Source organism: Dermacentor andersoni, chromosome 3, assembly GCF_023375885.2.
Source record: "Dermacentor andersoni chromosome 3, qqDerAnde1_hic_scaffold, whole genome shotgun sequence".
Classification (NCBI taxonomy): domain Eukaryota; kingdom Metazoa; phylum Arthropoda; class Arachnida; order Ixodida; family Ixodidae; genus Dermacentor; species Dermacentor andersoni.
In genome coordinates this window covers 213,851,705-213,952,954 of record NC_092816.1, presented here as the reverse complement: position 1 = coordinate 213,952,954, position 101,250 = coordinate 213,851,705, and the positions used below count along the sequence as shown (strand labels likewise).

General features: G+C 46.2%; 1 protein-coding gene, 2 long non-coding RNA genes and 1 pseudogene across 6 annotated transcripts; 3 read left to right on the top strand and 1 right to left on the bottom strand.

Annotated features, from left to right (window-relative positions):
* Positions 1-3,392: 3,392 nt before the first annotated feature.
* Positions 3,393-73,577, bottom strand: LOC126536301 (tRNA pseudouridine synthase-like 1). Of its 3 annotated transcripts, none has more exons than XM_050183221.3 (7): positions 73,271-73,577; positions 52,075-52,138; positions 50,515-50,708; positions 37,239-37,421; positions 18,357-18,591; positions 6,988-7,165; positions 3,393-3,598 (listed from the first exon to the last, which is right to left on the bottom strand). In XM_050183221.3, exons 1-7 carry the CDS (start codon positions 73,564-73,566, stop codon positions 3,480-3,482), a joined length of 1,269 nt encoding a protein of 422 aa, XP_050039178.2. In that variant the 5' UTR covers positions 73,567-73,577; the 3' UTR covers positions 3,393-3,479. The 3 variants fall into 3 exon arrangements, with proteins under 3 accessions (XP_050039178.2, XP_054929073.2, XP_054929081.2); XM_055073098.2 differs by having other exon boundaries at positions 73,292-73,574; XM_055073106.2 differs by lacking the exon at positions 37,239-37,421.
* Positions 7,614-32,895, top strand: LOC129385931 (uncharacterized). Its single transcript, XR_008613401.2, has 2 exons — positions 7,614-7,703; positions 32,441-32,895. It is a non-coding gene; the product is annotated as an uncharacterized lncRNA (long non-coding RNA).
* A 4,784-nt stretch (positions 73,578-78,361) lies between the features above and the next one.
* LOC126530697 (uncharacterized) lies at positions 78,362-81,754 on the top strand (annotated as a pseudogene).
* A 5,442-nt stretch (positions 81,755-87,196) lies between these two features.
* On the top strand, positions 87,197-90,407 carry LOC140216648 (uncharacterized). Of its 2 annotated transcripts, none has more exons than XR_011893223.1 (2): positions 87,197-87,264; positions 90,241-90,407. It is a non-coding gene; the product is annotated as an uncharacterized lncRNA (long non-coding RNA). The 2 variants fall into 2 exon arrangements; XR_011893224.1 differs by having other exon boundaries at positions 87,228-87,432.
* Positions 90,408-101,250: the final 10,843 nt, after the last annotated feature.

Below are 101,250 nucleotides of genomic sequence, written 5' to 3'. Positions count from 1 at the left end.
TTTGATCGCATGTGTGCGCGACGTGAATAATGTAGAACTCTGTAGAAGGCACGCGGGTCCCAGCGGTTACTCTGGAACATTCGACGACTGATCTATAAAAGCCGACGCGCTTGACCCGCTGATCAGATTTTGACGATCGCCGACTGTGTTCGACGTTGTCGCCGTTCTTTAAGTGTAGCCTGTTTTTGTGGGCACAGGTTCGCCCAATAAAAGTTAGTTTCGTCTTTCACAGTATTGCTACTGTGTTCTTCATACGTCACTCCACGTGACATCTGGTGGAGGTGCTTTTCGTTCATGTACCGCACACCCCCGACAAGCCGTGATCCAAGCCCGGACCGCAAAGAGAACACAACGTAGTCCCGGACAATCGAGCAAGCGGCCGTCCTCAACAGCCCCCGGAGCACGGACTTCTACCTGAGAAGACCAAAAAGGCCAAGGCAACCACGATGGCAGCGCCAGTGTCACCCATCGTATTTCAACAGCCCAGAGAGCCCCCTGCCTTCCGTGGAGCTACGTCGGAGGATCCGGAAACCTGGCTCGAAACCTTCGAAAGGATCTCGACCTTCAACAACCGAACTTCTGAGGATAAGCTACGACATGCGTACTTCTCCTTGGAAGATGCCGCGAGGACTTAATTCGAGAACCCGGAGTCCACCCTTACACCCCAAACCCAAACTAGGCGGAAGCTGAAAAGAATGAAACGAAAACATAAAAAAACAAGGAGTTCGCAAGTCACACAATTAAAAAATGAATTACTGGGAAAAGTGGAAGCTGCGCGAGAAAGATTCTTCAGTCATAGTTTTGCTGATTTCATTTCAAATGCTCGACAAAAGTTTTGGCGCTATTTAAGTCAGTCAAAAGAGGCAGAATATAAAATAAACGTTAATTGGAAAATTAATGAAGACGCCCACATAATTGCTGAGCATTTTAATGATTACTTCGGCAGTGCATTCTCGGACCTACAAGATTTCCAACGGTCCAATACAAATAGGTCTGTCTTGCATGATATAACGATTTCCCGAGAAGGTGTCTTGGAAATGCTCCCTGATATCAACGTTAGGAAATCTGCAGGCCCTGACAAGCTTCTGAATGCGTTTTTACGAAGGTATGCAGAACAGATATGTGTATTCTTAACAGATTATTTTCAAATTATCCTTACACTTAGCAGAGATACCATCACATTAGCGTAAGGCAAGAGTTGTCCCAATTCATAAAAAGGGCGATCACCTCACAGTGTAAAATTATCGTCCTGTTTCTATTACAAGCACATGCAGCAAATTATTGGAGCACACTGTTGCAGGCTTTATTCGTCAGTTTTTGACAGATCACAATGTCCTATCCCCACGACAGCATGGGTTCAGAAAGGGATTATCGACTTCAACTCAGCTTGTGTCAGTCGTTCATGAAATCTCTGAAGTACTTGACTCGTCCGGACAAGTTGACATGCTCTTTTTAGATTTTAGCAAAGCGTTCGATAAGGTACCGCACGGAAAATTAATCTACAAGCTCGAGTGCATTGGTCTTCCATTAAATATTATATCATGGATCCAAGCCTATCTCCGACACAGGCAGCAGTTCGTAGAAAGTAATAAATGTTCCTCAAGTGTCCATCAGGTAACTTCAGGCAGCGTATTAGGACCGCTTTTATTTTTGATCTATATTAATGATATAATAGACGCAATCCCCGATGATGTGTATGTCAATCTATTTGCGGATGACTGTGTCATATTTAAAAAAAATCGCTTCACGAAACGATCACGCATGCTTGCAGAAATCGGTCATGGCAATTTCCAATTGGTGCAAACTTTGGGGCATGGAATTAAACGTACATAAAACAGTCTTGCTGCGAGTAACAAGAAAAAAGGAACCTAGTATATTTTCCTATGTTCTAAACGACACAAAAATAACTGAAGTTGAACAATACAAATACTTAGGCGTCACATTCACTAACAGATTCTTCTGGTCAGACCATATTATATTTCCCTTACATGTTCAGCAGCGTTGCGGAAATTATGGTTCTTGAAAAGGAAACTTAAAAAGGCACTGGTAAACACAAGAATTTCAGCATATAACACGTTCGTGCGATCGAAACTTGAATACGCAGCGGTTGTATGGGATCCTCATACCAAAAAGGACATCATGAATTTGGAATGTGTACAAAGGAAGGCCGTTAAATTTATCTTTGGAAAATATAAGAGAGAGGATTCCCCACCCTTACTAATGCTTAGGAATAAAATCACTTCACTAGAACACAGGCGTAAAGTTAGTCGTCTCCAGTTTTTACATAACATCATAAATGGAAAAATCGGGCTTCAAATACCTCAATATGTAACACCTCTTAATGCACGAAAAACAAGACATAGACACAACTTTTCCCTTACGCCATTATTTGCTAAAACAAAATCTCACATGAATAGTTTTTATCCGCGTACTATAAACGAATGGAATTCTCTCCCTGTTGAAGTACTTCAATCGGGGAACCTCACAAATGCGTTGGAAAACTATTTTTCACATAAAATAACACAACCATACACACAAATTATTTTACTATTTTTTCTCGTTTTCATATGTTAAATTTCCAGTATTTAGTTATGTTTAGTGTCCGATTGTTGTTTGGCACAGCGTTTCGATCCACATATAAATTCAAATGTGCGATTATTTTGTTGTAGTTACTGTGCTAAGGGAAGCATTGTGATCTTTGTAACGTGGCTATGGGATGCATCATTTTCATGCACTGTTTATATATACATTTTTTATTATCTTTGTTGCATTGTTATTACCTTGTCAACTGTATCACCCCTCCTGCATGGGCCAGTATGTTGGCCTGCAGTATGAATAAATAAATAAATAAATAAAACAAGCCCAAGCTGCACTGACCTCATTTGTCTCGCTGCACCAGCGGTGTCAGCCAACCAAGACACAGGAAACGGGCACCGCATGCAGTCAGCGTGGTTTCTCACACACAATCGCACTCCAAGTGCTCCTCGTCACGTGCCTTTTACCGACACGTCCCTTTCTCAGAGTGTGGGGCGGTGCGCGAGATTGCGGGAACATCGCGAGAGCTTAGTGAGAAGAAGCGCACTTGCGGGGGTGGGATGCGATGGGAGAAGCGCACTTGCAGGGGCGCAGCTCTGCACGGAGTTCGATACATCGATATGCCGTTGCACGGGAGTTCTATATACGCGAACAATAGTGCTGTGCTTTTGCATGGGATTCCCAAGGGGATTTTTCAACTGTTCGATATAGGCAATATTTCGATATATCCCGGTTCGGTATATCCGGGATCGACTGTATTACAACTGCATGCATAGTATTGTGTAAAACAGTTTCTATCGGCGCCACAGGTGCACGTTACAGGGCTCTGCGAAAAAGGTCGCAACTGCGCACAGATGGCCAGATATCACAACATTTTTAATCCGTGGCAACATAGTGCTGCAAGCCATTTAGGAGCTGCATGGCCACACCAGCAAAACGTTGACTCAGGACGCAGTCGCTTGCTCAACATCCTCCTCATCGCCATCCTCTTGGAGCGGTGCCTTTTTCTTGGCCTCGTACATCTCGGCCACCTCCTCTGGCATCTCTGCATTGGTGTCCAGGTCTGCAAGACAGTGCGATTGCCTAGCTGTCATGGGTAGGTTCAATTAATCAAGAGTTCGACGGAAAGCAGTTTGGCGAGGCGGAAACATGGTGAAATAAAATAAACACTAGAACACCTGACAAAATGTAAAAAGTAAAACAAAAATGATGAAAACTCGGTGTTTTGGAGCCTGCAGGGGTCCCTTGCTCACAGAGAACTGCAGTAATAATAGCTCTCACTTAAGTGCAGGTGCGGTGTATTGGCGAGATAATTTAATTAAAGAAAGCATAGTGAAAATGAAATGTACTCAACAGAAGACACCTCTCCCTGACAGCGGCCTGTTGCTTTGCCATTTTCTTGGTCCTGCAGGAGTGTTCCACGTTGTTAACACAAGTCGTTCAAAGTGTCGTGGGAGGCCTGTGTAAATTTTGCAGCCTATGCATTTGAAAACAAAATAGCAATGCGGTATTCTCCATTCAGAGTTGGTAGCGTTGGAAAACAATGGTGTTAAGAAACAACTGACAGTTTTATTCCAAACTGGGTCACTCTGTGGTTAGAACATTGTGATGGCATTATTGAATGCATGCCTGTAATGAACCAACTACATGAAATAAAACACCTTCGCAAAAAATTTCAAATAATATAGTACGAGGACGAAAACGTGGCATTTTGGGGCCCTCATTCATAAATAACAGCAAACACAATGACTCTCGCTTATGTATATTGGTGAGGTGCAAAGCACGTGTATAGACGTTGGCCAGCTTACCACATGTCCTGCTTATTACGTGGCACGTTGACCGAATATGCAGCGATTCAAGTAGTAAAAACGTCGGCAATAGTTTCTCAGTGGCAATAACGCCAGCCGAGTACCAGTCTATTGAATGACCTGGGGACGTATTCTCGGATGGTCGCTTTTGGCGATATCACTTTCAGTGCTTGCATATTGGCTGGTTGAGCAATACGTTGCAATAGTATCGCCGAAAGTGACTGTCCAAGAATACGTCCCATCTTCTCATGAAGTTGAGATAATGCGTTAGAAACAAAGTTGCATTTGGTGACGTCGTATTCGAGCTGCTTAGGCACCTTTTGGTAAGCCGCATCACATTTTTTGGACGGGTCTCCATACACGACGCTAGAGTAGTTGAACCTTTTCGAGTGGATCCTTCACATGTACCAGTTGGCCACATAAGTTGCTGGAAGGGATATGTGCCACCCAGACATTGTAATCACTCTGGCCAATGTCTACCTCATGCTGCGTGCGTACGGGCTAGCAGCCGCTGGACGGACGAGCGCTGAGACACGTTTTCACTCTCCCCACAATGAGAGTCACACGCCAGGTCCTTCTGTACCCAGATCAACACTAATTTGCGCGCAGTAGGACTCGTGCAGAGACAGAACGCGCGGCGGTCGAAGAGTGATCGAGCGCTGGTGTCCCTCGGAGTGTGTGGACAAATTGAGGTGTTCGCCCGTTGTAGCCACTGCACACAGTGTTCCACGACGCGTGACGCACAGCGTTGAGCTCGACGCGTTGTGAGGCTGCTGCAGCCATGCGCTTCACCTCTTCAGTGCGCTCTTTGCGAGCAGGTGCCGGCATATCGATGAGTCATGTGGCAGTCTGCTACATCGAGGCTACGAAAGTGTCTGCGCGCAGTCAGTGCACACACCTGGTACGCAACTGGAACTCTATGCAGCTGCACACATGACACCTCGAGCGATAGGACACCACAAAAGTGCCTCCTCTCGAAGCCATCTTGCAAGCGTAGCCGAGCTTGTAACTTGCTCGACTCGTCTGCAGGGTACTAGGGTTCGATTCCGGCAGGAATTTGCGATTTCTTACTTTCTCACAATAGACAATAACTGCTACGGTCATCGCCAACGGCTATTGGTGTGAGCATGTAACAGTTCCCGCTGTAAGAGTGTCTAAAGCAGCACCAATACATTGTCAAGGGCAACTGCTTCCCAACGCATCAACCGCACACCACAAGAAGACAGGTCATCCCATAAACTGGGGTACTCGCTGTCCGTTATCGCCACTGAGAAACTGTTACTTGAATAATGGCAAAGCGCGACAGATGGGAAAAGCACCTCTGGCAAGCGCTACTGAAAGCTGTATAACGGCTAAAACACATTGGCGGGCCATTGGTTAGAATGCATGATAGAGTGTATAAGCACGGCAGAATGAGGACGTAGAAAGAAACAGGTACACAGATGCAGCGCTTGTCAGAGGCGCTTTTCTGTGTATTCGTTTCTTTCTACGTCCTTGTTCTGTTGCGCTTATACACTCTATCATGTATCATGGCGCTGGATTATGTAGCGGCTGTGGCTTTACTGACACAGTTGTCAGCAGCGCATTTCCTGTCTGTCGCACTTCATCATATTCAAATATGCATTGCCAACTTGCCCAAAAATCTGCTCTTCTGAAGAAGTTATTACCAGAATCACTGCTTATTCAGACACGATAAACCGGACACATGGTTACCAGCCCAACATCTACACACGCACTCTGCGCCATCTCACCCATGCTTAACCGAGAGCCATGTGCGTTAAGCTGTTCCTTATAAACCCCAAAATGTTACGTATTTGTCCTTTTATTGTATATCTCACATTTCTTTCGGTGAGTTTTTGTTTTATTTGACCTAGTGGACATGCATTTCATATTGCGATCAAATGTTCCAACTACACGATGGCAGAGTCAGGAATAACAGTTTCATAACAGCGGTTTCATAACATCCTCGTTTTCCATCGCAACCAACTCTAAATGGAGAGTACCCCAATGGCTACTTCGTTTTGAAATCAGAGGCTACACATTCGGCATGGGCATACGACGACATTTTGAACGACATCCCAGTAAATGGCTAAGCAACAAAGCAGCGCCTTCTCTTGTACCGAACTCATTTTCCGTGTGATTATCTTGGTTACATCGATGGCGTCAGTCAACTAAATGGCCTCTGCAAAAAAGGCCGCAATTGCACAGAGTCAGCCTGAGAACCTGGCATATCCTGCTGCGCTCTGGCCTAGCATATTTCTGGCAATGCAGCAAACACGACCAGACCATTATCAAAATTTTGCCATGCCAGTTCCTTAGGTGCAGAGCTCCGCAACTTGATGCCAAAGGCATGCCCGGAATTTCATGTGGAGTTTGAGAACTGACATTATTGAAGCACTCTGATGCAAATTATGCTTTAAAGAATGGCGTAGCAGCGTTTGAGATGACAATGTCAACAAAACCACACATGTATTTTTAAGCTATTCTGCACTACACGACGTCGGCTCGAGAAAGCAAATGGTAGCACCGCCTTCTGACTCAAGTACTAGCCGCGCTTCAGTAACCTTAATTCCTCGGCAATTGTAAACACATGTGGCGATGCAATGCATGCACAACACCAGCTCAGCAATGCAACGTGTCTTACGTGCGGGGTCGTACTGCACACGCATCAGGTAAAGCCCACAAGCAGGCACAACGGTGATGCTGCCAGGCCAGCTGTTCTTGCTCGGCTTCTCCAGAAGGCAGCGCACCACCGAAAGGGGATCATCGCCCAGTTTATCTGGTAGGCCAGCATGCAGTGCCATGCTCACCATGCGACGCACCTGCACAGTGACAAATGAGCCAACCCGCAACTTTCCACTGCTGGGCGGGCAAATATCCCAAGTTTTGAATGTGAATCGAATACTACACACTAACTACCCGTAGTCAAAAATGAACATTTCGGTATCTTGTAATATTTGAAACTAACTAAATACATTGTAACAATCGAATATTTGTATGTTCAGTGTTCTCCGTCTGCTAAACAAGGTATCAGAAATTATCGGAGCGTAAACAAATTTCAAATTCCTGGGCTAAAAGCTACGCAAAAGGCTTGGCTGTGGCCCAAAGGACCTTACAAGGTAGTAGCATTTACAAAACGCAATCACTTCAAAAACCGTCTTCTGCCTTTGCAGGTTGGTTGCACTCAGCATAAACCAAGATTCCACGACCAGCAGCCCAGTGATATCAAGCCCTACGTCATCACCGGACGCCTACAAAAGAACTGCCACCGGGAGCTGCTCCACCCATGCTTGGCAGCAGTGGCACCGCTTGGTTTCGTCGGCGAGCATCTAAAAGAAAAACTGTCTTCCGCCTTTGCAGGTTTGTGCTGTATTTTCCTTGTTTTAAATGCAGCATATTGTACGGTTGCCACTGCTGCTGAGCCACACCAATGGCTGATGCATGTATTACTTGTCACGAGTGCATCTCAAGGGATAAAACTTATTTGACTTGCTGTGACTGCAATTACAACTACCATGTCGGTGTGTGCTCTGGAGTAACAGAGAGCAATTACAAAAGGAAAAGTGAGCAAGCAAAAAGCTTATGGAAATGTGCAACATGTATAACCACGAAAAGCCGCATCAATCAAAACACTGCAATAAAAGGCTCAGAGCCTCAGGGATATCTTGCAAAAGACATAACGGAGATAGCTGGAAGCTTTCTGAGCTACTGAAGATCAAAGCCAAAGTTGAGGCTCTTGAGGGAATGATCGAGGTTGTGAACGACATTGAAAAATCAGTGCGTGAAGTGTCAAAAAAGTATGATGAAGTACTAAGCACATGACATATCGGGCTTAAGAAAGTGCGTTGAAAAACTTGAGGTGGAAGCCAAAGAACAAGAGATAAGCAAGCTTAGTGAACTCTATCAGTATAGTTGAAGATTAAACATGGAAGTATGTGGAATTCATAGGCAAATGCACGAAAATCTTCTCAATAAGCTAAACGAACTGGCTAAACACCTCGAGCTTCCACAGCGCTCGGCAGCCGATATCGAAACCACTCACCAACTTCTTGCTAAAGAAGATTCTGATAAACCGGCCCCCGTATTGATGCACTTTTCATCCAGCCTAAATCGAGATACTTGACTTAATAGGAAAAGAGACCTGAGGAAACTAGAATCGAAGGTTTACTTCAACGAAAATCTGACTGTCCAGAACAAAAAAAACTGTTTTGGGAAATGAAATCAAAGGCACGTGAAATGAATTATCAGTTCGCGTAGATCAAAGATGGCAAAATGTTCGTGCGGCGTAGCTCAAAAGACCTGGTTATAAAAATAACAGTGGAAGATCTGGACAAGATACAATAAGGTATTTGACGGTCTTCACCTATCACTGTTATGACGCAATAATTTATGGCGACATGTCATCAAACATGTGGCTATTATAACGTGACTTCCTTCCGACACCTAAATGTTTCGCAAGATGGAAGGCAGCTTTCCTTGCTTCATCTTAATGTGCGCAGTTTAACGAATAAATCTGAGTCAATTGATACATTGCTGGATGACCTGAATCATAAGTTTGAAGTTCTGTGTTTCACTGAAACGTGGATTTCTGATAAATCCGCTAATGTGCATTTTCCTGGGTATACGTGTGCTTCTGTCTCACGAAGTGGCAAGCAAAGAGGGGGCATTGCAATGTATGTGCAAAATAATCTTCAGTTTGAAGTAATCTCTGAATACTCGCTTGTACATCGTCACTATGAAAGCTTACTAATAAAATGCACCAATTCAATGTTACTTGTACTTTACAGACCTCCTTTTGGCAATGTTAATGCGTTCCTTGCATACCTTGAACATATTTTGCATTGCCTGCTATGTATAGGCCTCCCCGTCATTGTTACCGGCGACTTTAACATCAACTTACTCTCAGAGGACAGCAATAATCAACGTCTTATTGACACATTTTATTCTTTTGCTTGCCAAAGTATCATTGTCATTGATATACCTACTAGGGTGACCAACAAATGTGATACTTTTCTTGACCTGTGCTTTACAAATTACCCTGTTGCTCAATCAGACGTTTGTGTATTAACATCAGGTACAAGGGATCATTTGCCCATATTTATGTTTTTTTACGCCGTAATGTTCCCATCATAACCGCTTCAAAGACAATTATCCTACCTTCTATCGAAAAATAAGAGGAGACAAAATTGCATTTTTTCGGCAGCTTGTTGAGGACGCAAACTGTTATTAAACTTTCCAAAGATAATTCGGTCACGCTGATCGATTACAGTGGTTCACCAGTACCCGAAGATGTATGTCCCCACATCCTTAATTCTGTTTTCTGTAACAACTTTGTCGTATGTAATGACCCTGTGCTTCCAACTCTTGAGTTTTACAATTACCCACCTATGGACCTTATTATCATTGCACCTCTTGAGGTTGAAATGTAATTAAAGATCAGAAGTTGTCATCAAGTCCCAGTACTGATTTGGTTAATGCGAAATTGCTGAAAAATACTATTGTTTATTCCTCTGTTCTGCTTTCAAAAATTTTTCATCAATCCTTAGATACCCATCAGCTACCTGCAGATTGAAATTAGGGAAGATGGTCTCACTTCACAAGTCCAGTAGCAAACATTCGCCCCTCAACTAGCGCCCTATTTCCCTCACCAGCATTCCTTGCAAGGTTCTTGAACATATTGTAAGGAAGATAACGAACGTGCACACTGGGTCAGCAGCATCGGCAGCATCAAGCACGCAGCAGAAGCTCGAGCTCGGGAACTGCTCGGTGCATCGTAAAACCGGCGGTCGCTACGAACCCCAATAAATCTCCTTTACAAGTGGTGGAGCCGTGCTGGGTAACGTTCCAATCTACCATCCTGGAACTCCGTTCTCGGACGCTACCCTCTGCCATGCCGGACGCCGACCTGCAGACTCTTCCACCGCCACCCGTCTCTTGCCCTGGTACTGTTCGCCAACGGGAGCCTCCCATCTTCAGCGGAACCGACGACAACGACGTTGAAGAGTGGCTGTCGTCCTACAAGCGGGTGAGCGTTCATAACAAATGGAATGACTCAGATAAACTGGCTTACGTATCATTCTATCTCGCGGGCGTGGCCAGTCTCTGGTTCAGAAATCATGAGAGGGATATCCAAACGTGGTCGGTGTTCAAGACTTCGATTACCGAAGTATTTGACCGACCCACCGTCAGGAAACTCCGAGCCGAGCAGCGTTTGCGTACACGCGCACAGGACACGGGTGAGACATTCACCAGCTATATAGAAGACGTTCTAGATTTGTGCAGGCGCGTGAACGCTGCTATGACGGAAGCGGAAAAGATCAAGCACGTCATGAAGGGAATCGATGATGACGCGTTCCAGATGCTTCTGGCCAAGGACTCACACACTGTTGGCGACGTCATCAGCTTGTGCCAGAGCTATGATGAGTTGCGTAAGCAGCGAGCTCTGACAAGGCGACATCCCACACCAAATGCGATGTCACTCTGCAGCCTGACCACCGGCCCAGAACAAGCCTCCCTGATAACCCAAATCAAGGATTTCTTCCGCGAAGAAGTTGCACGACAGCTATCTCTGGTGTCCGTTACTCAGGAGTCTGCCAGCACTTTGCCGTCTCATCTCCGTAACGTGATCCATGAAGAGGTCGCGGAAGCGTTGCCGGCTGTTCACCAGCAAGATGTTGTGACTACACCACTCACTTATGCTACGGTTGCTGCAATGGCCCCTAGCACTGTGCCCGTGCGTCGCTTCCAGCAGCCTGTGCACCGCCCTCCCCCTCCCGTCCCCTGTACCACCACTGCCGTCACTAACCCGTGGCGTACGCCGGACAATCGCCCTATATGCTTCGCCTGTAAGTATCCCGGTCATGTCGCAAGGTTCTGCCGCCGCCGATCGCAGGCGTTCAATGGCGATCGCCGCGTGCCCTATGTGCCGCCTGATCCACCTGCGCCTTACGGATCCTTCGACCCATCACCAGCTCGCTCCCAGACTGATCGCCGTCCTCGCTTCGAACGCCTCCGGTCACCCTCCCCACGTCGCCGATCGCTTTCTCCTATGCGTCGACGGCCCGTCTCTAACGAAGAGGGAAACTAGACGATGCAGTTCCTGAGGCAAGAACTGCGCAAGTGTCAACATGCCGAAGTCCTCCTCCTTTACCTGCTAATGTCATTGATGTGTTTATCGAAGATGTCGCTACAGTCGCCCTCGTCGATACCGGTGCCGCTATTTCAGTTATGGATGCAAGATTTTGCCGTTCGCTTCATAAAGTGACGACGTCTCTGTCTGGATTGTCGCTCCGAACGGCGAGTGCTCAACCCATTCGCCCTACCGCTGCTTGTACTACCCGTGTGACCATACAGGACGTTTTGTACACGATTGAATTCATGGTTCTTTCATCGTGCTCCCACGCCGTTATTCTAGGATGGGATTTTCTCTCACACCACAACGCCATCATCAATTGCGCTCGGGCTGAGATTGAACTTTTCCACCTTGGTGACCTGGCCTCCGTCGATGCTCATCCTGCCGCTAAAATTGTCGTGAAAGAAGACACCTGTATTCCTCCGCGCTCTTCAGCATTCGTACCAGTCTTCTGTAGTATCATATCTGACGGGACGGCCTTCTTCATGCTCTCTCATCATTTTGTTACCCGAAAAGCGCTTCCTTTGCCCTTTGCAGCTCTTGACCTTGCCGCCGGTGTCAGCACGATGCCCATTTACAATCATCTTTCATCGCCGCTATCACTGCTCCGCCGCGAATGCCTTGGTTACGTCGAGTCGGTCGATTCAACACGAATCGTCTCCGTCCTCGACGAAGCGCCTGCTACTGCCGTCCATGAACTGAGTGCCCTCTCCCTACCCGACTCAACATGCACTGGTGTGTTCAGCCCATTCATCGCCGAAGATCTGCCACATTCGCAGCGATCTCAACTTCTCGCACTCCTTCAGCACTTCCGCCGTTCTTTCGACGTTGCGCAACCATCTCTTGGCCGCGCATCGACGGTCGAGCATTACATTGACACTGGCTCTCACTCACCGCTGCGACAAAGACCATATCGCGTGTCCGCTACGGAACGTCGCGTCATTGCAGACCAGGTCGATGACATGCTCCGTCGAGGCGTCATTCAACCTTCCCAAAGCCCATGGGCCTTTCCCGTAGTCCTCGTCCAAAAAAACGACGGTTCCATCCGCTTCTGTGTTGATTTTCGACGCTTGAACAAAGATCACGCTGAAGGACGTCTACCCATTACCACGCATCGATGATGCTCTTGACTGTTTACAGGGAGCCGAGTTCCTTTCTTCACTGCATTTGCGGTCAGGCTACTGGCAGGTTCCGATGGCAGAGGCCGATCGCCCGAAAACTGCCTTTGTTACACCAGACGGCTTGTATGAATTCACCGTCATGCCTTTCGGACTTTGCAACGCTCCTGCTACGTTCGAAAGGATGATGGATAATGTTCTACGTGGCCTCAAATGGAAAATCTGTCTTTGCTATCTTGACGATATTGTGGTGTTCGCCCCTGATTTCGCAACGCGTCTGCTCCATCTCCAGCACGTGCTCACTTGCTTGACCAACGCCGGGTTGCAACTTAACCTGAAGAAGTATAGATTTGCTGTTCGTCAGCTCACAATTTTAGGCCATGCCGTGTCAAAGGAGGGCACTCGCCCGGATCCCGAGAAGCTACGTGCTGTTACTGCGTTCCCAAAACCTACCACTATGAAAGAGCTACGCAGTTTTATCGGCCTCTGCTCTTACTTCCGACGATTCGTTCGAAACTTTCCGTCAATTATATCGCCTCTCACGCAGATCCTTGGTGGCGCTAGAGATCTCTCATCATGGTCTCCAGAGTGTGACGACGCCTTCGCAACCTTGCGCCGTCTTCTCACGACGCCACCCATTCTTCGCCATTTTGACCCTCAAGCGCCAACCGAAATCCATACCGATGCAAGCGGTGTAGGCCTTGGCGCTGTGTTGGCTCAGCGTCAACCTGGCCACACAGAATACGTTGTCGCATACGCGAGTCGCACGTTAACCAAGGCGGAAACCAATTACAGCGTTACGGAAAAGGAGTGTTTGGCCATTGTGTGGGCGCTTGGCAAGTTTCGCCCATATTTATACGGCCGATCGTTTGACGTAGTGACCGACCACCACGCACTATGTTGGCTGTCGACGCTCAAAGATCCATCCGGCCGCCTTGCCCGCTGGGCATTGCGAATCCAAGAATATGACATCCGCGTGGTTTACCGTTCCGGGCGAAAGCACTCCGATGCTGACGCGCTATCCCGATCGCCGCTTGCCCCGAAGGCCCGTGACGACTCCACATGCGAGTGTACATTATCCTCTCTGGACGTTGACACTATCGCTGCTGCACAGCGTAATGATCCCTGGACTGCATCTCTGCTCGACCTTCTCTCGGATACGTCGAAAGTTCCAGCATCACGTACGCTTCGGCGCCAAGTTCCTCATTTTGCGATTCGAGACCAGCTACTATATCGACGCAACTATGCCCCAGAGGGACGCACCTGGTTACTCGTCATTCCGAGAACCTTGCGATCAGAGCTCTGCTCCTCGTTCCACGTCGACCCTCAGTGTGGCCACGCGGGAGTCTTCAAAACCTACGAAAGACTTCGACACCGCTATTACTGGCGGGGAATGTACAATTTCATTCGAACGTTCGTCCGCTCTTGTCGTGAGTGCCAACGCCGTAAAGCGCCACCACACAACTCTGCCGGTGAACTCCAGCCTCTGCAATGCCCATCCCGACCCTTTGATCGCGTGGGCATAGATCTCTACGGGCCACTTCCGTTGACTCCTACCGGCAACAGGTGGATAATCGTTGCTAGACCACTTAACCCGTTATGCGGAGACCGCTGCTCTACCAAATGCTACAGCGCAAGAGGTCGCCAATTTCATACTTCACCGTTTTCTCCTTCGTCATGGAGGTCCACGTGAACTTTTAAGCGACAGAGGCCGCGTCTTCTTATCTGAAGTCATCGAACAACTGCTTGCTGAATGCGCTATTGTTCATCGTAAATGCACTGCTTATCACCCACAGACTAACGGTACCACGGAACGCTTTAATCGAACTCTTGGTGACATGCTCGCCATGTATGTTTTACCTGATCACTCTAATTGGGACCTCGTTCTTCCGTTTGTCACCTATGCCTACAACACCGCGACTCAGGCCACTACCGGATTCTCACCCTTTTACCTTCTTTATGGCCGTCATCCTTCGCACACAAATATCGACACCATTCTGCCCTACCGGCAAGACCCATCCGAATGCCTGCCGATCTCGAAAGCCGCCAGACACGCCGAGGAATGTCGCCAGCTGGCCCGCCGATTCACCTCGGACGACCAGAACCGTCAAAAAGCCGTTCACGATGGCCAGAACTCGACTCCCACTTTTCTCCCGGGCGCTCTCGTCTGGTTGTTAGTGCCACACCGCACGCCTGGGCTCGCTTCAAAACTCCTTCCGAAGTACGACGGGCCATACCGCGTTCTCGAGAGAACATCACCCGTGAATTACCTGATTGAGCCGCTAACGCCGCCGTCCGACATGCGACGTCGTAACCGCGAAGTCGTTCACGTTCAGCGTCTCAAGCCATATCACGATTCTACCGTCCTTCCAGAAACCTAAGTCGCCAGAATGGCTCCTTTATTTCCACGGGGCCATTGTAAGGAAGATAACGAACGTGCACACTGGGTCAGCAGCATCGGCAGCATCAAGCGCGCAGCAGAAGCTCGAGCTCGGGAACTGCTCGGTGCATCGTAAAACCGGCGGTCGCTACGAACCCCAATAAATCTCCTTTACAATATTTTGTACTCACATTTAGCATAGCACTTCGACAATAATTCATTTTTCACAAAAGCACAACATAATTTCCGAAAAACTTCTCTTGTGAAACTCAACTTCTTTCTTTTACTCACAGCCTTCATCTTATTCTTGACAAAGGTTCATTCGCAGACTGTGTTTTCTTTGATTTTGCCAAGGCCTTCGACAAAGTGTGTCATAAATTGCTTCTATTTAAACTTAGTAAACTTAATCTTGATCCTAACCTGTTTGCGTGGCTTGAGCATTTTCTCCTTAATCGGTCACAATATGTTGTGTCCAACAATCATATGTCCCCATCTAACCCTGTAGACTCTGGTGTGCCCCAAAGATCAGTTATAGGCCCTTTTTTTTTCTTAATTTACATTAACGATTTACCCAATGACGTTTGTTCTAATATTTACCTTTTCGTAGATGACTGTGTTATCCTCCGCGAAATCTAGGACAAATCTGATAAATTCTTAAAAGATGATAAACGCTATCTCCAACTGGTGTGACGTATAGTTAATGCAACTTAACTAAACTAAACGTAAATGTATGCGTGTAACTCGCAGCAATATTCCTCCGTCGAACTATTACCTTAATGATACTCCCATAAAGGTCGTAACCTCCTATAAATACCTAGGCATCCACATAACCTCATCACTTTCCTGGTCGTTGCACATCGATAAGGTACTTCACAATACTAACAGCATGCTAGGCTATCTTCGCCGAAATTTTTCTTCTGCTCCTACATCATTAAAATTAATCCTCTACAAAACACTTCATCATCAGCCTGGTTACGCCCACTGCAAAGCAAAAGCCTCTCCCATACTTCTCCAACTACCCCGGACACGTACTAATTGTGGCCATGTTGTCCCTGCAAACTTCTTAATCTCATCCGCCCACCTAACTTTCTGCCGCCCCCTGCTACGCTTCCCTTCACTTATTAGGAGTAAAATAGAGTACGCCTCATCCATCTGCGACCCGCACCTCGAAACCCTTATTCAACCATCTTGAACTCGTCTAAAATAATGCTGCATGTTGCATTCATAGCAATTACAACTGCACATCAAGCGTAACTGCCATGAAAAATTCTGCTACTTGCTCCTCTCCCAGCCTAGCGTAAGTGCTTTCACCTTGCTTTATTTCATAAACTATATTTCCACAATTGCTACCTGCACAATAATCTTATATCATCTCCTACCTACATTTCCTCTCACATTTATCATAGCCATATGGTTGGAATAATTCAATGCCGCACTAGAACCTGTAACGAATCATTTATTCCTAGGACCTCTCACTAATGGAACCACCTTCCCAGCGCAGTTGTCATAATCAAGGACAAAAAGTTTCGTTCGGCCTTATCAGACATCATCACTCCCAGATACAATTAATTAATCAATTTTGCTGTAATAACTAACCATCTTTTGCTGCTTTGTTATTTACTTGTGCATGTTTTTTACCGACTCTTCTCTGTAATACTTCGGTCTTGAGGGTACAATAAAATAAAAATAAAAATAATTAAAATTTGTAGTCTTCCTGTGAGCGCCCTGTGCAAGGCGTCACACTGACGTTTGGTTCCCATCGGGTCCTGATTGTATCCCTGATTTCAAGCAAACTGAATTTCCAAAGGCAAGTCCTGGAACCATTACACCTTTCCATATACCTCGGAGCACCTCGTACCTATTGTATCCCCATAATGCTCTGTGCTTCATTATGGCTGGCATTTCTCTTCCCCTTTACTGTTACTGTTCTTCCTGTGGTTCCATATATCTATTGACTTCGTTTATCCATATACCAAGGTATTTCCTGGCGCTGTATTGCAACTGTCTGCTCACTGTTTTCATTTAATTCCATAACACCTGATTTTCTAATACTAAATTTCAAACCTAAATTCTCGCCTTCCTGTCCAGAGATATTAGCCCGACGTTGCGCATCACTTTGCTTGTTAGCTAGTAACACAATGTTGTCTGTATAAAATAAACCTGGAAGTTGCTGCTCTACTACTGTACCTGCCTGTTTGTAGGAAAGATTAAACCCAATATTACTTCCTTCTAGCGCCCTCTCCATCCTCATCATGTGTATCGTAAACGGCAGTGGGGGAAAAGGGCACCCCTGCCTCATTCCCTTATTGATATCAACTTTCTCCTCGGTCCTCATCCCTTCCCATTCAATGAAAACGGTATTTTCCAGGTAAATCTCTCTCGAAAGTTGTAGACAATCATCACCCAAGCCTTCCCCTTCCAGAATATCCCACAAAATGTTGCGGTCTACGTTGTCATATGCTCCTGTAATGGATGCACACACATGAGCACCACCTGGTGGTGCTTCAAGGTGGTTTCCTTTGCTTTCCTCCTCATACTTCCGCTGCACCCTGTGGGGATGCGTGACTCTCACGCCTCCCCTGAGATCTAGTTTTCCCGCATAGCTCATCTCCTGCAATCCCGCTTCGCCGCGTGGCCTGCGTGACGCCCGCGGCGGTCGATGTGGTTGGGGCGCAGTGCAAGAGATGGCGCGAGTGTTGCGCTGCTAATTAGCTGCTAACGCCGCCGACAGGCGAGGTGGCTTGGGCGCCGGGAGACAGGCGCTTCCTCCCTTTCCCGGCGGGTCGGGGGAAAGCATGGACGTCCCGCGTGCGCGCCGACCCATGCTTCTGCGAGACCGTCTCGCGTGGCCGCCTTCGAACGCGCCACCGTTGGCGTGACCGAACACGCGAACGACCAGGCGTTGGGATCCAGCATGGGGCGAACATATTCGCTCGTTTTCCGGTCGCGGTGAGTCAGACTTCTAGATTTGTCGCGCGCCCATCGGCATGTTTCGTGGATAGCCACTCGGCTAGCTGGCATTGATCTATGAAAGGTGCAATAAATGCCCTTGTGATTGTTTGCACTACTGTGTTGTCGTTCCTTTGTCCCAAGAGCACGGAGGAGAACCCCATATCTCCCACAACCCTCCTCCTCCTGCTCTCTTCGCTCTTGCCGTATTTCACCGCCCCCCCTCCCCCAACCGCGCTATGTTCCGCATTCACTCTTTCGTCATTCATTTTGCTCGTTCACTTGGTTACATCACCGAGGGATACCAACACTCAACGCAGGAACAGGCGTCTGAGAGTTGTGCTCTAAAAAACACACACACTCGTACAGCGTGCAGTATGGCACTGCACATGGTTTAGAGCCGTCCCACAGGCAGGAAACGTGGGCAAACGCACCTGGCGGTAGAGGAAAGACCTAGAGCGAATGTGAAACTCCCAGAGGTCGATGTTTTCGTACAGCGGATCATCGCTGTCTATGGGCGCTGCCGGCCGGAGTCGGAACTCAGTCACTTCCCGCACTGTGCTACGCTCTTCTTCTTCGGGCGTGCGACTGACACCCTTAAAGGAACGAAAGTCGTGCTCGCCACTCAGAAGCTCCATTGCCTCGTGCACCCGGTCGACATTCAAAGGCCTGCGTGAAAGAAAGCACACTTGCTCACACTGCAGAGGTGTTTTGGAAACCTGTTCTTGTTGTGTAAGGAGAAAGAATGTTTTGCGACAAGACGTACTGGCGACAACCGAAGGGGGAATTCCCATTTCTCGTGATAAGTGCAATTACAACAACACTTCACAACTTCTTTAAGTCATTTATAATATGTTGGCATCATTCTAGAGCGATCACGTTTGGGGATACGCTCACTTTCTCGAGGGTTCGCATTACTCGGCACCGGACACACCAAAATACACGATCGACAGTGTTCCTCGCACTGCGTGTGCCAAGCACAGAGTCAGGAACCCCGTCATTCGGTGCTGAGTCATGCAAATGGGTTCGTATCCCCGAAAGTCATCGCTTAAGAATACCACCTTATGTTGCCATGTTTAGGGAAAACCCATTCAGTGATATGTCCTCTGAGAAGTGTTTCATATATCCTCCTGAGACCAGAACACTGGCACGGGTCATAATTGTTTTTCAGACTAATCTTTATTGAATGTGAAAGCCATTGTTCTTTAATTTGAATACCACGGTTGATGACAAAAGTTGCATCTCTATGTATGCGGAAGATGTAACTATCTCCTCATGTTTGCGTCTGTAAAAACTGCATTTCAATGCCTAAACACAAACATGAAGCTGGAACTACGTGTAATACATTGCCGTGTTGCTGCATCCTGAATTTTTACACACTTCAAGGTTGCTTTTCGCCATGTGTGACAACACAGATGTCTATATCAATTCAGTGACTAAAAACAGATGACAAGATTATGAGTGAACCACTTCCATATACAGTTCCACATGCACCGGACTTCATATCTAGGATGATATGTTAAGTAATCTATTTGGGATTACGGAATTATATTGAAAAAAAAATTTGAAGACAATGTGAAACGTAACGTACAAGGTTTCTTAGGAGAATATATTAATAAATTATGCAAGAAATGTGGAAGTAAAGAAAAGCGAGGCAGGGTTGTTGAGCACAGCTAAGTGGCGGATTCGAAAACAATCTTCACCACACGTCTCGTGGACATAAAAATTTTGAAGGTTACGTGGAAACGAACCTCGCCGGATTGCGGCGTGGCCACTGTTGCCGGGCGCCTGATGTGTTCCAATCGTGGCCAGCACGGAGACATCTCCGTAGACAGATAAGGAGACAGTTAAGTAACGGAATGGATCTGGAACTGTCTGGAAGGCGTTGCTGTGACATGACACCTCGCATCGACAAGAAAATGCTTAGAAAAGCACATATTGTAGCTTTATCGTGTGCGTGAACACGTCACGTGAACAAAGCTATGAAAAATGCAATGTTAAGTGCATAGGAAGGCATGACTACGATTTCTTGTGCGCCCACATGGCCTTCCCGCCAAGATTGCTGCTCAGCCGCCAGCTCATTTAGACAGCAAGGTTGTTTTTGATTTCAATGGTGTCTTCTTTGACGACTTCATCGGAATTGGAAAAGAGAGTTAAGGTGGCAGCTGCCCACTTAATTAAGTAGCAAAATCTTAATTTTAGAGCAGTTTGGAGCAATCAAATACAAATTTAGGAGCACTTTGAAGGTAATGGATGCTGTTGTGTTTAGTGGTTCATGCGAAGGAGCAGACAAGTTCCCAGGGGGGGGCAAGCGACGTTTACTGCCACATGTTCGTTGGTGCGCGGTTGGTCGAGAGGAGCCAGCGGGCAGGTTGCGGCACATGCCTTTTATTAGTTTTGCACGCCTGTGCATTATCGACCTAACAACATACAGCGGCGCTAGGCTGGACACCACATCTCTCCCATTTTATATTGGCTAATTTAACAAGCTAAACTCCAGCTTGATATCTGTCCGGTGGTCGACGCTAGTTGGATGGCGTCTTGCACCCGCCATCTGGATCTCTCGCGAAGCGGCAGGAGCTGAGGAGGTCACTGGGTCGATGCCTGGTTGAAACACCAAGAACTCGTATCCCTCCTGGTCAGATGCCTCACAGTTTGAATCCGTGGTCCGCGCGAACAGCTGGTCCTTGTGACAATGCCAGGTGAAACTGCCTCTGGATGCGGAAGCACAAACAGCAAAAGACGAATGGTCGGACTGCCCTACAACAACACCAGGAACCCCAATTTGGTCTTCCTCGATAATTACGAGCCATCACTCGGTCACCGACTGTTATATCACGATCACGACATGGGCGAGCCACGGATTGTTAAACTGATTATACACAACTCTTCCTGCCACTGCTGGCTTGACAACATCGAGTTGATTTTGCAGCTGTAGTCCTAGGAACAAGTTTGCTGGTGACTCATTTATTATCACATGGGGTGCGTTGGGATAGGTAAGCAAAAACTCTTTAAGCCTCAGATGTAATGTGTCCGCTCCGCTAGGTTTACGAAGAGCTTTTTCAAGTGTCTGAATAAAACGCTCTGCAAGCCCATTTGAGCTGGGATGATACGGTGCTGTAAGCACGTGATGACAGCCCAATTCCTTCACAAAAAGCCTGAACTCTTCGGAAGTGAACTGCGGGCCGTTATCAATAACAATGGTTTCTGGGAAGCCAAACTGCACGAACAGCTCTCTCAATTTGTCAACTGTAGCATCTGCCGTAGTCAAGCGCATAACAGACACTTCCGGCCACTTGGAGTGTGTGTCCACGACTACAAGAAACATGCCGTGCAAAAAGGGGGCAGCAAAATCTATGTAAGCGCTGCCACGGTGCTGTTGGCCAAGACCAAGGATGCAGGGGCGCTTTGCACAGCCCGCAACATTGTTCTTGACAACTTACACAGGCCTTGACCTGATGATCGAGGTCGGCCTCAATGGACGGCCACCACACGTAGCTGCACACCAGATGCATGTTGCGCACAACGCCTGGGTGCCTTTCATGAAGTTCGCCCAGCAGCAAGCTGCGCAACTTTGCCAGCACGATCACTCGCATCCGAACATGATGAAGCCTTGGTGAACTGTGAGCTCGTTGCATCTGTCAAAAAAAGGCTTCAAATCGTTTTCAGTCACAGACGACGGCCACGCCACGCTTACAAAATATATCACTTCACAAAGCAAGGGGTCCCGAGCTGTTGTTTGGGCAATGTCCTGGCTTGAAACTGGCATTGATTGCAACCACAATGAATAAAAAGTTTTTTCTCTTGTGTTCCGTCTTTCACGATTGATAGCTGGAGGCGCGAAAAGAAGTCGGCTTCAGCATTCTCGATTGATCTTCTGAAGATAAACGAATACCGGTAAGCTGACAATGTGACAGCTCAGTGCTACAAATGCGCCGCTGTGATGGTCCGAATGCCGGTTGTCGGGTCCAAGATTGTTTGAAGCGGTTTATGGTCAATGACTATTGTGAACGAACGCCGTAAACATAGAAATGAAACTTCTTAACACTAGATAATATTGCAAGGGCCTCTTTCTCAAGCTGGCTGTATTTCTTTTCGGCATCAGTCAATGTATGCAATGCGAAAGCGATTGGCTTTGTGCTGCCATCATCCAAAACATGAGAAAGGACCACGCCTAAATCATAGTGCGAGGCGTCACATGATAGCTGCAACGGTTTGCACGGGTCGTAATGTGCCAGAGTCAGCAGAGAGTCTAGCAAGCTCTTTATCTTGGTCAACGCTTTTTGGCAACACTCATACCAGCACCACGGGGCGTTTTTACATAGCAACCTGAAGAAATGGCTGCACCACCGTTGCTAGCTTAGGAAGTAACTTGCTGTAGAAATTGACAACTCCCAGGAATGACTGCAGCTGCTGCCTATCTTTAGGGGCTGGAGTGTCGCGAAGTGCATCAAGCTTCTCCGTCACTGCCGAGATGCCCTGTGCGATGATTCTGTGTCCGAGGTAGCAAAGTTCCTGTCGGAAAAACGAACACTTCTCTTTCTTGACGCAGGCACCTCTTTCAAGAAGTCGTTTTAACACAGCTTCCAGATTGATGAAAGCCCTCTTCGTTATTTTTACCAGTCACCAGATTGTCGTCTAGGTAGCAGCAAACCCTGTGTAAACCCTTCAGCATGGTGTCAATTATTCTTAGGAAAATCCCAGGCGCAGACGAAATTCCAAACGCGACTCGATTAACAGCAAACAATCCTTTCTGCGTATTCAACGTGTGGTATTGTTTTGACAACTCCGACATGACCACTTGCTGATAGGCCCGGTTGAGATCAATCTTCAAGAAATGCCTACCTCCCAACAAGGCTGTGAACAGGTCATCCACATACAGTAAAGGGTAGCGGTCAACATCAAGGCACGAGTTAACAGTCATCTTGTAGTCACCGCAACTCCATATGCTACCATCTTGTTTGATTATAGGTACCTCCAGTGTGATATGCGCTTGACGTTGTGCTTGTGTTGTGAGAGGTCCTTGACACATGCAACATAAGCCAAAGAAGAAGCCACAGCCTGGAAAAAAATAGGTGGTGGCAAATGAAAAAGGGAGAAGAGAAGAGGAGAGCGTGCACTGCGGGGGCTGGGAAGACTGGCAAGAAGCAGGTGCCAGTTTGTGGAGCAGGGAAAAGAAAAGCATGCCTAGGCGGAGCCAGGAGGCAGCCCTGCTATTCCAAAGGACCAGACTGTTCCGGGGATGTCTGCGGATGACGGTCCATGGACAAACTGAGCCTGGTCGATGGAGCCAACTGGCCGGTCAGACGAGAAGACCCAGGCCTAACCTACAACCTGGGTCTTGCTGACCGTTGCCGAGTGCTGCTCCTGCATCCCAGCCCGACCGACGCTTCCCAAAGAGCGCGGCTACGACCCGTGCACCAACCACTCATAAGCGCTGATTTTGCACCTGGCCCTACTGACGTCTGCCGGAGAACACAGCTGGGACCTGCCCATTGACCGTGCTGGTCGCGACTACCAAGCATCGCGTTGAGGCCAGCGTCGACAAGGGGCCCTGCAGTTTGTCCCCTAAATAAATAAGCTAAATAAGCAGTTGGTAAAATCAGAGCATGACTGACAGTTGGGATTAAGTATGTTTATGTTGATGTCACCACAAATGATGATGTTCTTGTTTTCATTGGTTAAGACGCTGAGTATTTCTTCTAGTTGTGAACAAAAGTCTGAATACGATGATGATGGGGAACATTAAATGAATGTCAGGATTGTATTCCAGTTATTGAGTGACAGGACATTGCGGCAGAACTCCACCGAGACAGACTCGCACAACAAATTGCGGAACAAAAGATCCTGATGACGAGTGTATGCAATCGACTAATTCACAAAAATGGCAGATGCACCACTTTGCTGAACCCCACGGTAACTATATTCACTGATATATCCTGGCAGACCAAATATATTGCCATCTACTGGTGTTAGCCATGTTTCAGACATTACACCAAGATTACACCAAGAAACTTGTGTTCATTCTTTACTGTGATTTGCAGTCCTTTAATATGTAATGTTGAGTCCGGTGTGAGCCTTCGGTATAGGCTGAAAGGTACGCATATTGTTTTTTCCTGCGCAAAATTTAAAACCATTTTATCTGACCATCGCACTATAGAGTTTACGCCCAACTGGAGTTGGCACTCGCAAGTAACCATATTACAAGAGGAGCAGCAAAGTTGAATGTCATCGACGTATAAAGAATACATTAAGAAAGACGGAATAACTGTAGTTATTGAGTTGAGCTTCACTAAAAATGGTGTAACACTTAATACTCCACCTTGCAGCACCCCATTTATCTGTATAAAAAAGTTAGAGAAAGTTGCTCCCCAAACATTACCTGAAAAATTTGGTCCTCCAGATAGCTCCAGAAGCATGTGCCCTTTTATTCCTTATTCGTGCAAGTCCATTCCATCCGTGCCATCCGTGCAAGTGTCCACGTCGTATCATACGCTTTTGATAAGTCAAAGAAAACGGAGACACAATGTTGCCTTTGGATGAGATTCACATATTCTTCTTTCTAACCTGACTAATTGGTCGATTGCACTGCGATTGGCTCTAAAGCCACACTGGTACTGATCAAGTAACCCGTTATTTTCCAAAAGGTGCACAAGCCGTTTGTTAACCATTTTTTCAAATGTTTTTCCTTAACAGCTGGTTAAAGCAATGGGATGATAACTATTCGGGTAAGAGTGTTCCTTTCCAGGTTTTAGAAGTGGTATAACTATCGCCTTCTTCCATGCTTTTGAAAAATAGCCTTCCACCCACAACCTGTTGAAGAGGTGAAGGATTGTGTCATATGTGTTCATGTGTAGGTGTTGCAGCATTTTGTAGTGTATGTTTTCCAGACCTGCTGAACGGCTCTTGCCTAAACTGATCGCATCGAAGAGTTCAGTTTTTGTAAAAGGACAGTTATAGGGCTCAGTACTATTCAGTGATATGACATCCAAAGATTTTTCTATTCTGCAGTGGACTTTATATTAAGAAACTCAGGAGTGTAGTGAGCGTTACTCGAAATTCCAGCAAAGTGCTATTTGCACCAAGGTTGCCCTTGTATGCACGATATTTCCCCAAGAACCTGACATAACACCGGCAAAGCCTACTCTGACGTTGTAAGCAGCAATATAATTCCCAACTGTTCCATTTCAGCCTATTCAGCATCGAAAGCTTCTTGCAATGCAAACAGAACATTCCTGAGTTTTAGGAATCTCGGCGCACCCTTCCGTTGTTGCGCCCAATTTGTCTTTGAAAAGGGGTTGATACTTCGCCAGCAATGCGTCAAGCCTCTTTTTAACGCTCATATAAGTAGTCGTGTTTGACCTTGTAATATTGTTCAGGTTCCAGATTTTCACCCACGCCAGCCGGACGGCGTGGAGCCACTCCCTGCCCAGTAGAGACGGTCCCTTCTGGTCCATGATGTAGAGCAGAAGACTTGCAAAATGGTCGCCGTGCAGCTCGTTGATCGAGGAGACCCCCTGGGGTCGTTACCAGTGCTTCTGTATGGGTACGAAGTTTAACTGTAGTAGGCTCCGGTACAGCAGAAGGGAAAAGTCGACGGAACTGCGTCGTTGACATGACGGAAACAGCTGCTCCCGTGTCTAGCTCCACGTTCACCAAGACAGCGTCAATCGTGATCGGTACAGTGCCAGGGTCGAGCTGAGCTGCCGACATGCCGTTTAGACTGAGGGTCAAAGCTTTCCGCGACACAACCATCAGCATCTTCCTATTCTTTTTCACCTGCTTTTTCTTCGAAAAAGTCTCACCTGTATTCCTTTACGATGTTTTCCTTTACCACTTCTAGTGCCTCGCTACCTATCATAAACTGCTGTTCTCTTCCGAGACTGTTAAACATTACTTTAGTTTTCTGCAGATTAATTTTTAGACCCACCCTTCTGCTTTGCCTCTCCAGGTCAGTGAGCATGTACTACAATTGGTCCCCTGAGTTACTAAGCAAGGCAATATCATCAGCGAATCGCAAGTTACTAAGGTATTCTATGTTAACTCTTATCCCCAATTCTTCCCAATCCAGGTCTCTGAATACCTCCTGTAAACAGGCTGTGAATACCATTGGAGAGATTGTATCTCCCTGCCTGACGCCCTTCTTTATTGGGATTTTGGTGCTTTCTTTATGGAGGACTACAGTGGTAGTGGAGCCGCTATAGACATCTTTCAGTATTTTTACATACGGCTCGTCTACACCCTGATTCTGTAATGCTTCCATGAGTGCTGAGGTTTCCACTGATCAAACGCTTTCTCGTAATCAATGAAAGCTATACATAAGGGTTGGTTATATTCCGCACATTTCTCTATCACGATTGATAGTGTGAATATGGTCTATTGTTGAGTAGCCTTTGTGGAATTCTGCCTGGTCCTTTGCCTGACAGAAGCCTAAGGTGCTCCTGATTCTAGTTGCGATTACCTTAATAAATACTTTGTAGGCAACTGACAGTAAGCTGATCGGTCTATAATTTTTCAAATCTTTGGCGTCCCCTTTCTTATGGATTAGGATTATGTTAGCATTCTTCCAAGATTCCGGTATACTCGAGATCATGAGGCATTGCGTATACAGGGTGGCCAGTTTCTCTAGAACAATCTGCCCACCATCCTTCAACAAATCTGCGGTTACCTGATCCTCCCCAGCTGCCTTCACCCTTTGCATAGCTCCCAAGGCTTTCTTTACTTCTTCCGGTGTTACCTGTGGGATTTCGAATTCCTCTAGACTATTCTCTCTTCCATTATCGTCGTGGGTGCTACTGGTGCTGTATAAATCTCTATAAAACTCTTCAGCCCCTTGAACTATCTCATCCATATTAGTAACGATATTGCCGGCTTTGTCTCTTAACGCACACATCTGATTTTTGCCTATTGCTGTTTCTTCTTCACTGCTTTTAGGCTTCCTCCGTTCCTGAGAGCCTGTTCAATTCTATCCATATTATAGTTCCTTATGTCCGCTGTCTTACGCTTGTTGATTAACTTAGAAAGTTCTGCCAGTTCTATTCTAGCTATAGGATTAGAGGTTTTCATACATTGGTGCTTCTTAATCAGCTCTTTTGTCTCCTGCGATAGCTTACTGGTATCCTGTCTAACAAAGTTACCACCGGTTCTATTGAACACTCCTTAATGATGCCCATAAGATTGTCGTTCATTGCTTCAACACTAAAGTCCTTTTCCTGAGTTAAAGCCGAATACCTGTTCTGTAGCTTGTAGGGAATTCCTCTATTTTACCTCTTACCGCTAACTCATTGATCGGCTTCTTATGCAGCAGTTTCTTCCGTTCCCTCCTCAAGTCTAGGCTAATTCGAGTTCTTACCATCCTAAGGTCACTGCAGCACACCTTGCCGAGCACATCCACACCTTGTACGATGCCAGGGTTAGCGCAGAGTATGAAGTCTATTTCATTTCTAGTCTCGCCATTCGGGCTCCTCCATGTCCACTTTCGGCTATCCCACTTGCAGAAGAAGGTATTCATTATCCGCACATTATTCTGTTCTGCAAACTCTACTAATAACTCTCCCCTGCTATTCCTAAAACCTATGCCATATTCCCCCACTGAGTTGTCTCCAGCCTGCTTCTTGCCTACCTTGGCATTGAAGTTGCCAATCAGTATAGTGTATTTTGTTTTGACTTTACCCATCGCCGATTCCACGTCTTCATAGAAGCTTTCGACTTCCTGGTCATCATGACTGACATGTAGGGGCGTAGACTTGTACAACCTTCAATTTGTACTTCCTATTAAGTTTCACAACAAGACCTGCCACCCTCTTGTTAATGCTATAGAATTTCTGTATGTTACCAGCTATATCCTTATTAATCAGTAATCCGACTCCTAGTTCTCGTCTCTCCGCTAAGCCCTGGTAGCACAGGACGTGCCCGCTTTTTAGCACTGTATATGCTTCTTTTGTCCTCTTAACCTCACTGAGCCCTATTATATCCCATTTACTGCCCGCTAATTCCTCCAATAGCACTGCTAGACTCGCCTCACTAGGTAACGTTCTAGCATTAAATGTTGCCAGGTTCAGATTCCAATGGCGGCCTGTTTGGATCCAGAGATTGGCGATGTGTTGGCGATGTGCCCCTTGTGCACATCGCCAACTGCAGCTTTGCTGCCACATGCCTTAATAGCCCTCTTCTTAGCCACTTCCATTGAATGAGCCCGCTCCACCACTTTCTGGAACAGAAGCTTGCCATCTTCCGTGAAAAGCACTCGCTGAATGTCTTCTCGTAGCAGGCTGCGCACGAAGCAGTCTGAAGAAACTTGTCAGGGTCACTTCCAAACTGACACGTTTGCAACAGTTTACGAAGCCTCCCCTTGCCACCTACGGTGAACCTTGGCCCGCTCTCCTATGAGGGATGGCTTTGGGGACAGGTGGTCGCTAAAGACTTTCTTGAGGACTTCAAAACTCTTTGTAGAAGGCAGTTCTGGAGCTGTTAATGAATTTAACAACCCGTAGGTCTTGGGGACCGATCAAGCTCAAGAAGACGTGTACCTTTTCCTTGACAGGTACTCGATTGACAATCAGGAACGACGTGAGCCGCTCCTCATACGAGGCACAATCGCTGGCGGACTTGTCGAAGAGTTCCAGCTAGCCCAGTCACCCAGCGAAGTGCGTCACTGCTTCCTCAGCCCCAGTCATGACAACAGTCACTAGCTTCGCACACTGCAAAAAGACTGTCTTTTTCACCGAGCAAATTTCGGAAACGCTCACCTTCTGAACTGAAAAACGACACGTTCAAATCCCATCTTCTTTGCCAGTTATTGTGTTGTGTAGTTCATGTGAAGGAGTAGTCAAGTTTCCAGTGGGGGGAGGGAGCAACGTTTATTGCCACAGGTACGTTGTTGCTTGGCTGGTCGAGATGAGCTGGCAGGCAGGTTGCAGTGCACGCTTTCTGTTCGCTGCACATTATCGACCTGACAAACAAACTGTGGTGCTAGGCTGGACACCACAAATGCCAACTGCTGGACACGTCCTAAGCTATTTCGAACACTTAAAATTGATAAGTGTTATTCCAGGCAGTATTTGCTTGCTGTAAAACAATGCTGGTCTACCTCTCAAAACAAAAAGTGAAACCTGAATTTGAGTATTTGTTTAATTTACATGAAGAAAACAAACCTGTTCACACAGCGTGCTGTAATTAGTTTACTTCAAGATGAGTGAAGCTGCTTAGACATTGCCTTTTACACCTTATGAATTTTTCATTAACAGCTGCCACATGATCCATGTTTTTAGCAAGGCTCTAGAATCAGTCCGAAATACCTGGCCTGACTCAATGTCATCGATGCTTTTCTGAGCCAGGCCAGCCTTGATGAGCCCCTTGTAACGCTCAAGCATTGATCTAGATGACACCAGGCACTTTTAAATAGTCTGCTTTTCCTCGTAAAGTGGAAGCCTCTGTTCAGCAATTGGCCGATTCACAATTGGCGCCAACCGAGTATGTGGAAACCAGCAATTTAAACAAGCTCGATTATTCGGGCTACTTCGAGGCTCCATCAGTGGCCCATAAATTTAATGCATAAGCTAAGAACGACAGAAAGCTGAGCTAGTTGGTAGGGATTCATGATGCAATGAAGGGGTAAGGCTTGCAGACACAGACTCAAGAGAAGAGAAGTGGACAACACGAACACCGTGTTGTCCACTTCTAGTGTGTCTGTGTCTACACACCTTACCCCTTCTTTGCATTATTAATGCAGAAGTATGTACAGCCAAAATTTTGGATACCTTAAGGCAAGTCATTCAATAATTCAGACTGCGCCTGTACGACTGCATGCTAATTTCACTGCCGAGTTGAGCGGAAGTAGCGATATTTTGGCTTTGATACATCGCTGGCATTGACGGGGCATGGTGGTCGACCATGTTGCCGACCCCTCCTGCAAATCGAAACTAGCGAAGCCTAGTTAACCCAGTTAACTCAAACCGTAGAGACCCCGGCAAGCCACTCGTGAGTCCTGCGATGCTGGCTACGCGCTTCCAGCATTTGTTCATTGATGTGTTAAATAGCGACATGGTCGTGGCAACTTCAAGTTGTTTAAGTGGCACCGACTCTACTTATGATGTCTGTGCCGATGAGGACAGTGTCTGTTGCTGACAAAACCCGCCCTCATTCGGAAATGATAGCATGGTCGACTTCTGGGCCGCGATTTCTAGCGATGCATTTTGCTGGATTCTATACGTCGCCCTTACCCTCCACCGTATGCAGGTGGCTGATACCACTGATAATGCAGGTGTAGCACCGCTCTTGTCACTAAAAAGTGCGAAGGAGTGGCACTGGAAGAGGCATCCCTATAAAATCGATTGAAGATTCGCCGCATGCATTGATTGTGCTTTCGTATATCTGTGACGACAGCATGACCACGGTAGAGATACGGACTGACCAGATCGTAGGCAAGCGTATGTGCGCAATGAAGCGCGCGTTGGCAAACTGTGGCTTTATTTTTAGATGTCCCTGTAGGGGATACTTTCCGGATATTTCGTGCAACTATACACTGGACTCGTCAAAGGACGATAGCCTTCCTGTATGTGTGCAGTGCCAAGAGTGGAGTTGCTTGTAGACGCCGGCGCGTCCGACGCTAGTGACACGTAATCCCATCAAAGTGAACATATCTCCTAAAGTGGCCACTCAAGAATATGGCACTTTTCTAGCCGCTCGTGGAATAAAGTAACTTGTTTTCTGGCGAATTTGATATTTCCGACTCTCGATTATCCGGACTTTTAGGTGATCCCTGTCGAGCCCGAATTATTGGTTGGCGATTAATGAAGTTCGATATATAAAGCCGCATTAGTCATGTGTGCTATACACATTTGAGGACCCATTGTAGCCGGACACATAACGCGCATTTGCTAATTTTGAGGCATTTCGCCGCAACATTATGCTTTATTGCGACAGCAATTATATGGACATTCCAGGGGCGTTTCTGCCATCGTCGTGTTCCGTATAAAGTCCAAGGGCATTGCCACTGTCACCGTACACTGTGAGTGAAAGCGTGTGAGGGTGAGCCGATGATGGCGGCTTTCTCAGTCCAGCATTTTGAGAAGTTTTTGCGGTCCAATACAATTATTGAAAAAGGCAGGTGACACACAGGCCCTTGGAGACAAGCCACACGAGACAAATGCAGTGAATATGCTGTGAAGAATTTTGTTCTCGGAGTGGTTAATGTTTCAGCAATGGAGGCCCATGGAAACGACGAAAATTTGTACTCGATTTTCGAAACAAAAACAGTTACTGAGGTAAAACTAAACCGTGTATCGTAATAGCCAGTACATTGTATGTAGTCCGGAGACTCAGCTTTCAATGAATGTCTATCTCAACTCTCTCTACACGTGGCATAACAGTTTCCAAAAGTGATTTTTGAAACACAGTCGTACAAATTTGCATGTGATCTTGATAAACACAAGCATATCATTGCGGGATCGTTGGAAGCCGTGGCCGAGTGTTTTAATCACATGCACATGTCGTCCCACGTCATACTGGCAGTGGTTCAATACTGTGTCCCGTGATAGATATATACATTTTTTGGAGACACCCATTTAGTTCTACAGTCTCCCACCAGATGGCAGAAACACAATACTCGAGATTTGGTTTTCCAGTGGTGCTCTCCAAATATCATATTTTCTATTTTTCCTTCCTAAAACTTAGCAATGTGTTGCTCATTTGCTAAATCACCGCTTCTATAATCCTTTTATTCTTTGGACAACATAAGTATAAGCTTGCGCATATCCTTGTGTTATGTAAAAAAAAAAAAAAAACTTTCGTTCCTTGTAGCATGGAATACCTCCAAAAAACGTAAGTTATTAGTGCGTCCCTGAGAACAAGCAACATATAGTTCTCTAACCCTGCTTACAGAGGCATGCCTCTATAATTGTGGCTGAGAAATGAAATAACAACCCTAGGTTTTTTTTAGTTAGAGAGGGGCAACAGGGCGAAGGACTCTAGTGAGTCGTGCAGACAACGAAACTACATCATTTTTTACCACGTTCCGGCACGCAATCACACTCTGTGATCCGCATGTGCTTGCCTCAGTGTTCGTGCCTCAGCAAGGTGTTCTCATGCACAGCGCACAAAATTGTGCGCTGCGCAAAGCGAGACAAACGAACACTTGCGTGCGACACTGTCAGCGGAAGTGCACTGCGCAGCAAGAAAGCAAGAGGAAAAAAAGAAAGGTGGGGCCTGTGACATAAACGTCATGCGATCCTCAAGCTCCGGTATTGGAGAACACAAGGAAGGATTTTCGTTTGCGCAGGCTAGATGGGGCAAGTGGAGAGTTTTATGTTGGTGATGCTTGCCTCCTGAAACCATGAGTTCACGGCACTGAAGTATTTTTATCTCGGCTATTAATGAAGCAATTTGAAAAAATTTTGTGGTAGAACGCTGCCTAGAGGGCACGTAACAACTTCTAGCGTATAACTGAAATTTTCAATAGGGCTTGGTGTGAGGCCCTTCAAATACTGAAATGACACATGCTTGTAATTTACTTTTTCAGCGGATGCCGTGCCGTGCAGTGGAGTTGCATGCAGGAAGTGCTGCCACAACTTTGGATGCATGCACCAAAAGCCGGGAACGAGCATTGTACTGTATAGAGCAAAATTAACATTTCCTCATTTCCCAAGGGGTCTTATGTCTATATTATGAAATTGCACATTGCACAGATAACAGCTGGGCTAGTTGGCCTTGTTTTATCTTTGAATTAGTTTGTCCAGCTTTCTTTCTAATAATCCCAGATAGGTATCACATTAGCAAAGACAGTACGAGGTGCATCAGTCAGCCGTCCACCTGCTTAAGCGATAAGGAAATCGAATTCTTTAAAAACAAGCACAAGCGATAAACAGATTGTGTCATGTCTTTTTGTTCTCTTTTAGTTATTTTTTTATTTCTGTTGCGCATGCATATTCACGTTCGTGTTCACATCGCGCTCAATAAACTTTCAGTTGAGAGTCAGCCCTGTCCATGTGTGCTTCTCTGTCGTCTGTGTCATTTCTCGTGTTAATTTGTGCCGCTGGAAAAAACCAGGACAGATTCAATAGAGGCTTGTAAAGATCGCTGGCACTCATATTTATTTTACTAAAAAGTCACACTTTCACCCAAAAGGCGAAGCATCCATTGCGATAGCAAATTAGTGGACAGCTCTATGAAGTAAAGGAGAGTAGATTTATCGGTCGTGCAAACTCGTAAACATAGGCACACTAAGTTAACCTGCATGGTGCCATGCGCGCAAAAGCAAACATGAACACATCTGACTCAATGACCGCGCAAACTCGCTGTCGAAACACTGGATCCAGTGAGGAAACGTGACAGCAGCAGCGAGTGAAGTGACATTCATGTTATCGCTTCAACGAAAAGTGAGTGCCGAGAACACAGCATGCACAAAGCTACAAGCTGCCATGGACGAAAGAAAATACTTGGAGGGAGCGTCACGTGGTTCCACTAGCCTCAGCTATCCAACCTCTTCTGACGCTGCCCCTACCGTTCTCCCGGGCCTTGTGCCTTTTGCCTTTTGGGCAGGAATAGGCCCACATGGGTACCGGACCATGTGAAATTGTTTGGTACGTGGTAACTTTTAGTGGTGCCTACAGTCACAGGCATGGAGGCAGGTAAGAAGTGGTGGTTTTCTGTTACCGCGCACGTCGTTTGCTTCAAATTCGTTGCCTTGAAATGTGGGGAAAGACTGGGGTGCCCAACCCATGGCAGCAGAATTTTGAAAGCGTCACTTACAGTTGCTAGTGCAGTTAGTGGAGTTGCCAGCACTCGCCTCGAAACCCGTGCAGAATGTCCGAACCTGATCTATTCCGTCAAATCGCCTGTTGTGCCCCTTAAAATGCGGTGCGTATTGCTAATTTTTGTCCCGCTTTCTTGCACTTAAAAAGAGACGAGATATTCTGCAGTATATTTTTTTCTCGCGATTTAGCTTAGTAAAACGTTCTGCTGTGCGTGCTTCGTTGCGAGAGAAATAAATATCATTAGCCTACGCTCTGAATGCCAAAGTCATCAATATTCCTTTCGATTTACCATATTTACTCGCATAATGATAGCACTTTTTTGTCAGAAAAATTGACGCAAAATCAGGGGTGCGATCATTACGCAGGTTAAATTTCCTGCGAAAAGAAAAAAAATTTTTTTCGTCCCGCGTTTGCTGCGGGACATCAAAACAAAAATTGCAGCCGGCGGAGCAAGCCGAATGCGCCGAACGCGATGTTTTTTTTTTATTTTCGTGAGTACATTACGTGCATTGAAACAGTTTCTTCCGTATCAGTAATGAATAATAATGTTAATATCGGCAAGTTTGTGGCAATAACATAGCCATGTCCACTTTGAGCGGACAGAAACAGATGGGCGCTCTCAGCTGCCAGTGACATAGAAATACATGGCCGGCATGCTGTGGAAACTGTGGCATCTGTCTTCACTATCCTAATACGGCACATTTTCTCTAAGGGTGGGTGAATATCTTAGCTGTGTTACAACCGTCGGCGTATGAATAGGGTACACTTTTAACGTATCAGTGTAAACGTGGCTACTATTGTTGCCACTCGCAATTTGTTGCGTGCCCACAAGTGCAGATGAGAAGAATCGAAAGGCACCTTTTTTGTTGCTGACAACCATTATAAAGCCTACACATAATAACGGCAAGTTTGGTTGCAGCTTTTTTTTTAGTCATGGACGTGCGGAAAGTGATGAAAGTAATGAAATGAGGCATCTACTTAATGTTTGGTGCATGCAGACCGCTTGGTTTGTCTTGAGGAGTCGTTCGCGTAGCATTCGACAGATGGTAAGCGTGATCAATATTAGCTAGACTTGGCACACGACATATCGCTGCGGCAAGTTCGGGGTGCGATCATTGCACGGGAAATTTTAAAAAATCTAATTTTGATGACAAATTCAGGGGTGCGATCATTACGCGAGTGCGATCATTATTCGAGCAAATACGGTATGCACACTATATTGTAAGATTGTGGTGTCGGGTGTCGTTACGCTGTTGAGACATTCCTGTTGAGCTACCGCCAGTCTGTTGAGAGGCCGAACATTTTCAACAGACCAACAGCATCAACAGGGTCTGCCTACCCCCAAAATAGGCCGGCATAGTAATGAAACTGCATATTTTTTTATTTAAGACACTTTCGAGTGCGGCTGCCGAATTTCGTTGCTCTAGGTCAAAGAACAAGAAAGTTAGCTCTGATCCCCACCTCCCCCTTAACTCGACCATTATTTCATCTTCTGCCACTTTTCCCCGGGTTGTGTCTTGCAAGGCCCTTCCAACTTCATCACTGGCTATAGAAGGAGCCCTTATGTCCTCTTCCTCACTACTTTCAATGAACGTTATGTGGCTTCTCTGGGTACTGTAGGTCAGTATAGAATTCTTCTGCTCCTTTTACTATATAATCGAAATTCCTGATGACATTACTCGGCTTATCTTTCATTGCATACATCTTGCTCTGTCCTATGCCAAGTTTGCTTCTCACTGATTTTATACTGCGGCCAATCTTTCCGACGTTATACTTTCGCTTACTTTCTTATTATTTATTAGCTTTGAAAATTCAGCAAATTCTATCTGATCTCTAGAGTTAGACACATTCATGCTTTGTCGTTTCTTCATTAGGTCCTTGGTTACTTTGGAGAGCTTATCTACTCATTCCCTTGACACCTTACCTGCCACTTCAATTGCTGCTTCAGAAATCAGCCTAGTTACTGTTTCATTCATTACCTGTATGTTATCTTCATCTTCTTTTTCTAAAGTTGCATATTTGTTTGTGAGGATCAGCCTGAATTCGTCTGCATTCACCCTTACTGTGTCTACGTTGGCCTGTTTCTTCTTGACTAATTTTGCTCTTTCTCTCATCTAGTACCCCGCACACTATGTGTTCTCAGCACCTAGAATTGCGCATCGCATGGTGAGGGCCTATTTCCTATTAACCTATTCTTTCTATTTCTGATGACCAGTCTTCAACGGATTTCCATCAGAGGCACAAATTACGTGCTTGCCTGTTGCACTCAATGCAGCATGGCAAGCGGCATTGCCTTACGGACCAGGTGTGGGACTCTTCTCATTGTGGCTAGGCAGGGCTCTTTTTAAATGCACTCCTCTGATACTACTTATTCAACGTGTCACGCATTCTTCTTACCCAGTGGTCAAAACAAGAAAGCCGGCGAGCGAGCAGCATAGTGTTCATGGTACTGCGGTGTTTTGTTTTCTACGATGCGACCAAAAATAGCGCTTTGTTGAAACAGAGCCAAGCTTTCCCATGTCAACAGTTCTCAACAGTGATCCATTAACTCTTTCAGGGTCAATGACATAAATATATGGCGCCACGAACAAGTCCAAAATGGTCAATGCCGTACATTTACGGCACTGTCTGTATGTTGAAAAAGCGTGCCAATTTGCTAACTTTTTCTTTTCTGGCATGTGCTGCCACTATGTGGAAATACAGGGAATTCTTTTCTCGTGCCTCCCTTTCTCCGTTTTCATTGCATGGTTTGTTTTAGAGCTAGTTTGCTCTGGCGTGTTTATATGCTACCGCTCACGCATTGGCACACAGGCGGGCAGGAGGCGGTTTAGGTTTTGTTCCGCGGGCGGTTTTGGCTTCTTGCACTTACAAAACTGATAGCTACCTCGTTACTAATCGCTCAAAGGGTGACCGCCTGCTTCTTGTTCATTTAGTGCTCACAGCGGTGCGCATAGAAAGGGTGCCGCCATGCATGTGTTTCCTTTTTCCTGTCTTTTTTTTTAGACTCGAAAAAACTAATTGCCTCTGGTCGGCGATAAGATAAAAATTAGCGGAAGTTTGTCACATGTTTTGCTTTTTTGACGGGCACACAACCACACAGTTTTCTTGAGTGCACTCACCTGTGCAGTTCGATTATGCTATGGACATAAATATTAGTGTAAGAGCAGGAACATTTGAGATTTGCAAAAAATTCTCGTGTGCACATTTTCTAAGCCTTGAACTATGTATATAACAATGCATCAAATTTTTAAGCCTTATCAGTTTATTTCCTTTTTTTATTCTTGTTATTGATGAATAAACAGTATACACCAATGTAAAATATTTTTTTCTCACTTAACGATTACCCTAGAAAAATTACGGTAAATTTTTTCAAAATAGGTCCCTCAGAAGAATTGGAATCTGCAATAAAAGAAATCGACCCTGGGCAGTCGCATATGGCAAAAAAAATAGACTCTGAAAGGGTTAATGATGAGCGGACATGCCGTTCCCGTGTGACACCTTTCCCTATCATTTCCGATTGAGTGCCACAAAGGCGGAGAAGTGCATGATTCGAGAGTGACTCACGGAACAACATGGCACCGGTTGAGTTCGGCAAGTGGCAGCCGGGCACGGATACCACCCAGACGAAGCGGCTCCTTGTCTAGCAGTGCAGACGCCTTGACCACGGCCACTCGGTACCGGTAGCTGCGCCATTGGGCCAGGTGCCGTGCATGGAACCAGCTGGGCACCTGCAACACGTCCCGGATACTGCCCCCCACGGGTTCGGCACGTGACCCCACTTGCCTCTTGCAGTATTGCTCGGCATAAAACGGATCGAAGCATCCCATATTTCCAACATCATGCAGTATTTCAGGATCGCCGACAAATATGTTACGAGAAGAACAACTTGATTACTTACTAGACGAATAACACGGATGGCGTTTCTTTCATAGGTCGGCATACTCACAACCACCACCCTAGACTCGCTATACACACACTTGACAGGTGTCAGAATGAGCGAGCGAGCATAAACAACAGTGGCCAGCAGTGAGTGCCGGTGCTAGTAGACAGTTTTAGTATAGCGTATGTTATACCATTGCGTATGCTAAAAAATAGCGGGTCGTCACTGCGCATGCGCTCAACGCTAAACGAAATAGCGGGTATAGCGGGCGTACGCAACGCAGACGAGTTAGCGGTAGCGTTTTTTCATGGTTTGCGGAGTTTGCGCGAAACATGGCGACTGTCCCGGCTGCCCGCTTCGAATTGAATTTGGCATTGCTTCTGTAAAATGCAATTCGTTTGTAGCAAATGATCGTGTAAATGGCTTTCGCTTAGTCTCAGGCCGCTTCGACGACAGAGTATTATGGATAACCTCGTTGTGTTTTCGAGATCACTTCTCGTTTTCAACGAGTTGAAGCCCAATGAAAGAAACGTTCGAGATGTCAGCGCCACCTATCGCTACAGGTGGGAAATAGCCGTAACGACTGCATATGGCCTCTGAGACCCGAAGATATTGCCGGCCAACTAAATTTGTAGAAAACGTGCGCTGCTTAGCGTACGCTACACTTAGCGTATAGCGTACGCTATAATTTGCGTACGCTAAACTAAAACTGTCCAGTTACTGTCGGCGAGTACAAGTGAGTCCATGGAAGAGATTATGAGCGAGCTCTGTGAGTTGGTGTGAGCAGAAAAGCGAGCAATGAGCAGAGAACCTGCAAAAATATTGGTCAATCAGTATCCACCTAGTATGCCTCGTTATAGTTCAAGAAAAACACTTGCAAGGACCTAGCAATAAAGGTCCCAAAATACTTTGACGATTACCTTTTACTGCTTCACATAAAAACCTTCTCAGAAAGAAAGAACCAGCATTGTTAATTTATTTGAGTGAAAATACAAGAATAAAGCTCGATGCATGAAAGAGCACAAGATAATGTTATAACTTCCTGATCTGGTGCCATTTGGCCCACAAAAAAATGCCAATAGTAATTAGGATTCTCGTGTAGCCACTCAAGAGTAGTAAAATCTGATATAGCTGTCAACCTTCTGTCGTCGACAGTTAGGAAGTCGTGTGACCGTGCAATGACTAATGTTGTAATGTAGGAGGGGTATTCTGCAAGTGTCCACCTAGTCGACATGTCCATTTTGTCTGCTACTGAAGTGCTGATTGGCTAGGGGAACCCGTCTCCTTCTCATGCATACCCCAGCCCAGCCAATCAGAACTTCAACAGCAGCAGAATGGACATGCCCACTAGGTGGACACATACAGATTACTCCCCCCCCCCATGATTTCTAGATTACTGGATTTCCTAATGATGTGCTCGTTGTTTTGTCAGCTAAAAAGGTGCTCGATAGGATAAAGTGCATAGCCTCTCTTTTGATTTTAAGGAAAGGTGGCATAAAGCCATGCTAATTCAGTACTTGCATGCGTTTTCACATAGGATGAAAAATGTCGGCAAGAAATTTTCTATGAAGTGAATCAAACAGCGTAAAAAGCAGGACGTACTGCTGACTAAGAAGCAGTCCAGATTTCTCTACAGCTCGTCACCATAGAGTGAACAACGAAGGTTGGAGAAAACGGTAATGCAAGAGGAAACATGCTCTGCCAAATGCACGTGTTTATCAAATACCACACAAGCAATGACAAAGCTGGTATGAATTCATGACAGTGCAAGCAGAGGGGGTGGGGAAATAGGACAAGGAGCTGACTTTTTGAGTGAAATATATCACGTGCTACAATATATTGTTTGTTTGTTTGTTTATTCATACTGTTAACCCCGGGAGGGTAATCACAGGAATGGAGATACAGTCAATATTTACAATGTAATGAAGAATCACACGTGAAACTATGAAGATACAGTCGAACCCGGCTATATTGAACTCGCAAAACAACACCTATTAGTTTGATATAGAGCACAATTCGATATAAGCCTGCTAAATAATTCGATGTCATAAAAGCACATACCATTTATAAAATCACTTTATTGATGAAACTAGCTTAGTTTCGCGTGAAATAGTCCTGCATTTTCTTCTGCTTGGGCAATTTCGCTGCGTGCGACGCACGCACTTTTCCACTTTAAGGAGTCGGAGCAGCTGAGGCCGCAACCTTCCGCATTCGCGCAGAAGCACCGAACTAGTGCGAGCGCACCAATCACTTCGGAGGATGTGGGCCAAGGACGGTTGTTGCTTTCCTCATTGTGTCCACTTGTGCTTGGCACGATGTCGACAATGTAGTCTTCATTTCCGGGCTCTCCCGTGGTCGCGACACCATCATTTGCACTCACAAACTTGTGCACCGTTGATTCGTCAGCTTCCGGAAATTCTGGCAGTTCGCTCCAAACTTCGGCAACACCGGCAATGGCTTCTTCGCATTAATCAGAATTTACAGTCATCACCGAGCACGCGGAAGTCAGCACGGTTGAAGCTATTTCGGATGAACCACTCGTACACGGCCATGCGTACGCGTCGGGCGCCACGAGCACCGGGTCGCGAGTTAGGCTGCTTTAGCCCTAATTTCCCCCTTTAAGATTGTGCCGAGAGTGCACCTCGGAATCTTCTACATTGCGGGTACATCCGACTTCTCACCGCGTTCGACCCGATTTATGATTTCGAGCTTCACGACGAAAGGCACATTCTGCCGCTTCATCGCGGCAACACTGCGAGAGAAGGCCCATAAGGCGCACCACGACCTACTGTATAAGGAGTACTGCATTCGTTATACAGTAGGTTGTGAGGTGCACAGGCGCACACAATGAACCGGAAAAGCAGCGACAACTTGCACTTTCGCCATCTTGCACGACGAGGGCACAAGAGCCTCTGATTGGCTGTCTGAGCAAGCGCTGCGAGCGGGCCAGGATCATTTTTTGCAGGGGGTCACATAGGGAGAGCGGTTGGATGGAGCTGGTCCGATGCACGGGCAATAGGTGCCTCAGCACCTGTCCGTGTATGGCAAGTCTGCCAGGTGCACAACTGCAGAATTACATGCAGTGCAAAAAACATGCGTCTCAATAATTACATGGCATGCAGGGTCGGTATTCTAGGTTGCATATAATTACTTTTGGAGACTTCACGTGACAAAGTGGAGCACTGCAGGCATCTACAAGTGAAACTGTTCCTGGCACTTTGCATAGCAACATTCAACTTCGGAGATACAGTCACCTGCGCAAAGTTCTACATATGGCAACAAACACGTGGATGTCTATTATACAAGCAACAGCCTTCCTTCCACTGTACAAAAACAGCATGCTTGGCCTGCGCAAGGAATGCTGCAACCCATAGATGCAAACGCATTTCCTGCCCGCTGCGTGATATCTCGTGAAAGTTACATATCCTACAGTGAACAACGAAGAAAATCGACACTGTATGCCATAAAATTTGTGGAAAAGGTTGTTTCCTTTTCAAAAGTTTTGAATGCATAAGCAATTCTATGCCTACTCAACGAGGAAACCTGTCCATCCGTCCGCATGTCACATAAGACGAATGGCCATAAGGAAAATATCGTAAAGAACAAAATAAATTTGAAAGGAAAAACGTTGGTGGTGGTGAGTTTCGAACCTACGACCCCATGCTCAGAAGCCGAGTACATTACCCACTGGGCCAAACACCCCTGCTTGCAGAAAGTGAATATATATGTACCATATGAATGTTTTGTACCGGAAGTACGCACAAAACAAACGTCAAAGGTGAACAGTTTCTAAGAAGGCATTCTTTAAAGATTTGGTAATAGTGGAATATAAGCCATCTCTAGGGTGACACGTACAGCCGCCATCAGGAGAATTCCAGTTTTGCAAAAATTTAATGCCAAGCACAGCACACTTGCGATGCGTTTCAGTGGTTGCAGGATGCGCCTTCCGTTAGGGCACTCCCTTCATCGACCGAAATGCCACCAATCTCTAAGGGCTCATGCGCTTCACGTTGTGCAACACACTCAGATAAGCAGTCAATGAGTTGATAAGAATGATAGAGTAATGAGGGGTTTTATGGTCTCATTATGGTTGGTAATGGTTTGACGCGAATGGATAAGGTGCTAAAGAGCAATGAGGGCCTGTAATGCTGGCAGCAATTCTGATAAGGTTAATAAGCACTGATAACGGTTGATAAAGGTCGGATCAAGTCTGAAAATGTTTGATAAGGATTGGATCCATTGCGATAAGGTTAATACCGACTGTTAAGGATTGATAAGGCTCAGATCGAGTCTGGTAAGGTTTATAACCAATAAGGGTTATTGAGGGTCGGATCTAGTCCGATAAAGTTTATACTGGAAGGACCAAGTTTCATAATATTGATGATGACACCGGTCTGCGTGGAGCTGAGCAAGTGGCACAATGCTTACGCACGCTTAGACAACTTCCAGAGGAATTACCATGTGAATTTTAGATTGCCAAGTTCCTGGATGGTCCATGGTTTTTCACAATAAAAATGCTTGCTTAAGTAAAAGCGCTTTCTACAGTCCTTCAGATAACAAAATATTGCATCACTTGCCACATAATATTCTTGCAGTGAATTTCGAGCGCATGGACATGTAGCTCCATAGCAGGTACCTTAGTGTAGAATGAGAAGCAACATCAAGGTAATGTGTTTCGGAAAGGGTCTCAGCATTTTGTTCCTTCAATGTGGCATTCATAAATTGTGTTGATGTTTATGTTCATTTTGGAAAAATTACGTACCTATCCGATTCAACTTGGCACTATTTCATGGATAGGAATGATACACCAAGCAAGCTCACGTGATAACACTTATATGAAATAGTTGGCTGCTGCTTAGCTATGCTAACCCTGGATATGTAAAGCAAAAGCTTGGGTTATCCTGGTTAAGTCTCGGTTTCACTTGGTTGACCTTTGATTTAGCTGTACTTATCATACTTAGGTATGCAATCATCATTAGACCAGGTATGACGGCTATGCCTAGGTTGGTGGCTAGACATGACTGTGATTGGGCTTGGGTAGACACACATCATTCGACGGTGCGACGCCTGTTGTGCCACAAGGAAAGCACAAGTGCTAGACATACAACGAGATGCAACAAACATACGCAGAGTCGAAGCACAAATGGACAGGGCATGAATGCGGTCACGACATTTATTTCGATGGTGCAATGCCTGTTGCATTCCGGGCCTTCTCCAGTGAAGCAGCTCGCTGGGCGATATCCGCTAGGTGGTCAGACGCCACTCGGCGACGATGGCTCAAAGCCTCGCACTCCCACACAATGCTCAGAAAAGGTGGCCTGGCCTCGCACTCATCCATAGCCCAGCTTGCACTGACTAGGCAAGCACGGCGCTCCTCTTAGCCAGATACGTGGCAAGTCACGTGGTCAGGCAGCGACCCAGCTGCGAAGAATGCATGTACGCATGGTGGCGGCAGAGCTCAGCATGGCGAGTCACATGATGCGTTGCTAAGGCTATGGCGCAGCTGCTGGCGACAGCAAAATTCAACTCAACGTGGTTAGTAAAGCTTTTGCTTTAAAAAAAAAGAACGCTCATGCGCTGAAGGCACTGGTAAAACTGAAAGCGCCAGCAAAATGTCGGCACTACTTAGGGCAGTAACACAAGAGAAAAAGCTCTGCAAGTGCACGTTGCTTTGGCAATGCTGCCACAAAAAGTTGTATTAAATACTTAAAAATACCCACATGGAGTCCAGATGTAAAGACCCACTTTGTATTATGTCTGAACGTAATGACGCCTGAACGTTTTGGCAGAGTTTGACATGGTTTATGCAGCTTTCACTGTTTCCTTCTCCATATGTGTTCTTTTCCTATATGTTATATATATATTTTAGATATGTACAGTTGAACCCGCTTATAACTATACCAGTTTTAACAATATATTGGTTATAACAATGAGAAGCTGCTGCACCGTAGGCTTTTGCATGTTTTCGATAGTGGAATAACCCTCTTACTACAATGCCCCGATGCCGCATTATCAGTTATGATGATGAAGTCTGGCTGCTGGGTGTCCGAGCCAAAAAGTAGTGAAATGCGAAATCTTTGAAAAGAAAAAAAGAAAACAAGAAATTCGAGCCGCTGCACGATGGGCCGTTGCTCCAACAGCCTCCACGCACTCATTTTCCAGCATCTCCGCGCGGCTCTTTCCCGTCGCCCTTCCACCCCTCCGAACATGAATGGGCTGCGTCCATAGCTCTACGCTGTCTAACCCTCCGAAACACAAATGGACAGCGCCAACTGCACCGCAAGCAGATTGCTCGCATGTTGCTCACTGGCTCCCCATTCAGTGCAGTTCTGCGAACAGGTTAATCGCTCACGTTCATTTGTGTTGGTTGTGCTGAAGTCGTTCCTGGCCACGTGGTTGCTCAACTTCGCTTGACTCACCGCTGAAATGGAAGATGGCTGATCTGCCCACTGATCATCGGCAATGCACGATGTTGCCGGTGAAAAGAAAGCACATGGCTATATATTTGGAAACAAATTGCATCTAACCGATGGGACGATCGTCGCGAACATACTTGCATCGGATAGCGACGGCGACGACAGCAGCGATGACACGGTAGGGCAGGCTGCCTCAACGTTGTCCTCACAGGAGGCCCGGCACGATTCAGTCCCACCCGGGCTTCGTTTTCGCAAGGAACCTTCCAATGCACTACGTGGAGCGCTTGACTGCCTTTGAGAAGGATGTCGGCAAGCTTCGCGTAAAGCATGCAAGGCTGACGGACATAGGCTTTTCTCGTGCAAGCCAGTGAGAAGTACGTGGTGAGATGCTTGTGCCGATCCCTCCTCAGCATTTCTTCTGGATTTCTGGAGCTATAAATATATATATTGACACGTGTACTTATATTTATTAGGCGACCATGTTTCGCCGCCTAACAAATGTTATCGCACAGCGCGGGACGCGTCTGCATGTATCCGAAGTTTCTGGAAAGTTATCGATGCTTCTATCCGTTGTCTGTTGTCGCCGAACCTTGTGTTATCTGATTTCATCGCGTGACTCGAATGGTGTAGAACTTTGTGGAAGGCATGCGGGTCCCAATGATTAGTCTGGAACATTCGATGACTGCTGTATAAAAGCCGACGCGCTTGACCCGCTGATCAGATTTTCGACGATCGGCGACCGTGTTCGCCGCTATCATTGTGCTATAAGTGTAGCCTGTTCTTGTGGGCACAGGTTCGCCCAATAAAAGTTAGTTTTGTCTTTCACAGTATTGCTACTGTGTTCTTCAACGTCACCACCACGTGACCTCTGGTGGAGGTACTTTTCGTTCATGTACGGGATGCCCCCGACAAGCCGTGATCCCAGCCCGGACCGCAAAGAGAACACCAACGTAGTCCCGGACCATCGAGCAAGCCGCCGTCTTCAACAGCTGCCCCCGGAGCACGGACTTCTACCTGAGAAGACCAAGAAGAGTGTGGTCAAGGCAACCACAATGGCAGCCCCATCGTCCCCCATCGTGCTGCAGCAGCCCAGGGAGCCTACGACGTTCCGCAGTTCAACATTCGAGGACCCGGAAACCTGGCTTGAGACGTATGAGAGGGTCGCTGCATTTAACAGCTGGAACAGTGACGACAAACTGCAACATGTCTTCTTCGCATTGGAAGACGCTGCCAGGACGTGGTTCGAGAACCGAGAAGCCACCTTAACAACATGGGACCTGTTCCGAAGCAGCTTCCTGCAGACCTTCACAAGCGTCGTATGCCAAGAATGAGCCCAAGCACTACTAGAAACCCGAGTGCAGCTGCCTAATGAAACCACCACGAACTTTACAGAAGAAATGAGCCGCCTATTCCGCCACACCGACCCGGAAATGTCCGAGGAGAAGAAAGTCCGCTTACTGATGCGTGGTGTAAAGGAGGAACTTTTCGCCGGAACGGTACGAAGCCCACCGAACACCGTCGACGAGTTTCTTCGCGAGGCCACTAGCATCGAGAAGACACTCGAAATGCGGAACCGGCAATTCAACCGCCGGACGAACTCGACAAACTAAGCCGGAGTTGCGTCGCTGGCCACCGACGACCTGCGCGAGACTATCCGAGCGGGAGGAACTACAGAAGCTGTTGCCTTCATTACAGCCTCAAGTGGCTTCGATTGCCGACGCCGTATGTGAGGAACTCCAACAAAAACTCGGAGTAGGCCCTGAATCGCCGCAGCCTCAGCCGCAAGCGATGACATACGCCGCTACAGCCCACCGTCACGTTCCCCCTCCGCACCCACGGCAGGGCCCAGCGACAACACAGTTCCGTCGTCCCCCACCACCCCTGCCACCAGCACGCCAAGCCGTCACCTCACGCGGCGTTCCAAGGAAGACTGACGTTTGGTGCGCCCCTGACCACCGTCCGCTTTGCTATCACTGCGGAGAAGCCGGGCACATCTACCGCCAATGCCCATACCGGGAGATGGGACTCCAAGGGTTCGCCGTTAATGTGCCGCGACCACAGATTGGCGAACGACCTCGCGATACCGCCGACTACCTCGCTGCCACTCAGTGGAACCCTCGACCGTCCTGTTCCCCGTCACCAGGCCGCTACCTGTCGCCGCAGCACCGACCATACACCGGCCCAGCCCAGGGCCGCTCTGCGAGCCCATAGCAGGAAAACTAAAAGCAGCAACCGATGGAGGTGCGGCTGCTGTTCGTCGAACTAACGAACATCTACACCGCCGCCGAAGACGACGAAGAGACCATCTCGACGACATAATAACGACACTCCGCAGTCCAGACGAAGTCATGAAGCCAACACTACACCGATGAAAGACGACTTGACGACGCGACGTTCCCACTTCAGTTCAACACGACGCAGCCGTGATCCGACGCCAAGACCTAACTGCAACGCCAGACAAAGAACCACCGACCTCGACGAGCTTTTCGACGGCCACGCAGTCACCGCCTTAGTCGACACAGGGGCCGATTACTCCGTCATGAGTGAACACATCGCCGCCCAGTTGAAGAAAGTTAAATTGCATGGGAAAGCCATCAAATTCGAGCCGCTGGAGGACGCCTCATTACGCCGACTGGAATCTGCACGGCAAGAATTACCATTCATGACCGGACTTACCCTGCCACCTTCGTAATCCTCCAACATTATTCACGAGATGTCATTCTCGGCATGGACTTCCTGAACCAACACGGCGCAATCATAGACATGAGGTCAAAATCGATAGCGCTGTCGGAAGATCAAGCAATACCGCCGGAGAGCTCTCGCAGTCACCACGCCTTGAGTGTGCTCGAAGATCAAGTGAGCATCCCGCCGCGTTGCCGCATTATTATTTCCGTCGGCACCGAAACACCCGCTGATGTAAAAGGCATCATCGAGGGCGACCAACATCTACTGCTCGACTGTCAAATTTGCGTCGCAAGAGAGATCGCTCGACTCCATGGAGGGAAACCGGAAGTTATGCTAAGCAACTTCAGCCAAGAGTTCAAGCACATCAGCAAGGGCACGACAATCATGTACATCGAGGAAATTGTGGAAACCAGCAATGCCTTTGTCCTCTCGGATTCTGCCACATCTACCCCGATGAGCATAGTCCCCGAACCAGACTTCGACGTAAATCCAAGTCTTCCCATGAGTAAGTAGCAACAGATCAGAAGTCTTCTCCGACGATACAAAGACTGCTTTTCGATGTCATCGAGGATTCGACAAACACCAGTTGCAAAGCATCGCATAATAACCGAAGAGTGCACTCAACCACTCCGCCAGAGCCCTTACCGAGTTTCGCTGCGAGAATGTGAAGCTATTAGGCAACAAGTCGACGAAATGCTGCGCGACATAATCCAGCCATCGAAAAGCCTGTGGGCATCTCCTGTAGTCTTGGTGAAGAAAAAGGATGGAACCCTACGTTTCTGCGTCGATTATCGTTGTCTGAACAAGATCACGAAGAAGGACGTATACCCCCTCCCACGAATAGACGACGCATTGGATCGGCTCTGCAACGCTAAATACTTCTCCTCGATGGACCTCAAGTCTGGCTATTGGCAAATAGAAGTCGATGAAAGAGATCGCGAAAAGACCGCCTTCATCACCCCAGACGGCCTCTACGAGTTCAAGGTTATGCCATTCGGACTGTGCTCGGCGCTTGCAATGTTCCAGCGCATGATGGACACGGTTTTAGCAGGATTGAAGTGGCAGACCTGTCTCGTATACTTGGATGATGTCGTCGTCTTCGCCGGAAATTTCGACGATCACCTTAGGCGGCTTGCAACAGTACTAGAGGCCATCAGGACTACTCTGAAGCCGGAAAAGTGCCGCTTCGCTTACGAGGAGCTTCTATTTTTAGGCCACGTCATCAGCAAATCTGGAGTCCGCACCGACCCGCACAAGACAGCTGCCATCGCGAAATTGCCACAGCCGACCGACAAGAAGGCAGTGCGCAGATTCCTTGCCATGTGTGCCTACTATGGGCGTTTTGTCAAGGACTTTTCACGCATCGCGGAGCTGCTAACACATCTAACCAAATGTGATGTCGAGTTCAAGTGGGAAACGCTGCAGGCCGATGCATTTCAAGAACTCAAACGACGCATGCAGTCGCCGCCGGTACTACCGAAATCCACACTGACGCCAGTAGCCTAGGCCTTGGTGCCGTCCTAGTCCAGAGGAAAGACGAATTTGAACGGGTGATATATTGTGCTAGCCGGTCGCTGTCAAAAGCGGAAGGCAATTATTCTACGACTGAAAAGGAATGCCTCGCCATCATTTGGGCTACAGCAAAATCCCGCCCGTACCTATATGGGAGGCCATTCAAAGTTGTCAGCGACCATCACGCATTGTGTTGGCTAGCTAACTTAAAAGACCCTTCAGGACGGCTGGCGCGGTGGAGCCTCAGACTGCAAGAATACGACGTCACGGTAACATACAAGTCCGGACGAAAACACTCAGATGCCGATTGCCTATCACGCTCCCCCGTCGACCCGCCGCCGCAAGATGACGAGGATGACGACGCCTTCCTTGGAACAATATGCGCAGAAGACTTCGCTGAGCAGCAACGAGCGGACCCGGGGATAAAAGGCCTCGTCGATTATTTGGAAGGGCACACCGACGCTGTCCCTAGGGCATTTAAGCATGGATTGTCATCGTTCAGGCTTCAAAACAACCTACTCGTGAAGAAAAACTTCTCACCAGTCCGGGCCAACTACCTTCTTCTTGTTTCGTCGGCGCTGCGTCCAGAAGTACTGCACGCCCTACATGACGATCCGACAGCTGGGCACCTCGGTTTCTCCCAGACGCTATCGAGGATACAAGAACAGTATTACTGGCCACGCCTAACCGCCGATGTCGCCCGTTACGTCAAGACATGTCGAGACTGTCAACGATGCAAGACACCACCGACAAGGCCTGCGGGATTACTACAGCCGATCAAGCCTCCTTACCGACTTTTTCAGCAGATCGGGATGAACTTGCTGGGACCGTTTCCGACATCAACTTCCTGAAATAAGTGGATCGTCGTGGTGACAGACTATCTTACCCACTTCGCTGAAACTAAAGCTCTACCGAAAGGCAGCGCAGCCGAAGTGGCGAAATTTTTCGTCGAGAACATCCTGCTGCGACATGGTGCCCCAGAAGTCCTCATCACCGACAGAGGAACAGCTTTTACAGCAGAGCTCACCCAAGCCATTCTGCAATACAGCCAGACAAGTGACAGGAGGACAACTGCCTACCACCCGCAGACAAATGGTCTCATGGAGTGCCTGAACAAGACCCTCGCCGACATGCTAGCAATGTACGTCAACGTCGAACACAAGACCTGGGATGCCGTCCTGACATACGTAACATTCACTTACAAAACAGCGGTGCAAGAAACAACACAGATCACAGCGTTTAAGCTGGTTTACGGCAGGAACCCGACGACGACGGTCGACGCTATGCTGCCGCACGTCACTGACGAAGAGAATCTTGACGCCGCTACTTATCTCCAGCACGCTGAAGAAGCTCGACAGCTCGCCCGCCTACAGATCAAGAACCAGCAGCATACTGACAGCCGACACTACAATGTCCGACGACGCTTCTTCGAGTACCAGCCCGGCGACCGTGTTTGGGTGTGGACCCCGATACGCCGACGAGGACTGAGTGAAAAACTACTGCGACGATATGTCGGACCCTTCAAGGTCATCCGACGTATTGGCGCACTGGACTATGAGGTCGTGCCAGACGGCATTTCGTATTCACAGTGGCACCGCGCACGATCTGAAGTGTTCCACATGGTGCATCTTAAACCCTTTTACGGACGCTGACGAACTTCCTTATTTTGTTGTTTTCTTGCTACTAGTGCTTTTCTTTATTACTTTCGTTTGTTTGCAGCATCGGGTCGATGCTTTTTAAGAGGGGGGTATTGACTGACACATGTACTTATATTTATCGGGCGACCACGTTTTGCCGCCTAACAAATGTTATCGCACAGCGCGGGACGCATCTGCATGTATCAGAAGTTTCTAGAAAGTTATTGATGCTTCTATCCGCTGTCTGTTGTCGCCGGACCTTGTGTTATCTGATTTCATCGCGTGACTCGAATGGTGTAGAACTTTGTGGAAGGCATGCGGGTTCCAACGATTAGTCTAGAACATTCGATGACTGCTGTATAAAAGCTGAGGCGCTTGACCCGCTGATCAGATTTTCAACGATCGCCGACCGTGTTCGCCGCTATCATTGTGCTATAAGTGTAGCCTGTTTTTCTGGGCACAGGTTCGCCCAATAAAAGTTAGTTTTGTCTTTCACAGTATTGCTACCGTGTTCTTCAACGTCACCACCACGTGACAATAAATATATATTTATTTATTTTTTGCACAGCGCACACTCGAGAAACACAAGCCGAAAGTGAGGAATAGGGAAATCCCTGACTTGGAGCAGGTTTCTAACTAGACACGTGACAAAATATCCCAGTGTGTGCTCTGAATCTAAGGACCACCTCCACCTCAAAAAGGGTACTCACATGATGTCGTGCTTGTGGCGCGTCAGCACAGTGTTGAGACCGACGGCAAGGTGTTGTGGCTGAAAGCACTGGTTTGGGTTGGCTGGTCGCAGGTCCACATGCGCTGCACTGTCGGATGCGTGCACACCAGTGTCGGTGCGGCTTGCCAGCACCAGCACTGGATCACCCAGGCATCCCAACTGGCTCAAGGCTGCCTGCGACACAGCAACTCTGTCACACTGACAACACACCAGCTACATGCACAACGGAACACGTTGAAGACAACCTATTAGCAGCTGCACAATGCAGTTTGTACGCTTTTAAAGGGTCCCTGAAACGGTTTGAGCACATTTTGTAGACACATAGGGTACAACTACAGCAAAACATTCACACCACAATTTGTGCAAAGCGTCTCATATTAAGAGAGCTACGGAGGATTACAAGTCATACCCTTCTCTATAGCCATGCTTTTTCTCCTCAACTCATTCCCCGAGTGATTGGGGCTAAGCTGTGTCTTCAATAGCTCTGCATCATGATGGGACGTCGTGCCGTTTACTTCCGGTTGTCTTCAAGCGAGCACATGAAGCCTCTCTAACCTCTCCGCCAGCCGCGTGGCAGTCGATCCCAAGTAAGAGCTATTGAAGCAGCATGCTGTTGTGTCGGCTGGTGCTCATGTTGATAAGAGCACTCTGTGAAGTGCGCATGCGCCCCCAAGTGTTAAAAGCAGAGTGCCACTCGCTAGCGGTGCCCTTTTCTTCCCCGAGCCTTAACCCACAAGCAAGGGTTAATAAACGTCATTCACCCGGAACTTGTCTGATCCTTTCGGCACATCTGGCGCAAAAGCGGAACACATGGCGTGAAAAGAATCACACAAGAAAGTACGCAGAGTGCACAAGTTGTATGTCACCCACATGTGGTGGATGCTGCATCAGTCAAACATCGGTCAGTTTCTTTTGTTTTTCGTAGTTGCGCGAGCAACATGAATTCAGATTTGTCTGTTTTTCCCCCTTTCCCTTCTTACACTATATACACATTGCTGTGCGGCAACAAAGTGAATGGTTGTTTGTAGTGCTCTTTCCTGCCGCCTTCTTTCCTTCCATATGAATTGAATGCTAAGTCAGGCTTCGACGAAATTACATCAAGGAGTTACTTTGCCACATGGCACAGCCAACTATAGAGCTTTCAGGCATTGTTTTGTACCTGGAGTCTTAATCAAGACCAACAATTGATTTCTTCACAGATAGTGGCTACTCAATAGCAAAATATTGCGTATATTAAATATATTTTAGCATTTTCTTTTCTTTTTATGTAAAGGCATATAGCTGCAAGTTTTGTTCACTCTTTTCTCTCACCTTCATTTTGGCAAATAATATAGTATGTTTTAAAGGAATACTAGCCATTAAAGCTTCTGCATCTCAAAATTACACTTACTCCACTTTCTTGTACTGCATACAACACTGAGTGCAACAGACAAAAAACGAAACTAGTGAGCCTACAAAAAGCCCCAGTGTTCCTGTGCACAGCTGAGCAATGGGGTGCACAATTAGCCACAGTGCCTGCAGATGTCGAACATAATAGTACCTCGATGGCGCCCTGGACTGTGAAGTGCTCAGTGTGGGGGCGGGTGCTCTGGCGCTGGATACCTCTGCACGGAAAAGAAAGTAGACTGTAGCATTAGCCAAGAAGTGGCAACGCCTGCGTAGCATAGCCCCACACTGCCTTGGTTTCACACACTTTTCTTGCTTAACAATGAGAAAAAAAAATAAAGGCTAGAAAGCGCACAAGAAAAAAAATTAAATCTGCCAGCTGCTGCAGATGGGGTGGACATTGGAGGCTAGGAAGAATGGAGTGCATGTTTATCAAAAAAAAAATGTGGTGTTAGTTCCTTGCGAAACACTACGTGATCAGTGTATCAGGCTTCAAAAAAAACAAATTATGGGGTTTTACGTGCCAAAACCACTTTCTGATTATGAGGCACACCGTAGTGGACTCCGGAAATTTCGACCACCAGGGGTTCTTTAACGTGCACCTAAATCTAAGTACACGGGTGTTTTCGCATTTCGCCCCCATCGAAATGCGGCCGCCGCGGCCGGGATTCGATAGGCTTCAAAAGGAGTGAGTGTTGGTCTATCATACTAATTCGAAAACGCAGCGCCAAAAAATCTGGAGCCAGAAGACGACAAAAGAGCTCATCCTGCTCTTTGCTCTCCAAATTTCTTGCACCAAGTTTTCTATATTCGATGGGGTTGCAGGAATAATTCTCCTCTCAGACATCTCCAGCGACAAACTCCCTCACAAGAGGCATGGGATTCCATACTAAAACCTACTAACCATTAAACCAAAGCTGGGCTGGCGGAGTGGGTGGCGAAGTTAGTGGCGGCCAGCTAGCCCACCACCTTAGCCCCGTCCGCCTAATCGCAGCTCCTACCTCCCCTCCCCTCATCTTCATTAAGTTTGTTTCCTCCTTATTTTTCAAGCCTAGATGGCACTAGGGGCCTTTTGGGACACAAGACTGGAAGGACGAGAGAAGCAGAAAATTATCCTGGGCACCTAGCCAAAAAAAGGAGCTGTTTGAGTAGTGGTCGAAATGCTGGGCCTTAAAGGAATGTAAACGAAATGCATTAAATACAACATCACTTCCTGGTATGGCATCATTATTTTATTTTAGTTTTTCTTTTTTTTGACAAAAGTTTTACAAACACAAAGATGGCAATGGTTGCAACACCCCACCATATTCAGGATATGTGGGCTTCTATCGAAGCTTCGTTACCAATTTGCACATACCTTGGCCTAGAGTGTCTTACAGTATTACCTTGAGGCAAATGTGGCCCTACCTTCTATGCCAATTTACCACAGTGCTGCCTTGGAAATGCTGGGCATGCTTTACCCTGAACGTGGCTTGGCCTATGCCCTGGTGCACTGGTAAAGGCTTCTTAAAGTAAGGTCTCCACAAAAAGTTTTGAGTCACTGCATCTTCTAATACAGTTCACCACTTGCAGTGCACAAGCGAGCACAGAAAAGCAAGAATTGGCGACAAACTGTCCACAGTGGGTGCAAACTGTGCTCCAAGGTAGTTAGCAGCCCATTGGTACTTGTTACATTTCACATCAGAAGCCCATCCAAGCACAGGTCACGTTTTAGTAGAGAATGAACCCATGGTGACAGTGCCAGCCAGGCGTGGCTTCAAGGTGTCCAGGCTCTTTGAGAACGATGCCAATTCGAAGCTGCGGCATTCTGATGCATGCAGCCGCGGCACCAGTTTTCCCATTAGGTACGCTGCAGACCCTCTTCTACCCCATCAGCGACAGCAACAGACATGCATTGCGTGATAGCGATGCCGCGCACCCCGTGCTGCAATCTTCATGAAGAGAGTTCAGCTAGGGTGCTATGACATAAAGCTTTTCCAATGTCCATCATTAGCCATCCGCGATTGTTGGAAATTTCTCGAGCCACCCCTAGTTCACCTGTCTGTCAGGTGACGTAACGAAATCGTGAAAGCTCCCCATGTCAAAATGATGTGTACAAATTCATTGTCCTACGATTATGCCAAGGAAAAAATATTGACATGTTTACTTGTTTATCTTTTTTCGGGAGACTGCTTCTCACCAGCTAAAAAATGGTAAATGTTATCACTAAGCGCAGTACGCACCTGCATGTATCGGAAATTTCTCGAATGTTATCAATGGTTCTAGCCATTGTCTGTTGTCACTGCACCTTGTGTAATCTAACTGTATGCATGACAAGAATTTGGTAGTACTTTCTGAGAGACACGCAGGCACCAGCAATTATTCTGGAACCTTCGGTGACTTATGTATAAAAGACACCCTGCTTGCCCCGCAGATCAGATTTCGACGATCACCGACTGTGTTTGCTACTATCGTTGTGCGTGCTTTGAGTGTAGCCAGTTCTTGCGGTCACAGGTTCACCTAAGAAAAACTTAGTTTTGCCATTCACAGTTTTGCTACTGTGTTCTTCCCCATCACTACAATGTGGCAATATTTAAAGGGAAACTGAAGAGCCTGTTTAATTCAGTAAGACGCTCATATACGCATGCGGGAACCTTATAAACCATGCAGGTAAAATTTTGGGGGGGATTTTTCACTTAGGAGCGAAGTAATCGTCGGTTAAAATTGCGCTGTCGCTCCGCCCCCGTCGAGCGCCGCGCGCTGCTGCTGACACTGACGATGCGAGCAGACACCGGAAACTGCGGCGTCGTGACGTCAGCACTGGTGTTCTGTTCCTTCGCAGTCTCCACGGCCGTGCCTCACCGTGCTTGTTTCTGCGTGCGCGCCGTCACAAGCTGCTTCGTTCGACCCTGCATTCCTTTGTTTGTGTCTATGTAGAGTGGCAGGTAACGTGCACACCGACAATGCCGGCGTTCTGTGCAGCCTACAGTTGGATGAAAACAAGTGGCCGCGACGATGTTGTCTACCATTACTTCCCGCAAGACAAGAAACTTTCAGCTAAGTGGGGGGCTGCTGTAAAGCAAAAGAATTTTAAGCGCTCAAGAACACTGCTGCGCTCTAACCACTTCCGTGATGACGATTACTACCAGAGTTTATCAATAATGCGTACTTTGGGTTCTCCTTCATGTTAGCACGATGAACGGAAGGTGCATGTTTATCTCCCACCCTTGACGCAGGTTTCGTCGCCAAGCGCCGTGAATTTTCTATTCGCACGTGTGCTGTGAAACAGCCTGCATGCAGCTACCATAACGCAGTGCAAGCGTAAAGTTTGCATGTGTTGGTAAGCCGGCTCACGCCTAGACGCGGCGCTCCCCCTTCTCTCGCGCACATAGAGAAACCGTCCATCTCATGTAGCCGACGGAATTCACCGGTTACGAGTAGCGTGCGGATAGCGCGCTGATGAAGGTTCTACACTACACGTGCTACAAGAGGCGGTAAACTTTCCCGCGTTTAAACTGTCCATGTAGATTGCCGACAGCTTTGGGGCAGCACACAAATGCTGAAGATCGCATCACCGCTTACGTTCTACGAGGAGGCATGCAGGAACATAACACTACAGTTGTTTGCCCGGAAACGAACTCACTGGATCGCTGAGTGCAGCTTACCAAAAACGTACTCACCAAAGAACATTTCCAACACAAGATGCTAACACTTTGCCTTCATTCGCGTTGAAAGCACTGCTTACACCAGCCTCTTTTGCTTCTTGGAGAGGCCGGCTCTTCGCAATCGGCTAGTACATGTAGGGATTAAAGTATAAACCCCATACAAGCGATCTTGCACGCGACAGCGACAAGCGAGGCGATGGAGATGGCTTTCAGGTTCACCCATCGCCTACAAGCCAAACTCCATATGAGCGACGGCTTTGAGCAACGACTTCCTGGTATGAAGTCAGCAATATATACGCCGAAACTAGAGTGATGCATCCTTTATTAATTTAAGTTGATGTATTTTACTGTAAAAAGGAGCACAAGATATTTCTGAAGGTCTTGCACTAGGTTCTTATTCTTGCATGTGTAAAATTCAATAGTTTGCTCATTCCATGCAACAATCAGTAGTATTTGAATTATGTACATCCAGCTCCAGCTTCGTGCTATTGGCTAGTCGCTCATAGCACTTCCGGGCGACTAGCGACGAGTTCTAGATTACTAGAAACGAGCGATTGAGCGACAACACTGAGTGATCTGTTCAAGCGACGGCCCATTTTGTCGCTTGAAGCCGTCGAGCGCAAGATCGCTCTCGCGGGGTTTGGAATTAACGCCGAACTCCTAAGAGAAACGCAAGCTCTCGAAATTTTCCATTACCGTCTCGGCAAAACAGCATGAAACTACCTTGCACCGTGGTTCATGTGTAGCGGCAGCGGTCGGTCCGGACGAACACCATTGTTGACGTCACTAGGTGCCCGACCAATCACGCCCGACCAAACGAGGCGCGCGAGCTGCCCCGAGTCTACTGCTGCACTTTTCATCGAAATAAAATTTGTTTGTGCTTCTTTCGCTCAATTTTGATGCGATATTCGAATTCGGAGGGTTGAAAACCACGACATACAGCTCTTCACTCATTTTTTCTGGAAAACCTTTCAGCTTCCCTTTAAAGATTATTTCCGATTCTATGCCTTTGTCGTCATTATCCCTCCACTATTGGTCAAGATTTTTCGGGCTGTGCCCACTTGACCTGTATGTTGGGCGAAGTAAAAACGCCTCAAGAACCTGTCATGTCAGAGTGTCGTGTGTGCACGAAACATGCATTAGTTCCGAAACTAAACATTGCTCACCAATTGCTCTGACTGCTTGGGAGAGAGTGGATTTCCCTTTGTATAATAAAAATGAAGTTCCAAACGAAACATCAAGCAAAAGAATATTGAGCGAAACCCATCACACCTATTTTGTCGACAGTCTATCAGTTTCCCACTTGACTGCCCCTCGGTAGCTTATCGCATAGGAAACAGAGCCCCGAACAAGAAAAACGCAATCGGTGCATATGTCGCTACAACTTTAACAATCAGAGTACTTGAGTTCATAATTAGAAATGTGTTTGAGCCACTTTTGGAACGGGAAATAATCAAACAATTTTCCTTTCGGTAGCACATACTTGATCATTATTAAAGGGACCCTGAAACGATTTTGTACGAACATACTGAGTCGTTAGAGTAGGTCCTTCTGATCATTAATTGACGCATCTAAGTGCTCTGCGTAAAGCGTGTAATTTATTATTAGGTGTCAAAAATGTGCATCGCTTCCAATCGCACCACACTGCTTGGCGGGATTTTCAACCACCCCTCATCATATGAAGCAAATTGCCCTAATAATGCCAGTGGGGCGAGCTATCCGATTGGCTGCCCAGAGCTCGTCATCGATAATGTTTCCACCTTTATGGTCAACAAATGATGTTCATAATAGTAGGAATGTTAGTTAATTTGTTTCTATAAAAAGAAAGTAACAGAAAGAGAATGCACAAGGACAATTCCTCACTACACTTAAGCACTTCCAGCACAAAACAAGTGTCGTCTGCTTGTGTTACAACGTGCTCCGTGTTGACGAGAGCTCCGCAGTCAGTGTTGATCTCAATCTTTATTTTCGCGAGCACCATGGTTCACCCATGTTACCTTCTGGGCTGCAAACATAGTGACTGTAACATGTCGAACTGCGACATGTTACAGGCGAGCGGAGTGGCTGCAGCGCATGAGACTTCGCTATCCGATCGGCGCCAGGATTTGCACGTTTGCGGCCATCACTTTCAACGGAGGATTACTACCAGAATAGCATTTCGCTTGTCCGGCATTCGGGTAAACGCAAGCACAAGCGGACTGGGCCTGGCCATTTCACCGTGCCGTTTTACGGAATGAGCAGAGGCGCAAACTTGAACGGTCTGCACGTTGCAGCCACCTGGTGGCACAGAGCTCAACCGAACACAGTAGCTGTAATGAAGTCTATTCTACTTTGCTGCTGGTGTAAATTTTCCTTAGAAGCATAATCTTGAACACATTGTTTTTGTAAATGTTTAAAATGTTTTACACTTGGTTAGAGCAATATTAGCTCTTTGTTTGACTGGTTGGGCTCTGCACCACCAGGTGGCTGGACCATGCAGACTGATCAGGCTGCTCACGTACGTCTACGCTAAAGCTCCTTCATCAGCTTGAGTTTATGCCTCCACTCGTCCATCGCAATTCCCATCTTGCCTGTGGTTACCAGAATGGACCTCAGACTCTGCCCAGGCGGCGCTGCGCAAAAACCCGTCACCAGCGCCCCCATCAGAGCCTTGGCACGAACTGAGTAGTGCAAGGAGAGCTGTCCGCAAGCGAAGGTGCATAGGCCACAATGGACCCTTCTTTTTCGTTTGTGTTGAGGCATGGTTTCCTAAAAATCAAGGACCTGGAAAGCTTCTTCCGCCCATCCACGCTTCGGAAAGGAAGCTCAGCAGGGCGAAGTACGTGTACAATATAAAGTATTAAGTGTTATTTCGGCGTGCTGCAACTCGCAAGTACAGAGAGCATCAGGTTTGTCTATAGGTATATCAGCATAAAAATCTAAACATTTCAAATTGGTTCATATTGAGTATGTCCTGAACACAAGACTTAACTATCTCCTATATCTTTATGTATTTTATCGTAATGTTTTGTCTCGCAATTATTTACAGAGAGTAAATCCATTCATAGCCTTCTCCAGGGCAGCAAACAGAAAACGTTTTCCAAGGCAGCAAACAGCGTGCGATCATAATGAAAGTAAGCTTCCGACAGCGCCTACGCGCTGCATCTTTCTTTCTCGCAGGAGCTACAGCATCGCTCAGTACCTTAATTTGAACTTTTCGCAGACGCTTTGAGCAACAAGCGCGCACAAATAAATGTAAATAAACGTGACATTTTTTCTTTACACACGTGCATTACTCCGCAATTACTCATCCAGTGCTCCTACAGCAAATTTATTGCTCAGATTTGAAAAACGCAGTCGAGCAGGCTCAGCACATTGCGAAGCGTGCTTGTTGCATCGGCGCAGGACATACAAAATACCGAAAGTAGAAATGAGCTCGCGATACAACGATGCTCTAGAACAGGATTTTGAATTCATAAATGAACCAAAATGTTCAGTTAAGCTGACCTGCCAAATCTCTCCGTTCCACTTGTTGAGTCAAGCGGAGGCGGACATCTGTTAAAAGGTGGAGATATCAATGGCACATAAGGAGGATGGTTCGCAACATTGTTTTTTCTGTTACCAACGAAGTGGCGGCTGCAGATTCTTGAGTTCTCATTTGGTCACCACGGTCCTCCATCAGGGCTACGCAACACAATTACAGAAGAACAAAATTGTCGCACTTTCTCATGCAAGCCGCTGCGTTGTGGGGAATGCAAGTAATCCAATTACCCAACAGGTTGAACGGCCCACAGCGCTCTCGCCTTTCCCCTTCATACGATCGCGATGGGAATCGGCAAAACTGAACATTATTCGGCAAACTGAATGTTACAGAAAGTTATTCCGTCCTTCACATTCATGGCAATTTACAACACAACAGTAGCGTCGATTGCGGCGTTTCTTCGTAGCACGCGGAGCTATCGCAGTTGCTGTCGCTTCTACCATCAGTCTGACGAGTGAGCCAGCAAGCGCTTTATGGCAGTTCGGCGGCGCGTCCGGCTAGCGTAGAAATTCATAGCTCTCTGTCTGGGTGGTAAATGCGGAAAATTCTCGCAATATGGACCAAAATCTAGTTAAATCGTTGTTTCGCAGTCGCTAGCTGCATAGGCAACTTAGCAAGGGAGTCGGGCTTCGCACTACTCAATTACAGCCTCTTCGCACCGGCAGGTGGCGCTACGGTCTTGCAAAACTCCAGAGTCTGACGTCCATACCGGACACGCTCGGCGCTGCGACAGAATGCGTACAAGGCTTCGCTGCTCGTCGCTTTGATAGATCTCGCTTGGGATTGAGTGCCAAGCTGCTGGCGTTGAGGTTGGAAAGGCTTTGACGTTTGGTCCTCGACAACCAGAAATAGACAACACGACGTGCCATCATGACGCAGAGCCAGTGAAGGCAGAGCTTAGCCCCAATCACTCGGCGAACGAGTTGAGGAGAAAATGCACGGCTATGAAGGAGGGTAACTGGTAATCGTCTGTAGGTTTCGTAATATTTTTTTTTCTTTATATTTCTTAATTGTAGTGCGAATGATTAACTGTAGCTGTGCCCTAGGTGTCTACAACATGTGTCCGAACCATTTCAGGGGCCCTTTAAGAAATAGTACAAACATAGTTTTATAGGATTGATTTGAAGCTGATTATCTCTGCACCAAGAATACACATTGTTAAGATCAGTGCTAAGGGTGTCTTGAAGCACGGTAAACGATTTCTGTGATTAAAAAATGGTCGTGCCATCAGCATATACAAAACAGTCAAAAATGGCAAGTACATTAGGTAGGCCATTTATAAAGATTAAGAACAACAATGGACCTAGTATAGAGCCTTGGGGAATGCCACAGTTAATTAATTAGTAAAAGAGAACCGGCCAATAATATACATTGATTGAGGTCTGTTAGACAAGTAGCTACGAATAAGATTTAAAGGTGGGCCAGTAATACCGAAAGACTCAAGCTTCTGCAGAAGAATAGAATGATCTAGGGAGTCAATGCTTCTGTTAGATCAATGAATATGGTTCCTACAATAAAACCTTTGTCAATAAATTGTTTAATCTCTGAAGTTAATGCCAATTCCATTGAATAACCATGCCTAAAACTAAACAAGAATGAAGAAAGAAGGTTAAATTTATTTAGATAGTGTATTAGACGACTGTAAATAAGTTTTTCAATGGCTTTACTAAAAAAGTGGCAAAATGCAAATTGGGCGGTAGTTATTATTGTTGACAAGAGAATCTTTTTTGAACACAGGGACTACTTTTCCATGTTTCAGCAAATCAGGAAATGTACCTGTTCAAAAACTTCTGTTACCATTGGTTTTTACAGATATTGTCAGCCACAACCAGTTTTGTCCAAGAAGGCTGGATATAATCCAGGTCAGGTCCAGTAACATTAAGAGAAGTACTTTTAAAGCTTCTGAGGAAACCAGACAAGGGAAAAATGACTGAGGGCTACATGGGAGATGGCACTGAACACTAGGCGATAGTGTATTCTAGCAAGCGGCAAAATTATAACTAAAAGCATTTCATATGCCAGTCTCCTTAGTGCATACAACACTGTTATAAATTATTTGTTAATGTCTGTCAGACTCTGTAATAGGAAATTGTTTAATAAGCTCCCAATTACACCTGGTATTTGTTCCATTCTGAAATATCCATTGTTCATAATAGTTCCGTTTTGCACGTATACCAAAAAGGGTATTGCTATAATTCCTAAACCTAGTTTGTAAAGCTGTTTGAGAGGCTGCAATTTCACCTTTTTGAGAAGATTATCCTTTTTTTATTATAGAGTGCAGCAACACATTTGTAATCCAAGGATGTCTAGGAGATGAGAATCTATGCTTAAGGAACACACGAGTTGTGCAGTCTGTTATTGCTGATAAAGATATCAAATTCGCCCTCACAGGACAGTTTCCCTAAAGAAACACTGTTCCAATATGTACCTTGCACTTTCTGTACAAATAAAGTTTCACTGAAATAACTTTTGGTATATTGGCAACATGCGTATGCTTTCAGACACCTAGAAAGAAGAGCAGAGGATAGTGGTCAGTAATGAAATATCTATTACTCAAGTGGTATAATCAGAAGGTGACGAGGAAAATGTATGATCTATCAAAGTGCAAGAACCGAAGTGTCACGCCTTGTTGGAATATCGATTAAAGAGAAACCATAGCTAATGCAAGCAATAGATATAATCGGAGCATGATCGACAGTTGAGATCGAGTATGTTTACGTTAATGTCACCACAAATGATGATGTTCTTGCTTTGATGTTTCGAAAATTTGTCTGTTTTGCGCTGTTAATTTCCGAAACATGAATCGCCCCCAACTCGTGCAAGTTTCTCTTGTAGTGCAGTTCTTGTTTTCATTGGTTAAGATGCTAAGTATTTCTTCTAGCTGTGAAAAAAAAGTAAGAATAAGATGATGGTGGGGAATGATAAATAGATGCCAAAATTTACAGGACAATCTGCACGAACTCCAACCAGACAGACTCACACAATAGATCGCGGTACGAAAGATTATAATGACAAGATTACACTATAATGACAAGATTACGATATATATATGTATATATTGCTACGGAAGCATAAAAGAAGAGAGAGGAGGAAGGTCGCGAGACGCTGGCGGCTGCGTGTTGTTGCTAGTCAGCCATCTTAGCCTCATTGACTCTGCTTGTATATACACTGTAGTAAATACAGTCTTATACTCCCAACATCCCCATAACATATTGGTGGAAGTGCGGGGTATAAGTTTGCACAGAGCTAAATATTTCTCGTCCATTGATCTTCGATCCGGCTACTGGCAGATATCAGTTGATGAAATGGACTGCGAGAAGACGGCCTTCATCACACCTGATGTTAACATATTAGTTCAAAGTCATGCCTTTTGGATTATGCAATGCTCCTGCAATATTTGAATGTATGATGGACTCTCTTCTGCGAGGCTACAAATGGACCACCTGTCTTTGTTATCTTAACGATGTTATTGTTTTTCTCCCACGTTCGACAGCCAACTTACCCAACTCGCTGCCATTCTTGCGGTCTTTCAAAAAGCCGGCCTCCAACTGAGCTCCACGAAATGTCAATTCGGGCACCGTCAGATTACCATGTTGGGACACCTCATTTACACATCCAGTGTACAACCAGATCCGGAAAAAGTTTGCACCGTACGCAGTTTCCCTGTGCCACGTCCTGCTTCTGACATGTGTTTTCGTCGGCCCATGTTCTTACTTTCGCCTTTTCGTCAACAAACTTTGCCGACGTTGCTCAGCCTTTGGCAGATCTTAAGAAAGACACGCCATTCTCATGGGACCCTGAGCAGGATCACGCATTCACCGCTTTCTTCAGGTTTCTAACTACCTCTCCCATACTTGCCCACTTTGATCCATCTACACCGACCAAAGTCCATACTGACGCAAGCATCGTCACTGGCATCGGCACTGTTCTCGCCCAGCAACAGAATGGTACCGAGTGTGTGATAACTTACGCCAGCCGCCTGCTGTCACCTGCGGAGAGAATTACTCGATCACTGAGCGGGAGTGCTTGGCTTTAGTTCGGGCTGTCGCCAAGCTCCAGCCATATTTGTAAGGCCACATGTTTTCAGTCATTACAGACCACCACACACTCAGCTGGCTGTCTTCCCTCCAGGACCCAACAGGCCGGCTTCGTCACTGCGCTTTGTGGCTCCAAGAATTTTCATGTATTATCAACTATAAGTCTGGACGTCTGCACAAGGACGCTGACTTCCTCTCTCATCCCCCCGTGGATCCTCCCAATCCTGCTGCGCACGATCCGGTGACCTGCGTGATGGCTTTGACTCACATGACTGACATGCGCGCTGAACAACAATGCGACGCATCCTTACAGTCCATCATCGTCGGAGTCCAATCTCACAGCACCGATGGCACATGCCGCATGTTCGTGCTGCACTACGGCATCCTCTACCGCCGCAGTATCAACCCTGACAGCCCTGAGTTGCTCCTTGTTCTCCCTCGTCATCTGCGATCCATCATTCTAGCACACCTTCACAGTGCACCGGCAGCGGGACACCTTGTAGTTTTGCATACATATGACCGTGTATGACGCCGGTTCTTCTGGCCAGGTCTCTATCGCTCTGTGCATCGTTATGTCGCAACTTGCGAATTGCGCCGGAAAAAACCTCCCTTGCCGCCTATCGGATGACTCCATCCAATTGAAGCTCCCTATGAACCGTTCTCGAATATAATTATAACCCTAATACTAATTGTAAATATTCATCTCATCTGATTGCCGTGCTATCGTTTGCTAACGAAGCTTTCCCTCAAGTCTAAATATTTTAAGGCAGTTTTTCGTGTGCGTATCATGGCTACGCACGCTTATATCGCATTCCGTTTCTCTACCACGGGTGCGCTTTAAAACCACGGCGCTGCAGTTTTTGCTTTTCTCTTCTTTCTTCTTCTCCGCCCTTAAACTGGCTCTCTTCACTGTACTACACGCAGAGACAAAGAAACAGCACGCGCATGCGATCCCATAGATGAGATGAATATATATATATATATATATATATATATATATTCATCTCATATATATATATATATATATAGAGAGAAAACTATCAGTCATAGCTCTCGTAGTATAGCCCTCTGGGCCGTTTCCTTTTTTTTTCGAAAGTAGTCCTATTAGGGTTATTATAATTACACGAAGGTATTTCGCCCTCATCAGCAGCAGTCCTTGGTATAGTTATTCTGGCGGCTAGCTTCCCACGCTATGCGTGCCGCCATCGCACCTGGTTAAGCTTTTCCTAGACGCTAGAGTTAGGCTTTGTCCGCGCAACCTTGAGCGATCGGAAAGCGCGTTTCCCCCTCTTGGCCGGCGGAGAAGGGAAGCTTCGTTCCGGCCGCGAAGCTCTCCACATCTCTGTAAGGTGCCTTGGGGATGTCTCGTGCCGAAGATGCCCTCTCGGTGAGCGCATATTTCACCCCTCATCTTTTAAGAGGTTCAATACATACAAGCATTTGCCTAGCAAACCAGATTTTTTTTTTTTTCAAGGGAATTTTCCACGTCTCAGTAATTTCTCTCGTCGTATTCGAGTGCTGATTGCCGTGTTATAGTTTGTTAACGAAGCTTTCCCTCAAGTCTAAATATTTTAAGGCAGTTTTCCTAGCCTCTAAAGCCGCTCGAGTTGGCTCTTCTCCTTGAGCGGCCATTTTTCCTAGAAAGTATGCCTTCCAACTATATGCCTTCCAACAACATGAGTCTCTTTCCACGTAAGTGTGAGGCTCGGAGCAGGAGCTGTGGCGCTTGAAAGTAGCCTGGGACCTGACGAACCAACCGACTGAGCTATCTTTCTGGGCAACATCGAAGGGTCACGAGTTCAAATCACCTGTTAAGATCCTTTCTTTTTCTGCCCCTTTTTCTTTCTTTTTTTTTTCTTTTTTTTCTTTCTTTTAATGTCTTTTCCTTTATTTTATCACTGTACGGGAACCCTCCTAAAAAAAAATATATATATATATATTTATATAGATCTTCAAATATTTATGGCCTCACACTCACATGTGCAGGTCATAAATACCAGGTTCTCTAGCCGAGTGCCATCCATGCGGTATAACCGAGCTCAGATTGGTCCACCTTGACTGACCAAGTAGGGCACCACTGTAGGTTAAATGAGGCGTACAACTCCTGCGGGACCCGCCGTGGTTGCTCAGTGGTTATGGTGTTAGACTGCTGAGCACGAGGTCGCGGGATCGGACCCCGACCACGGCGGCCGCATTTCGATGGGGGCGAAATGCGAAAACACCCGTGTACTTAGAATTAGGTGCACGTTAAAGAACCCCAGGTGGTCGAAATTTTCGGAGTCCTCCACTACGGCGTGCATAATCAGAAAGTGGTTTTGTCACGTAAAACCCCATAAATTAATTTTTAATTTAACTCCTACGGGGACGGTAGAGTATCCGTCTCCAGTGCAAGAGGACCGTGATTCAAATCCCGGTGCCGCGCTATTCTCCACCGGAAAATACAAAAAAAAAAAAACGTGTGTTGAGAAAATTGCACAAACAGGCCTGGAGTGCGGCCTGATCCCGGTGACCAGAACCGGTAACGCACTCTCTCACCAGAGCAGGATTGGCCACCCTGGTGCAGTACTTGGCCACAACCTCCTATATGAATACAACAATCAAACCCCGGCCCTCAGTCCCCAGCAGCCGCGAAGCAACTGACCACGGCGGCGGTCAGATCTGTGACGCTGCAGAGGGTGCTAAGAATACCTGGCTCCGGACAGGCCGCCATTGGAATCTGAACCTGGCAACGTTTAACGTTAGAACGCTATCTAGTGAGGCGAGTCTAGCAGTGTTATTGGAGGAATTAGAGGGTAGTAAATGGGATATAATAGGGCTCAGTGAGGTTAGGAGGACAAAAGAAGCATATACAGTGCTAAAAAGCGGGCATGTACTGTGCTACCGGGGCCTAGCGGAGAGACGAGAACTAGGAGTCGGATTCCTGATTAATAAGGAAATAGCTGGTAACATACAGGAATTCTATAGCATTAACGAGAGGGTGGCATGTCTTGTTGTGAAACTTAATAAGAGGTACAAAATGAAGGTTGTTCAGGTCTACGCTCCTACATCTAGTCATGATGACCAGGAAGTCGAAAGCTTTTATGAAGACGTAGAATCGGCGATGGGTAAAGTCAAAACAAAATACACTATACTGATGGGCGACTTCAATGCCAGGGTAGGCAAGAAGCAGGCTGGAGACAAGTCAGTGGGGGAATATGGCATAGGCTCTAGGAATAGCAGAGGAGAATTATTAGTAGAGTTTGCAGAACAGAATAATATGCGTATAATGAATACCTTTTTCCGCAAGCGGGTTAGCCGAAAGTGGACGTGGAGGAGCCCGAATGGTGAGACTAGAAATGAAATCGACTTCATACTCTGCGCGAACCCTGGCATCATTCAAGATGTAGACGTGCTCGGCAAGGTACGCTGCAGTGACCACAGGATGGTAAGAACTCGAATTAGCCTAGACTTGAGGAGGGAACGAAAGAAACTGGTACACAAGAAGCCAATCAATGAGTTAGCGGTAAGAGGGAAACTAGAGGAATTCCGGATCAAACTACAGAACAGGTATTCGGCTTTAACTCAGGAAGAGGACCTTAGTGTTGAAGCAATGAACGACAATCTCATGGGCATCATTAAGGAGTGCGCAATAGAAGTCGGTGGTAACGCCGTTAGACAGGAAACCAGTAAGCTATCGCAGGAGACGAAAGATCTGATCAAGAAACGCCAATGTATGAAAGCCTCTAATCCTACAGCTAGAATAGAACTGGCAGAACTTTCTAAGTTAATCAACAAGCGTAAGACAGCGGACATCAGGAACTATAATATGGATAGAATTGAACAGGCTCTCAGGAACGGAGGAAGCCTAAAAACAGTGAAGAAGAAACTAGGAATAGGCAAGAATCAGATGTGTGCGTTAAGAGACAAAGCCGGCAATATCGTTACTAATATGGACGAGATAGTTCAAGTGGCTGAGGAGTTCTATAGAGATTTATACAGTACCAGTGGCACCCACGACGATAGTGGAAGAGAGAATAGCCTAGAGGAATTCGAAATCCCACAGGTAACGCCAGAAGAAGTAAAGAAAGCCTTAGGAGCTATGCAAAAGGGGAAGGCAGCTGGGGAGGATCAGGTAACAGCAGATTTGTTGAAGGATGGTGGTCAGATTGTTCTAGAGAAACTGGCCACCCTGTATAGGCAATGCCTCATAACCTCGAGCGTACCGGAATCTTGGAAGAACGCTAACATAATCCTAATCCATAAGAAAGGGGACGCCAAAGACTTGAAAAATTATAGACCGATCAGCTTACTGTCCGTTGCCTACAAAGTATTTACTAAGGTAATCGCAAATAGAATCAGGAACACCTTAGACTTCTGTCAGCCAAAGGACCAGGCAGGATTCCGTAAAGGCTACTCAACAATAGACCATATTCACACTATCAATCAAGTGATAGAGAAATGTGCAGAATATAACCAACCCTTATATATAGCTTTCATTGATTACGAGAAAGCGTTTGATTCAGTCGAAACCTCAGCAGTCATGGAGGCATTACGGAATCAGGGTGTAGATGAGCCATATGTAAAAATACTGGAAGATATCTATAGCGGCTCCACAGCCACCGTAGTCCTCCACAAAGAAAGCAACAAAATCCCTATAAAGAAAGGCGTCAGACAGGGAGATACGATATCTCCAATGCTATTCACAGCATGTTTACAGGAGGTATTCAGAGGCCTGGAGTGGGAAGAATTGGGGATAAAAGTCGATGGAGAATACCTTAGCAACTTGCGATTCGCTGATGATATTGCCTTGCTTAGTAACTCAGGAGACCAATTGCAATGCATGCTCACTGACCTGGAGAGGCAAAGCAGAAGGGTGGGTCTGAAAATTAATCTGCAGAAAACTAAAGTACTGTTTAACAGTCTCGGAAGAGAACAGCAGTTTACGATAGGTAGCGAAACACTGGAAGTGGTAAGGGAATACATCTACTTAGGGCAGGTAGTGACCACGGATCCGGATCATGAGACTGAAATAACCAGAAGAATAAGAATGGGTTGGGGTGCGTTTGGCAGGCATTCTCAAATCATGAACAGTAGGTTGCCACTATCCCTCAAAAGGAAAGTGTACAACAGCTGTGTGTTACCAGTACTCACATATGGGGCAGAAACCTGGAGGCTTACGAAAAGGGTTCTGCTGAAATTGAGAACGACGCAACGAGCTATGGAAAGAAGAATGATGGGTGTAACGTTAAGGGATAAGAAAAGAGCAGATTGGGTGAGGCAACAAACGCGGGTAAACGACATCTTAGTTGAAATCAAGAAAAAGAAATGGGCATGGGCCGGACATGTAATGAGGAGGGAAGATAACCGATGGTCACTAAGAGCTACGGACTGGATTCCAAGAGAAGGGAAGCGTAGCAGGGGGCGGCAGAGAGTTAGGTGGGCAGATGACATTAAGACGTTTGCAGGGACAACATGGCCACAATTAGTACATGACCGGGGTAGTTGGCGAAGTATGGGAGAGGCCTTTGCCCTGCAGTGGGCGTAACTAGGCTGATGATGATGATGATGATGATGATGAACCGTTCTTACCTGCTTGGCCCTTTTCCGACGACGATTAGAGGGAATAAGTGGATCGCCGTCACTACTGATTACGTGACACTCTACGCAATAACAAAGGAGTTGCCGATGAGTTGCGCAACAGACGTCGCCGATTTTCTCCTCCGGAACGTCATTCTCTACCATGGTGCTCCTCGACAGTTACTTACAGACCGCGGCTGCTAGTTTTTGTCTCGAGTTGTTAACCTCCTTCGCTCTTGTGCCACTGAGCACAAGCTGTCCACCAGCTACCACCCACAAACGAACAGTCTTACGGAACGTCTCAACCGCACAATCACACAGATGCTGTCGATGTAAGTCTCCAACGATCACCGCGACTGGCATGGCACGCTGGCCTATGTGACGTTCACATATAACTCGTCCTGACATGACAATGCAGGATATTCACTCTTTTATCTTTTGTATGGTCGCGACGCCACCAAGCCCTGAAAGAAGACAGAGGAAGAAGATCGCGAGACGCTGGCTGCTGCGTGTTGTTGGTGGTCAGCCATCTTTACTACTCTGACTCATCTTGTATATATATTGTAAATACAGTCTTTCTATACTTCCAACATCCCCCTAACAATATTCTGACTTGATTGGAAAAAAAAAACTATGTTGCCTACGCAGTACATGCACTGTGCTTAACTCCCTACGTGTTGAAATAAAGGTCGACAGAGTTCAAATTTGCTCATATTACAAAACAATGCTGCCTATATTGATGACATAAAATGTACGACATTACACTGAAGCAGAACAAAGAAATAAAGATAACATATACCATGTGACAATACTGTCACATTGTAGTGACGAAAAACACAGTAGCAGAACTGTGAATCAAGAATCTAACTCTTTATTGGGCAGAAATGTGCCCAGAAAACAGGTTACACTCAAAGCACAATGACAGCAGCGAGCACAGTCGGATGAGCGGGCCAAGTGCATCAGCTTTTATACATGACTCATCGAAGGTCCCAGCATAACCGCTGGTGCTCACATGTCTTCCAGAAAGTACTGCACAATTCGTGTTGTGCATTCAATCAGATTACACAAGGTTCGGTGACAACAGATAGAACCATAGATTACAATAAGGTAACTTTCGATACATGCAGATGCATCTTCTGCTGAGCGATAATATTTAATATTTATTAGCCAGTGAAAAGTAGCCACCAGAGAAAGGTAAGTGAGTATACATGTCAATATGACTGCACATGAGTGATACCCTTCAGCGTCACCAATGTCTATTTAATAGACCTGAAAAGGTTCTGGTACCAGGGTATTATGGCATTCGTGAAAGCCAATAAGCCATTGTATTTAAATTTACATTTGCACCAAGTTTACTAGCTTGAGTTTCACTATTGTACCTTGCAATGATTATTTGAGAGACAAAAGTGAGATGAAGTGGTCAGCGGTGTGAACAGGAGTGTTCACCCATGCCTTCGCTATACATTGCTGCACAACTATTTGGAAAGTTAGTACGGTCGTTCATATCACACTTTAAAGAACGAGCATGGTGAGCAGAGGAAGAACATTTTTTACCACATTTTTTTTTTAAGCAGCAACTCCACCAGACGAGCTGACGCGGTGAAATCTGTCCCTTGTAAATAATATCCAACTACTGTTTCTGCCCCCTCCTTTCCAAAGATTAGACAGGCATTGTGCTCCTCTCGGTGGCAGTTTCCAACCTGCTGTGTCATAAGGGTTTCCCTCTCTGTCCACTGAATGTGTGTTTTCAGATCGAATAATAGTCTGTATGAACATGCACGGCTGTACCTTTACAATAGCCAAGAAATTGACCATGCTTCATTTAGGTCTAAGGCTAATGGGTAGGCAGGACCAGGCCGGGTCTGGCCAAGCTCGGATCCTTCAGGTGAGGTTTGAAATTGCCGGGCTGTGCGCTTTCAGGCTTGGGCCTGACAAAATGGCCCATCCAGTGCTTTAATTGTGTACGATCTTTGTCAGAAAAGTTACAGGACAATTTTTTTTTATTTCTGAGTTTGCAGTACTAAAAAGTAAGAAATGTTCTTAGGTTACCTGGTATTTGTTCTTATTTGACATGACCTTGGCCATGTTTCCATGCCAACTCATTGGGTGGCAGGGCTGTGCTTAGCAACACATTGTTCAGGTTGTCGCATTATTTATTTATTTATTTATTTATTATTACCCTCAGGGCTTACAAGAAGCATTATAGAGGGGAGGGGCATTAGAATATCAGTACATATAAAATAAATACAAGGAGAAGTGAAGAACAGTTATACCGCAAATAATATACAGCAACAACAAGTAAATAAGCACAAAAGTAACAAGGCAAAAATAAACACTCAGAAATCAAGTAACAAGAATATAAAAAACGAAAACATGGAATAATAGCAATGAAAGAAAACGATAGCAATAGGTGACAACGTGATATTGACGCAGTTTTTAAGTAGGCTTACAATTCGTTTGATAGTGCTCTGCGAAAACGGTCTGTATCAGTGATAGCGACTAGTGACGCAGGCAGGTGGTTCCACTCATGACATGTTCTCGGCAAGAACGAGTGTGAGTAGGTAACTGTGCGCTGCGCAGGTACATGAACTTTGAAGCGATGATCGATACGTGCGGAGACATAAGATGCTGGTGTAATGTACCGGGACTTGAGCTCGTTGTTATGATAGTAGATTTTATGAAAGAGCGAAAGACGAGATAATTTTCTTCGGGAAGAGAGTTGACACAATGGATGCTGATTACGAGCAAAGAGCGAATATTAAGTTCTACATTAAGCTTGGGAAAACCCCTAGTGAAACGTGATTAAACAAGCATATGCAAGCGAGGCACTTTCAAGCAGTTGTGTTTTCAAGTGGCACAAAAGGTTTCTTGAAGGCAGAGATTCAGTGCAAGACAATCACAGAGCTGACTGCCCATCTACAGCACATACCAATGCAAACATGGAGTGTTTAAGGCAGTTATTGTAAGAAGGTCGTCGTGTAACTGTATATCAGAAGAATTGAATTTGAATTGTGATTGTGTCATAAGATTTTACGCGAAGATTTAGGGAAATGGAAACTTAATGTAAAAATTGTTCCTCACTCACTAACAGATGTAGAGAGAGAGGACAGACGATGAATTTGTGCTGAACATAGAGCCAGACGTGATCCAACCTTTGTGTCAAAGATTACTGCAGGGGATGAAAGTTGGTGCTACCAGTATGATCCTCCCACGAAGCATCAAAGTGCTGAATGGCGGAGTCATGGATCACCAGCCTCGAAAAAAGCCAAACGACAACCTTTGCGAACAAGACAATGTTGATTGCATTCTTGGATAGTAAAGGATTGGATCACCATGAGTATGTTCCTCCAGGTAAAACAGTGAACCGAACTCTTTACATCGAAGTCTTGAAACGTTTGCTAGAAGCAATTCGACGTCGCCGCCCTGATTTGTGGCATTCTCAGGATTGGTTCTTACTGCATGTAATGCAAGACCCCATACTGCTTTATCTGTTAATGGGTATATGGCCAGACATTCTGTTATTGTCATCCCACATCCGCCATATTCACCGGACCTCTCACTGTGTGATCTTTTTTTCTTGTTTACACAAGTGAAAAAGCGACTGAAAGGAAAGGTTCATCAAGATATTGCGGAAATCCAATGGTCTGTGACAAATTAGCTTACAAGCATAGCAGTTACAGATTTCCCTGCTTGCTTCCAAGACCTGCAGAAATGTTGGCAATACTGTAGAGACAGCCGAGGATAGCAGCTAGGATCATTACTTGGCAAGTGCAATTTTCTACTTTTTACTACATTTGTCGAACTTTTCTGACAAAGCTTGTTATAACTTTCACGTTCATTATGCACTGATTTCACATCTTTCTTGTCGTATTTTAGCGACTCGTTGCGACGCTATGGGGACACAAAAGGGTCATTTTTTCTAGAAGCGGTTACACGATACCCAGATACGTCAAACCCGTGTGAAGTGAATTAAGACCTTCGTCCTCAAAAACAATAAAGCTAGTACATATATTTTCCGGCAAAGTGACTCCTGTCTCCGCCGCGATAAGCCTTGCTTCGTGTTTTCACGCCTATTAACGATGCTTGCGAATTTCACTGAGCCAAGGCGACAAAGGTGAAATGAGGCTACGGAAATTGTGTAAAATCATATCGCAATTAACAAATAAATGCGAAAGGCAGCTACACCTAGCGGAGCAACGTTTATAAAGCTAATTATGCTTACAATTTATGAGCGGAAGCGCACAAAAATTAATTCTGGGGTCTTACGCGCCAAAACCACGATCTGTTTATGAGGCATGCCATAGTGAGGGGGGGCTCCAGACTAATTTGGAACACCTGGGAACACCGTTAGAGAACATGCACATAAGCCTAAGCACACTGGTCTTACTGCATTTCGCCCCCCATCGTATGTGCGAAATCGACGACGAGCGCGCTTTCGGTAGCACACTTTGCCTTCGAGAGAGAGCGACTGCTGCCGCCCAGGCAAATACCTCCAAATACTGGCTACTGTATAATATAACTGAAACATGGGAAGCACGAGCAAAGAGCGTTGCAAATGGGAAGGTGCATGATTTATTTTCAACAGAGACGCACCCAAAGGAAACGGGCACTTGCCTGTATCTTGTGCCGAGGTACGCGAACCTAAGAAGATACCTCGGCGAAGCCATCCCAACACCAATAGTTTTTGCAAGGTGATCTAAGAAGGCAATTATCGCCAGCAATAACTGTATTTCACACAATCTGGAGAGAACGGCCTCATCGGACACAAGAACTGCTGGGGAAACGACAAAACATTCACAGACGCACTGCGTGCGGGTAGTACACTCTAGTGCGGGCATAGAGTTTCTCACTATATTACCATAGTGGATTGAATTCGTTTCAAACTTCATCTGGATGAATGGATGGCGGCTACACCCGTTGTAACGGGCGGCGGCTGGCGCCACCTAGCCTTTTGCTCCCCCTCCTATTTTTATTTTTCCTTTCTATATATCCCCTTCCCCTTAAACTAGTTTTCACTCCCCTCCTCCCCCCAATATAACTATCTAAAACAGTATAGAAAACATTACCTCCCCGATTTATGGTATTATCTCTCCCTTGACTTCCTCCACCAATCCTCTAGCCTCCCCTTCGTTACTGCCACTCTTTTCTCGTCTATCTCGTTCCCCGGAAAAACCTAATGCCCTTCCATATCTGCCACTGTTCCCTCTGCCAGAGTCGGGCGAAGGTCTGTGCATCTCAGCACTATATGCTCTGTGGTCTCCATTTCGGCTCCGCAAGCTGTGCACAAAAGGTCCACGTCTTCAAATTTAGCCCTGTATATTTTTGTTCGCAAAACCCCCGTCCTAGCTTCGAATAATAGTGAGCTGCCCCGCGAGTTATCAAAAAAGAGCTCTCTTTTAATCTTCTGTTTTTGTGACTTATAGCGTCCTCGATCACCCGCACCGGTGCGCACCGGGGCGCCTTGGTGCGCACTTTCATCCTCGATCAACCGCACCGGTGCGCACCGACCATCCTCGATCACCGGAAGCGCACCGTGCTGGAGCGGTTTTCTGTTGCCCCGTCTCGCACCGAGAAAATCGGCGGTGCGCCGGGGTGCAATCCCAGCAAGCAATGCGGGACGCGCGCGCGCACTGCCGACTGCAGAGCGCGGACGCTCTGGCCCGATAGCTGCGGTTGCAACGGAGTTCAAGGAGTTAGCTAATGGAGATGTCGGCAATGAGAAAGGAAGCGCTGCTAGTTGCCGCAATCGATGAGCTTTTTGCAAGTTCGTTTGACAGCGAAGACGACATGCTGATCGACCTCGTCCAAAAACAATGTGGTGAAGAGCGGCCGAAAGTGGACAGGTTCGTTGAACGGGTCGTCAGGAACGGGTCGTCAGGATTAATGATAAAATGTATTGGTGTTTGCTTGCAACCAGGTATGCCGGAGCACGCAGTTTGTCAAGGTTCGAGCGCTTGCCGCAGATGCTCAGCACCTGCAAACAACAAAATGTGCGCGTGCGCGTTTTCGCGCACGTCTTGCGCGCCAGGGGCAAAGTAGCGCTGCATGCAAGCACCCTGCAATGGGTGCAGTTTTGTCCTCGATGTTGACCCTCCGCAGTGCGCCACCACGGCGGTGCAAGGCGCACCATTCTGGTTTCGGGGCAACCCCGGGGCAAGGTGATCGAGGACGCTATTATACATAGATAGCGCTGGCTTTCCGAGCATTCTTTCTAATTCCCACATTTTTCTTTCCATCTCCTTCACCTCCTTTCCCACACTAGAACCACGTTGGACCCCCTCCCTCGGCTGTAGGTATCTATACCTCAGCTTTTTTCCTTCCCATCGACAAGAATCTCCTTCTCTCTCTGCTCGTTCTGGTCCACTTTGTGTTCAAACTTCTCATATGTATAGATATTTGTACACTTTTCCTGCCCACCTTTTTTCCTCCAGTGCTGGGAGTCTCTGTTCATATTTTAGCTTACTTATTGCCTCTCTACCTTCGAATGACGTCCATCCCATGTCCCCCTGCACTCCCTCATTAGGGGTGTTCCCGTGCGGTCCTAAGGCCAACCTGCCTACACTTCTCTGTCTTGTTTTCATGCACGCCTGAACTTCCGATTTCATGCACAGTACTGAATTTCCGAATGTGAGGCCGGGTACCATAACCCCTTTCCATACGCCCCTAACCACCTCGTACCTATTATAGTTCCATAGTGCCTTGTGTTTCATTACAGCCGAGTTCCTTTTCACTCTTTCAATCATAATTTTTTCATGTTCTTCCAAGTACTTTTTGCCCTCGTTTAGCCATATGCCCAAATAATTGTATTTTTCAACGTGATCAATCTTAGTGCTTTGTATTTCCAATGGTTCCCCCCTTTCTTCATTGTATACTATTATCCCAGACTTCTCTCTACTGAATTGCAGTCCCAATTTTTCTCCCTCCTCTCCACACATGCTCATTAGTTCCTGTAGCCCTACTCAGGTGTCAGCAAGCAGTACAATATCATCTGCATACATCAGCCCGGCTAGTACTTGAGCTACCTTCTGCCCTTCCAGCATATAGCTTATGTCGGTTCCTATTGTGCTCTGTTCTAGTCTCTTTTCCATTTGGCTCGTGTAAATCATAAAAAGCAGGGGCGTCAATGGACAGCCCTGTCTGAGACCTCTTCTTATTTTAGCTGGCTTTGTAGTTTCCCCCTCCCATGTTATCTCTACCTCAGTATCAGTATAAACTTGTTGTAGCAACCCAATCACCTTTCTATCTAGACCATGTTCCATGTTATCTCTACCTCAGTATCTGTATAAACTTGTTGTAGGAACCCAATCACCTTTCTATCTAGACCATGTTCCCTCAACTGGCTCCATAACTTTTCTCGGTTTACATTATCATAGGCTCCTCTAATGTCTAAAAAAGCTATCCATAGTGGTTTCTGCCTGGCTGCCGCTATCTCTATGCACTGTATTATAAGAAATAAATTATCATCTAGCCTTCTGTTCCTTCTAAATTCATTCTGCAGCTCTCCCAAGATCTCTTCACGTTCAGCCCATTCCTCCATTCTCATTTTCACCATCTGCATTGCTACTCTGTATATGAGTGACGTGACAGTTATTGGCCTGTAGGATTTAATGTTGTCCTTGCTTCCCTTACCTTTGTAAAATAATATAATTCTGCTTGATTTCCAGTCCTGTGGAACATCTCTCCCTACAACTATTTGTTCGATAAGTTGTCGTAATTTTAATTTACTTTTCTGGCTTAATATGCTTACAGTTTCATAGGTATGTCATCAGATCCTGTCGCTGTTCCCACGGGGACCTTGTGTTCAATTCTGTCCCATTCCTTACTTGTCATCCCTCTGTTCTCCTCCTCTAATTCTGTCCTGCTGTTGTCATTGTTCTCCATTCCGCTACCTTCTGGCTCTGCAAATGCTGCCTCTATTGTTAACCTAATATATTCCCGAGCTTCCTCTCCCTCTACCTTTGTTCCTTCTGGTGTGGTCAGTGAGTGCTGAACCACCTCTGTCTTCTTACTCTGTTGCCTTATGTGTTCCCAAAATTTCTTAGAGGCATTTCTGTCTTTTTTTCGTATCTCTAACATCCACTGTACCCCAACTTTTGCTATGTTGGCTTGAATTAATGCCAATGCTTCTATTTTCATTGCAAGGTACTCCTCCCATTTTGTCTCCACTTCTTCTGGTGTGGCTCCCCTTTTCTTCGCTGCTCTGTGTTTCCTGCACGCATCCTTGCGTTGCTCTATGGCCTCCTTAACTTCTCGGTCCCACCAGCTTTTCGGTTTATATTTTCGCTGCTTACTTCCTAGTTTCCTAATCTGTCCCTTCTCTAGCTCTCGTTTAAAAATACCTATTAACTCGTCGTATGTCCATGCCCTTTGCGGTTGCTTGGATACCATGCTTTCAATGTTTTTCGCCACTTCTTGTAGCAGCCTGTCATTCAATTTGCTCATACCTTTCCTTTCTTTAGTTTCTACCAGTGGTACTGTCCTTCAAAAACTGATTTTGATTCGTTTGTGATCACTCCCCAGACTTTTTATACCTTCCTCATCAATTTCCATACATCCCAACCGTTCATGCAGCTTGTGGGACATTAGGCAGTAGTCGATTGTCGAGTGGGTGTTATTTCTTTCCCATGTTATCTTCCCGTCACATTTAATTTCAGTATAAACTATTACAAAATCATGAGCCTCACAAAAATCTACTAACATCTGCCATTTGCATCTGTCGCCCCGTCAAAGTATTCCAAATGTGCATTCATGTCCCCTAGGATGATTATCTCCCATTTCATAGCTAACTCCCTGATGTCCTACATTTGAAATGTTTTGCATTCTCCTCTTTTGACTCATTCCCCGTTTTCAGATACACAACTCCCAGGATTGTCTCAACATTCTCTACGATGCCCTTGAGCCACATGTGCTCACTGCAGCTCTCCCTTACCCTTTTCCAGTCCTGTCCCTTCACTAGCGCCCCAAGGCCTCCTCCTCTGCGTTCTTTCCTTTTTCTGTTGAACCCTACCCAGGTGTATCCTGCAATGAATGGTGGCTCCTCCTCATCTCTTAAATGGGTTTCGGCAACTCCATATACCTGAAAATTTTCCGTTTGTAATTGTTCTTCTATTTCGTCCCACTTAACGCGATTTCTTCCCCCCCTGCATGTTGATGAACCCCACATTTACTGCCTTCCTCTTCCGTGCTCCTGTCCTGCTCCCCCTCCCCTGTCCTTTATCTGTTATGTTTTGGCATGCAGGGTTGCCCTGCGTGCCTGCAAAAAAGCCTGAGCCCTACGACCCACCCTCGTTCCTACCTGCCATCCTGCAGGTGTAGTGTAGTGAATGCCATCCCGGCCGAAAGGGGGGAAGTTTCCCCCCCCGATCATTCTGTTCACCTCCACCACATCACACCTGAGGGCTCACTCCAACTCCCTAATCATTACATTGGCCGCCACAACCTGTTCTTCAATGAAAGGGGCCTGTCCCCTGACCTCTGGGACTACACAGGGCAATGTGCACCGCACCGCCTCAGAGGTCGCCCTTAATTTCGCCACTCCCTCTTGAATCTGGCTGCCCAGCATTCGCCCCCTATTCTGCAGGACGTCATTCACCCCAGCGTGCAAAATTACCAGGTTTTTTCCCTCTGTTTTCATTCAGTTTGTTTTTGGCTCTCTCCGCCACAGCTTCGAATCGAGCCCCCGGCATGCATTCGACCTTCACCCGTCTGTCATACTGCACTGTACTGAGGAGTGCTGATTGCATTCGCGATACGTTGGAGCTTCCAATGACCCAGACCTTTCTGTCTTCAAGCAAATCTTGCCTCCCTCCTGTCTCTGGGCAGGGTGTTCTCTCCCCTCCTGTCGTCTCATCCCTCTGTACCTGTGTCTCCCACGGTCCCCACGTTAACGTGTCCGCCCCCCATTCTGCTCCACTGGATGATCCTCCCGCTTCCTTTTCCTTCAATCCCTGCTGTGCCTCCCTCTCAGCTTCTCTCTCTCTCTCATCTCTTTCAATTGTTTGGCCTTTCCAACGCGGCCTTTTCCAACACGGAGGAAGGAAACTGAGGAGAGGCCCTGACGTCACTCTTTGTGAAGCTAAAGTGAAGCCGGAAGTTGGCGTTGTTCATGGCGTTGCTCCACCTATCGGGCCAGCTCTCCTCTCTTGTTTACATCTCTCGCGAAACCACGCCGCGCTACGCGCAACCGTACTGCTCGGCCGCGCGCGCTCCGCAGCAATACTAAACAATCGGTAGCACGTTAGCATGATTCCGCCAAAGAGGGCAAAATTTCCCGCGGATATTCCTTCGTCCGTTGCCGTTGCCATGGCGCGGTACATTGCGTACAGCGTTGCATGCGCGTTCATTTCACGAACTTTAGTTCCTCCTGTCCCCCCTGGCCACAGCAACATCCGGGAGAGTACGGTCCAGATAACGCAGCGCAAAAAAACACGGAGACCAACGCAAACCTGCCCGCACGGCGCCTTTGCCACGGTACGAAACCTACGGAGCAACACGTGTGAGCGCACAGAACCAAAACAAAGGCGCCATTGTGGCCTGTAAGGCCTGGCCGCTACGGCAAAGAAATAAAAAATCGGCCGTGTCTGCTGTGACCGGGGCCAGTGCCTCCTTTACTAGACGCCTGCCGCGTGAGCTGAGAAGCTGGTTCTTGCCCCTCTCCTCTTTACTCTTCCCCACCCGGGTTAACCCGGGTCGGCTGCGAGCGCTAGCTGCGGTGGCCGCTGCAAGCCTAAATCACGTAGCCCAGCCTCCGAGATTTTAGCGGCGTTTGTTGCGATCCCGGAGGCACAGGACCCGCGGTCTCTCGTCAAGCCATTGGTCGAGCGCGCGCCAGCCTAGTAATCGTCACTTCCTTCATCCACTTCAAGTGGCACGCCCACGTGCACGGACAACCACCTTCGCAGCCTCCTTTTTCTTCCGTACCGCTATGGTGGCTAGAGGGGGGTAGTGTGACGGGCGTGAAAATTTATCCACCGCTAGGGGCGCTGCTGTATTCACAGGTGCCACGTTTGCGACGGCCGGCCACTGACTAGGCTCCGCCGGCTGCGTTGACGCTTCCCTGCGTTGACGCTGTCACTGTCGTCTGTGAAATTTGTGTGCAGTGTTCGGTCGTCGGGTTGCCACACGAGGAATGGACTCTGCAGATTGAGACTGTTGGATTTAGCGAACCATGCCGTGAAGCCGCTCAAGTACGTGCTTCGTACCTGGATGCAAAGGCGGGTATCGATCTTCCTCGCAAAAGTTTTTTTGTGTTTAAAGCCCCAACTAATCTCTTGCGAAGGGAGCAATGGGCCCGAAATATTAAACGGGCTGACAAAGAGCTTACCAACGACAGCGTGGTTTGTGAACGGCACTTCGACGAAAGATTCGTTGAAAGGACCTACCGGCACACAATCAACGGTGAGGTTGTAGAATTGCCTCGCGATCGTCCGCGTCTGAAAGAAGACGCCGTGCCTACTGTGTTCCCTGACGCACCTAAGTATTTTACGAAGAAAGCTCCGATGAAAAGGAAAGAGAGAAATATATGTGAGCAGCGTGGACCTGTTGCAAAACGGCAAAAGCTTAATTAATGCAATCAATAGGCAAGACGCCCAGCAAGAAGACGCCGCAGCGCACACGCAGCTACGCCAGGAGCCAGATATACCAGATATCATTGCCTCAGATAAGCAGCAGGCCGTGGAACTTGAGCATGTGTGTCATAATCTCCGCCTACCTGATGCAACATGGAATAAGGTAACGCTTCCAAGTGAACGTGACAGTGTTTTCTTCGGAGTCTGTGCGCTCGAAGGCGAGCAGGTTGACCACATATTGCTGCCCAAGTTAGTGAAATTCAAGTCGGAAAGCAACCAACCGGAATCATTGTGTTGCTCTGTATTTCTCAGGGGCCAACTGCGCTCACAGTGCACTGTTTCTTCGCCGGAGGAAGTGCAGTCAGTGCTCGTCAGCACGGATGCACTTGTATATTGTGTGGAGGCTGCGGCATGAAATCAGAGAAGCAAGGACGATATATATCGTTTGCTGGGTGTTACTTTTCCAACAAGTGCACTTACGTATGTGAAAGCAAAGGCCTCTGCATTCATTGCAAATACCTGAGAAAACTGCTGCAGAATCAACTTTCACGAAAGCGGCGGAACGGGGGAATATCCAAGCGTCTGAAGAAGCATGCTAACACACGCCGCAGCTTGCGTAGTGCTCAGAAAAAACTGCTGAATGCAGAACGGGACCTAGCAGCGATGCGTCAGGCAAATCAAAAAATCGCCGATGAGGTGCTTAGCGCCCGCATTAAAAGCTTGCCTGAAAAGCAACAAATGGCTGTCAGGGCCTGCTTCCAGGCTGCTACAAGAAAATCAACATCTGGGATGTTGTACGAGAAAGAATGGATATTAGAATGTGTGCTTCTGCGGATGAGAAGCCCTAAACTGTATGAACAGCTCCGTAAGCAAAAAGTTATTATCTTGCCCAGTCGTATACGAGACATCATTGAAGATATGTTAGAAATTGGTGATCTTTATGGGGCTAGGTCTACACTGCAGTGTCTGAACACTGACCACAGTAGCTACGTAATTGAGAAAAGCGATAGCCATGTTATTTTTTGCATTGCTGGCTATGTTGCAAGAAAGTTCAACAAAAAAAGCTGCTGCACTGAGTGCATTTCTACCCTTGCCAGAAAGAAAACCGAAGCCGGAGTGAAACCAAACAGTGAACTGGTCAACCACTTTGACAAGGGAGGATTGTTGTATCCTTGTGAAAATCTGGCCAAACTGGTAGAGACCCTAGAGGCTGCGTTTACTTTCTTTTTTTTCTGCTGAAAAACTGCATTCCTTCAGCATCCATGATTTCATGCAGTTCTTAGCAGGCATCAAACTGGGTCGAGTTGGCTATGATGTTCACAGCAAAGAACTGACGGCAAAAATAGTGCAGTTTTACATACTCACACGTATGCACTTCTTGACAAAGGCTTTAAATAAAGACAGGACTGCCCAAAGGGAGCGACAGAAGCATTTGAAGTTGAGGAGGTGCAGGTAATTTGACCTCCCCCGAATGTGATGAAAAAAACATGTGAAGAGAAATGTGTGATGAATAAACATGTTTTTCAACTTCCCTTACGTGTATTGAGTGTGCATATAAAGTGAATGATAGTGTATAAAGGAGAGAAAAAGTTAAAAGATAATAAATGAAGATGTTCGGTGTAACAGACACCTGACTATAGCATTGCAATTTCTACTCTAAAATATAAGCTCTCCAAGCAAAAGGGAAAGAGAAAATTAGATTTAAATGATTTGAACACTGAACAAAACCTTTGCGAGCGAAAATAAACGCTACACGCGAACCATTGCTTCTTATAAGAGAAAATATTAAGCAGTTAAACACTCCAAATATTAAACACTCCAAACAAAGCGCACAGAGAAAAAAACACTCAAAACAGTTTGACTATGCGCTCAGATTAGTGGATTAATTCAGGTGAATTCGGTGAAACATGTCAAAACCGCGGTCAATGCTGAGAAACATTCAATTATAAAATAAATGCCAGTTGCGTCGATCAGAAACGTGGTCTTTGTTTACGTTAAGCAGCATCATTTAAGATCTCAAACGCATCTGTTTCAATGAACTAACAAAATCACTAGTTCATGCCCTGTTAACGCGACCTGTAATTATTGAAAACAAGGTGAAAGTAAACACATGCGGCCCAACGCGAAACCGGCCAGCGCCGCTGGCACCTGCCGCGCAGCCAGCGCCGTCTACCGGGGCCGCCATCTTTCATCACAAATTTGTGCACCCCTCCGCTCTCGCCCGTCACACTACCCCCCTCTAGCCACCATAGTACCGCCACAGACTGGAATGGCCTTCCCGCCAACATCGCTAATACGACTTGTCCATCTTCGTTCACCGAACTTGTAACCGACCATTTTTTTAAATAATTATTTCTGACGATGTTTTGCTTACTTATAAAAACCCACCCCTTATGTAATGCCCCTACGGGGGACCTTTAAGGTAATAAACTGAACTGAACTGAACTGAACAAGAAGTGGGTCGGCTGCGAGCGCCGTCTCTCCGCGACTACCCTGAACCAACGTTACTAGACCACGGCCGGACTCGAGCGGCAGCGGCGCGCGTCCGCTGCCGCTCGAGTCCGGCCGTGACTAGACTAGGTTCAGTTGTAAAACTCTCCGTAGGCACCGTACATTGCGGGTGCCCCCATGGTTCCCCCTTTTCTTGGTTTGCCTCCAGAGGGCGGGAGCACCGCAGGTAGCTCTACGTGGCACAGCTGTGCGTTGGCGAAGCGGCTCGGGTCCTCTGACTTCGCAACTTACGTACTCAGCAAGTGTTTTCATCGATGCGTTTTTAAATGTTTGTATAGTCTCGCGTTTAGGAAATTGATTAAAAAACTTTACGTAGCGGTGAAAATGCTGCGGCGCTGCCCCAGAGTGCGTTGTGGAGTCCTTAGTCCAGGGCCTCAGCAGCCGCGGCCGTCCACTGTGCTCTATATTAATCAGCTGCTGCTGATGAGTAGCTGTAAGTAGCTGAGTAGTAGTTGTAATCAGCTGTTGCTACTTAGTACTAGTTAATTATTAATGCGAACGCATGGTATGACTCATGAGGCGATGTTAGCGCGACCACACGATGGTCCAAAAAATGTCACGGGAGCCCAAGCGAACCAATCGAGGCAGTTCACGACGCCAGTTAAGGTAGAGGGAATTAGGCGAAGTTAATTAAGGCACAGTTAATTAAAATAGAGTTGAGGCACTCGAACACACGACCATTGGGGGAACCTTTCGAACCCGCGACCGTTGGCGTCAATCAGGGCGATGTTAATTGAGACCCAGTTTCTAAGATATAGTTAAGGCACTCGAAACCACGACCTTTGGTTTCATTAAGGCGCAGTTAATCAATGTAGATATAATTAAGGTACAGGTTTAATTACGATAGAGTTCATTACGACACTCGAACGCACGAGCATTGGTAGAAGTCGAACCCACTTACTTTCGTGGTAATTAAGGCGAAGTTAATTAATGTATAGCTAATTAGGGCACTCGAAACCGCGGTCGTTGGTGACAGTTGAAGCCTCGACCTTTGGTGGTGGAAATGAATTACCTAACTAGGCAAATTACTTAATTAATTCGTCAATTATTTATTAAACGAACATTGATTAGGCAATGATTAATTAGTACATTACGCATTACCTAACTAGGTGGATTAAAAATAATTTAAATATCTCTACGCGACGGCAAACAACATTACCTTGGTTGTGTCCAGCTACGCGGCATTCGCATATTTTAAAGCTCTGGCTGAATTCAGTTAGCTGGGACACACGGTATATACATTCTCTCAGCACTTCATTTTGGGATGAAAAAAAAATGAAGCTAGCACTATTTCTTTCATCAGAGCACCACATCCACAAGTGCAATGTTGAAACCTACGTGAGCTTTGCTCGCTTGCGAGCAGACTTGCACATTCAAAGTAGGTTCTCGCTGGAGGAACGGAGCATAAATATGCGTTCGCGTCACCAAATGAAATTGGATGACACGGCCCGTAAACTCTTCAAAATGCACACGGCATTTAAAACGCACTAGAGTGTCGCAAAAATGCACCGAGACTGCAGCAAAACAGGCATGTTTACAACGCGCCAAAATAAATAAACAGTCACAGAAGACCTAACAAACTTAGAGAAGGGAAACTGTACCTTCCACAGTGCAACGAAAATAAGCGTAGCAGTGGCATCGTGAACTAAAGTATGCGACCACAGACGGCGCTGTACAACAGGAAACGGACCCACTAGTTAATTTTGTAGTCACGGGAAGACTACAAATGAAGCTGTGCAGGGGGATATGGGCTGGACTAGTTTTGAAGTGAGGGAAGCTCGCAGTAAAATTGAGTATGAAGAACGGCTGAGGAATATGGAAGAAAGTAAATGAGCTGGGAGAGTGTTCAGGTATCTGTACAGGCAAAACATTGATTCACAGTTGAGGAAAAGAACTAGGAAGCTTACCAGCAAGTATGCGGCCTGTGGGGTGGGCAATTAACACAGCAACAAGGAAGGTCAAGCGGAAAGTCAGAGAGGGTGAATTAATCTCATGGGTGGCGGCAATGGAAAAGAAACCTGCCGTGAGTAACTACTTAAGAGGAAAAAACGAAATCAGGAAAGAAACTATTTATGATAACTCAAAGGGAAGCTCATTACTTTTCGAAGCGAGATCGGGATGCCTTAGAACACGCACCTATAAAGCGAGATATAAGAAGGAAGAAGAAGCATGTGCTTGCTGCGGTAAAGCTAGGGAAACGACGGAGCATATTTTATTAAAATGTGAAGACGTCTACCCAGCGGTCGATTTAGGCACCACTGGCCTCCTTGAAGCCCTTGGGTTCAGCGGGAGCAGTGGTAAGCAAACAGGTCCGCAATAGACATTAGCAAGAGGCGATTGGAGGATTGGTGGAAGAAAAGTAGGGAAACAACAAAAGACGGAGACGTACAAAAGCACAATTCGCAATAGGGGATCAGAAAGTTTGGACGCGGTAGTTCATAGTGTTTTTTGTTGTTTTTTTCTTTTTTCGTTGGTTAACCTAGGTAGGATATTAGGCAGCATAGTAGCAAGAGCTTGGTGGCGCAACCCACCGCCCCGTTCCAAAGGGGACGCTCATAACATCCATCCATTTATCCATCCATCCGGAAACAGTATTTACCAGGTGTTCTGTGGCTTTACTGGAGTCTGGCTGCTGCGCCTCGATCATGCTCCCGCCAGTTTGGTTGCTGTGTGGCAAACGTAGCGCCTACGTAGGCGCTACGTTTGCCACACAGCAACCAAACTGGCGGGAGCACGATCGAGGCGCAGCAGAATATATGTAGCGCTGAGTCATATCGAGTTAAGGCACACTCTGAACTGACTTTTAAGGGCATCCCGAACGGTTTTCGTTTATTTCGCCGCCGTTACCCCGAGTTGTGCCTCCGCGCTCCAGCTGTTGCATTTCGTGTAGGGCTACTGACAGAATGCGGTTTCCAGGTGGCACGATGGCCTCGACTGGAATAAACGCACACGACACCAAAGATTGAGTAAGCTTGAAAATATTTTATTTGCATTTTACAAGTACAACAAAAAGCACACGTCTACGCATCCACACAAACGCGGTTACATAGTCAAGAACATAGTCAAGAAATGGCTCATTAATAAGGGTAGCACAAACGCACAAGAAAGAAGACCTAAGCTACAGAACGTACGGTCGGCTGCTAAGTATAATAATTTCTCTGTCACCGCGTGTCACTTTTATACAGCATCTTTACAGCACTACCAGGCCGGGTAGTTTGGCGGAAAGAACGCAACAGCTTACGGCCGTCAGCTGCCTCTTCTTTACGGGTGTCATAATTATCCTAATCTCCGCATCAACGTCATGCAAGTCCGCATACAGGTATCTGTATCTGAACCATATGTGCCAGCTTAATACATGTGTAGTGAAATTATGATAACCACTGCGTCTTATCAAACATGTATTGGTTTTGCAAATGCGCATTACAGCTGACAAAACGACATACTGTAAGTGAAGCACAAGAGAACAAGGACAAAAGGAGGATACAACACTTGAAGAAGAAATGAAGAATCAGTAGGCGTACAGCAAACAAGCGATGACGGAGAACACACAATGATGAATCGGGTGTTCTGTGACATCGGTTTGCGTACTTACGGTGTTATGGAGATCAACGGCATAAAAACGTACATTCAAGCGTACTCCCTCAACTTCCGCCGCATTCATTATGATAATCAACGCCTAAACAAAATGAGGCACTATTTTTTCCCAAGAGTAGACCTCTTTATAGCAAGTCTATGTATGACTAGCAAACGAAACCAGCATGCTTTTCGAAAATGTTTTACCGCCGTAGTATTCGAACGCCAACGGCCAGGAAACACATCGATACCAATAGGATGTCGGTGGTTAATCAAGTACAAAAACCTTGACGCTATGACTCCAAAGCAGCTTCAACAATGAAATGTTTAATAAATCAACTGCCTATATTTGCTTGAGGTAAAAAAACATCCTTAGACATCTCGATTGTTTATGTTAATGGTTTATGTAAAGTAAAGAATTCAGCATGTTTAGCGCCCCTAGCAGAAAAAGCACAAACTAAAGTATGCGATCAAATTACAGTAGCTCCACTTGCGCGCTTACGCTGAAATGCCTCGATTGATTTTTCGCCCTCTGTGGCCATTTGTTGAACTTGAGAGTGGGCGGGGCCTGGTACAGTGCTTAGTGCGCGTGCGCGCCGTGCTGACCGAGCAAAGTGCCACAGCAGCGCCACGAAAGGCGAGGATCGGTGGTGGGTCCACGCAGTCACGGGAGTTTGGAAACTGAATCTAGTCTAGTAACGTTGTCCTGAACTACGGGAACCTCCACTCCGATGGGAAGACTAGCGACGCGGCAGGCATCTAGTAAAGGAGGCATTGCCGGGGCACAGCAGACGAAAGGTGCCCGAAATGTCTACGTTCACCTATGACGTCACGTCCGCTGTAGCCCATGATGTCACATCTGCTAATTTCAATGGCGTCTGTCTTACGGAGCCGGCTGCGCTGCGAAGCGGTCCGTATTCCGTGCCCACTTAGAGCGTGAGTAATTCATCTTTCCACGCTATATGCGTGTAATAAAGGATTGGGGCTGTGAGCTGTTTGATGCGTTACCATTAGGTACCTTGTGCGCATATTTTGTCTCCTGGCCACGTCAAATTGCAGCCGGCATGTGGAATGGGCCGTGGCATCTTATATGGAGCTGCTCATGTGAGTGGTGTTGCCTCCGTCAGGATTGTCAGTGCGTGCACAGAACTGTTCAGTAGTCTGGTTCAGGGAAGGATGCGAGAAAGTACGAGGACGTAAGAAAACACTGGCATGAGGAGCTGTTTCGTCAGATCGCGTTATATACATCGCGCTTTTTTTCCAAGACCATCTCGCTCGAGTGAGAGGATCTTAGAACCGCATTACTGCTGCTTTTTTACAGCTTTGCTGCGGCTCATTTAATCATCACCTGCATTCTTTATATAATACAAATGGCATCGCTGCGCGGAAGAGCGTCTCTTGAAGTTTCCAAACAAGAGCCAATGCCGCCGTGCCTGCTGCATACACGCTTACCTTTCTTAGCGCAGTTAAGACGCGGCACTAGCTCTGCTACTGCGTGATACAGGGTCACTGTGATAAGAAAATTAAAAAGAACAAACGAAATCAATGCAGAAAATGTCAAACGTTGCCAAGCGTGATAAACGGACCTGCCTCGCTAGATGAGTTGAAGAAATCGGCGTCCTGAAGTCAGGTTCGCCGCAGTAGACTAGTGTTACGCGGTGAAGCATGTCAGAACTGAAGAGTGACCGCTTTCACCGACATATATAATATGTGTCCCTTAATGATGTACGCGTGCACCTGCCGTCTCCTGTTACATTACGCGCGCCGAGGCGCCTGAGTGTACTGGCCAGCATTCAGCGCTATTTCGGACGTGGCTGTGATGCTTTGAACCGTTGGTTTGTCGACCTCGTAAGCCAGTTAATGTTTACACGGCCATTTTTTTCTGAACTGTTGATTTCTTCCATAAAGCTACGTAATTTCGTAGTTTCCTGTTCAACTGCTTTGGTCATATGCGAGTCAAGGTGTTCTCTTTAGCCGAGCGCAGTTTTCGAAAGCGAAACGACGCTTTTGCATCAGCATATAGTGCCGTCGCCCATTTACAACACAGTCAATCAATGTCATGTTGTATGTCACTGGGAAACCGCCGAACGCAGGGAACTCACTCGCATGCGGGGAACTGCATAACTAGCCACGGGATTAGCGTGCCTCTTGGGAAGCTGCTTTGCATCAAAGGCCAGGTACCCTTGCTATGATTCACCGCAAAACATTTTGTATGTCTAGCCGCTTAACATATTTGTATTACGGTGAAGCTAACCTTACGGAACCGAATTTCGCAACGCTTTTTAGACTCCTGCATCTCTACCAGCCACTACCAAACGCTTGTCGGTACGTCTCTTGGCAAAGGTCCAGCTAAATCTCCCCTGTTGGGAGTGGGGGGGACTCACGTATATGAAAACTGCGAAGGAAAGCAGTTGCCCTGATGAAGGCATGCTCCCCTGTCGAAACATTTGCACCAGCCTGTTCGACCACCGTTATCACCGCAACTTATTTGTGTGTTGCGGTGAAGTATGCCGATATTGGGAAAGTTTTACGTGAATCTGGAATGTACGGTTTCTGTCAGCGACGAACCTAATGTTCTACTCTCAACAAAGCAGATTTTCGTGGCAGGATGCATGATGTCTTGAGAACTTTTGTTGGCTAAAGCCATACATGCCAGGTTAGCTCTTGTCGCAATAATATGCTTTACCGCAATACACAAGAGCCTCGCTGCAGGAGACGCCCGCCGTAGTTAGCCAAAACCTTACGTGACCGTTCACCGCAACACACCTCCTGTATTGCGGTGAATCGTAATAAAGCACATTTGTCAGTTTAGAATGTAAAGACCCTTGCCCTTCGCTTTTGTAATATTATGACTCAGTTTAATGCAGTTTTATCCCTTTACTTTTTTGTGTACCTGTCACGCTGCCATTATTAAATTTTCCTGTACTTTGTAAGGTGCTGACGTACTTAACATTACATCACAATGAGGCACTGAGTAATTAGTGTTCAAGGACCAGTGTGATAGCTTTTCTCAAGAAAGGTTTGGGTTATGTTGTTGTGAAGGTTTCTTTTTAGAGAGGTAGCTTTCTGAGAAGAAATCAGATGTCAGGAAATAGACCTCAATGGCACAGTAATCTTGGCTGCCTTTTGCTCAAACGTGCCCTAGACATAATTGAGTGATTTGCACTTGCAACTGGACAGCAGCCTTAGCTTGGGAGACCAGTGATACGGCATATTTTATCAAACTAGGTGACACATAGCATTACCAGTCCGAATAGAGACCTGTTTAAATGTTTGTCACCTTTAACACCTAGATTTCCGACCATGAATTCAGAAAAATCTGTAGCACATTTAGAACCTAGATTTTAAGTGCTGTATAAGTTGGCTTCTTGTTCACTGCAGCTGTGCTCGGCTTCTGTCCAAACGGGAGAGCACTTCTGCACAGCTTATTAGGGAACATTCTTATTTACATACCTTCTTTTTATTTATGTCGCCTACAATCACAATCAAATGTTTATAGCACATGAATGTGCTGTGCATGAATCTAACTTACAATGCTATGTTCAACAGCACAGTGCATGTAGCTTGTGTTGGTTCATTCAAGCTAAGCATTGCTACAGCCTTTAACTGTAGGTATCATGGTATGAAAGCAGAGAAATGGATATGCAAAGACAGTTGGGCACATTGAGACATCTTTGTTGTGTGTGAAAAGGTGACAGATACACAATATGGGGAGAACGCATGCACTTTCATATTTTCTCGCACACAAAATAAGCCGGAGGAATAAGGTTTCTTTACTGTGCCATAGAAACTATATGTTTGCTCTCAAGGGTAATTCTGATTCATTGGATATGTTTCTGTGCTGTGTTTATTTTCTTGAGTGTGCTTTAGTTTTTGCACGTTAATGTTTCAAACTCGTTTTTATTTTCACAGACTGAACATCCCATGTCTTGGTTTGACTTCCTGGTACAGGATACTTGCACTTCGCATGGAGTGATGAAGCAGAGCAGTGTACTTTTATTAAATGTGCAGATTTTAGCAGTATAACAGCAGTTCATTAAAAAAACATGTGTGCTGAAAATAAAATGCTCTTACCCACATTCCTCATTGTCTATTTATTTATTTATTAATACTGTCAACCCTCATAGAGGGTCATAACAGAGAGGACAATACAATTACATAAATCAAATATGGACAATGTCAATGTACGTAAAGTTGCTTAACACTTGTCAATTCACAGTGAATAAGATGTTCACTTGAACGCTGTTCAGCACACTTCTGACATTTATCAAAATACGTACAATGAATATCAAGTCGCACATATCACTTGGCACTTCAAAACTAAATCGAAAACTCCCATAAATATGCCTCAGCAGCATTTTCACAGTCGGTGACATCTTTCAGGCTAACAGTAGCGTTTGGCAATTGGTTCCACATTTCTATTGCATCCAGGAAAAATGAGTATCGATATGTATCACTGTTGGTACGGTCCGGCTTTATGACGTAGTCGTAGTTAGTTCGCGGGTATCTTTTGCCTGGAGCATGTAGATATTTGAGCTTATCAATCTTAAGTTGATCCTGCATTATTTGATAAAGCACCTTCAGCCTATATTTTTTCCTACATACCTCAAGAAGATCGAAGTTGCAACGCTGTAACATAAGCGTGACCGATTCCTTCCTTCGGTATGTCGAACAAAGAAAACGCGTCGCCAGACTTTGTATCCTTTCCAACTTCCTCTTAAGCGTCACTTGATGGGGACTCCATAGAATAAAGAACAACTTTAGAGAAGGGAAACTGTACCTTCCACAGTGGTTCGAAAATAAGAAGCGGCAGCGCATGGAACTTAGTGGGGGGCCCGACAGATGGCGCTACTTAAACAGGAAGCGAAAATGTCTTTTTTTTTTTTAGTACAATATTCAATATGGCTGCTTTATACCGGTGCCTGCCGGTGCCGTACGCTGGGTACGCGCCGTGCTAGCCTCACTGGCTTTGCGGCATGCCTCAGCTGCCGCGTTTTAATGGCCAGGAGACTAAAGAGCCTCTACTGACGCCCATACAAACAAGCCACAAGTGAGTGAACAGGACGTGCGACTTTATTGGCAGAAAAGAAGTGCACCTTCTCATACAAGATCAGAAATAAAATTTGCATGTCGAGATGCGCTGAAACTATTAACGCGAGCTCGTAAACTGCTCACTTTCGTCGCCGCACATGGCGATCTGGTAACGAGCGACAATCAGTAGCGCAAGCAAATTGGGCAGTGCACCACCTGTTTGCTTTAACAGTCGCCGTAACTTACATTGCGAAGCAATCGGGTGACGCAAGGCATCTGCTGCCGCAACCAACACAGCGACATGGACTGAACGGCATTTTAGCGTTTCCGCCTTTCCAACCTGCACGTTTCTTTTTGTTCTTTCGGGGGCCGCTAATGTGTAACTCATAGTTGGTGCCCCACATTCTCAATGTGGGCATCACCATTTTGCAGCCAGTTTTGCAGGCCTTTCCACCTATGTGGCTATCAACTTCGGACCATGTAATAACGTGTGCTGTCTCCGCTCACGCCACATCACGGCCGATGAAGGCCCACAAGCATAATTTGCCGGCGGCTGCAGCAAGAAATGTCGAATGGGGAGAGCACCAATTACGGTGCATGTAAATTGGGAGTCTTTGTCGCTGTGTGGACTGTAGGAGCAGATGGTTACCTCGGGAGACTGTTGCCCATGCAGCTAACCAGGTCGCCACATCGAAGAAACAGAACACGGCGACCATTGTCAAATTAGACTGCATTCAATCACCGCATAAGGTTCAGACAATACACTGTACATTGGCCAAGATCCATATGACGACAGTGGGCATTCACGCACTACAAATTGCATACAGCTTATTCAGCTATCCGACTTCAGGCACAGTGCTTGCCTACGTCGCACATGGTGGTCTAGTAACGAGTGACAACCAGCAGCACAAGCAGATTGGACAGTGCCCCACCTGTTTACACTGACAGTCACCGTAACTTGTACTGCGAATCAATCGGGTGACGCAGGCACCTGCTGCCATAGCCAACACAGCGACATGAACTACCCGGCATCCTAGTGTTACCTCCTTTCCTACATGCACGTTTCTTTTTGTTCTTTCGGTGGCCACTAATGTGTTGCTCACACTTGGTGCCCCACCTGCTCTCAATATGGATGTGGTCTGTTTTGTGGGAATCACCATTTCGCAGCCACTTTTACAGGCCTTTCCACCCATGTGGATATCAACTTCATACACTTCAAACCATGTAATCATGTATGATAGTCTCTGTTCACGCCAAATAATGGCCAAAGAAGGCCACAAGCATGCTTTACCCACGGCTGCAGCAGGAAAGGACAAACAGGGAGCACCAATCACACTACATGTAAACAGGGAGTTTGTGTCACTGTGTGGACTGCAGGAGCAGGTGCTTACCTAGAGAGGCCATTGGCCAATACAACTGAACAGGCTGCCACATCCCAGAAATGTAACACGGCAACCATGACCAAGTGGGACAACATTGAAACAAGATTATGCAATCAGATCACTTAAGCATACTCTAACATAATGCTCAATCTATACATTGGCACTATGCATTGGCTACGATCTACATGACAACAGTGAGCATACACGCACACGGGTTGCTTGCGGCACATTCAACCGTCCGACTGTAGGCATAGTGCTTGCCTTCGTCGCACACTGCAGTCTGGTAACAAGCAACAACCAGCAGCGCAAGCAGATTGGACAGTGTGTCCCACATGTTTGCACCGACAGTCGGCGTTGAATATGAGCAGCTTGCATTGTGAAGCAATCGGGTGACGCAAGCATCTGCTGCCACAGCCAACAGCGACATGGAGTGCCCGGCATTTTAGCGTTACCGCCTTTCCAACCTGCATGTTTCTTTTTGTTCTTTTGCATGCCACTAATGTGTAACTCACACTTGGTCCCCCACATTCTCTATATACTATGGGCATGGTCGGTTTTGTGAACATCACTATGTTGCAGTCACTTTTGCAGGCCTTTCCACACATGTGGATATCAACTTCATACACTTAGAACCATGTAATTATGTATGAGAGTCTCCGGTGACGCCAAATCATGGCCGAGGAAGACCACAAGCAAAATTTGCACACGGCAGCAGCAGGAAAGGACGGAACGGGGAGCACCAACCACGGTGTGCATGTAAATTCGCAGTCTATGTCACTGTGCGGACTGTAGGAGCAGGTGCTTGCCTCGAGAGACTGTTTCCCAATGCAACTGACCAGGCTCCCACATATGAGAAATGTAACACGGTGACAAGTACCAAGTCGGACAGCGCCGAAACCAGATTCTGCAATCAATCACTTCAATGTAGCTTTCACAAAAACACAGGCTGTCGAGCAAGAATAGCAATCCTGAATGAGACTAGGAATTCAATATGGGAATGAGAAAGCTTGCATTCAAGAAAGAAGCCACTCTACTTTGCAAGCATTGAAAGCCAAAAACATTAACAAAAGTTAAATGCTACATAGCACACAGTGTAAAGGTTAATGCAAGACACGCCAATGCTGCGTCAGCTATTTCAGGAGAGGAATTGCACATGGCAACATACACTAGAAAGAACCGCTACACATATGTTATGCTACTAGACAGTGACTGGCATTAAGTATGAGCAAAGAATCGGTTGACCTTTATTGTTTGCATGAGGAATAGGAATGATCTCTAACAAAAGTGTGGAATGAAAAAGCTTGCATTCATTGAAACAAAATTATACTTGGCAAGAACTGGCAAGGCCAGGAAGCTCACTAAGGAAGGGCAAGCTGACAGAACACTCTTAGCCAGCGTCATCTGTGCTTATTCAGAGGTTGCAGGTACATCTGAAGACAAATAATTTTGGTTGTTGAGGTACCTGGATGACTCGGCCAATATCCGTGCTGGTGGAATGATGGCGTAGGCTCTTTTCACTCTTGAAACAGTCGTTCGTAGACTTGATATCTCATCCAAATAATTCTGGAATGGCTTCTTTGTTTGTGGTCTTGCGAATTCAGCTCCAGCCCCTTCCTGTTGGTGTAGATGGGGGCTCCCGTGATGACCAAGATGTACTTGGCATAGACTCTGTTGGGGCAGAACAATGGCACATGAGATACAGCAGAGATTATCCAAACTCATGTAGTGTTTTCTTTTATGTTCGAACTCATTATGCTGAACTGTAAACATGAACAAATGTTCATATCATCTGCTACAAACAACAGACATGTATCTCAAGACTAGCAAGCCAATACAGCATATATCAAGCATATTTATTTCTGAACCAGGTGTTGTTTACCTTGTAGTAGCAGCCAAAGTCCACACAATGACCTTGTTGTAGCAGGCAGCAGCTTCTGTTTAGTGCATGGAGTGTGTTGCTTTATACTGGTGCCATCCTCATTACTGCATGTCTGGAACAGAAATTTTGACTGCATCAGAAATTGAATAAGCACAATTTTGCAATATAAAATGCGTAAAGGTGCGACATATACATTGCAATGGTTTGTGACTACAGAACACATGCAAATGTACACTGTTTGTTCTAGGGTGCTTAAGCAGCATGGTAAATAAATATGGTTACTCTCCGTAAAATTGATGTCTGCGTAACTACAATGCATGTCAACAGCTTAAGTATTATTAAGATCACAAATAAGTACATTTGTGCGCTCGTTTATACACTACAGGAGATCACACTGCTGATTTCACAAGCAAAGAGATGAAAGACATGAAGCTATTAGAAATGATGCATTCTTTTTGTGCATGAACGTGATGCACCGCTTCACTACTGTAAAAATAGATGTCCTGAGGTAAGCCAAACTGAACAGCAAGAAAATGTGGAACCAACAGGTACGAAATATGGGTGAATTATCATGTGTGCAACTGTTTAATACATTAAATTCAGTACTTTAGCTTCAGTTTATCAAAAGGTTATTCGGTTCTGTGAACGAAAGAAGTTGCCGGCGGACTCGAAAAAAAAAATATATTGATAAGGCAACTCAGTCACTTATGGCTACGGCTACAACGAGATGAAAAATGTGACGCGCGTTCCGATATCGTTTCTCTTTCGTGAATGTGTGTATAATGATGGCCTCGCAACTGAAAGTTTATTTCAAAAACAGCAACGGAGGGTCCTGACTGCCCTCATGTAATGCAGCATCTAGTTCGTTAACTTACCTCCACCTGTAAGTTAACGAGACGAATAAATTACATAGCGATTGAAGCAGTGATGTTAAACGACTCACCGGTATTGCTGTGCCCAGTTGCAGCAGGACCCGGCTCCCATTTCGATGCAGACGTGTTCCACATGGCTCACGACTGAAACCTGGCTTTCAGGCTTACACCCCAAATTAAATAACGCGAGACATCGAAGCGCAGTAAACTGGTGTTAGCACAAAATAACCAACCAATGTACGAACCAAGGAATCCGTACCTGCCGCGCACGCGAACATACCGGTAAAAATTTTAAATTCAGGCCAGAGGTCACGTGGGAGGTCGATGATGCTGAACGCTATTTTGCGTTTAAAATGACAAAAGACAACAAAGTTGGTAATGAAAAGTACAATGTAAAATTAGGAATTATAATTTTGTAGTCTTTATCATGCAAGAAAAACGCTTCGTTTACTGTTGAAGAAAGTTTGTAGGTTAAAATTGCGCTTACTACGGCGCCTCTAGCGGGAGATAATGTGCTCAACGGGGAACCTTTTTAATTGGTGTACTATGCCTGTTTCTTTAGCAGCGCCGCGCGGTCGATTTTTTCGCCCTCTGTGGCCATTTGTTGAACTTGAGAGTGTGCGGGCCCTGGGGACTCCAAACAACGGCTGAATATTCTAGTATCGTCCTAATGAAGGCGGTAACAGATAGTCAAACACTGATGCATACAGTTACAGCAGGCATATTTATCTTGGAATTAAGCACCATGCTTATATTGTCTAGTAAAAAAAGGACAGCTATCAAGGAAGATTAGGATTATTTTTAAGCAAAAGTAATTATACCTCATATACTTGAAGCAGACGTAGTGTTTCTCAAGAATCACGTCCAAACTGCACACTCTAAAACATTAAGCTGGGATATTCAAAAAGACAAGTACATGTTTTGCTCGCCAAGTGACTTTTAGTGTGTTCAGTTATGTAAAGTGTGCTATTATATGATTAATGTAATTTGCTAATGTAAAGAAAGAACAAGCCAGGATCTCTTGCTTCATATATATGCGCTGAATCAAGAAGGTAATTAAGGAAGAAGAACACCAGAAATAAACACGAATATTTGTGTGCTTTCTGGCATAAAATAATTCTCATGTAAGCCACATAACATGCTTTCCAAAGCATCCCCTACCTTAACTTACAGCTGCATCACATGAAGGCACTTTCTAAGAACACACATGCTTCATGATCATTCACTGTGTTAGTGACTCCCACTGAAGTAGACTGAGAACATATCTGGGCATTGAATTCAATAGCTGACGTAAAGTGAAAAGACTGCTGCTTGTAGGTATGAATGAACCAAGTGAATAAGAAATATAGGTTCTCAAACTTCTAGTAGTAAGTGTGGCAGCACTTAAGAAAAACATATTGCAACTAAAAATTGCAACACATGATGAAATAACTGAAATAGCTAGGGAGAGTTTAATAGACCAATAAACAGGAAACTGCAAATTCCCAACATTTCTGAATACTTTTCTTCACATGTACTCACCCCATAAGTATGACTTCCCTTAATGCTCGAACCTCTGCCTTAATTTCATAATTCCCCATTCTCGCTGCTTCGCTCATGCTGATTGACATCTAGCACAAAGGTTGGCAAAAGTAGCTGAGCATGTGCATGTGTTGTGAGGCAAGCTGCCCACATCTGGTAGCCGCATGCCAATTTCTCAGAGTAGATGAAAGGGAAGCCTTGAGGGTAAACCATATAGAAGAAGGATACCTTGGTTCAATGATAACTGAAAACACCAACATGGAAAATTTGGACAGCCCACAGAATCAGCAGAATTGACATAGTTTGGAAAAACTGAAAAGATGCATTATGATATTTATGTTACACAGGTTCCAGTCAGGTTGAAGATTTTCACTGTCTAATAAACTTATAAGACAATACATGACCAGCAATACTGTATGGAACCTAAACAAGTTTAATAAAGTCACCTAGAAGTCAGGATGGAGAAGTGACTGAATTGAGGATGCTAAAATGGGGGAGGTGGAGGCAGATTGTGAAGACAGGTCTTAAAAAATTGACATTCAACACACACTTAAGTTGGCAAAGATTGGACTCAATGTTCAAGAAGAAATTGACTAAGATAATTTATTGGTATACATACATGAGAGAGCAGCAACAATACAGCAGAGATAACTGTCATGCAAGAGGAAAGGACGTCAGTCTGAAAATTAACGTTTGATCAGAAGAATGGTTATGCATGGGCTCAGGCTCATCTACAATTCTGTATGGTACGCATGATGTCAGAGCTGCATCGCATAAGGAACTGCGGCCTTACATGCCTCGATTATGAAATGATTTGGGCAAAGAGTGGAACAAGGATAGCATCAAGAGAGGGCCTCCTCCAAAAGGAGAACGGTAGGGAAACGGGGCGAGAGAGATTTTCTACGCAACAGATACAGAGTCATATGAGTCATAGTCATATGAGCCATAGTCATAGAAACCATAACCCAGGGAGCTGCTCAACAAGGTATATAAATTCAAATCTCTATACAGTTAAACCTCAGTATAGCGAAATTCTCGATATAACGAAGTATTTAACTTTTCATAACCTCTTCTCCATAGAACACCATGCATTTAGAGCCTCAATATAAAGAAGTGTGTTTGTGTGCAATTTCAATATAACGAAATTTCGCTTCTGCCGCAGAGGAGTGCCAAGACAATCAATGGTAACTTCCGCGGACGCAGATAGTCAAATGATTGAATTACAAGCGGCTGCTTGCAAACGTACCTCTCAAACTGCGTGCAGCGCGACAAGAATAACAGCTTGAAGCCGCATCATGTTCCGTATAGACCTCAGACTCTGCCCAGGCGGCGCTGCGGAAAAACCCGTCTCCAGCGCCCCCATCGCAGCCTTGGCGCCCAAGCAACCCTAGCCGACTGCCAACGTTTGGCCGATTGTTGGGAAATAGTCGGCAGCCGGCTTCACTGGCCACCCGACTTCCGAAAACAGTCGGCCCGACGTCTCCTTCCAGCTACATCGGCATGCGGCCGGCCGCGCGGGCTGGGCCTCCGTCAGAGCACGACTGAACGCCGAGCGCGTCGAACGCTCGTCGGTGCGACAAGCCGGCAATGCATCGGGCCGGCTTTAGTTGCCGACTGAACTTTGGCTCCACGTTTTTTTTTGTTGTTGTTAGACAGCATAAAATTTATTACACTAAGTAGATAACTACAATAATAACAAGCATTTGCATGCTGCCACAACTGATGCACACTGCCGAAGCACCAGACCAACTCTGGACCTTTTCTTAAAATATTTTTTTATGAGTATGCTCGTGCTGCTGCTTGGTTTCAACTCACGTTTCGCTAAAAGCGGCATTTTTTGTTTCTCCGCATTGGTGAAACGCTTTGCATTGCTTTTAAACTGGTTCGTTCGCAGTTGGTTCGGTTCGACTGGGTAGGAGGTGTCTTTTTCGCATGAACCGTGGAAAGCAGAGATACTAATTAAACACTCTGTGAAAAATGCAAGAAGGAAGAATGCAACCTCATTGCGAAATTTGAGCGCGAACGAACAAGCAATGTAAACGCGCATGCCTACTTCCAACGACAAGCTGATTTAGCCTCTGGCGACTCGGACTAAGGGAAAAAAAGTTAAGGAAAATAGTCCAAAGGCGGGGAAGAATGCGGGCAAGAAGGGAGGACCGAGCCCAAGGCCGAGTAGCGTGGCCGAGTAACCGCAGTATGGAGCTAGGAGGGGAAAGAAAAAAAGAAGAAAGAAAAATACAAAACGTGCGCAACCAGGGAGGCAGGCAGAGAAGCGCGGGAAACCTTTCTTTTCGGTCGCTGGCTGCGCTTGCGGCCGAGAAGCCAACGGTGTCTGTTGTCAATAAATTTTGAATAAACGGTGCGATCTATCTGAGCCCAAGATGAGAAATTCAGAAACGCACCCAAGGCAGCACCACAAAAGCACTTGCATGCGGTAGAATTAACATGGATGCATACGCTATAGTGCGTCGCAACAAATGTACAGTTTAATTGTAATATTTTTTTTAATCAGTATAGTTTTACCTATACAGCTTTGCCTAATATAGTTATAAGCTTCTGGCTGAAAACATGTAACGGCTTACATTAGGCAATATTATATAGGTTTCTTTTTTCTTGTCCATCAGTTGCTGCTGTCAACGTTATACGTTTTCACGTATAGCGCTTTCATTTATCGCTCTTGCGCAAGAGGAAGGGCCTTCTCGACAATGGCACCACTTCCCAAATGGCAGACTGCGCGTTGCATGCAGGCGGCCGCGTAACCTATAGCTCTCATCTAAAATAAAGCTTCGTCATTACGATATATGACTCAGGCATGTACTGCCTCAGTATACGAAATCGTACCCGTCGGAAGTCTCATTGTGGATATTTTACATATGAACGTCCGGTAGATATTTCGCACTTCTTCTAGCTGGCACATATATGAAAAAAAAAAAAAAAAACTGTCGTTTGACCTGATCGAACTTTCGGTTTCCGCGTTCGAATATACATGTTTTCTGGTTTTTATATGGGGCTATGGTGCACTTACGTGACAAATCGAGACCACCGAACGTCCGAAATGACGTCTAATTGACAAAGACATATACCATGTTGCATAAACGAGGTTTACGCCTAAATGAGTATTTGTAATTAATGACATAATGTAGCGAATGGGTACAACCACACACAAAGACACACGTAGCTGGAGTGCCTGAATGCTGGTGTAAGTTGACCAGTGAAATAATGAAATAACATTACTATAAAAGGAGGTGTTCTTTACTTGCTGCTGCCAGCGTGAGCCAGAGAAGAGGCGACACACGAGAGATACGCACTTAATATTTGCACGAATATAGCGCGAGTTTTCCCCCCGAAATTTCGAGCCTTGGAACGCGCCTCGCATTATATTCGGGTTCGTGACATGAACATAACGTGTGCTATTTTTCTTTTACTTTATCTAACGCTGAAATTTCACCGTGCGCAAGAGCGCGCGAGCTGGGAGTTCTCACTGTTCATTTCGCGCCGCCTTCACCCCCCGGTTTAAAACGCTCTTAGTGCCGCATCAACATGGTTACGGCGTATTAATCGAAACCTTGTGCGAGACGATCGGCGGCGATGTGCAGGCGCGCCAAGCGAGCGGCCTTCGAAGTCGCCCGTAGAATCCTCGCACAGTGCCTTCGCCGTATTCGATTCTATTACGGGTATTTCTGAAGTGCTGCCTACCGAATAACTTTGGTCGCATGGGGGGCAGAAACCGTCATCGCCGACAGTGACAAAGAAGTCAGCAGTAACAACGACTAATTGTGCAGGCACTCGTCCTTTCACGGCATTTTGCGACGGCAGTTCGCAGTAACGAGGAATAAATTGCGCTTTGCGAGCACCCGCTTTTATACTTCGTTTCCTGTTTCCTTGCGGCATCACTTCGTGTAATATATATATATATATATATATATATGTATATATATATATATATATATATATATATATAGTTTTTTTTGTGAGACCGAAAGTCCCCTCTCATGTTATATTAGTGGTCGCGTCATTTTGTGTATATACGCTAAGCGTTTAATTGTTTTTTTAGTGACGTGCCACAAGGGACCATGCACCCTGTCCGACAGCCGCTGAGCCAATTTGTATATTTAAGAAGCTGTGTTGATGCAGCTTAGTCTTGCAGAGGCCGCTAAATTTAATTTCTTGTCATCGGTCACAAGAAAAGCTAGCATAATAAAGTAACGTGGCACGAAAGGTCTTCACGAGTGGTTGA

Excerpts from the sequence above, each read along its gene's own strand:
- LOC126536301 (XM_050183221.3), bottom strand. The coding sequence starts at position 73,566 with ATGAAGTTTGAAACGAATTCAATCCACTATGGTAATATAGTGAGAAAC. Across the intron at positions 50,709-52,074 it reads CAGTCCAGGGCGCCATCGAG|GCAGCCTTGAGCCAGTTGGG; the intron begins GTACTATTATGT and ends GCTGTGTCGCAG. Across the intron at positions 37,422-50,514 it reads CGCCACAAGCACGACATCAT|TATCCGGGACGTGTTGCAGG; the intron begins GTGAGTACCCTT and ends CGTGGGGGGCAG.